This window comes from Cervus elaphus, chromosome 19, assembly GCF_910594005.1.
Source record: "Cervus elaphus chromosome 19, mCerEla1.1, whole genome shotgun sequence".
NCBI classification, from domain to species: domain Eukaryota; kingdom Metazoa; phylum Chordata; class Mammalia; order Artiodactyla; family Cervidae; genus Cervus; species Cervus elaphus.
Genome location: NC_057833.1, coordinates 95,054,518 through 95,198,696, shown reverse-complemented (window position 1 = coordinate 95,198,696; position 144,179 = coordinate 95,054,518). Strand labels below are relative to the sequence as shown.

General features: G+C 39.0%; 1 protein-coding gene and 5 pseudogenes across 1 annotated transcript; 5 read left to right on the top strand and 1 right to left on the bottom strand.

The window, feature by feature from the left end:
* Positions 1-43,330: 43,330 nt before the first annotated feature.
* LOC122675968 (rho-related GTP-binding protein RhoC) lies at positions 43,331-44,433 on the bottom strand. Its single transcript, XM_043875200.1, has one exon. It carries the CDS (start codon positions 44,387-44,389, stop codon positions 43,808-43,810), a length of 582 nt encoding a protein of 193 aa, XP_043731135.1. The 5' UTR covers positions 44,390-44,433; the 3' UTR covers positions 43,331-43,807.
* A 2,797-nt stretch (positions 44,434-47,230) lies between these two features.
* LOC122675260 lies at positions 47,231-62,301 on the top strand (annotated as a pseudogene).
* A 25,647-nt stretch (positions 62,302-87,948) lies between these two features.
* LOC122675419 lies at positions 87,949-88,843 on the top strand (annotated as a pseudogene).
* A 16,257-nt stretch (positions 88,844-105,100) lies between these two features.
* On the top strand, positions 105,101-108,726 carry LOC122675259 (annotated as a pseudogene).
* A 19,127-nt stretch (positions 108,727-127,853) lies between these two features.
* On the top strand, positions 127,854-128,757 carry LOC122675258 (annotated as a pseudogene).
* Positions 128,758-137,116: 8,359 nt separating this feature from the next.
* LOC122675523 lies at positions 137,117-138,044 on the top strand (annotated as a pseudogene).
* The last annotated feature ends 6,135 nt before the right edge of the window (positions 138,045-144,179 follow it).

Below are 144,179 nucleotides of genomic sequence, written 5' to 3'. Positions count from 1 at the left end.
TGATCCCCATCCCCAGACCTGGTTTGGGTGAGAAATATCCATAGTCTCCAGAGTCACACCTTGGGTCACATATCCTTAGTCTCCAGAGTCACACCTTGGGTCACATAGCCATAGTCAACAGGGTGAACTCACCTCCCAGAGCCTGTACATGGTGTCAAATGTGCACGTTCTCCAGGGTTACCACCCTTCCAACATGCTGTACCTGGGTCAAAAGCCCACAATCTCAAGGGTGACCCCCTCTCAGACCCTGTTCCTGGGGTCACATGTCCAGAATCTCCAGAATGATCTACCTCCAAGATGAAGCACCTGATGTCACATGTCAACAGTCTCCAAGGTGACCCCGTCCTCAGAATCTGCACCTGTGGTTACATTTCTCCAGTCTCCAGGATGACCCCCAATCTCAGTATTTGTATTATGTGTCACATGTACATAGTCACCAGGGTAACCACTGCAGGCCCTTTTTCTGACATAACATTTCCACAGACTCCTGAAGAACTCCCTTCCCAGACTCTGAATCTGGGATCCTACCTCCAGGGTCTCGAGGGTGATGCCCTTCCCTGTCCCTTCACCTGGTGTCAAACATCCACAGTCTCCATGATAACATCCACACCAAAGTCTGATATTGGGGACACAGATCCATAGTCTTATGGGTCGCAACCCCTCCCAGATCATGCACCTGGTCTCACACGTCCTCAGTCTCCAGGTTGACACCCCTCCCAGACACTGCAGCTGGGGTTACACGTCCACAGTCTCCAAGGCGAACCCACCTCACTGACTATTGTACCTCTGGTCACATGGCCTCAGTCTCCAGGGTGACCCCATATCTCAGACACTGTACTTGGGGTTACATATCAACTGTGGCCAGGATGACACCTCTCCCCAGACCCTGTACCTGGGGTCGCATTGGCACAGTCTCCAGGGCGACGCTAAATTCCCAACCCTGTACCTGGGGTCACAGGTCATAGTCACCAGGTTTTCCCCACCCTCAAGAGCCTTTACCTGGGGTCACACGTTCACAGTCTCCAGGGTGACTCCCTCCCAGACCCTTCACCTGGCATCCTATGTCCACAGTCTCCTGTGTGATATCACTTCCCAGACTCTATACCTGTGGTCACAGATCCACAGTCTCCATGGTGATCCCCTTCCCAGATCCTGTAATTTGGATCCCATGTCCTCAGTCTCCAGTGTGACACCACCTCTCATACCCTGTACTTTGGTGACTTGTCCATAGTTTCCAGGATGACCCAAACGGTGCATGTGGAGTCACATGTCCACATTCTGCAAAGTGACCCCATTCCCTAACCCTGCACCTTAGTCACACAGACACAGTCTCCAGAATGACCTCACTCCAGACCCTGCACATAGGGTCACACCTCCACCTTCTCCATATTGACCCCCTCCTTGAATTTCTATCAGGTTTCACACATGCACCATCTCCACAGTGACCAGCATCAGATCCTGTACCTGTGGTCAGGGTCCACAGTCTGCAGGGTGAGACCATTTTGTACCCTAAACCTTGGTTCACCTAGCCAGTCTCCAGGGTCATCCCTGCCAAACCTGCACCTGGGGTCACATGTCCATACTCTCCATGGTGACATCCCCCAGGCCCTGTGCTGCTGCTGCTGCTGCTGCTAAGTCATGCCAGTTGTGTCCAACTCTGTGACCCCATAGATGGCGGCCCACCAGGCTCCCCCATCCCTTGGATTCTCCAGGCAAGAACACTGGAGTGGGTTGCCATTTCCTTCTCCAAAGCATGAGAGTGAAAAGTGAAAGTGAAGTCACTCAGTCGTGTCCGACTCTTAGCGACCCCATAGACTGCAGCCTACCAGGCTCCTCCATCCATGGGATTTTCCAGGCAAGAGTACTGGAGTGGGTTGCCCACTCCAGTACCTAGTGTCATATATCCGCCCAGACCCTGTACATAGTGTCATATATCCACAGTTTCCCGGGTTACCCCACTTCCCATATCATGCACCTGGGATCACACGCTCACAGTCTGCATGGTGACCCTGATCCCATTCCTGTATCTTGTGTCACAAGTCCACAGCCACCAGGATGGCCCCACCCTCAAGATCCCATCCCTGGGGTCACTTTCCTGTCTCCAGTGTGATCCCATCTCCCAGAAACTTTACCTGGGGATAAACGTCCACAGTTTTCAGGATGGTCCCAACTCCCTAAAACTGTACCTGGAGTCACTCTTCCATAGACATTGAGCCTGTTCCGTGCCCCTGGTCCACAGGGTTACACCCTCCAAGACCCTGTAATGTGGTTTACATGTCCACAGTCTCCTGTGTGTCATCACTTCCCAGAACCTTCACCTGCAGGCACACAAACAGAGGTTCCAGGTTGACTCCCTCATAGACCCTGCACTTGGAGCCACATATCCACAGTCTCACAGGTGACTCATCCAAATCACTGTACCAGGGCTCACATAATCACAGTCTTCCAGATGCTGGACTATTGACCCCAGCACCCAGCGTCACATGTCCACAGATTCTAGCATGACCCCACATTCCAGACACTGTACCTGGGGACACATACCCACAGTCTCTAGGGTGAACACCCTCCTAGACGCTGTACATGGTGTCACATGGGCACATTCACCAACTCCCAAACCCTGTACCTAGGGTCACACGTAGATAGTCTCAGGGTGACCCCACTCGCCAGAACTTGCACCTGGGGTCATATGTCCACAGCGCCCAGGGTAACACCACCTGTCAAACAATTGTACTGGGTTCAAACACCCACTGGTTCTAGGGTGACACCAATTCCAAGCCTGTGAACCTAGGGTCACACATCCATGGTCTCCTGGGTGACAACGCCTCCCAGATCATGCACCAGGTCTCACACCTCCGCAGTCTCCAGGGTGACTACACCTCACAGAATATTGTAATTCTGGTCACATTGCCCCAGTCTCCAGGGTGACCCCGTATCTCTAACCCTGTACCTGGGGTTACACGTACATGGTAGCCAGGAAGACATGCCTCCCCAGACTCTGTACACGGGATCACATTGGCACAGTCGCCAGGGTGACCCCAACTTCCCCACCCTGTACCTGGGGTCACATGTCCAGAGTCTCCTGGATTTACCCACATTCAAGGGCTAGTAACTGGGATCACATGTCCACAGTCTCGAGGCTTTCCCCACCCACAAGTGCCTGGGGTCACACGTCAACTGACTCCAGGGTGACTCCCTCCCAGACCATTCACCTGGCATCCCATGTCCCCAGACTTTTGTGTGATGTCATTTCCCAGACTCTGCACATGTGCTAACAGATTCACAGGCTCCGTGGTGACCCCCTTCCTGGTCTCTGTAACTTGGGTCACATGTTCTCAGTATCTGGTGTGACCCCACCTCTCATACCCTATACCGTTGGTAACTTGGCCACAGATTCCAGGGTAACCCTCCCCTGCCAGACCCTGTGCTTATTTACACACATCCACAATCTCCAGGATGTTCGCCCTCCCATACCCTGCACCTGGAGTCACATGTCAACATTTTCCAGCGTGAACCCCGCTTCACCCACTGCACCTGGGCTCACATATCCACATCATGCAGGGTGACACCCCTTCCAGACCATTTCCCTGCCATTAAATGCCTGCAGTCCCCAGAGTGACCCTGTACCTCCCAGACACTGTACCTGAGGTCACATATACAGAGTTTCCTGGGTCACCCCCATCCCAGACCCTGTACCTGGGTTCAGATATCTGAGTGTCTTGGGGGACCCAGTTCAGACCTTGCATCTAGGGTCAAATGTCCAGTATCCAGGACGACTTGCCTCCCCAATCAGTGCATCTGGGGTCATATGTCCACAATCTTCAAAGTGACCCCATCCCATAACCCTGCACCTTACTCACACATCCACAGTCTCCAGAGTGACCACATACCAGTACCTACACCTAAGGTCACATGTCCACTGTCTCACAGGTGACCTCTTCCCTGAACTTGTTCCACATGTCACACGATCACCATTGCCACAGTGACCACCAACAGATCCTGAACCTGTGGTCACAGTTCAACAGTCTGCCTGATGAGACCCATTTTGTACCCTGAACCTTGTGAACCTGCACCTGGGATCACAAGTCCATATTCTCCATGGTGTCATCCCCCAGACCCTGTACCTAGTGTCATATATACAGTCTCCTGGGCTTCCCCACTTCCCATACCATACACCTGGGACCACACATCCACAGTATCCAGGATGACCCCCCTCCTAAACCTGTACCTGGTGTCACAAGTCGACAGACTCCAGGATGACCCTACCATTAAGATCCTATACCTAGGGTCACAAGTCCACTGTTTCCAGGGTGAGCCCCCCTCCCAGACTCTGCACTTGGGGTCACTTGTCGAGAGTCTCCAGGGTGACCCCCACCTCCCAGAAACTGTACCTAGGGTGAAACATCCACAGTCACTCAGGTTGGCCCCAACTCCCAGAACCTGCACCTGGGGTCCCACTTCCATAGTCTCAGGGTTACCACACGCCCAGACATTTAACATGGTGTCCCATGATCTTGGATGCCAGGGTTACCCTCTCCAAGACCCTGGAATGGGGTCACATGTTCACAGTCTCCAGAGTGTCGTCACTTCCCAGACCCTCCACCTGGAGTCACACAAACACAGGTTCCAAGGTGACTCCCTCGCAGGCCCTGCACCTGGAGTCACATATTCACAATCTCACCTTGGGGAATCCCATTCAGACCCTGGATCTAGGGTCACGTATCCAGTCTCCAAGATGATTTGCCTCCCAAATGGTGCATCTGAGGTCACATGACCACAGTCTCCAAAGTGAACTCATCCCCTAACCCTGCACCTAAGTCACACAGCAAATAGTTTCCAGAGTGACCTCAACCCAGACCCTGAAATGAGGGTCACATGTACACAGTCTTGGAGGGTGACCCCCTCCGTGAACTTGTACTAGGTTTCATACGTCCACCATCGCCACAGTGACTACCACCAGATCCTGTACCTGTGGTCATAGATCCACAGTCTGCAGGGTGAAACCCTTTTCCTACCCTGAACTTTGGGTCACACGACCACAGACTCCAGGGTGACCCCACCCAAACCTGCACCTGGGGTCACATGTCCACAGTTTCCATGGTGACATACCTGAGACCCTGTACCTACTGTCATATATCCACAATCTCCTGGGTTACTGCACTTCCCATACCATACACCTGTGATCACATGTCCACAGTCTCGAGGGTGGCCCCCTGTATAACCTGTACCTGGTGTCACAGGTCCACAGCCTCCAGGTGACCCCACCCTCAAGATCCTGTACCTGGGGTCACAAGTCCACTTTGTCCATGGTGAGTCTACCTCCCAGACCCTGCATTTGGGGTCACATGTCCAGAGTCTTCAGGGTGACCCCATCTCCCAGAAACCATACCTCGGGTGAAATGTCCACCATTTTCAGGATGGCACCAACTCCCAGAACCTGTACCTGGGGCCACACTTCCATACTCTCAGGGTATCCTCACATCCCAGACATATAACCTTGCATCCCATGACCCTGGCCACAAGGGTTACCCCCTCCAAGACCCTGTAATAGGGGTCACATGTCCACAGCCTCCTGTTTGTCAAAACTTTGTAGACCTCACCTGGAGTCACACAAACACAGGTTCCATGGTGACTCCCTCACAGACCCTGCACCTGGAATCACATATTCACAGGCTCCAGGGTGACCCCCTCGGAAATCCTGTACCTGAGATCACATATCTACAGTCTCCAGGGTGAATCCCATCCCCACACACTGTCTGAGTGGAATCATCCAGTCTCCCATGAGACCCCAATGTCAAGAACTTATCCCTTGTGCTAGAAGTCTACATTCTCCAGGGTGACATTATCTCCCAGACCCTGCACCTTGGGTAACATATTCACAGTCTCCAAGGTGACCTTACCTCCCAGACCCTTTACCTGGGGTCACATGTGCAAATTATCCAGGATTCCCGCCACTCCAACACCCTGCACCTGGGACAAAAGCCCACAGTCTCAAGGGTGACCCCCTATCTGACCATGTTCCTGGGGTACATGGCCAGAATCTCCAGGATGATCTTGAAAGGTATTGCTGAACCACGCAAAGACACTGGAATTCTTGGCCTCCAGAGGAGAAGAATTCAATTCGGGGCCAGAGACGAGGCTTGATTGCTTAGAGCTTTTGTGTAACAAAGTTTTATTAAAGTATAAAGGAGATAGAGAAAGCTTCTGACATAGGCCTCAGAAGGGGGCAGAAAGAGTAGCCCCTTGCAAGTGTTAGCAATGGAATTATATGGCTCAGGTGATAAAGCATCTGTCTGCAATGCTGGAGACCCAGGTTAGATCCCTGGGTCAGGAAGATCTCCTGGAGAAGGAAATGGCCACCCACTCCAGTACATTTGCCTGGAAAATCCCATGGACAGAGGAGCCTGGTAGGCTACAGTCCATGGGGCCACAAAGAGTTGGACACGACTGAGCAACTTTAATTTAGTTTTAATTAGTTATTCAGATCAGTTCAGTTCCGTTCAGTCGCTCAGTCATGTCTGACTCTTTGGGACCCCATGAATCACAGCACGCCAAGCCTCCCTGTCAGTCACCAACTCCCGGAGTTTACTCGAACTCATGCCCATCGAGTCGGTGATGCCATCCAGCCATCTCATCCTCTGTCATCCCCTTTTCCTCCTGTCCCCAATCCCTCACAGCATTAGGGTCTTTTCCAATGAGTCAGCTCTTCGCACCAGGTGGCCAAATTATTGGAGTTTCAGCTTCAGAATCAGTCGTTCCAATGAACACCCAGGACTGATCTCCTTTAGGATGGACTGGTTGGATGTCCTTGCAGTCCAAGGGACTCTCAAGAGTCTTCTCCAACACCACAGTTCAAAAGCATAAACGCTTCAGTGCTCAACTTTCTTCACAGTCCAACTCTCACATCCATACATGACAACTGGAAAAACCATAGCCTTGACCAGATGGACCTTTGTTGGCAAAGTAGTGTCTCTGCTTTTTAATATGCTATCTAGGTTGGTCATAACTTTCCTTCCAAGGAGTAATTTTCTTTTAATTTCATGGCCACAATAACCATCTGCAGTGATTTTGGAGCCCAAAAAGATAAAGTCTGACACTGCTTCCAATGTTTCCCCATCTATTTGCCATGAAGTGATGGGACCAGATGCCATGATCTTAGTTTTCTGAATGTTGAACTTTAAGCCAACCTTTTCACTCTCGTCTTTCACTTTCATCAAGAGGCTTTTTAGTTCCTCTTCACTTTCTGCCATAAGGGTGGTGTCATCTGCATATCTGAGGTTATTGATGTTTCTCCTGGCAATCTTGATTCCAGCTTGTGCTTCTTCCAGCCCAGCATTTCTCATGATGTACTCGGCATATAAGTTAAATAAGCAGGGTGACAATGTACAGTCTTGACGTACTCCTTTTCCTATTTGCAACCAGTCTGTTGTTCCATGTCCAGTTCTAACTGTTGCTTCCTGAACTGCATACAGGTTTCTCAAGAGACAGGTCAGGTGGTCTGGTAGTCCCATCTCCTTCAGAATTTTCCACAGTAAATTGTGATCCACACAGTCGAAGGCTTTGGCGTAGTCAATAAAGCAGAAATAGATGTTTTTTTCTGGAACTCTCTTGCTTTTTTGATGATCCAGCAGATATTGGCAATTTGATCTCTGGTTCCTCTGCCTTTTCTAAAGCCAGCTTGAACATCTGGAAGTTCACAGTTCACGTATTGCTGAAGCCTGTCTTGGAGAACTTTGAGCATTACTTTACTAGCGTGTGAGATGAGCATAATTGTGTGGTATTTTGAGCATTTTTTGGGATTACCTTTCTTTCTAATTGGAATGAAAACTGACCTTTTCCAGTCCTGCAGCCACTGCTGAGTTTTCCAAATTTGCTGGCATTGAGTGCAGCACTTTCACAGCATCATCTTTCAGTATTTGAAATACTTCAACTGGAATTCCATCACCTCCACTAGCTTTGTTCTTAGTGATGCTTTCTAATTCCCACTTGACTTCACACTCCAGGATGTCTGGCTCTAGGTGAGTGATCACACCATTGTGATTATCTGGGTCATGAAGATCTTTTTGTACAGTTCTTCTGTGTATTCTTGCCACCTCTTCTTAATAACTTCTGCTTCTGCTAGGTCCATAGCATTTCTATCCTTTATCGAACCCATTTTTGCATGAAATCTTCCCTTGGTATCTCTAATTTTCTTGAAGAGATCTCCAGTCTTTCCCATTCTGTTCTTTTCCTCTATTTCTTTGCATTGATCTCTGAGGATGGCTTTCTTATCTCTCCTTGCTATTCTTTGGAACTCTGCATTCAAATGGAAATATGTTTCCTTTTCTCCTTTGCTTTTTGCTTCTCTTATTTTCACAGCTATTTGTAAGGCCTCCTCAGGCAACCATTTTGACTTTTTGCATTTCTATTCCATGGGGATAGTCTTGATCCCTGTCTCCTGTACAATGTCACAAACCTCCATCCATAGTTCATCAGGCACTCTGTCTATCAGATCAAGTCCCTTAAATCTATTTCTCACTTCCACTGTATATTCATAAGGGATTTGATTTAGGTCATACTTGAATGGTCTAGTGGTTTTCCCCACTTTCTTCAATTTAAGTCAGAATTTGGCAATAAGGAGTTCATGATCTGAGCCACAGTCCATTCCCAGTCTTGTTTTTGCTGACTGTATAGAGCTTTTCCATCTTTGGTTGTAAAGAATATAATCAATTTGATTTTAGTGTTGACCATCTGGTGGTATCCATGTGTAGACTCATCTCTTGTGTTGTTGGAAGAGGGCATTTGCTATGACCAGTGTGTTCTCTTGGCAAAACTCTATTAGCCTTTGTCCAGCTTCATTCTGTACTCCAAGGCCAAATTTGCCTTTGAGTTACTCCAGGTGTTTCTTTACTTCCTACTTTTGCATCCCAGTCCCCTATAATGAAAAGGACGTCTTTTTTGGATGTTAGTTCTAAAAGGTCTTGTAGGTCTGCATAGAACTGTTCAACTTCAGCTTCTGCAGCATTACTGGTTGGGGTATAGGCTTGGATTACCGTGATATTGAATGGTTTGCCTTGGAAACGAACAGAGATCATTCTGTCATTTTTGAGATTGCATCCAAATACTGCATTTCAGACTCTTTTGTTGACCATGATGGCTATCCATTTCTTCTAAGCGATTCCGGCCCACAGTAGTAGATATAATGGTCATCTGAGTTAAATTCACTCATTCTAGTCCATTTTAGTTGACTGATTCCTAGAATGTCAACATTCACTCTTGCCACCTCCTGTTTGACCACTTCCAATTTGCCTTGATTCATGGACCTAACATTCCAGATTCCTATGCAATATTGCTCTTTACAGCATCGGACCTTGCTTCTATCACCAGTCACACACACAACTGAGTATTGTTTTTGCTTTGGCTCTATCCCTTCATTCCTTCTGGAGTTATTTCTCCACTGAACTCCAGTAGCATATTGGGCACCTACTGACCTGGGGAGTTCCTCATTCAATATCCTATCATTTTGCCTTTTCATACTGTTCATGGGGTTCTCGAGGCAAGAATATTGAAATGTTTTGCCATTCCCTTCTCCAGTGGACCACATTCTGTCAGACCTCTCCACCATGACCCTTCTGTCTTGGGTGGCCCCACACAGCATGGCTTAGTTTCATTGAGTTAGACAAGACTGTGGTCCGTGTGATCAGATTGGCTAGTTTCCTGTGATTATGGTTTCAGTGTGTCTGCCCTTTGATGCTCTCTTGCAACACGTCCAAGGTAATTAGTTATTACAGTGAATCAAAAGAATGTCTGGAGGTTGTAAAGACCTTGCTAGAACTACTCCCATAATTTACACCTGAAGATAACAGGATTAGCCCAAAGTTTTTTTCCAGAAACTGTCCTCAAGCAGGATACATTATTGCTATATAATCCTAAGGAATGTAGAGGGACAAAAAAAGTTTGTCCTTTCTTCCTCCTTGAGAATTCCAGATCCCTCTCTCCTTGGGGACCCCTGGATTTCTTATCAATCTGCCGAGGAATTGACTTTCTCATTTCCCCCTTTTGTTTAAGGAGGATTATGTTGCCAAGGGAAAGGGGCATTGTTTTCATTTCATAAATACTTCCTGCTGTCTAGGGGCGTGGTCCCTAAATTGTTAAGGCAACATCTTCTCCTAACCCTAATAATGAGGGTCTCTGATCCAGGGGCCCCAAGTAATAGTTGGAGAAGGCTGTGGCACTCATAGGAGCTTGGACAACCATTTGTAACTTAAAAGCTTTTAGACGGTTAGAAAACCCCATTATACAGTTACAGATGTAAGGCAAAATAGTCATTAAACCAAGTTAAAATCAAAATGAAAAGTCACATTATGCCCATAGTTACATCAGTCCATCTTAGTGTTCTTTAGATGTCATCAGTTTAAGAAGAAGCATCACATGTGATTGTTGTTGAAGGTATTTGCAGACTTGGAGAAAGTCCTTTCCTTGAAGTGGAGATGTCCACCATGGGAAGACTTCCACTGATGAAGAGGGGAGCTCTCCACAGACCCAGAAGTTAGACTGATTGTGAAATGCTGCGTAGGAGTGAGCCCAAGCATTGTCTTGAGGTTCAAACGGCAGACTCAGGATTTATGGAGTCAGCATAAGTAGACTTACATAGATTATCACACCCATCTGAAAAGTACAAAGCCAGAGCATAGAAAGTAAAGACACAAAATGAAGTCACTTAGTTCTGGTCAGGGTGCCACTTCTTAACTCGAGTGTGATGTACCCAGAAATCAATTCCTGGCACTTTGACAGCTGTGGGAGAAGAAAGAATAACCTGGTAAGGGCCTTCCCAGAGGGGCTCAAGGGATAGGCCCCCAGACCCCAATGTTTTTATGAGGACCTCAGTTCCTGGCTCAAATAGAGGTTTGCTTGACTCAAGCTGGGTCAGGAGTCAACTCCCAGAGTTCTGTTAATGCCTGTTGAAAAGCTGAGAGCTGAGTTACATAATTAGTAAAGTCCAAGGCTTCAGGGTCTATAACAATGTCTATGCATAAGAAAGGCTTTCCACAAATACATTCAAAAGGAAACAGTCCCTCCTCATTAAAGCTATGAGTAGGACTTTAAACCAATTGTCCTGTGTCTCGAGTTAATTTATGCAGATGTCTTTTGATAATGTCATTAGCTTTTTCAAACTTCCCTGAGGATTGGGGTTTACAGGAACAGTGTAAGTGATATTTTATTCCTAGAGCTTTAGACACCCCCTGAGTTACAACACCTTCAAAAGCAGAAACATTGTCACTCTGAAAGCTCCGTGGCAATCCAACCTGGGGATAATTTCATGGATTAAAATCTTTATAACCTCCTTATCTTTATAACCTCTCGACGCAAGATGAGGCCCGAATGTCCTGCATTGCGTGCAGAGCAATTCCGTGTTCCACATCAAACACGAAAGGAGCCTTGACTTACTTGATGAAAGTCCAGAGAGTCCCCAAGAACACTGTCACAAGTCTAGAGGGACCCTGAGGTCACCGCAGCAGCAAGAAAGAGCTCTGAGTACCTCAAATCAATTTGAGATGAGAGCTGCTTCCCTGGCTTTGACACAAGAGGAATGCCAACTTTACACAAGCCCCTCAAGAGGAGGCTTCTCTCAGCTATAGGTATGTGAGAGAGACCCTGAATTTGCTGCCTCAAGTGGAATGGACACCGAGATGCTCTGACTCGAAATAAGACTGGATTTCCCTGCAGTGACTTGAATGCAGGCTCGTCTTTCATCTCACAAGATGAAGGGATGTCTGAATCCCCTGTGGAGACCCTATAGAAAGCCCTAGTTCCATGCCTCATCTCGTCAGGAGGCCTCACACCCCTTTGACATCTAGAGAGAAACACGGAGTTCAATGCTTCAAAAGGAGACAAAGCCTGACTCCTCTTGAAAATTGATAGGAATCCCAATATCCCTGTGGCAACTGGAAAGGGACCCTGGGTCTCCCGCCTCCCCTTGAGAGGCGTCCCTCTTGCCCTGCCACGCCTCAAGAAGAATCCTGAGTTGTCCCTCGCAACTAGACAGGAGTCTTGACGTCGCTGAACAAACACAAGCTTTGAAGGGCCATCCCCGTCATAACTCGTGAATATACCTCAGGTTTCCACTGAAAACTGAGAAAAAACATGAGACATCCCACTCGCCACGAGATGAGGCCAGATTCCCCTACATTGCATGCAGAGCAATTCCGTGTTCCCCATCAAACACGAAAGGAGTGTTGGCTTCCTTGATGGAACTCCATAGAGTCCCCAAGAACACTGTCACAAGTCTAGAGGGACCCTGAGGTCATCGCAGCTACAATGAATAAGCTCCGTGGACCCCAAATCAACTCGAGATGAGAGCTGATCCCCTGGCTTCGACTCAAGAGGAATGCCAACTTTCCATAAGCACCTCAAGAGGAGGCTTCTCTCAGCTATAAGTATGTGAGAGGGACCCTGAGTTTGCTGCCTCAAGTGGAATGGACACCTAGATGCCCTGACTCAAAATAAGGCCGGATTTCCCTGCAGTGACTTGAATGCAGGCTTGCCTTTCATCTCACATGATGAAGTGTTGTCTGAATCCCCTGTGGAGACCCTAAGGAGAGCCCTAGATCCCCACATCACCTCGACAGGATGCCTCACATCCCTTTGACAACTCGAGAGAAACACGGAGTTCAGTGCTTCTAAAGGAGATGATGCCTGTCTCATCTTGAAAATTGATATTAATCCCAATATCCCTGTGGCAACTGAAACAGGACACTCGGTCTCCTGCTTCACATCTAGAGGCATCCCTTTTGCCCTGCCAAGCCTCGAAGAGAATCCCGAGGTGTCCCTCACAACTAGACAGGAGTCCTGACATCGCTGAACAAACACGAGTTTTGAAGGGCCATCCCCGTTGTAACTCGAGAATATACCCTAGGTTCCCACCGCAACTCTAGTAACACCATGAGACTTCCCACTCTCCGCCAGATGATGCCCGATTCCACTGCATTTTGTGCAGAGCAATTCCGGGTTCCACATAAAACATGAAAGGAGCCTTGACTTACTTGATGGAACACCATACAGTCCCCAGGAACACTGTCACAAGTCTTGAGAGACCCTGAGGTCACCGCAGCAACAGGAAAGAGCTCCGTGTACCCCAAATCAGCTCAAGATGAGACCCGATTCCCTTGCACTGGCTCCTGAGCAATCCCGCATTCCCCATCAAGCACAACAAGTGGCTTCACTTCCTATAGGCAAATCCAGAGATTCCCTGAGAACACTGTCCCAAGTCTAGAGGAACACCAAGTTCAGCACAGCAACTCAAGAAAAGCTCCATGTAGCCGAAATCATCTCGAGATCAGAGTGGATTCCCTGGCATCAACTCAAGGGGAATGCCAAAGTTCCACAAGCATCTCAAGAGGAGTCTTCTCTCAGCTATAGGTATGTGAGAGGGACCCTGAGTTTGCTGTCTCAAATGGAATGGACACCGAGATGTCCTGACTTGAAATAAGGCCGGATTTCCCTGCAGTGACTTGAATGCAGGCTCGTCTTTCATCTCCCAAGATGAAGGGATGCCTGAATCCCCTGTGGAGACCATTGAGAAAGCCCTAGTTCCCTGCCTCATCTCGCCAGGAGGCCTCACATCCCTTTGACAACTCGAGAGGAGCGCAGTGTTCAAGGCGTCAAAAGGAGACGATGCCTGACTCAACTTGAAAATTGATAGGAATCCCAATATCCCTGTGGCAACTGGGAAGGGAGCCTGGGTCTCCCGTTTCACCTCGAGAGCCGTTCCTATTGCCCTGCCAAGCCTCGAGGAGAATCCCGAGGTATCCCTGGCAACTAGACAGGAGTCCTGAAGTCACTGAACCAACACGAGTTTTGAGGGCCATCCCCGCCGTAACATGAGAACATACCCCAGATTCCCGCTGCAACTCAAGAAAAACCTTGAGACTTCCCCATCGCCGCGAGATGAAGCCCGATTGCAATGTTGCATGCAGAGCAAGTCCGTGTTCCTCATCAAACACGAAAGGAGCCTTGACTTCCTTGATGGACCTCCAGAAAGTTCCCAAGAACACTGTCACAAGTCTAGCGGGACCCTGAGGTCCCCACAGCACCATGAAAGAGCTCCGTGTACCCTAAATCAACTCAAGATGAGGCCCGATTCCACTGCATTGCATGCAGACCACATCCGTGTTCCCCATCAAACACGAAAGGAGCCTTGACTTCCTAGATGAAATTCCACATAGTCCTTAAGAAGACTGTCACAAGTCTAGAGATGCAATATGAGATGCAACATGAAAATGCTCAAATCAACTCGAGATGAGGCCCGATTCCCCTGCAATGTCTCCAGAGCCATCCTGCATTACCCATAATACATGACAAGGGGCTTACTTCCTTTAGGCAACTCCAGAGTTTCCCTGAGAATACCATCTCAAGTCTAAAAGAACACCAAGTTCAACATGCCATGTTTTTTCATGGTAGATATTTTGCTTTTCTTGGCTAAGATGTTGCCAAGTGAAAGGCATTTTTATAGAAATAACAGCAAGCCACAAAGAGAAAATCTTGAACATAGAAATGAAGACAGAAAGGAAACTTCTAGGAGAGAGTAGACCAGGCAGTAGCTTCAATAGCAGTTCTCTTCTCCCTGACAGCCTTTTATCTCTTCCCTCTTAGGAAAAGGGCTGTATTCACCAGGGATTTGGTCACATTCTCCTTTCCACATGAGGAGTACGAAGGAGGTCTGGCACTCTATTCTTATCATGACTCATTTTTTTTGCAGGAAGAAGATTCCTCACACCCAGTGGAACCACCCTTCTGTCAGATAGAGAAGGCTGTCTGCCTCCAGGGTTCTGCCAAACCGTCCACAAGAGCAGTCAGTCGGTCATTTCCTCCCAAGCATGGCTTTCAATAAACTAACAAAACAAAACAAAAACAGAAAAACACAAAAAGCAACAAACTGATGCTGTTGTCTCCTAGATTATATCAGTATTACCATGGGAGCGCTGCAGGTATGGAAGTCAGAAGCTGGAAGAAACTATTTGAGGAGCTTTAATATCTATGGTTTTTCCAGTGGTCATGTATGGATGTGAGAGTTGGACTGTGAAGAAAGCTGAGCACTGAAGAACTGATGCTTTTGAACTGTGGTATTGGAGAAGACTCTTGAGAGTCCCTTGGACTGCAAGGAGATTCAACCAGTCCATCATAAAGGAGATCAGGCCTGGGTGTTCATTGGAAGGACTGATGCTGAAGCTGAAACTCCAATACTTTGGCCACCTCATGCGAAGAGTTGACTCATTGGAAAAGACGCTGATGCTGGGAGGGATTGGGGGCAGGAGGAGAAGGGGATGACAGAGGATGAGATGGCTGGATGGCATCACCAACTCAATGGACATGAGTTTGAGTAAACTCTAGAAATTGGTGATGGACAGGGAGGCCTGGCATGCTGTGATTCATGGGGTTGCAAAGAGTTGGACACGACTGAGCGACTGAACTGAACTGAACTGAACATCTAGGACACACTTGTTCTGTGCTCTGGTCTCCACCCAGTGAACCTTGGATATTGGGGTTGGTTGATTGTAGTAATGTCTGAATTTTTTCCCACCACCTGTATCCAGGCCTTTCATAATGCCCCCCTGCACTGACTTTTGGCACAGTCACGTTTCTTGATTTGGCCAAGGGAGCAGCCTGAAAAGTGCCTGTATATTGGGGCTGGTCCTCTTGCTGGTCTTGCAACCACTGCTGCTGCCACCAAATGGTCAAGCACAAGCTTGCTTCCTGGAGGAGATACCACATGATCAGAGATAAGCCATCCCACTCGAGCCATCATAGACTAGCCAGTTGCCAGTCAACTCTACAGCTGATCACAGATGTATGAGTGCCCAGCTGATGTTAGCAGAGTCTGGTCCCAAGCTGCAAGAACCACTCAGGCACAGGAGGCCCACACTGCAACTTCTCAAATTGTAAGCCAAAGTAATGTCTTTTTTTTTCCTTTTTTCTTTTTGTTGTTGTTGTAGGCCACCTGGTTTTGAACTGTTTTGTTATGTAGAAAAAGTTAACTGACACAGATATTTCCCTAAGTGTTCTCCTAGAGCCCAGTGCCACTGGTGGGATCACATGGCTGGGATTTTAGGGACATTTTCTACTGTGCCAAGTGTAATGTGGGTGAACTGAGCTAGCAGGTGGGCTGTTACCAGTCATGCTCTGTGCTGTTTGGGAGCACAGGCTTTGGAGTCAAATTGGCATTGATTCGAATCATGGCATTATGTCAGTGTGGAAGTAACAGCTATAAAATCTCAATGGTATAAAAACATCAAAATCTCAGTGGCTTCACACCAGAAAGGTGTATTTCTCTCCTATGTCACTGCTTATCTATATATTTATATATTTGGTGCCCTATACATATGTGATGGTATTTCCCTGGTGGCTCAGATGGCAAGAAATCTGCCTGCAATGCAGATCAGGTTTGATCCCTGGGTCAGGAAGATCCCCTGGAGAAGGAAGTGGCAACCCACTCCAGTATTCATGCCTAGAGAACTCCATGGACAGAGGAGCCTGGTGGGCTACAGTCCATGGGATTGCAAAGAGTTGGACATGGTTGAACAACTAACACTCTTCACTCACATCTGTGATGATATGCAGAGCTGGCTGGCTGCCAGGTCTAAGAGGGCTCAGTTGGGATGGTATCTTGTCCTCCAGCTGGCTAACTTGTGCATGATCACACTCATGTATATTCATGTAGAGATTCAGGGACCAAGGCTCCTTCCACCTAGTGTGTTCTCTGGGTCCTCCACTGGATCTTCTGCAACCATCCAGGAGACGAGAAAAGGAAAAGAACATGGAGAATCTGGTGGGTTTAAGGGCCAGGGCTGTAAATGCCAGAAGTTAACTCATTCCATTGCTAGAACTAGTCACATGGTTCCACCTAGATGTAAAGGGACTGGGAACATGATCCAGTAGAGTGCCAAGGAAAGAGAGAAGGTACATATTGGTGAGATACAGAAATCTGTCTCATTTAGCAATTCATTAACTAGGTAATTAGGCAAGTTACTTGATTTCTTTGATAGTTAAATAGTCCTGTGTGGATTGTACAATCATGTAGAAGTGACCTCATGCCAATCTGTCTTTTAATTCTGGTCTGTGTCCATTCATACTAGGAATTGAGGCTGTTTAATGCCATATTGTTATGCTGGTTTTGAGAATCAGGCCCTATCTGGCATACCAAGGAAGAAGGATATGAATGGTTTTCCCTGGGTGCAGGAAATGAGTGGGTATATTTTTTGCAAGGAAATTTTTTAAATTATAAAACCATCTGTGAGTTGGTCTTTTTTTTATTATTGTCATATGCCAGTAAATAATAAAAAAATATTCCTTCCTAAAAGAAAAACTGTTATCTAACTGTGGAAAATTCTGAAAGAGATGGGAATACCGGACCACCTGAACTGCCTCATGAGAAATCTGTATGCAGATCAGGAAGCAACAGTTAGAACTGGACATGGAACAACAGACTGGTTCCAAATAGGAAAAGGAGTACATCAAGGCTATATATTGTCACCCTGCTTATTTAACTTATATACAGAGTACATCATGAGAAACGCTGGGCTGGAGGAAGCACAAGCTGGAATCAAGATTGCCGGGAGAAATATCAATAACCTCAGATATGCAGATGATACCACCCTTATGGCAGAAAGTGAAGAGGAACTAAAGAGCCTCCTGATGAAAGTGAAAGAGGAGAGTGAAAAAGTTGGCTTAAAGCTCAACATTCAGAAAGCTAAGATCATGGCATCTGGTCCCATTACTTCATGGCAAATAGATGGGGAAATAGTGGAAACAGTGGCAGACTTAATTTTTTGGGGTTCCAAAATCACTGCAGATGGTTACTGTAGCCATGAAATTAAAAGACTCTTACTCCTTCAGAGGAAAGTTATGACCGACCAAGCCAGCATATTAAAAAATAGAGACAACACTTTGCCAACAAAGGTCCGTCTAGTCAAAGCTATGGTTTTCCCAGTAGTCATGAATGGATGTGAGAGTTGGACTATAAAGAAAGCTGAGCACGGAAGAATTGATGCTTTTGAACTGTGGTGTTGGAGAAGACTCTTGAGAGTCCCTTGGACTGCAAGGAAATCCAACCAGTCCATCCTAAAGGAGATCAGTCCTGAATATTCATTGGAAGGACTGATGCTGAAGCTGAAACTCCAATACTTTGGCCACCTAATGTGAAGAACTGATTCATTTGAAAAGACCTTGATGCTGGGAAAGATTGAAGGCAGGAGGAGAGGGGGATGACAGAGGATAAACTGGTTGGATGGCATCACCAACTCAATGGAGATGAGTTTGAGGAAACTCTGGGAGTTGGTGATGGACAGCCTGGTGTGCTGCAGTCCATGGGGTTGCAAAGAGTTGGACACGACTGAGCGACTGAACTGAACTGAAGACCTAAACAGTTACTGCAATACTATTGAGATTTAATTGGATTATGTAGCTAGAATGGGCCCTTAACACACAAGGGCCCAACTGCACACTTGAGGAGTACATTACAGAGGTATTTGGATTTCAGTTTCATTTGAGCATGTTTTCAAATAATCACCCTGGTCACTCTGTTTCAGTGTTTTATTTATTTATTTATTTAAATTGAGTAACTCACTTTAATTGGGGAATAACTACTTTACAATATTGCGCTAGTTTTTGCCATGCATCAACATGAATCAGCCACAGGTATTCATGTTTCCCCCTCCCCCATCCTGAACGCCCTTCCCACCTTCCTCCCCACCCTCTCTCTCTGGTTGTCCCAGAGCAGGCTTTGGATTCCCTGCTTCATGCATTGAATTTGAGCTGGTCATCTATTTTACATATGGTAATGTACATGGTTTACTGCTATTCTTTCAAATCATCAGTGGGAGAAGGCAGGGTGGGATGTTTCATGTTCTAAACTTTTGAACACAAATAGGAAGCATGTGGTCACATAGAATGTTAGAACTAAAGGAACTCAGCTTCCGTTCCATCATCTTCACAAGCATTGTTTATTTTTGCTTTACAGCTTAAATGCAAGAATATCTAGTACCACAGGTGTTGGAGACACAAAGTGATCCCAAAGGGAGCTTTTGTTGTTTTTCAGTTGCTAAGTCATGTCCAACTCTTTGTGGCCCCATGGACAGCAGCATGTCAGGCTTCCTGTCTTTCACTATCTCCAGGAGTTTGCTCAAACTCATGCCCATTGAGTCGATGATGCCATCCAACCATCTCATCCTCCAACCTCTTCTCCTCCTGCCCTCAGTCTTTCCCAGCATCAGGGTCTTTTCCAGTGAGTTGGCTCTGCACATCAGGTGCCTGAAGTTTTGGAGCTTCAGCTTCAACGTCAGTCCTTCCAATGAGTATTCAGGGTTGATTTCTTTTCAGATTGACTGGGTTGGTCTCCTAGCAGTTCAAGGGACTGTGAATTCTTTTCCATTTATGCTAAACCATTATGAACTTATTGGAAGCTCACCAAATTCACTTCCATATAGAATATAGTATCTACTTAAAGGATAAAGTGTTTTAGTCAGCATGGGCTGCTATAAAACATATCACATGCTGGCTGGCTTAAACAACAGACATTTGTTTCTCACAGTTCTGGAGGCTGGTAAGTCCAGGGTGAAGATGCTGGCCAGTTTGGTTCTTGGTAAGGGCTCTCTTCTTGGATTGCAAATGGCTGTCTTGTTGCTGTATCCTCACATGGTAGAGAAAGGAAACTCTGATGTCTACTCCTTTTCTTATAAGGGCACTAGTCCCACCATGGGGGCTCCACCTTTATGAAATCATCTAAATTTAATCACATCCCCAAAGCCCTACCTCCTGATGCTATACCTTAGGGTTAGGGCTTCAAGAAATAAATTTGAGGTGGGACACAAACATTCAGTCCAAGACAATCGGTAATGAAATTGTACCACTTTGAAGATAATTTGAGGGAGAAGTCAGAAAATGATATGCTCTGTGTTCAAATTTTGCTAGCTTAGCCACTGGCTGCTCCACAGAGATTTGGTCTTTGATATCTGCTCCTTGCTAGCACTCAGCCCTCCACTGTTTCCTGGATCCTCCCACATGCATTAAGATCTTCATTAGAAGCAGGATGACTGGATAGGTCTGCAGAATTCCAGGTCTCAGATCTAGACATTGTGGCCTAGACCACATGGTTCACTGGCTGGTGTGGCAAAGCCATGTTGAATCCAAGGGTGTAAGCATAGAAGCAGATCATCATCTCCTGAATCCTTATCCTTTCTCTCACTGTAGTTTGCTGCCCTAGTCTTTTTGCTTGTTTGTTTTGTTTTTAAGTTAACAAAACACCAGCTGCCTATCAGATAGCTCTGTTCAATTTTCCTCTTATCCAAATGATTAAATCCAAATCTGTACGGATCTGTTCTTCCCATTCATGACTCTTTTTCCAAGTGTCCCACATTCTTCCCTTAGTTGTTGTTGTCACCATTATTCTCCCAGCTTCTGTAATCTTGGACATGTTCTCTTTTACTCTTTCAACAAAATTTCAAGATCTGTAATCAAGTTCTTTCCTCTTCCATTTACCCTGGTTTCAATCCAGATCAACTTGCATCTAAGATTTAGATGCAAAAAGCAAAACTGCCTCACTAACCTCACTAACCCTGCCACTAACCCTGTTTTCTACTGCCAAATGAACCTTTCCAAATACCATTTCCATCATGTCACTGTTCCCCCAAGAGTTTGCAATAGTTTCCTGTTGCTAATGTATCAAAATTATCTCCCCTGAGGCCTGAGGATGCTGGAGCAAATGATAGATGAAAGTTTTTTTCAACTAAACATTCCAGTTTTCAATTAAAGATGTTTTTCCATAAGCCTAAATCTTTCTTTTATACATAAGAAGGATGTGTTAACTGATGTAGGGGCTTAGTAAATATTTCTTGAATAGAGAAAAGAACTTTATGGTTAGTATGTGAAACTGTAACTCCCCTAAATAGGGTACTTTGTCCATATTCATTTATGTATACTGTTTTATTTATCTATAGCTGCATTAATAAGCTATTGAAAACCTTGGTGGCTTAAAACAATGATTTTATTACCTTTCATATTTCTGTGGGATGCCTAGGGTCATCGGGGCAGTTCTTCTGCTGATCACTCTTGAGTTCTGTCACGCAGTTGTAGTTAGATGGAGGCTTGGCTGAGATGCCAGGATAGCTGCTCCTCTTTCCCACTTTAAGTGGCCTCCTCTGTCTCTCCGTGTGGCCTCTCTACGTTTTCTGTCAATGTGATCTTTCCAGAAGGAAAGCCAGACTTCTTATGTGAAGACTCAAGGTTTTCAAAACTAAAAAGTGGAAGCTGCCAAGTCAATAAAGCTTAGGCTCTAGCTGGTATAGTGTCAGTTCTGCCATATTCTGTTATTTAAATCAAGTCCCAGGAAAGCCCAGCTTCAATGACGGAGGGGTCTACACATGATGTAAATTCAAAGAGATGTGGTTCATTGGGAGCCATCTTTGGAGACCGGGGTACCATCCTCTGGCTCTTACTGATTCATGGACTTTCTACATGAAAAATGTGCTTACCTCTGCAAATCTCATCCTAAATATGGTATCAGTTTAAATTCCAGGATATTGTCAACAAAATTAGGTGCTGGTATGGATGTGACTGCTCGAAGGCATCTTCTCATATGCACTTTCTCAGGTGCAGAGACCAGTGAAGAAGAGCAGATTATCCACCCACCCCCAACCCATCTCTTTCATGTAATGGTGAAAGAGACAGAAAAACTTCAGCAGACTCCCATGTTCAAAAAGAGGAGAAAAGGGAGACATGAGCATTTCCTGATTTATAGCAATTCTAAAATCCAACCTGGTGCATATCCCAATTTCTCTAACTCAAGGCAGAGGATAGCCCTTGATTAAGGTACAGTTTTGCTTTTTAGGAATGGTTTCCCTCTGCTCTTGGTTTTATCCTCTGGGTTCTGGCTCTGAGTCATTCTTCCATTTTCATTAAAATGGCCTATGTTTGTAGCTGTATAACTCTAAACCTGTTTCCTATCTCTTTGGAAGTTAAGGGCCCAAAGTGAAGGCAAACTGGGGTGGCTAGTCTATGAACATGCCCCAATGAATCACTCCTCCTGTTCATATTCTTCTGTGGTTCCCCTACTCGTTGAATCTGGGCTGGCCCAGTGATCTGTTTTAACCAATGGACAATGGCAGTTTTCTGATTTTGTACCTTGGGGATGCCTGAGCCACCACCATGTAAGAGATCTGGTTTCCCTACTGCAAAGACCACATGTAGAGTCTACATAGAGAGGAAGAAACTTGAGACTATGGAGAGGGAGGGAGACCATGTCAACCCAGTATCCTGGTTGAGCCTCCAGATGAACCCATGCTAAGCTGTTACCTGACTGCAAGCACACGAGAGAATCCAAGTGAAACCACCAGAAGAACTTCCCATTGAGCCTAGTCAACCTTTGGAACTGTGAAAGGTAAAGTCATTGTAAGCCATTAAATTGGGGTGGTTTGTTATGCAGCAGTAGAAAACCACACATAATCCATTCACTGAAAGTTACTGAACTGTCCATCTGTGCCTGATGCTGCATTAGGTGACGTGAATGTAAGACTAAATAAAGCATTGATTCTGAGCTCTACCTCATTTTTGTTAATGAAAGATTTTTGTAAAAGGAAATGTTTCTTTTTTTTTTTTTTTTTAATTTTAAGGGTGAAAGATTTCTGTTTAAAATATACCGGCAGTGAATTCTTTTATAAAAAGAAATAATCACTCTGAGATTTTTCAAATTTTTAATTTTTCACATTAAAGTTTTTAAATAGTGAAGCATACCAGAGTTTTTAATAACAGAATTTGATTCAGCAAATATTATCTGATCCTTTGCTACATGTTTCTTCAGTATATTTTAAAAATCTGTGTGAAATTCAAGTGCTGTTTTCCACCTGATATCTACTAGCTTGCATGGGACTTGTTAAGTTACTTGGGGGATCCTAGTTTTGTCTGTTAGCATGTATTCTTGTTATTATCGTGCATCCCATGGTTGTTTCCTTATTGCTTCAGCAAGAATTACATTCGGTTGTTCAGTTTCTAAATGACCTAATTAGCAGCAGTTTTTCCATTTTTTTCTTTAGAATTCTCTTAGTCTACAGTTGGACTCCCTCTCTATTACTCTCTTTTCCTCACTGAGTTTTACTCAACATTCTGCTAATGAGTTCACATTCCACTCTTGTCCCTCCATGGATTGTTGCCCATGCGTTTGGAGACTTCCTTGCCTTAATTATTGGGGGGAAAAAATCTCTTCTTGGTCTTTCCTTGCTAGACAGACATTGCTGGCTCTGAGTTTCTAGCTCTTACCTCTGATGTGTCTTTGTTTTTCACATAAAGAGAGATCATAAAGCAAAGAGAAGCCCTGAAGACCATATAATTTTATGGATGATCAAACTTTGGCCAGAGAGCCAAGTGACTTATTCAAAGAACTACAGTTAGTGGCAGAATCAGGGCCAGAATCCATATCTCCAAACTAAGAAGTTCTGGTTTCACTATAGTAATGAATTCACTCTCAGACCACATCAAACTAATGCAGGTAGGCTAACTGATGCTTGATCAACCCGTTCTATTTACAATTAATTAATAAATTTTCATTATATCTCAATTAGATTCTCAGTCTTGGACTACAACTGGGGGAAAATAAGAGAAAAAAGAGAAGTAGAGTGAGTTCATAAGCTGTGAGGTGTACAGCAGCAGTTCATAATACTTATTATTGCTTAGGGTTTTGATGAATGCTCTTGAGCCTCTCATTACTTTATTCAAGAAATATTTACTGAGTATCTACTCTGTGCATATCTGTGTGTATGTGTGAACACATACACACATAAACACAATTTCCTTAGATCTTCTTTTAGGGAGCCACTGTGTGAATGGTGTCAATATCCTCATAAATATCTTATAATACATACAAGTTTCATACCCATAGCAATATACCAAAAATTAGTTGCTTTTTTGGGGAAATGCACACTGTGATTCCTTATAGATAGTTTACCTTCATAATTATTCTCATGTCTCCAATTCGTAGAATCGTCTAATTCTTGTATTTCATAGTGGAGGACCTCAGACTCAAACACCTTCAAAGGCCATGTAGTTATGGTAAATGAGTGAAGTAGGTGGAGACCTGGAGACAGAGGCGGTGTTGAGACTACAAGTCCTGTTTGAAGGGGCAGCTGCCACTCCATGTCAGGTGATTTTTTTGTCATGTGGGAAATCAAGGGCTAGTACTTCTAGAACTTCTGTATTTCTAAGAGAGGCTGGAAATCTTTCTTTATATGAAATCTCCTGATTTTTATAATGTTGGTGACTAATCAAAAACATTTAAAACCTCTGCATTGGCCAAATGAAACATGTGTACCTAATTAAAATCCTGGACATATAGTTTGCCCTAGCACCCTTTGCGTGCCTTCTCCATTTGCAGAGACAAATTGCAAGATCCAAGCTTCCAAGCCACAGGACTCTCTCATTTCTAAGAATTCTGGAAGTGAGGGCTCAAGGGAAATAGTCCTAACTCACTGACCTCTGGAGTGGTCAAACAACCCACCCACTGATTTGCTTGGTCAGTTCCCACTTAATGCCACTGAGAAAATAAAAATCCCTTTCTAGAGAAAATGCAGGGAAAAGTGTTGTTCCTTTTGCAGAGATCAAAATAAGGGCTATCTTGCTTTTATTCAAACTATAGTAATTATTCTAGAAATTAAAATGTAGTATTGGTATGCATGCTACCCAATGGGTGTGTTTGATGTTTGGCCCTACATGGGTCATGCGAACACAAATCTATACATGGCATCTTGAATCCTATTTCTCCAAACTCAATAATTAGTGTCTGATATTAGCTCCAACTTCTCAGTTCAAGGTCCTCACTAGTCTCCTAAACTTCAAATCTAATTTCCTGTCTTATTTCATTTTCTCATTTGTCAAATATTTATAGACTGCCTCCTAGGTGTCAGATATGTTTTAAACACTAAAGATATATGACAGTTAATCACATAGACATGGTCTATTCACCCACAAAGCTTACTCTCTGTGAAGCGTAGGGAGACAATAGTCATGTAAACAGATGAATAAATAACACAGTTTCAAGCAGTGATAATTGTTATGAAGAAAGTAAAATGGGGAAATGGGATAGGAGTGATTGAGAAAAAGCTGTACTGCACAGTCATTTGGATTGAGACCTGAATGGTGAGAAGGTGACAGCAATGCAAAGATATGGGAGAAGAGGGTTGCAATCAAGGGAAACATCTGGTGCAAAAGCCTGTCACAGGACTGGGCTTGAAGCATTTAAGGATCAGAAAGTCAACCTGTGGCTGGAAAATCAGAAAGTCTAAGCTGACTTCTTTCCAGTATTTGCCCATTTATAATCCTGGTTTTGACAGAACTTGCCTAGTTCTATTTATCAGCTACCTTTGCTGGTTCTCTCCAAGGTCCTGATGAAAGATTGTGTCCTTCTTTGGAGAGTTTATCCACTACTAAAACCTTATTTATTACCTCAGTGTTGTCTTCACCTGAGTATATGTACTAACTTATGAATTCAGGTAAATTTTCTCTGCATGGAAATGGCAAGAAGACTTGCCATATTTACAGATTTCTTCTCTCTGGAACCCAGAAACCATATGAAGTAGTCGAGAAAGATAATGTCCTGAACTAAAGCAGTGGCTGGGATAGAATCATCAGTACCTGATAGCCCACTAGACATGTCTGTGTGGATGTGGATCTATGTAATGCAAGTGAGGGGGCACACTAAGGGAGAATGACTCCAAAGTGTCAGACTTTAGTCAATGGTAGACGACAAGTGCTACTCACTGAGATTCAGAAAACAGGAGGAGAAGTAGGCTTTATTTGGATGAAGGTGGGTAGGTGAATACAGGTAATGGAAGGTAAGAAAGAGTGGAGAGTTAAGAAGGAATTCCTGAATCTGAACAGCAGGTAGTCTCTTTCTGCCATCTTAGACTGGAACTTCAAATAAATATTGCCAAGTAAGAATGATTACAATGGGAAAACAGGTCTGTAATATAATTGAATGCCATTAGTTTTCTATATTCTGATAAAATAATTTTACAAGGAGTACATCAAAGCTGTATATTGTCACCTGCTTATTTAGCTTATATGCAGAGTACATCATGCGAAATGCTGGGCTGGATGAAGCACAAGCTGGAATCAGGATTGCCGGAAGAAATATCAATAACCTCAGATGTGCAGATGGCACCACCCTTATGGCAGAAAGCGAAGAGAAACTAAAGAGCCTCCTGATGAAAGTGAAAGAGAAGAGTAAAAAAACCGGCTTAAAACTCAACATTAAAAAAACTAAGATCATGGCATCCAGTCCCATTACTTCATAGTAAGTAGATGGGGAAACAATGGAAACAGTGAGAGACTTAATTTTGGGGGGCTCCAAATCACTGCAGATGGTGACTGCAGCCATGAAATTAAAAGACATTTGCCCCTTGGAAGAAAAGCTATGACCAACCTAGACAGCATATTAAAAAGCAGAGACTTACTTTGCCAACAAAGGTCCATTTAGTCAAAGCTATGGTTTCTCCAGTAGTCATGAATGGATGTGAGAGTTGGATCATAATGAAAGCTGAGTGCCAAAGAATTGATGCTCTTGAACTGTGGTGTTGGAGAAGACCCTTGAGAATTCCTTGGACTGCAAGGAGATCCAACCAGTCCATCCTGAAGGAAATCTGTCCTGAATATTCATTGGAAGGAGTGATGTTGAAGCTGAAACTCCAATTCTTTGGTCACCTGATGCAAAGAACTGACTTATTTGAAAAGACCCTGCTGCTGGGAAAAATTGAAGGCAAGAGGAGAAGGGGATGACAGAGAATGAGATGGTTGGATGGCATCACCGACTCTATGGGCATGAGTTTGAGCAAGCTCTGGGAGTTGGTGATGGACTGGGAGGCCTGGCGTGCTGCAGTCCATGGTGCTGCAAAGAGCTGGACATGACTGAATGACTGAACTAACTTACTGAATTTTACAAGCTGATCTAGAAACTCACCCATTAATAATGGAATTGCTTCCATTAAATCAGAATGCTACAAACCATGTAAGTTAAAAGTTGAGGCAATTCCCTAGGAAATTCAGGCTAGAGCTGTTTGATGTCAATCCAGTGTTACCTTCATCCAACTAAGTATATTTGATTAACATAATCCTAAATATATTCCTTGGTTTTAGAGAACTGGAGCAAAGTGGCAGACATGGCATCATTATATCCTGGCTAATATTCACTAATCACTAAACAAAACTTATTGGGTACTAACAATGTGCCAGACATTATGCTGGGTGCTGGGAATGCAACGATGAGTAAGACATTGCTCTTGCACAAAAATTACAAACAAACCATACCTAGGCTGACCTTCGCACAGAGACTCTTTTTTGTAACTGATGGATACTGTCTTTTAAGTGGTATGTTATGAATCAAGGCTATATGGGACCAATTTGTACTTACTCTCTTATTCTTAAAGCTAATTGCAAATTCTCATCTCAGCACAGAGCCCTGTGATGCCAAGAGACTCATTGTAGTTCACTGGGGAGAGGAAAGAATTCTAGTAGTGGTCAAGATCTGCTGCGTTTATTATTTTAAGAGTTTGTTCCACCTGGAAATAGTTTTCCTAGTTATTATTTATGAGTCCTCTCACCTGGTCTTCCGATAAACCTGCTTGCGGGCACACATTCTGGCATTTTGATGGAATGGGTTTATTTCCTTTACCCTGGACACCAGGTGCTGCTGGCCAAAAACAGCAGAGGACTGAGTCTCTTCTCTTAAGGGTCCTGGCAGCTCTGTGGCAAATTCGGCCACCGAGCTATCTAGGCTCTATTATTTCCATTCTAATGGGCTTTCCTCCTTAATGGTGTGTGTATGTGTGTGTATGAGAGAGAATATGTCTCATTGTCAACTGAGTTGATGTTCTCAGTTGTCTCACAGCATTTTCTGGAAATAAAACAGAACAAAAATGTGACTGTACCTAGAAAAAATGAATTGTGATATTTAAAAATATCACTAATTGTGCAGTAGTTTGAGCATTCTTTGGCATTGCCTTTCTTTGGGATTGGAATGAAAATTGACCTTTTCCAGTCCTGTGGCCACTGTTGAATTTTCCAAATTTGCTGGCATATTGAGTGCAGCACTTTCACAGCATCATCTTTCAGGATTTGGAATAGCATATGAGAGATGGGATAATCTACTGTTTAAAACCCCCACTTTTTTTATTTGGCTTTTGCTGGTGTGATTTCAGGTGAATTACTAAATCTCTTTGAGCCACAATTTCTTTGTCTGTGAAAAGATAATAACTTAATCTGCTTCATATGTTGCTGTGAGGGTTGAATAACTTATTTAGGTAAAGCACTTAGCCTGGTGTCTGGCAAATGGAAAATGTTAACTTAATCAAGTATTTATTCTCCTTATCCCTTCCCTGCCCAAGAGGACCTTATAGCTCTTTATAAATGCAGTTATACAGAAATGACCACCTTCATCCTCCCATGACCCACTGAAATCAAAAACAGTTGCAAAATGGAGAGACCTCATGTGCCCAAGAAAACAAGCTGTTGAAGGACCAGGATTTTAATTCTGATGCTTTGGTCAGTTGGCTGGATGACCTTGGACAGACTCTTTGTTTACAGCTATATTAACATTTCTGCAATATTTGGGTGGAGAAGCTAGGGACCTGACTCCCCACCCCACCCCACCGCCCCAGGTAATAGAAATGCTCATGTCTCCCCTATGCCCTTTAAAATCAACCAATCAATCAATATCCATCCAAACATTTCAATAAAAGACTTTCTCTTTTTGGTCCTAGTCAACCTCCTTAAAAGGTTATCTGCATTAATTTTTCTCCACCTTTCCACCTGCAATTGTTTCTTAGCAAGGCATGGCAATCTGCCCTTGGCCTCCTAACCATCATTACACCAGCTCTGGTTAAAACTACCTCTTCATTAACAAAAGCAAATGGTTATCTTTCGATCCTCATCTTGCTTAACTTTTGACCACAAAAAGAAGAAGGCAAATGTCCTTAAGGTGTGGGAAATACATTTTGAAGTTTGAGTCCAGACAAACTGAGTTTCAATGCTGAAATCGCAATTGCCATTTAAAGGGCCTTTGTTCTGCTGAAAACATCCCATATTCAGAATCAAAATGTGAATTATTCAAGTAATCAAGGAAACTGGGTCTACTAAATTACCTTACCGTGACATCAGACACCAAAAGTGAAATCTGATGACAGGGAAATGATTAGAGCACAAAGCAATCTGTTGCTTTGTTCTGATGTGAAATGATGATGGTAAAGTAGGCACCTGCTGCTATGTGTACCTGATGGGTCCTAATACATTTCAGACCACTGTCTAGTCATTCTGCCATGTTCAATCACAATGTATTTGTCTGGTGTCATATACCATTAAGACCTTCTTCTTTGTTAAGGAGCCTCTCCAAAGATCCAAGCAAAATGTTAAAGATGATAATTTGCCTTACAGCAGACATTTTCAGTGGTTAATTTCAGGCACACAGGTATGTGGGTGCGGGCAATATTTTTGGTTAGGAAAAACTTTTCCAAGCCCTCTGGACCACCACCCCCTCCCTTTTTTTTCACCTCCCCTTGGAGTTGACTGCATTTTAATGGGGCATTTGGTGAAGCTGCTACCCTGAGCTGAGTCAGATTGTTTTAGAGAAAGTTTATCATTCTCAGGATTGCTGTCAGGATGATTAAATAGGGCTGTTGTGCAATAGGTCCTAACCCACAGCAGCAATGAAGGGGAGTAAACACTGGACTGGGAATCGGGAACTGGTCTAGTCTGGTTCGGTGACTCTGGGCAAGTCTCTTCCACTCTGTTAGCCTGGGTAGTGTCACCTATAAAAGGTGGGCTGACCTAGATAACTGACTCTAAAGTCAGTTTTAAAAATTTATCTCTCAACTCTATAGTTCTCCGAATTTCTTTAAACCAGTTTTACCTTGGTTGATTTTACCACTACTTTGCAAAGTGATTACTTCTTGTCTCTTACCTCTTCACTTACTTTTTGGCTAGTTCACTCAGAGATAACCACAGGAAATATGCATCTCACAAGCAAATAATTTTCTCCTTTGGAGACATCTATGCTGTGTTCACTGTGGAGCAATTACATGGTAAATCTGGGATGTGTCCAGAACATTCACTCTTATAAAACGAGGCTCTTCAGCCTGAATGTTGGTTGCTCACTGATACTTGTACGAAATGCCAGTTGGGTGGCAAGGTTTGAAACCAGACAACTCTACTAGATAACCAGACTCTGTATGAAATAGGTTATAGTCATCTCATGCTTCCACTCTGATAATTACTCTAAAGATTTTCAAATCCTAAGACTGATGAAACTTTTTACATTTTTTTTCTTGTTCCTGTTCCCCAGACTCAAGCTGATATACAGCCAGAGCCTGGAAGCAATAATGACTCATTATTTAAACATTATTATGTCAATAATAATCATACCCTCTTTCTTGGGGCTCAAGCACTAATATAAAGACTTTTTTTCTTTTAAAGACTCACAACCAGAAATACTGTGAAATTTCAGAATGTTAAGGATAAAAAGAATATCCCTAAAAATGTCCCAATAGTGTTAACATAAAATAGAGGACAGCTAGTTAATGTTGAAGTTCAAATAGACAATAAGTAATTTTTTAGAATAAGTATGTTTCTAGAATTTCCTTGTTTATCTGAAATGCAAACTTAGTTGTATATTCTATATTTTACTTGCTAGATGTGGCAATGCTGTTTTTCAGGGTAAAACCAGATCACCCAAACATCCCATCAATTAGCAGTGGATGGTAATAGGCAATTGGACTGATGTTTTCAAAATTCGGAGACATTAAAATTTTCAACCAATAGTCCCAACCTACCAAGATATCAATGAAGGGATAAATGAAAACTTTCTAAGACATTCAAGGGCCTAGAAAAAATGACCTCTCAGAAAATTATCCAGTATGCATCTCAATAAAGCTGGAAAGTAAAGCAAAGAAGTCAGGGTACATAAAATATGAAAACATATGAAATATATGAAATATATGAAGAATATGAAAATATATGAAAAATATGAAATGTATGAAAATATACAAAGAAAATGAAAATATATAAAAAATATGAAATGTATGAAAAATATGAAGAATATGAAAATATCTTAAAAATATGAGGAAATGAAAATAGGTGAAAAATATGAAATGTATGAAAAATATGAGGTATATGAAAATATCTGAAAAATATAAATAATATAAAAATATGAAGAATATGAAAATATGTGAAAAATATGAAGAACACGAAAATGTATGAAAAATATGAGGATGATTAAAAAAAGTGAGAAATATAAAGAATATGAAAACTTGTGAAAAATATGAAGAATATGGAAATCTATGAAAAATATGAAGAATATGAAAATATTCTAAAAATATGAAGAGTATGGAAATATTCTGAAAATATGAAGAATATGAAAATATTCAGAAAATATGAAGAATATGAAAATATTCAGAAAATATGAAGAATATGGAAATATTCTGAAAATATGAAGAATATGGAAATATGTGTAAAATATGAACAATATGGAAATATTCTGAAAATATGAACAATATGAAAATATTCTGAAAAAATGAAGAATATGAAAATATGTGCAAAATATGAAGAATATGAAAATATTCTGAAAATATGAAGAATATGAAAATATGTGCAAAATATAAAGAATATGGAAATATTCTGAAAATATGAAGAATATGAAAATATGAAGAATATGGAAATATTCTGAAAATATGAAGAATATGGAAATATTCTGAAAATATGAAGAATATGGAAATATTCTGAAAATATGAAGAATATGGAAATATGTGTAAAATATGAATATGAAAATATTCTGAAAATATGAAGAATATGAAAATATGTGCAAAATATAAAGAATATGGAAATATTCTGAAAATATGAAGAATATGGAAATATGTGTAAAATATGAAGAATATGAAAATATTCTGAAAATATGAAGAATATGGAAATATTCTGAAAATATGAAGAATATGGAAATATGAAGAATATGGAAATATGTGTAAAATATGAAGAATATGGAAATATTCTGAAAATATGAAGAATATGGAAATATTCTGAAAATATGAAGAATATGGAAATATTCTGAAAATATGAAGAATATGGAAATATGTGTAAAATATGAAGAATATGAAAATATTCTGAAAATATGAACAATATGGAAGTATGTGTAAAATATGAAGAATATGAAAATATTCTGAAAATATGAAGAATATGGAAATATTCTGAAAATATGAAGAATATGGAAATATGAATATGGAAATATGTGTAAAATATGAAGAATATGGAAATATTCTGAAAATATGAAGAATATGAAAATATGAAGAATATGGAAATATTCTGAAAATATGAAGAATATGAAAATATGCGCAAAATATAAAGAATATGAAAATATGTGCAAATTATAAAGAATATGAAAATATTCTGAAAATATGAAGAATATGGAAATATTCTGAAAATATGAAGAATATGGAAATATTCTGAAAATATGAAGAATATGAAAATATGAAGAATATGGAAATATTCTGAAAATATGAAGAATATGAAAATATGTGCAAAATATAAAGAATATGAAAATATGTGCAAATTATAAAGAATATGAAAATATTCTGAAAATATGAAGAATATGGAAATATTCTGAAAATATGAAGAATATGGAAATATTCTGAACATATGAAGAATATGAAAATATGTGCAAAATATAAAGAATATGAAAATATGTGCAAAATATAAAGAATATGAAAATATGTGCAAAATATAAAGAATATGAAAATATTCTGAAAATATGAAGAATATGGAAATATTCTGAACATATGAAGAATATGGAAGTATGTGTAATAAATGAAGAATATGAAAATATTCTGAAAATATGAACAGTATGAAAATATTCTGAAAATATGAAGAATATGAAAATATGTGCAAAATATAAAGAATATGGAAATATTCTGCAAATATGAAGAATATGAAAATATGTGCAAAATATGAACAATATGAAAATATTCTGAAAATATGAAGAATATGAAAATATGTGCAAAATATAAAGAATATGAAAATATTCTTAAAATATGAAGAATATGAAAATATTCTGAAAATAAGAATATGGAAATATTCTGAAAATATGAAGAATATGGAAATATTCTGAAAATATGAAGAATATGAAAATATGTGCAAAATATGAAGAATATGAAAATATTCTTAAAATATGAAGAATATGAAAGTATTTGGAAAATATAAAGAATATGGAAATATTCTGAAAATATGAAGAATATGGAAATATTCTGAAAATATGAAGAATATGAAAATATGTGCAAAATATGAACAATATGAAAATATTCTGAAAATATGAAGAATATGAAAATATGTGCAAAATATAAAGAATATGGAAATATTCTTAAAATATGAAGAATATGAAAATATTAAGAATATGAAAATATTCTGAAAATATGAAGAATATGGAAATATTCTGAAAATATGAAGAATATGGAAATATTCTGAAAATATGAAGAATATGGAAATATGTGCAAAATATGAAGAATATGAAAATATTCTTTAAAAATGAAGAATATGAAAGTATTCGGAAAATATAAAGAATATGGAAATATTCTGAAAATATGAAGAATATGGAAATATTCTGAAAATATGAACAATATTAAAATATTCTGAAAATATGAAGAATATGAAAATATGTGAAAAATATGAAAATATATGAAGTATATGAAGAATATGAAAATATATGAAAAATAAGAAAAATATGAAATATATGAAAGTATATGAAAATATATGAAATATATGAAAATGTATGAAACATATGAAATGTATGACATATATGAAAATATTTGAAATATATGAAAATATATGAAATATATGAAAATATGAAAATGTGAAATATATAAAAATATATGACATATATGGCAATATATGAAATATTTGAAAAATATGAAATTATATGAAATATATGGGAAAAGAAACAGAAAATAAAGACAAACTTTCCTGCCTTCATGGAGCTTACATTCAGGTGAAGATATGAAAAGCAACTATGCTATAAAGTGATATGTGTTGGTCTAATAAATAAAGTAGAGGAGGAAATAGGAAGTGTTGTAGACTACTGGAACTTTAGGAATGGTGTTTGGAACATCCTCACTGAGGATGTCTCCTCAGTCTAATGAGGGGACATGACTGTCTCCTCAGTCATTGTCTGCGATGGAATGGATTCGGGGAATCAGTCAAACTGTCCACTGTACCTGTAGAACGTACAGTCCAGGTAAAACAGGTGGACAGGTGGCTCTGGGGGAGAGGTCTCCTGGGACAAAAGAAGATGTTGTAGAATATCTGTTGTCATGGAAAATTTAAAAATACTGTGAGAATTAGAAGAAACAAAAGCAAGTATAAGGAGAAAATTAACTTCACAGAATACCACTTGACTCCTCTGTGAATAATTCTTACAAAGTCGCAATGATGTAAAACGTTGTTATTAGTTTACAAATTTTAAAATATACTGATAGAGAAAGCATGGAAGATGTAATTTTAATTATAGAACCAAATGTAAATGTTATCACCTGGAATGCTCTACGATTGGAATGCCAGAAAAGGAAGACAGCAGAGCTAAAGATAAGTCTAAGAGCACCAGTGTTCTCTTTAAACCCAAGGGGATGTTAAGAGACCGAATATATTTGGTGTATGTTTACTGCCTAAAATTTCAAAGATAGCCAAACAATAGAGAAACAAATATGTGTTATAATTACACAGGGAAATTGGGGAAGATAGATGTGAGGTGATATAAGTGAGCTGAATCTTATAGCAGCAACTTGAATATCTAAAATGCACAAATTCAGACATTGTATATAAACTCACATTTACTGTAGAATCATAGAAGAAATACAGAATTTTGATGTAGCTACAGAATAAACAAGTTATAGAGTTAGTGGGCTGATTTTGGGGAGTTAAGACAGGGTGAGAGTGAAGAACAGAGTATTATTTTCATTATTAGTCCTTTCAGACAAATTTGACTTTTGAACTATGTGTGTGCATTACACTGAATTTTAAAATATCTGGTTTCCACTCTACAAAAATTTCTTTTTGTACTCCTGAAAGTGATATGCTTTCACTATGGAAAATTTAGAAACTATATAAAACTTCTCCAGGATTTAGAGGTAACTATTAAAATATTGGCCCATTTTCTTCTAGCCTTTTGAGATCAATTACATTTACACACATTTGTGATTATGTGGAGTAGGATACAACTTGATGTATTCAAATTTGTGAATCTAAACTGATTAACTTAGATTCCATAGATAATTTGTAACATTTAAAATCTCCCTTATGATTTCAAATGAAACCAAAATAAACATGATATTAAAATCTTTCTGCAAAGAGAACTTTGGCATTAAACAATAGCAGTAAAAATAGCCTATTTACCAATGTGACTAGACCCCAACAATCTAAGGGTAAGTTCATTCTGATGTTAATCAGGTAGTGAGAGCTATGACTTGCCAGACAAAATTAAATGACAGATTTGTTTCATAACTGGACAGTTACATCAGTTCAGTTCAGTTCACTCAGTCGTGTCTGACTCTTTGCGACCCCATGGACCACAGCATGCCAGGCCTCCCTGTCCATCAACAACTCTTGGAGTCTACCCAAACCCATGTCCATTGAGTCGGTGATGCCATCCAACCATCTCATCCTCTGTCATCCCCCTCACCTCCTGCCCTCAATCTTTCCCAGCATCAGGGTCTTTTCAAATGAGTGACCTACATGATCCAGACTTTGCAAGGAGAAAGCTGAGTTACAGAGGCAGAAGGAGCAGGAGGTGATGTAAAATTTTAACAACAGGGAGAAAAGGTAGGCTTCAGAGAGGGAACATTTGCACTACTGTGGGCAGGAATCCCTTAGAAGAAATGGAGTAGTCATCATGGACAACAAAAGAGTCCGAAATACAGTACTTTAATACAGTCTCAAAAATGACAGAATGATCTCTGTTCGTTTCCAAGGCAAACCATTCAGTATCACTGTAATCCAAGCCTATGCGCCAACCAGTCATGCTGAAGAAGCTGAAGTTGAATGATTCTATGAAGACCTACAAGACCTTTTAGAACTAACACCCAAAAGAGATGTCCTTTTCATTAAAGGGGGCTGGAATGCAAAAGTAGGAAGTCAAGAAACACCTGGAGTAACAGGCAAATTTGGTCTTGGAATATGGAATGAAGCAGTTCAAAGGCTAATAGAGTTTTGCCAAGAGAACGCACTGGTCATAGCAAACACCCTCTTCCAACAACACAAGAGAAGACTCTACACATGGACATCACCAGATGGTCAACACCGAAATGAGATTGATTATATTCTTTGCAGCCAAAGATGGAGAAGCTCTATACAGTCAGCAAAACAAGACTGGGAGGTGGCTGTGGCTCAGATCATGAACTCTTTATTGCCAAATTCAGACTTAAACTGAAGAAAGTAGGGAAATCCACTAGACCATTCAGGTATGACCTAAAACATATCCCTTATGACTATACAGTGGAAGTGAGAAATAGATTTAAGGGACTAGAACTGATAGACAGAGAGCCTGATGAACTATGGATGGAAGTTCGTGACATTGTACAGGAGACAGGGATCAAGACCATCCCCATGGAAAAGAAATGCAAAAAGGCAAAATGGTTGTCTGAGGAGGCTTTACAAATAGCTATGAAAAGAAGAGATGTGAAAAGCAAAGGAGGGAAGGAAAGATATTCCCATTTGAATGCAGAGTTCCAAACAATAGCTAGGAGAGATAAGAAAGCCTTCCTCAGAGATCAATGAAAGAAATAGAGGAAAACAACAGAATGGGAAAGACTAGAGATCTCTTCAAGAAAATTAGAGATACCATTGGAACTTTTCATGCAAAGATGGGATCGATAACGGACAGAAATGGTATGGACCTAACAGAAGCAGAAGATATTAAGAAGAGGTGGCAAGAATACACAGAAGAACTGTACAAAAAAAAGATCTTTCACTACCCAGATAATCACGATGGTGTGATCACTCACCTAGAGCCACACATCCTGGAATGTCTGGTGGGCCTTAGAAAGCATCACTACGAACAAACCTAGTGGATGTGATGGAATTCCAGTTGAACTATTTCAAATCCTGAAAGATGATACTGTGAAAGTGTTGCACTCAATATGCCAGCAAATTTGGAAAACTAGGAAGTTGCCACAGGACTGTAAAAGGTCTGTTTTCATTCCAATCCCTAAGAAGTGAAGTGAAGTCAAGTGAACTCGCTCAGTCATGTCCGACTCTTCGCGACCCCATGGACTGTTCAGTTCAGTTCAGTTCACTTCAGTTGTTCAGTCGTGTCCGACTCCATGCGACCCCATGAATTTCAGCACGCCAGGCCTCCCTGTCCATCACCAACTCCCAGAGTTTACTCAAACTCATGCCCATCGAGTCAGTGATGCCATCCAGACATCTCATCCTCTGTTGTCCCCTTCTCCTCCTGCCCCCAATCCCTCCCAGCATCAGGGTCTTTTCCAACGAGTCAACTCTTCACATGAGGTGGCCAAAGTACTGGATTTTCAGCTTCAGCATCAGTCCTTCCAATGAACACCCAGGACTGATGTCCTTTAGGATGGACTGGTTGGATCTCCTTGCAGTCCAAGGGGCTCTCAAGAGTCTTCTCCAACACCATAGTTCAAAAGCATCAATTTTTCTGCACTCAGCTTTCTTCACCATCCGACTCTCACATCCATACATGACCACTGGAAAAACCATAGCCTTGACCATATGACCCTTGGTTGGCAAAGTAATGTCTCTGCTTTTTAATATGCTATCTAGGATGGTCATAACTTTCCTTCCAAGGAGTAGGCATCTTTTAATTTCTTGGCTGCAGTCACCATCTGCAGTGAATTCGGAGCCCAAAAAAATAAAGTCTGACACTGTTTCCACTGTCTCCCCATCTATTTCCCATGAGGTGATGGGACCAGATGCCATGATCTTAGTTTTCTGAATGTTAAGCTTTAAGCCAACTTTTTCACTCTCCCCTTTCACTTTCATCAAGAGGCTCTTTAGTTGCTCTTCCCTTTCTGCCATAAGGTTGGTGTCATCTGCATATATGAGGTTATTGATATTTCTCCTGGCAATCTTGATTCCAGCTTGTGCTTCTTCCAGCCCAGCATTTCTCATGATGTACTCTGCATATAAGTTAAATAAGCAGGGTGACAATATACAGCCTTGACGTACTCCTTTTCCTATTTGGAGCCAGTCTGTTGTTCCATGTCCAGTTCTAACTGTTGCTTCCTGACCTGCATACAGGTTTCTCAAGAGGCAGGTCAGGTGTTCTGGTATTCCCATCTCTTTCAGAATTTTCAACAGTTTTTTTGTGATCCACACAGTTGAAGGCTTTGGCGTAGTCAATAAAGCAGAAATAGATGTTTTTCTGGAACTCTCTTGCTTTTTCGATGATCTGGTGGATATTGGCAATTTGATCTCTGTTTCCTCTGCCTTTTCTAAAACCAGCTTGAACATCTGGAAGTTCACGGTTCAAGTATTGCTGAAGCCTGACTTGGAGAATTTTGAGCATTACTTTACTAGCGTGTGAGATGAGTGCAATTGTGGAATAGTTTGAGCATTCTTTGGGATTGCCTTTCTTAGGGATTGGAGAAGGAAATGGCAACCCACTCCAGTACTCTTGCCTGGAAAACCCCATAGACTAAGGATTCTGGTAGGCTACAGAAGCGCACCGGCTGCCACGGACTGCCCAGAAGCCTGGCCATGAGGGGCTACCCCTTGCCCAAAGTCAGAGGTAGAGACCGAGAGCACCAGGCTGCAACACTGCAGGAGCAGCGGCCGTGAGAAGCTTCCACACGTCCGAGGTAATTGGTGGTGGCCAAGACGACCTTCCCCACGCCCGAGGTCAGGGGCAGCGGACGAGAGGAACTACCCCACCCTGGAGTTCAGGGTCCAGCCTGAGAGGAGATACCCCATCTCCAAGGAGCAGCTACTGGGCAGGCGCAGGAGGGCCGAGAGGAGCCACTACACGTTCAAGGTCAGGAGGGGAGGCCATGAGAACAAACCCCTCGTCCAAGGTAAGGAGCAGCAGCTGCGTTTTGCTGGAGCAGCCGTGAAGAGATACTCCGTGTCCAAGGTAAGAGAAACCCAAGTAAGACAGTAGGTGTTACGAGAGGGCATCAGAGGGCAGACACACTAAAACCATAATCACAGAAAACTAGCCATCACATTACAGGACCACAGTCTTGTCTAACTCAATGAAACTAAGCCATGCCATGTGGGGCCACCCAAGATGGTGGGGTCATGGTGGAGAGGTCTGACAGTATGTGATCTACTGGAGAAGGGAATGGCAAAACACTTCAGTATTCTTACCTTGAGAACCCCATGAACAATAGGAAAAGGCAAAATGATAGGATACTGAAACAGGAACTCCCCAGGTCGGTAGGTGCCCAATATGCTACTGGAGATCAGTAGAGAAATAACTCCAGAAAGAATGAAGGGATGGAACCAAAGCAAAAACAATATCCAGTTGTGGATGGGACAGGAGATAAAAGCAAGGTCTAATGAAAAGAGAAATATTGTACAGGAACCTGGAATGTTAGGTGATGAACACTGGGGTGCATGTGTCTCTTTCAGATCTGGTTTCCTCGGTATGTGTGCCCAGCACTAGGATTGCTGGGTCATATGGCCGTTCTATTTCCAGTTTTTTAAGAAATCGCCACACTGTTCTCCATAATGGCTGGACTAGTTTGCATTCCCACCAACAGTGTAAGAGGGTTCCCTTTTCTCCACACCCTCTCCAGCATTTATTGCTTGTAGACTTTTGGATAGCAGCCATCCTGACTGGCGTGTAATGGTACCTCATTGTGGTTTTGATTTGCATTTCTCTGATAATGACTGATGTGGAGCATCTTTTCATGTGTTTGTTAGCCATCTGTATGTCTTCTTTGGAGAAATGTCTGTTTAGTTCTTTGGCCCATTTTTTGACTGGGTCATTTATTTTTCTGGAATTGAGCTGCAGGAGTTGCTTGTATATTTTTGAGATTAATCCGTTGTCTGTTTCTTCATTTGCTATTATTTTCTCCCAATCTGAGGGCTGTCTTTTCACCTTGCTTATAGTTTCCTTTGTAGTGCAAAAGCTTTTAAGTTTCATTAGGTCCCATTTGTTTAGTTTTGCTTTTATTTCCAATATTCTGGGAGGTGGGTCATAGAAGATCCTGCTGTGATTCATGTCAGAGAGTGTTTTGCCTATGTTCTCCTCTAGGAGTTTTATAGTTTCTGGTCTTACATTTAGATCTTTAATCCATTTTGAATTTATTTTTGTGTATGGTGTTACAAAGTGTTCTAGTTTCATTCTTTTACAAGTGGTTGACCAGGTTACCCAGCACCACTTGTTAAAGAGGTTGTCTATTTTCCATTGTATATCCTTGCCTCCTTTGTTGAAGATAAGGTGTCCATAGGTTCGTGGATTTATCTCTGGGCTTTCTATTCTGTTCCATTGATCTATATTTCTGTCTTTGTGCCAGTACCATACTGTCTTGATGACTGTGGCTTTGTAGTAGAGTCTGAAGTCAGGCAGGTTGATTCCTCCAGTTCCATTCTTCTTTCTCAAGATTACTTTGGCTATTTGAGGTTTTTTGTATTTCCATACAGATTGTGAAATTATTTGTTCTAGTTCTGTGAAAAATACCGTTGGTAGCCTGATACAGATTGCATTGAATCTATAGATTGCTTTGGGTAGTATAGCCATTTTGACAATATTGATTCTTCCAATCCCTGAACACGGTATGTTTCTCCATCTGTTTGTGTCCTCTTTGATTTCTTTCATCAGTGTTTTATAGTTTTCTATGTATAGGTCTTTTGTTTCTTAGGTAGATATACTCCTAAGTATTTTATTCTTTTTGTTGCAATGGTGAATGGTATTGTTTCCTTAATTTCTCTTTCTGTTTTCTCATTGTTAGTATATAGAAATGCAAGGGATTTCTGTGTGTTAATTTTATATCCTGCAACTTTACTATATTTGTTGATTAGCTCTAGTAATTTTCTGGTAGAGTCTTTAGGGTTATCTATGTAGAGCATCATGTCATCTGCAAACAGTGAGAGTTTCACTTCTTCTTTTCCTATCCGGATTCCTTTTACTTCTTTTTCTGCTCTGATTGCTGTGGCCAAAACTTCAGAATTCAGCACCACCAAACGAGCTCTTCAACAAATGCTAAAGGATCTTCTCTAGACAGGAAACACAGAAAGGTGTTTAATATGTGTACAAATATGAACCCAAAACAACAAAGTAAATGGCAACGGGACCACACCTATCAATAATTACCTTAAATGTAAATGGGTTGAATGCCCCAACCAAAAGACAAAGACTCTCTGAATGGATACAAAAGCAAGACCCCTATATGTGCTGTCTACAAGAGACCCATCTCAAAACAAGAGACACATACAGACTAAAAGTGAAGGGCTGGAAAAAAATATTTCACACAAATGGAGACCAAAAGAAAGCAGGAGTTGCAATACTCATATCAGATAAAATAGACTTTAAAATAAAGGATGTGAAAAGAGACAAAGAAGGACACTACATAATGATCAAAGGATCAATCCAAGAAGATATAACAATTATAAATATATATGCACCCAACATAGGAGCACTGCAATATGTAAGGCAAATGCTAATGAGTATGAAAGAGGAAATTAATAGTAACACAATAATAGTGGGAGACTTTAATACCCCACTCACAGCTATGGATAGATCAACTAAACAGAAAATTAACAAGGAAACACAAACTTTAAATGACACAATGGACCAGCTAGACCTAATTGATATCTATAGGACATTTCACCCCAAAACAATCAACTTCACCTTTTTCTCAAGTGCACATGGAACCTTCTCCAGAATAGATCACATCCTGGGCCATCAATCTGGTCTTGGAAAATTCAAAAAAATTGAAATCATTCCAGTCATCTTTTCTGACCACAGTGCAGTAAGATTAGATCTCAATTACAGGAAAAAAATTGTTAAAAATTCAAACATATGGAGGCTAAATAACACACTTCTGAATAACCAACAAATCATAGAAGAAATCAAAAAAGAAATCAAAATATACATAGAAATGAATGAAAATGAAAACACAGCAACCCAAAACCTATGGGATACTGTAAAAGCAATGCTAATGGGAAGGTTCATAGCATTACAGGCTCACCTCAAGAAACAAGAAAAAAGCCAAATAAATAACCTAACTCTACACCTAAAGCAATTAGAGAAGGAAGAAATGAAGAACCCCAGGATTAGTAGAAGGAAAGAAATCTTTAAAATTAGGGCAGAAATAAATGCAAAAGAAACTAAAGAGACCATAGCAAAAATCAACAAAGCTAAAAGCTGTTTTTTTGAAAAAACAAACAAAATTGACAAACCATTAGCAAGACTCATTAAGAAGCAAAGAGAGAAGAACCAAATCAACAAAATTAGAAATGAAAATGGAGAGATCACAACAGACAACACTGAAATACAAAGGATCATGAGAGACTAGTAACAGCAGCTCTATGCCAATAAAAGGGACAACTTGGAAGAAATGGACACATTCCTAGAAAAGTATAACTTTCCAAAACTGAACCAGGAAGAAATAGAAGATCTTAACAGACCCATCACAGGCAAGGAAATCGAAACTGTAATCAAAAATCTTCCAGCAAACAAAAGCCCAGGACCAGATGGCTTCACAGCTGAATTCTACCAAAAATTTAGAGAAGAGCTAACACCTATCTTACTCAAACTCTTCCAGAAAATTGCAGAAGAAGGTAAACTTTCAAACTCATTCTATGAGGCCACCATCACCCTAATTCCAAAACCAGACAAAGATGCCACAAAAAAAGAAAACTACAGGCCAATATCACTGATGAACATAGACGCAAAAATCCTTAATAAAATTCTAGCAAACAGAATCCAACAACATATTAAAAAAAAATCATACACCATGACCAAGTGGGCTTTATCCCAGGAATGCAAGGATTCTTTAATATCCGCAAATCTATCAATGTAATACACCACATTAACAAACTGAAAGATAAAAACCATATGAGTATCTCAATAGATGCAGAGAAAGCCTTTGACAAAATTCAACACCCATTTATGATTAAACCTCTCCAGAAAGCAGGAATAGAAGGAAGATACCTCAACATAAAAAAAGCTATATATGACAAACCCACAGCAAGCATTACCCTCAATGGTGAAAAATTGAAAGCATTTCCCCTAAAATCAGGAACAAGGCAAGGGTGCCCACTCTCACCACTACTATTCAACATAGATTTGGAAGTTTTGGCCACAGCAATCTGTAATATCTTTTTTTTTTTTTTTTTTTTTTTTGGAGCCTGTGACCTTTATTCACGTCCCACACCAAGAATAGCCAGAGACAAGGCTCCTGCCCAAAGCAGAAACACCAGGGGCCTGGGATTCGTTCGGTTACACCCGCCAAGTCCCCTACCCCAGATCTGTTGTGAGCAGGAAGTGTATAAAGTGCTGGTGTGATGATCCTCTGGGGAAGGCCAAAGGGATCAAGGGCCCCACCCGAGGACCAAGGCAACAGGAGGAGGGGCTGTGCTCTGAGAGGCAGGATGCACCCCTCTATTCCCAGGGTGCTGGTGGGAGGGGGCGTGCCTTCGGCCACCAGTGTCAGGGCTGGGGAAACTCAATGCAGTCCTGGGCAGGGGGGAATTGGGAAAGGGAGCCTTCAGCAAGGATCCCTGATAGGGTGGGGTCACAGAGGGCAGAGGGACTTTCTGCAACCCCCTGAAGGAAGGAGGGGAGGTCTTGGGGATCTCAGAGAATGGGGCAGCCCCTCCGGCGCTTATTCTTGCGGACCTGGAGGCCGGCCCTAGTGGCCATCTCAAATACCTCCCGCACCCCCTCCTTGGTCTTGGCTGAGCACTCAAGGTAGCCAAAGGCACTGATCCGGTTCGCCATGTCCCGGCCTTCCTCAGATCGAACAGGTTCCTGCTTCATCTTTGCCAGCTCTCTCCGGGTATGCTCATCTTGCCTCAGGTCCTTCTTATTGCCCACCAGGATGATGGGCACATTGGGGCAGAAGTGCTTCACTTCCGGGGTCCACTTCTCAGGAATGTTTTCCAGACTGTCGGGGCTGTCGATGGAGAAGCACATGAGAATGACGTCAGTGTCCGGGTAGGAGAGAGGCCGCAGGCGGTCGTAGTCTTCCTGCCCTGCTGTGTCCCACAGAGCCAGCTCCACCTGCTTGCCATCCACCTCTATGTCTGCGATGTAGTTCTCAAAGACAGTAGGGACGTAGACCTCTGGGAACTGATCCTTGCTGAAGACGATGAGGAGGCAGGTCTTCCCACAGGCCCCATCCCCCACAATCACCAGCTTCTTTCGGATGGCAGCCATTGCCAGGGCTTCCGCTCCGCCGCTTCCAGCTGCGCTGCGGGTGCGGGAGCTGTAATATCTTTTTAACCCTAATTCTGTGATGTGGTTTAGTAGTATCTTTACATATGTTGCTTTAAAATGTAGTGTAAAATCCAAGTGAATTTAATTAAGCAAGAATCAATCTTGGACACATGCCAATTCTAAGACAATGATAAATGAAATCAGAAGAGAGAAAATGTCCAGTGATTTTTTTGACCCTACTGGGAAATATGATGATATCTTTGTAAGAATTATATACATTTTCAATATGTTCTTTATTAAGCTTAAAGCAATGCAGTAAGATAAAGAAAGAAAAGTAGCACAAGAAAATAGCATGTCAACATTTCAATTCAACTTTCAACCATGGGGCCTCACAGTGCTGGACACGACTGAGTTGATCTGAACTGAGTTTTATCAAACCAACTTGATTGAATGAAAAGGACTAAATAATTGAATGGAATTTTTCTATACTAAAATAAGTAGGAAAAGAACTTACTTGAGATCAGCTTCCCTGGGAAATGGCTAGTTCCTGTCTTCCTATGGAAATATAAGATTTGCAATTCTTTTCGTTAAATTACCCTAACATGGTAAACTTTTTTTCTTTCTTTCGTTTTTTTTTTGTTTTTTTTTTGGTGAGCTCTGTGCAAGTTCTTTAAATAGTATACAATGAATATGGAAATCTTCTGAATAATCAGACAAGTTTATGGAGGAAATAAACGGAGAGTTGAATGAAGGAAAATTATCTTCAAGCAGTCTTTTGACCTCTGTTGTCATACTGGATGAAAAGATTTCCAAGTCTTCATGAGTGAGTTAATACATCTTTTTTCAGACTGTGAACATTTCTCTACAAGGTGAGACTAAATTAATAGTGGAATTCAGGCTTCACAGTTGTGTGACTATATTGTGTAAGAAAGTAAGCCATTCTGAAGTAAGTCAAACTTCAATACCAGTTCTAGTTTTATCATATAAAAATGTGTGGCCTTGGGGCAATTATTTCAAATAAAATGTGAGAAATACCATTATTGTGACTGTAATGTTAAGTGTGATATTCTAAATTGTGAGTGCATGATTGGAATCCATCATGGTTGTTTTGAGCACTAGAATGATATGCATTCATGCGTGCTAAGTCTCTTCAGTTGTGTCCAGCTCTATGTGACAGTATGGACTGTAGCCTGCCAGGCTCCTCTGTCCATGGGATTCTCCAGGCAAGAACACTGGAGTGAGTTGCCATGCGTTCCTTCAGTGGATCTTCCCGACCCAGGGATTGAACCTTCTTCTCATGTCTCCTGCATTGGCAGGTGGGTTTTTTACCACTAGAACCAGAACACAATTTAAAGAAAACCACTTGGACTGCTTCAGGAGAACAAATTGTTGAAGGTGAGAATAAAAGAGGACATACTTGGCCAGAGGCAGTTGAACTGGGCCAGGAAGGTAATGAGGGTATGGAAGGATTAAATTTGTGATACATTATGAAAGTAGAGACTAGAGGACTTGGTAAAGCTATGAAAAAGTCCTATGAGATCAATAAGGGAGTGAAAAACACTCTGAGATGATGATGATGATGATGATGATGATGATGATTATTTGGTCTGAGCAATTACTTTGAAGGTTATACCATTCAATGAGAAGAGGAACACCTTTTATTTTGGAAAAAAAATTATTTCTTGTAAACATACCAAACTGATATCCAAATAGAGATGTCCAAAACTGGAGGGGTTACATGCACAAGATTCAAAATAAGTGCACACATACAGGCTGGATACACAAAATTAGACTGTTTCAGTATTTATTGGTCAGGAAAAAAGAGGACTATCCAACTAAAGACCCCAAGAAAGAAGTTTCAGTGAGTTTTGAGACAATCCAGGGTATTGACTTTATACTTACAGTTTGATCTGCTCTCACCAAATATGTAAATTTCATTCAGTAGGACTCAGTAGTTAACATTTGGCATTTCATAAATGGGGTATCTTTCCATGGAATTCCCTTTTCGTCTTTTCTTGTTCTTTTACTTTTCCTTGAAAGCCCAATCAAAGCATCACTTTCTCCAGGAAGTCATCTGTTATTCCAGATTTTTTGGTATAACGCTAATATTGTGACTCTCAGCATTGTATGAATACTCTGTAATGGCCTTTAATGCATTGGCTTGGAATTGTTTGACCCCTTGCTATGTGCCCTATCACTGAAGATAGGGAACTATGCCTTATTAAAGTTGGTAATTATAATGTTTGTGATGCATTGGACACAGAAATTCCATATACATTGTTTTAATTGAATTGATTAATAAAAAGATTAATTTAAAATGCATGTTGAGGTTTGACAGAAAAGAAAATTCTGTAGATCAATTATCCTTCAATTAAAAACTATTTAAAAAAAGAGTAAAGGGAATAAGGACAAGTGAAAAAAATAACAAATAAATAAATAAAATGCATTTAAAAGATTTCTCCCTTGTTTTGCAGGTAAATTGCCTCCATCCAGATTAGATGGAGCCAAGGAGCAATGTAACTTATTTCATCCTCTTGGATCTCACACAGATTCCAAAGGAACAGAAAGTTCTTTTTGTTGTTCTTGCTTCTCTACATTTTGACTATGGTGGGCAACCTGCTCATTTTTGTGACTATAACTGTCAGTAAGACTCTGAATTCACCTACGTACGTTTTTCTTGCTAGCTTAACATTTAGAGATTTAATTTACTTTTCTTCTGTTTCCCCCAGATTGATTTCAGACTTGTTCTTTGGGGTAAATACAATATCCTTCCAATTTTGTATGACCCAGTTCTTTACTGAACACCTTTTTGGAGGATCAGAGGTCTTCCTTCTGCTGGTGATGGTCTATGACCGCTATGTGGCCATCTGTAAGACCTTGCATTACTTGGTGATCCTGAGGCACAGGGTGTGTGTTGTGCTCCTAGTCCTATCTTGTGTTGGAGGTTTTCTACACTCAGTAATTCAACTTGGCACTGTTTATGGGCTCCCATTCTGTGGCTCCAATGTCATTGACCACTTTATGTGTGACATGTACCCCTTACTGAAACTAGTCCGTACTGACACCTATGCCACTGGCATCTTAGTGGTGGCCAATGGAGGACTGAGCTCTGCTATGGTTTTCCTGCTCTTACTCCTCTCCTATGGAGTCATCCTGTACTCTCTGAAGAACCTGAGTCAGCAAGGGAGGCAGAAAGCCCTCCAGACCTGTGGTTCTCACATCACTATTGTTTTCTGCTTCTTTCTTCTCTGTATTTTCATGTATTCAAGACCTGCTAAGACCTTCCCCTTTGACAAATCATTGAATGTATTTTATACAGTCATAACCCCCATGCTGAACCCATTAATCTACAGTCTAAGAAATTCTGAGATGACTAATGCTATGAAGAAATTCTGGAGAAACACAATGAGATCAAGTATTAAATAAGTGTGTTATTCATCAGAAAGAAACTACCTTAGCCTTAAGTTCGTTTCAGTTCAGTCACTCAGTTGTGTCTGACTCTTTCCAACCCCATGAACTGCAGTGCACCAGGCCTCCCTGTCCATCACCAACTCCGCAGTTTACCCAAACTCATGTCCATTGAGTCGGTGATGCCATCCAATAATCTCATCCTCTCTCGTCCCCTTCTCCTCCTGCCCTCAATCCCTCCCAGCATCAGGGTCTTTACAGATGAGTCAGCTCTTCACATCAGGTGACCAAAGTATTGGTGTTTCAGCTTCAATATCAGTCCTTCCAATGAACACCCAGGACTGATGTCCTTTAGGATGGACTGGTTGGATCTCCTTGCAGTCCAAGAGACTCTCAAGAGTCTTCTCCAACACCACAGTTCAAAAGCATCAATTCTTCAGCACTCAGCTTTCTTTGTAGTCCAACTTTCACATCCATACATGACCACTGGAAACACCATAGCCTTGACCAGATGGACCTTTGTTGGCAAAGTAATGTCTCTGCTTTTTAATATGCTATCTAAGTTGCTCATAATTTCCTTCCAAGGAAAATTTTAATTTTTAATTTCATGGCTGCAATCACCATCTGCAGTTATTTTGGAGCTGAGAAAAATAAAGTCAGTCACTGTTTCCACTGTTTCCCCATCTATTTGCCATGAAGTGATGGGACCAGATGCCATGATCTTAGTTTTCTGAATGTTGAGTTTTAAACCAACTTTGTCACTCTCTTCTTTCACTTTCATCAAGAGGCTCTTTAGTTCTTCTTCACTTTCTGCCATAAGGGTGGTGTCATCTGCATATCTGAGGGTATTGATACTTCTACCGGCAATCTTGATTCCAGCTTGTGCTTCCTCCAGCCCAGCGTTTCTCATAATGTATTCTGCATATAAGTTAAGTAAGCAGGGTGACAATATACAGCCTTGACATACTCCTTTTCCTATTTGGAACCAGGCTGTTGTTCTATGCCCAGTTCTAACTGTTGCTTCCTGATCTGTATACAGGTTTCTCAAGAGTAACGTCAGGTGGTCTGGTATTCCCATCTCTTTCAGAATTTTCCACAGTTTATTGTGATCCACACAGTCAAAGGCTTTGGCATAGTCAATAAAGCAGAAATAGATGTTTTTCTGGAACTCTCTTGCTTAGGACCAATTTATTTGGAATGTTTAAGTCTTTACAAATGTGATGCAAGCTATCCTTTTTTCTAAAGGATTTATAATAATTGAATTAAAGAATGAACTATTTTTTAATAAAAAATGATAGTTTCCCTGCTAGAATGTACACTCTTTCATGTCTGTTTTTATCATTGCATTTAAAGAGGTGGAATACATTCAGTGGAACATCAATAAATAGTATTTAATGAATTAGTCAATGAAATTTTTATAGAACACACTAATTTTTAATTAACTTCTGAATTTACTTTCATTACTTTCTCATTCTTGGTTTCAAGTTGAATTCTCATCCTTTACCTCATTTTCGTTATTATACTAGTTAAAATTTTAATTCTATATGAACCATTCTTCTTTTCTATTTCATTTGCTTTACACATGAATTTTTTAGTGTAGTATTTAATTTTTAAATCAAAATTGAAAATAAGATGAATAATTTTAAATACTAAATATAGAATCCAGGCAAATAAAAGTAGAATAAACCTTATACATACCCCCTAGTTCTTCCAAAATCAGTCCCTCAGTTTCTGAGATTCAACCAATATTTTGAAACTACAAGTGTATGCATATATATGTGTATGTGTGTGTGTATTTATGTCTCTGTGTATAAATTTTCCTTTGCACTAGTCAGCCTTCTGAATATCTTTACATACCAGTCATATAGATCTAACTAATTCTCAGTTTCCTCATACAGCTTTATTTTTATGTATAAATACTGGTTTATTAATTTGCAACAATTGTGCCATAGCAATATAAGATGTTATGTAGAATATATAGAAATTTTCTGAATGTGTTCTCAGTTTTTCTGTAAATCTAAAAGCATTCTCTTTTTTAAATTTTTATTGCTGTATACAGTCCATAGGGTCGCAAAAAGTTGGACATGGCTGAAGCAACTTAGCACACACACTGATATGGTTGCTTTGCACTGTTGTGCTACTTTCTGCTGTACAGCAAAGTGAACCAGCTACACATACGCATATATCTCTGCTTTTTTTGGATTTCCTTCTCATTTAGGTCACCACAGAGAATTGAGTAGAGTCCCCTATGCAGTAGGTTCTCATTAGTTACCTATATTATGACTCATTATTCTACCCATAGCATCAATAGTGTATATATATCAGTCCCAATCTCACAATTCATTCTACACATGCCTTTCCTTTTAGTATCCATACGTTTGTTCTCTACTTCTGAGTGTCTATTTATGCTTTATAAATAAGGTCATTTATATCAATTTTTTTCAGATTCTACCTATATACATTACTATACAATATTTGTATTTCTGTTTCTGACATACTTCACTGTGTATGACAATCTCTAGGTCCATCCACGTCTCTATAAATGACCCAATTTTGTTCCTTTTTATGGCTGAGTCACTCTGGGTTATTGCTTTACTTCTTTATATAGATACACTAAAATCAATGTAACTGTAATGGGAAAGAACAAACATGACTCCACACTGGATCTGTTTCTTTTACTTTAACTTTTGTATTCTATTACTATTGCTACAAGTGAATCACTAAAGAGACGTCGTCTGAGGCTTATAGAGTACAAAAGAAATGGTCCATCTCTGGGAATACTGCCTCTCATGCCTAAACATTAAGAAAAATTACATTTATTTAGCTCAAGGAAAGATTCTGACCAGTCCCCCCGGGAATGACTGCAGGAAAGAAGAAAATAATGCATATCCTCTGTAGTCTGGCCAGAACTAGGAAATATTCGCATCAGCTTATCATTTTTTGGCTTCCCTGGTGGCTCAGATGGTAAAAAAATCTACATGCAATGCCGGAGACCTAGGTTTGAGCCTTGGGTTGGAAAGATCTCCTGAAGGAGAGCAAGGCAACCCACTCCAGTATTCTTTCTAGAGAATCTCCATGGACAGAGGAGCTGGCAGACTGCAATTCCTGGAGTCACAATGAGTCGGACATGACTGAGTGACTAAGCACACACATCACCTTTTTTACTTTACTCCTTCACCTCTCTATTTTCATTCTATAAGGAAACTAGCACCCAAACCCAAGCAAGATGGTCCTTTTGAACAGTAATCTACCATATCCTCACTCTACTAGCTTTCTGAAGAAATTTGCCACCTCTTACCCTAAATTTTGTGTCTCAATTCATTGACCTGACATGCGACAATAAACATAAACTTGGACTTGGTATCAAAAACTCATTTTATTATAATGTTAACCAGTCATTCACTTTAAGAACCTCATTTTTATAGTTTTCCATTTTTAGTGGGATTTTTATATATGATTTATTTCATGGACATTTTTTAGGAATAAGTGAAAAGTTTTAGTATACGCTCATGGTCAAAAGCATAGTCTTTCTGAGGAAGATTCTTCTGAGATCAAATCCTAGCTTTGCCACTTATAATGTAAATTTGGGCAAAATATGTCTTTCTCAAGTTTTGCTAAATGGGGAATAATTGGAGATATTTTCAAGATCAAATAAAATATAAACTCTTATATGTATAAACTGTCATACAACTAAGTGTTAGTTATTAAGAACATTTTATTGTTGGAGTCTTTTAAATATTTTATTATTATTATTAAAAAAAATTGTCTATGATTGTTTTTGTCCACTCCTGGCATTATGTGGGATTTTAGTTCTCTGAACAGGGGTTCAAATTTCTGTTCTTACACTGAAAACACAGAGTCTTAATCTTTGGGCCACCAGGGAAATCCCAAATTGATAATGGGACTACTCACTTGTCCTAAAGTGGTAAGCTAATTCCATGCTTCTACTGCAGGGGGCACATATCCAATCTCTAGCCATGGAATTACCATCACACGTGCCATGAAGTGGGGCCAAAAGTTAAAAAATAAAATAAAATAGCAAAATACATTTCTCCTTGCTCTTCTAGACTGCCACTGCCAAAAAGTCAAAAAAAAAAAAAAAAGTACTACTATTAAAATTCCTTTTAAATTTTTAGAATTTTTTTACCAGGTCATCTCTGAAGTGAGATAATTTAACTCAATTATTTTTTGCTTAATTTGACTGTAACTACGATTTCAATGGTGACCATTCTTATCATTTACATCTCAGTCAAAGCTTCACCTTTTAGGAAAGGTCTTCTCTGATTAAAGGATCCATTGTAGAATTCTCCTTCTTATTTCTGACATAGAACCCTATTTGTTTTCCTATAATCACTACATAAGACTACAACTTCTTTATTACATTGTCTCTTATTTATCATCTGACTCTATTATGAGAATATAAGGTCCATGTGGGAATGAACTTTTACACAGTTTTCCTCCTGCTTTCTTAATTACTGTGTCCTCACCCATAACATAGTTCCTGGCATAAAATAGATGACTTAAATTTAAAAAAAAATAGATAAAAGTATAAATGCTATATTCAAATTGGTGATAACATTTTTATATATAATAAATGTCAAGTCAGGATAAATTGAGTGCAAAATAAAAAGAATTATAAACTTGCTATATAGCAAGTTTATCAATTTGTCAAGGAATGTTTGATAAATTAGTTCCTTGAGACAAAATGATTGTTTTGTTCTTGTATAAAAATAGTCTAAATGTGGTCATTTTTTACTTTATTGGGGAAAATGATGATATCTTTTTAATAACTGATATAAATTTTTCAGGAGATTCTTTGTTAGTCTTAACACAATTCATTAAACAAAAGGAAAAAAGGAGGAAAGACAGCACAAGAAAGTAGCATCTCAAAATCTCAGTTCAACTTTCAACTAGTCTGACCACATCAACATGAGAAGGACTAAACAATTGAACATCCTTTTTTTTTTTTTTAATATTGGAATATGTAGGAAAAGCACTTGCTTGAGATCAATTTCCCTGGGAAATGACTCACTGCTATCTTCCTATGGAGACACGGGTTTTGCAGACCTTTTAAAATTATCCTCACATAGTAAGTTTTTCTTGTGTGTGTGAGTGTGTGAGTGAGCTCTGTGAAATTACTTTAAATAATCTACAAGACAAATAATCAGTTGAGTCCATGGAGGAGACGAACAGAGAGCTGAATGAAAGAAAATATGTCGTTAAGCAGTCTTTGACCTCTGTTGTCAAACTGGATGAAAAGAATTCCATGTCATTATGAGGGAGTTAAGAATTCTTCCCTCAGATTGTGAACAAGCCTGTACAAGGTGAGACTAAGCACTTATATCCAGGCCTCACAGTTGTGTGACACGTTGTGTAAGAACTTAGATCATTTTGAAATAAGTCAAACTTAAATTCCAGTGCTAGTTTTTTTTTTTTTTTTTCATTTGGAAAATGTGTGACCTTGGGGAGATTAATCAAGATGCCCCAGCCTCAGTAATTTCAAATAAAAAATGAGAATTACTGTTATTGCTACTGTAATATTAAATGTGAGTGTATGATTGGAACCACCTGGGAAGTTTTCAGCAGTTGGGTGATAAGATCAGGACACAAATTAAAAGCGAATTACTGGGGCTTCCTTAGGAGAACAAATTGTTGGAGGTCAGAATAAAAGAGGGCATGCCTGCCAGAGCTATTTCAAGAAGCCATGAAGGAAATAGAGATGGGAATGATCAATTTGTGATATATTTTGACACTGGAGTAACAGGGTTTGTTAAAGACATAAATATGTGATATGAGATCAATAAAGGAGGGGAAAACGCTGTGAGGTTTTTTTCCTGAGTACACACTGAAGGTGGTACCATTTAATGAGCCAAGAAGCTTCTTTTTATTGAGAAGAATTTTTAAATTTCAAATATACTGCATTGATATCCAGCTAGAGATGTCCAAAATTAGAGATATTACAAGCACAAGTTTCAAAATATAGCTAGAATAGGGGCTGAAGACACAAAATTAGATTGTTTCAGTATTTACTGGTTAGAAAAAAGAGGAACATCCAACTGAAGACCATAAGAAAGTTGTCTCAGTGAGTTTTGAGACAATCCCAGTCATTGACCTTTTATTTAAAGTTTGACCTACTCTCAACGAATGTATAAATTAGATTAAGTGTGACTCTAGCACAACTTTACAAATGGTGAACTTTTCCATGGAATACACTCCCCACCTTTTCTTATTCTTTTGCTTTTCCTTGAAAATTCAGCCATAGGATTACTGCCTCCAGGAAGTCTTCTCTTATTCCAGATTGATTGATATAATTCTACACTATGACTCATTCTATTGTATGAATATTCTTGCAATGGCCCTTAATGCAGTGCCTTGAGATGGTATGACCCCTTGTTATGCGCCATGCCACTAAGGATAGGGATGTGTTAGTCACACATGCATGTCTGACTCTTTACAATCCCATGGACTGCATCCTGCCAGGATACACTGTCCATTGAATTCTCCAGGCAAGAATACTGGAGTGGGTTGCCATGCTCTTTTCCAGGGGATCTTCCCAACCCAGGGATCGAAACTGGGTCTCCTGCATTGCAGGCAGATTCTTTACTGTCTGAACTACAAGGGGAGCCCATGATACATTGGACACAGATACTCCATATGCCTTGTTTTAATTGAACGAATAAATGAAAAAATTCATATTTAATGCATTTAAAAGATTCCTCCACTTGCTTTGCAGATCAACTGCTTATAATACGTAAAGTCAACTCCTGTCCAGACTAGAGGGAGCCAAGGAACAGCACAACTTATTTCATCCTCTTGGGCCTCACACAGATTTGAAAAGAGCAGAAAGTCCTTTCTGTTATGTTCTTACTCTTCTACAGCTTTGTGTAGAATGTGTACATGGTAGTGGACAACTTGCTTATTATGATGACTATAACCATCAGTAAGACCCTGAAATTGCCAATTAACTTTTTTCTTGCTTGCTTATCAAGTATTGATGTTGCTTATTCATCTTCTCTAACCCCCAGATTGATTTATTCTTGATTCTTTGGGGAAAATACCATCATTTGAAGCTTGCATGAGTCAACTGCTTCTAGAACACATCATTTTTGGTGGAATAGGATTCTTCTTTCTGTTGGTGATGGCCTGTGACCACTATGTGACCATCTGTAAGCCCTTGCATTATTTGGCTATCATAAGACAGAGGATGTGTGTTGTTCTGCTGTTGGTGTCCTGCATTAGAGGTTTTTGCACTCAGTAATTCAGCATAGTGTTATCTATGAACTCCCATTCTGTGGCCCTAATGTCATTGATCACTTTATATGTGACATGTACCTCTTGTTGAAACTGGTCTGTACTGACACCTGTGTCATTGTCATCTTAGTTGTTGTTGATGGAGGACTGATCTGCACTACTGTGTTTCTGCTCTTACTCATCTCCTATGTAATCATCTTGCAGTCTCTAAGAAACCTTAGTCAAGAAGGCAAGCAGAAAGCTCTCCAGACCTGCATTTCCCACATCGCTGTGGTTGTCTGCTTCTTTGTCCCCTGTATTTTCATATATGCAAGATCTCCTAAGCCCCTCCCCTTTGATAAACCATTGTGTGTGTTTTATACAGTCACAACTGCCATGCTTAACACATTAATCTACAGTCTACAAAATTCTGAGATGATTAATGCTATGAAGATGTTCTGGAGAAAAAAAAGTCTGATCAAATAGTAATTCAGTACATTTATTGTCATGAAGACAGTAAATTATCATTAGGGCCAATTTCTTTTAAATAAAAAAGCTATCGCAAACCTGATGTAAACTCTTCTTTTCTTTGTAGAATTAATGTTAATTATAAGTAAAAATAAACTGTGTTTGTGCTTTTAATCAATTTCCTTTCTAGAATATAAACTGGATAATGTCTGGGTTGTCACTTCACTTATAAAGAAGGAACTCATTTATTGTAGAGAGTCAATAAACAATATGTAGTTTTTTAGTCAATGAAACTTTTAAAGAGTTACAGAAATGTTTAGTTAATTCCTTCATTTTCTTTTATTACCTTTTCATTTTTAGTTTTAATTTTCAGTTAGGTTCTCTTCCTTTATCTTCAATTTATTTATTATACTAGTTAAAATGTTTAATGTGGTATAAACTATCCTATTTATTCTGTTTCATTTGCCTTACATATGAAATTTTAGCATAATACATATTTTTAAATAAAAACAAGTATGGAGTGGGTGTGGAGAAAAGGGAACCCTCTTACACTGTTGGTGGGAATGCAAACTAGCACAGCCACTATGGAGAACAGTGTGGAGATTCCTTAAAAAACTGGAAATAGAACTGCCATATGATCCAGCAATCCCACTGCTGGGCATACACACCGAGGAAACCAGATCTGAAAGAGACACGTGCACCCCAATGTTCATCGCAGCACTGTTTATAATAGCCAGGACATGGAAGCAACCTAGATGCCCATCAGCAGACAAATCGATAAGGAAGCTGTGGTACATATACACCATGGAATATTACTCAGCCGTTAAAAAGAATTCATTTGAATCAGTTCTAGTGAGATGGATGAAACTGGAGCCCATTATACAGAGTGAAGTAGGCCAGAAAGATAAAGAACATTACAGCATACTAACACCTATATATGGAATTTAAAAAGATGGTAACGATAACCCTATATGCAAAACAGAAAAAGAGACATAGATGTTCAGAACAGACTTTTAGACTCTATGGGAGAAGGCGAGGGTGGGATGTTCCAAGAGAATAGCATCGAAACATGTATATTATCTAGGGTGAAACAGGTCATCAGCCCAGGTTGGATGCATGAGACAAGTGCTCGGGGCTGGTGCACTGGGAAGACCCAGAGGGATCGGGTGGAGAGGGAGGTGGGAAGAGGGAACGGGATGGGGAACACATGTAAATCCATGGCTGATTCATGTCAATGTATGACAAAAACCACTACAATATTGTAAAGTAATTAGCCTCCAACTAATAAAAGTAAATGGAAAAAAAAAACAAGTATGTTGTCAAATAATGCTATTAAAAATAAAGCTTATGCAAAAAGGAATATTGTAAAATAAATCTCCTTCACATTCCAAATCAATGTCTCTCAGTCACTCCAGATGCAGTCACTATATTCTGCTTCTGAAATTCTTTAAGTAATAACCTTTGCAAGAACAAACATATTTTCATACATGTGTTTGTGTTTATCTTTCAATTGAATAAATTTTGTGTCTTACCACTGTGCTGTTCTTAAATCTTTTCATTTCTTTAAAATTTCTCCCACTTTATGAAGATACACAAAAGTGGATGCATCTGTTCCTCTTAATGTGTTCCCCAGTCTTTGTAGATAGTAAATGATTCTACAATGAAATGTTTTTGACATTTTATAAGTATGAATTCCTGGAGGTGAAATTGTTGGGTTGATTTTATATGTATTTATAATGTTGACATTCAATGTTTTTGCCAAAATGCCATCCATGAACTTGTAACAAATTCACGCTCCCCTCTTACTGGAAAATACCTATTTGAACACATTCGCAAACAACCAGTGCTTGATAAACATTTGTGGTATGTGACAATTTAATTAAATAAACAGTGTTTCATTTGTATACTTTAATTATAAAAACATAAATAGAATTGAATTTTGGCATCTATTCAGGTATTTAAGGTGGCTTGTATTCCTTTCTCATTCACTGCTTATTAATGAATTTTATGTCTTTTATTTGATTGCTAATATTTTTCATACTGATTTTATGACTTAATTATATGCTAAGGTAATTATCTAATTTACTATGTATGTGGAATTATTGTGTTTTCAGTTTCTTGTTAACTTTTGATGTTTTTATGCTCAATAGAATATCTGGGATTATTTAGAAATTTTTTTTTTACATTTACATCATTAAACATATCAATATTTCCTTTGCATTTTATACTGTGTTTGTTGTTGTTGTTGAGGTGCTGAGTCATGTCCAACTCTTTAAAACTCCATAGACTGCAGCACGCCAGGCTTCTCTGTCCTCCACGATCTCATAGAGTTTGCTCAAACTAATGTCTGTCCATTGAGTTGTTGATGCTGTCTAACCATCTCATCTTCTGCCACTACCTTCTCCTTTTGTCTTCAGTCTTTCCCAGCACGAAGGTATTTTCTAATGAGCTGGCTCTTCACATTCTGAGGCCAAAGTATTGTGGCTTCACCTTCAACATCAGTACTTCCAAGGAATATTTAGGATTGATTTCCTTTAGAATTGAGTGATATGATGTCCTTGCAGTCCAAGGGACTCTCAAGAGTCTTCTCCAACACCATAGTTCAAAAGCATCAGTTTTTCAGCACTCGGCTTTCTTCACAGCCCAACTCTCACATCCATACATGACCACTGGAAAAACCATAGCCTTGACTAGACGGACCTTTGTTGGCAAAGTAATGTCTCTGCTTTTTAATGTGCTGTCTAGCTTGGTCATAACTTTCCTTCCAAGGAGTAAGCGTCTTTTAATTTCATTGCTGCAATCACCATCTGCAGTGATTTTGGAGCCCAAAAAATAAAGTCAGCCACTGCTTCCATTGTTTCCCCATCTATTGGCCATGAAGTGATGGGACCAGATGCCATGATCTTAGTTTTCTGAATGTTAAGCTTTACGCCAAGTTTTCCACTCTCCTCTTTCACTTTCATCAAGAGGTTTTTTAGTTCCTCTTCACTTTCTGCCATAAGGGTGGTGTCATCTGCATATCTGAGGTTATTGATATTTCTCCCAGCAATCTTGATTCCAGCTTGTGCTTCTTCCAGCCCAGTGTTTCTCATGATGTACTCTGCATATAAGTTAAATAAGCAGGGTGACAATATACAGCCTTGACATACTCCTTTTCCTATTGGGAACCAGTCTGTTGTTCTATGTCCAGTTCTAACTGTTGCTTCCTGACCTGCATACAGGTTTCTCAAGAGGCAAGTCAGGCGGTCTGGTATTCCCAACTCTTTCAGAATTTTCCATGGTTTATTGTGATCCACATAGTCAAAGACTTTGGCATAGTCAATAAAGCAGAAATAGATGTTTTTCTGGAACTCTCTTGCTTTTTTGATGATCAGGCAGATGTTGCCAATTTGATCTCTGGTTCCTCTGCCTTTTTTAATACCAGCTTCAACATCTGGAAGTTCACGGTTCACTTATTGCTGAAGCCTGGTTTGGAGAAGATTAAGTATTGCTTTACTAGCGTGTGAAATGAGTGCAATTGGAAAAACATACTTGTTCCAAATAGGAAAAGGAGTACATCAAGGCTATATGTTGTCACCCTGCTTATTTAACTTATGTGAAGAGTACATCATGAGAGATGCTAGGATGGAAGAATCACAAGCTGGAATCAAAATTTCTGGGAGAAATATCAATAATCTCACATATGCAGATGGCACCACTCTTATGGCAGAAAGTGAAGAGGAACTAAAAAGCCTCTTGATGAATGTGAAAGAGGAAAGTGCAAAAGTTGGCTTAAAGCTTAACATTCAGAAAACGAAGATCATGGCATCTGGTCCCATCACTTCATGGGAAATAGATGGGGAGACAGTGGAAACAGTGTCAGACTTTATTGTTTTGGGGCTCAAAAATCACTGCAGATGGTCAATGCAGCCATGAAATCAAAAGACACTTACTCCTTGGAAGGAAAGTTATGACCAAGCTAGACAGCATATTAAAAAGCAGAGACATTACTTTGCCAACAAATGTCCATCTAGTCAAGGCTATGGTTTTTCCAGTGGTCATGTATGGATGTGAGAGCTGGGCTGTGAAGAAAGCTGAGTGCTGAAAAACTGATGCTTTTGAACTGTGGTGTTGGAGAAGATTCTTGAGAGTCCCTTGGACTGCAAGGAGATCCAACCAGTCCATCCTAAAGGAGATCAGTCCTGGGTGTTCATTGGAAGGACTGATGTTGAATTGAAACTCCAAAACTTTGACCACCTCATGCGAAGAGTTGACTCATTTGAAGAGATCCTGATGTTGGGAAAGATTGAGGGCAGAAGGAGAAGGGGGCGACAGAGGATGAGATGACTGTATGGCATCACCGTCTCAATGGACGTGAGTTTGTGTAAACTCCGGGAGTTGGTGATGGACAGGGAGGCCTGGCGTGTTGCGATTCATGGTGTCACAAAGAGTTGGACACTACTGAGCAACTGAACTGAACTATTGCAATTAAATTAAAATATACTTTGATTCTTGATGAGCCTTTTAACCCTTCATTACTTCTTATTAGAACTTTGTCTATTCTTGCATTTTATGTTTTGAAATTAAATTTCAGTAAGTTAGTCTAACAAAAACTGAACTTATTTGGTATTTTCAGTAAGTTTTTATTTAGAAAGTACTTGTGAATTTTGTCGGCAAACTGGGTACATCTTTCCACTTAACAAGTCTTCTTTTATGCTCATATTGATCTAGAATATTTCTTTGTAACTCTAGTTATTCTGATGTTTTTTCTGATATTAGTGAATAGATGCTGGGAAAGACTGAAGGCAGGAGTGAGAGGGTAACAGGCAGGAAGGCCAGGGGTCTCCAAACGGAGGAAAGAGGCTGCAAGTGCCAGGCATTTTTTTCTCTCTTAAGCGGCAGGAGGAAACAAACCAGCGATATTTTTTTTCCTCTCTATAAAAATTTAAAAGGAGGTTTCTCTTAAAATGCTGTGTTGCCATGACACCTGGTTTCACCTGAAGCTAACTACTCTCAAACCTTGAGCTAACCAATACTTTTTTTATGGAAATGTTTGTCTTAAGATATGTTAATTTACTCCAGACTCTGTAAGTTCCGCCAAATGGCCCAACCTACTTACTCAGATATTGTTCCCCTAATCTATGTAAATGAAACTATTTGTTGGTAATCTGCCCTTCTACAAGATTCAAGTCAATCATTTTATGGCCAAGGATGAATTATCTGGTGCCATTCTAAATTCTAAGACATTCCTTTCTTTTCATTAACAGACTGTGAATGACTATATAACTTATAGCTAAAGACTAGGAGGGGGGTATTCTTTCTGCCCCCTTCTGATGCCTATGTCAGAAGCTTTCTCTATCTCCTTTATACTTTAACAAAACTTTATTACACAAAAGCTCTGAGCTATCCAGCCTCGTCTCTGGCCCTGCATTGAATTCGTCTCCTCTGGAGGCCAAGAATCCCAGTGTCTTATTGTTCAGTAACAACATTTCAGGAGAGGAAGTTGATGACAGAGGGTGAGATGGTTGGATGGCATCACCGACTCAATGGACATGAGTTTGAGCAAGGTCTGAGAGTTGGTGATGGACAGGGAAGCCTGTTATGCTGCAGTCCATGGAGTCACAAAGAGTTGGACATGCCTGAGCAACTGATTGAATTGAGTTTATCCTCCTGGTGGTAACACAAAACACTGACATGCAAAGAGTTCTATCTGTCCCAGACCTTCTCAGGTGGCTCAGTGTTAAAGAATTTGCTGGCCAGTCGAGGAGACACAAGAGATACATCTTTCATCCCTTTGTCAGTAAAGTCCCCTGGAGAAGGAAATGGCAACCCACTCCTGTATTCTTGCATGGAAAATCCAGGACAGAGGATCCTGGGAGAATATAGTTCCTCATGGGGCACTGAGAGTTGTACAAGACTAGGCAATTAAGCATGCGTGCATGCACACACACACACACACACACACACACACACACTATCTGCTCCATTCTTGTTCATCTAAATAGTGACAATAGTGGGAAATCTGCTTGTCATAGTGGGCATCATAGACAGCAGGTCACTAGGTTCCTCCATGTACTTTTCTCTGACTTCTTTATCATTTATAGATACTATTTATTCTATTGACATTATTCCCAAAACAATCACTGACTTACTTATGAGAAAAAGACTATTTCCTTCCAGTCTTATATGACTCAAGTCTTTGTAGATCATTTATTTGCTGGTGTAGAAGTCATTCTTCTGGTGGTGGTGGTCTATGACCGATACATAGCCATCTATAAACCTCTTCATTATTTGATCATCATGAATTGGAGGGTGTGTGTTCTCATGCTGCTGGTGTCCTGGACTGTTGGTTTTCTGAACTCATTGGTTCAATTTCTCTTTATTTATCATCTCCCTTTCTGTGGCCCCAATGTCACTGACAACTTCCTGTGTGGCATGTTCCCTTTAATGAAGTTGCTTGCACTGATTGGATTATGATAGGTAATGGTGGAGCAATTTGCACTGTTGTCTTCTTCATTCTCTTAGTATCCCATGGAGTCATGTTATCTTCCCTGAAGACTCATGGTTTGAAAGGGAATCACAAAGACTTCTACACCTGTGCATCCCATATGATGGTGGTCATTTTCTTTTTTGTTCCCTGTATCTTAATGTATGCAAGGCCTAATGTCAACTTTCCCATTGGTAAATCCATAGTAATGGTTTTAACTTTCATATCCCCATGCTGAGTCTTAAACTACACCCTGAAAAATGCAAAAATGAGAAATGCTATAAGGAGACTCTGGGGTAAAAATATGACCTTAGTTGGAAGAGGGCTGTTTCTATCGTAGAAGTCATGATATTCATTCATTCTTTCACAGAATCAAGGAATAGTTAAGCTATCAAGGATTCCACTTAAAAATTTATCTCCTGTGGGTTCTGTTCAGTTCAGTTCAGTTGCTCAGTAGTGTCTGACTCTGCAACCCCATGGACTGCAACATGCCAGGCTTCCCTGTCCATCACCAACTCCTGGAGTTTACTGAAACTCATGTCCATCGTTTTGGTGATGTCACCCAACCATCTCATCCTCTGTTGTCCCCTTCTCCTCCTGCCCTCAATCTTTGCCAGCATCGAGGTCTTTTGCAATGAATCGGTTCTTTGGATCAGGTGGCCAAAGTATTGGAGCTTCAGCTTCAGCATCAGTCCGTTCAATGAACATTCATTGAATATCCATCCTCCTTTAGGATGGACTGGTTGGATCTCCTTGCAGTCCAAGGGACTCTCAAGGGTCTTCTCCAACACCATAGTTCAAAAGCATCAATTCTTCAGTGCTCACCTTTCTTTATAGTCCAACTCTCACATCCATACATGACTACTGGAGAAACCATAGCTTTGACCAGATGAAACATTTGTTGGTTTGTTGGTAAAGAAATGTCTCTGCTTTTTAATATGCTGTATAGGTTGGTCATAGCTTTTCTTCCAAGGAGCAAACCTCTTTTAATTTCACAGCTGCAGTCACCATCTGCAGTGATTTTGGAGCCGCCCAAAATAAAGTCTCTCACTGTTTCCATTGTTTCTCCACCTATTTGCCTTGAAGTGGTGGGACCAGATGCCATGATCTTTGTATTCGGAATGTTGAGTTTGAAGCCAACTTTTTCACCCTCCGCTTTCACTTTCATCAAAAGGCTCTTCAGTTCTTCATTGTTTTCTGCCATAAGTGTGCTGTCAACTGCATATCTGAGGTTATTGATATTTCTCCCAGCGATCCTGATTGCAGCTTGTACTTCATCAAGTCCAGCATGAAATATTCTGCATATAAGTTAAATAAGCAGAGTGAGAGTATACAGCTTTGAAGTATTTCTTTCCTAATTTGGAACCACTCCATTGTTCCATGTCCTGTTCTAACGGTTGCTTCTTGACCTGCATATAGATTTCTCAGGAAGCAGGTAAGGTGGTCTGGTATTCCCTCCTCTTTAAGACTTTTCTACAGTTTGTGATGATCCACACAGTCAAAGGCTTTGGTGTAGTCAATAAAGCAGAAGTAGATGTTTTTCTGGACCATAGGGCTATGATCTTTAGGGTTGCAAAGAGTCACACATGACTGTAGGCACTTAGCATGCAACAACCCTCAGTCAGCTTTCTGATCAGGGGAGTACAGTGGTGTTCTTGCACCCAGGAGTGAGCTTTAGTTTAGAACATACTTCAAGAAATTTTCAGAAAGATTTGAGTTTTTCTATTTGCCCAGAGCACAACTAACCAGCTAAGTGGTCTCAGGTTCCTCAGAGAAAGTTTAGGTTGAAGATCTATGCCACTTTTTTGTGGTTTTATAACAGAGTTCTTATTCAAAAATACCTGATGTCTGCTTTATTCAAAAATCTCTGTCTTTGAAAGTTATCCACATCTGATGATCTGGTGAGGTGCCATGATTTTTTTATTTCCTGAATTGATTCGATCATTCAATTCAGTCCACTGTACTCTAAAACTGGATTTTGAATTATCATCATATTAGCTAGCCTGGGATGCCATAACACAATACCATAGCCTGTGTAGTTTAAACAACTGACATTACTTTTTTTTTACTGTTCTGGATGCTGGAAATCTCAGATCAATGTGACTGCAACATTCATTTCTGGTGAGGCTTCTTTTCCCAGCTTGCAGATGGCCACCTTCTCACTCTGTCCTCACCGATCCTTTCCTCTAAGCAAACTGATGTTTGCTTAGTTACCAAGCTCTGGTGTTTGTCCATTTCTCATTAGAATGCCAGTTCTACTGGCATAAGGCCTTACTCTTAAGATATCAAGGAGTACCAACTATTCCAATCTCCATTATCCAGGGCTTTCCAGTCTATATGCCAGGAATATGAATGAAAGCACTTTTAAGATGTGTCAGCTTCAGTTAATTTCTATCTGAAACCTCATGAGAGATGCTGAATCTGAAGTACACAACTGATCTGATCAAATTCCAGGCCCACTATGATCATCTTTAATGATAAAGTGAATATTGGTGTTTTAAACCACTAAATTATGGGATGAAATATTTTTTTTTAACATAGCAATGGTATCTGAAACACAGCAATAATTTAAATACTATAGTATTAGCTCATGGACAGATACACTAACTGAAAAAAAAAATAGAAAGCTAAGGAATAGAATAATAGATAAATGCATTTTATATATGAAAACAGTGCTATTCCATAGTAGTTGGAAACAGAATTATTACACAATAAAGGAGTTGAGAAAATATATCTCTCCTTTTAGTAAGAGGGGGAAGTGTTCTTCCATCTCTCACCATACCTGAAAAAGTATATATTTGTGGTTTAAAGATATAAATTGTAAAGTAAAATTTTCAAAAATTTAAAAAGATATTATCATTATACTCACAGCAGGGAAGGATTGTGGCATGTCCCATTGAGTCATATTTTTTCCTGAGTCCAAGATAATAGCATATATGGTGAATCCTTCATCCTTATCATGCTCACTCTAGTATCCAGGTATGTATGTGTGTGTGCAAAGTCACTCCAATTGTATCCAACTCTCTTCAACCTTATGGATGGTAGCCTGCCAGGCTCCTCTGTCCATGGGATTCTCCAGGCAAGAATACTGGAGTGAGTTGCATGCCTTTCTCTAAGGGATCTTCCCAACCCAGGAACTGAACCTGCATCTCTTGTGTCTTCTGTATTGCCAGGCAGGTTCTTTACCAATGACCCACCTGAGAAGGTCAGTATACAGGTATCAACTACAAATCTAATAATTTTTAAAGGATAAAATTCACTATATTACTTTCATTTCTGATTAAAACATTTAGAGTATGTTTTATTTCCTTCATTGAAGAAGAACTTAAACGTTATGACTGACATTACTTCAATATGTGTCAAATACATTGGGGTAGTATTATTGCTAAGTACACTAACTGAATTCAAGTATCAGTTGAGACAAGGAAGAAGGCATACTTTAAGCCTTAGCTTCTATGTGGTGAGTTTGAATTCTCACAAGAAACATATACTACCAAAGCCTTAAAAAATGATATTGTAATAAAGTATTTGATCCCCAAAACTTCCATAGAATAATTGTAAAAAGAGAAAACACTGATTTGTCACTTAAGTCAAGAACATATAGGTTACAGAGAATCAACAAGACATTCATTATGTAAAAGAAATTAATCTGTATACAAAATGTTAAACAGTTACTGCATTAAGTAAGTTCTCTATCCATGCAGTTTAATTCTGAGAGTCTCTTGGACTGCAAGGAGATCCAGCCAGTCAATCCTAAAGGAAATCAATCCTGAATATTCATCAGATGAACTCATGCTGAAACTGAAGCTCCAATACTTTGGCCACCTGATGTGAAGAACTGACTCACTGGAAAAGACCCTGATGTTGGGAAAGATTGAAGGCAGGAGGAAAAGGGGACAACAGAGGATGAGATGGTTGGATGGCATCACCTACTCAATGGACATGAGTTTGAGCAAGCTCTGGGAGTTGGTGATGGGCAGGAGAGCCTGGCATGCTGCAGTCCATGGGGTCACAAAGAGTTTGACATGACCAAGAGATTGAACTAACTGTACTGGACCATAGCCCTCCAGGCTCCTCTTCTATAGGATTTTCCAAGTAAGAATACTAGACTGAGTTGCCATGCCCTCCTCCAGGGGATCTTCCTGACCCAGTGGTCAAACATGAGTCTCTTACACCTCCTGCCTTGGCAGGTGAGTTCTTTACCACTGGCTCAGTGATGAAGAATCCACCTGCAATGCGGGAGCTGCAGGAGATATGGGTTCGATCCAAGGTTTGGGAAGATCCCCTGGCAGAGGGCATGGCAACCCACACCAGTATTCTTGCCTGGGAAATGCTATAGACATAGGAGCCTGGAGATCTACAGAGGAGCCCAAGTTTTCTGTGCATATTTCTGTGGATAGTTGTTGGCCTGAAACAAATTGAATGTCAGATTTTCTCCAGGAAAAGAAAAAAAAAAAAAAAAAGAATGTATGTGTGATCAGCAAGAATTGCAATTTGGAACCTGTAGCCATGATGAATCATGTGCAACTTCCCTCAAGACAAAGGAAGGAAAATATTTTTAAAAAGGGGAGAAGGGAGTTGGGCAGAAGGCTTCTAATAATAAAGGGCCCATGGCCTTTCCTGAACCCTTGCCAGAAAAGAAGAGGGATCTTTCTTCTCCCAGTCAGGCTCTGTTATGTTTCAGGGGGTATATGTTACTTCTTATGGCCTCCTAACTCTATTAAATTGACTTTCTATTTATTAATATGTGCATTTTACTGAAGGCATTGTTATAGCCACGCTTCTAGGAAACAGACTCACTCAGAAGGACAATGCAGATAGTGGAGTGCAGTTTATTACACCGGCGGGCCCAAGGCAGAGTCTCCTCTTAGCCAAGGACCCCAACCAGCATTTGTGAAAATCTTTTATACCCCATGTGTCCAAACCCACCAGCCCAAATCCCTTGAGGCTTACAAAGGAAGGGTAAATACAATCACAATAACCCCATCATTCATGTGTTATGTGTTCAAACAGTTAGTAATCAATAAGACCATGGTTACATTCCAACCAGTTAATAACTGATAAGCCTGTGGTTACATTCCGATAGATACTGTCCGGAGGCAGGGGTGATTAGTGTCTGTTTTCTCTTAGGCAATGAGTAACCTGGAAGTGATCTTCAAGACTCCCCTGCCCAGAGGGGGTCTTATCCTTCCATTGTCATTCCCACAGGTGCTAAGCACAGAGTTCAGAGTCCACTGGAGAGGTGGCCACGCCCGACCAGCATGGACAGGCCTGAGATGGAGTCCAGGCCCTATGAATTCCTTCTTCAGCATTATTGCTGAGAGCCAGCACATGAGATCCCACCCATGACAAAGTCATGAGGAGAAGACCTGACAAGCAAGGCAGATCAGGACTTCAGGAATTTCGAAAAGCTGCCCCGGCGCTCACCTTAAAGATGATCTCTGTCTTTCTGATGCTTGCTATATTAGACTACTCCCTAATTTCTGTGACACAGGTAGAAGGTCTTCCCCGATCTCTCTCCAAACAGAATCAACTTAGAACTTTAATCAATATGTCCCCCGGACGGCGGTATCCTATAAGATTATCCAGGATGAAAGGAGTGTTTCAATTTAGACCCTTTTTCTGGCATCCTAGCCTGCTTGGCAAATGCGTACTAATGCACATGACTGCTCACAACACCTTAATCATAAACAGCGTAAAGAACCTGATCACATAAAGGCCCTAATAGGCACAGAGCCCTTCGGGGGTGAGGAAGCCCTATTAGAGAACACAAAAATATTATTCTAAAAGTGGTTATAGTTAAAGATTTAGAAAAATAAGAGTTTAGAATTGTTCATTTTAACCAGGAATGCTAAACAGGGGCTGCCTCACCAGAGCTGCAGAGTCTTTGTGTGGTAAACCTTTTAGATAAATTTAACTGATAACTTCTGCAAAAGGACTGACCTTTGTGTTCAACAAAGAATAGATTATGGAAAACAGCTTTGCATTCACCTAGGTCATAAAATGTCAATAGGCCCCGAGGCCAGAAGATAATGCATAAGACTCACAAAGAAGTATGCAGAAAACACCCTGGTTTCGTGAAGGACAAGCTGATGTAATATTAAACTATCTTCCCATTAAAAATGTCCTAACTTAGAATATAAAAGCTACAGTAAAAATAAGGTTTGATCCTAATCTCCTTTCCCAAAATAGCTATCAAAATGTATGCCATATTTATGTGATACCAAAGAGACTTGACAGATGAAAGAAGTTGGTTTTGTCACATCCCCACTTAATTTACTTGTTTAATTTAGGAATAAAATTGAGAGACAGGCTAAGTCACTGTGCTACCCTGTCCAAGTTCATTCTGCTTGCCACAGGACAGGCCAAAAATTAACAGATGAGGTGTTGCAGCAAGGAATTTGACATTATTCAGAAAGCCAGCTGATTGAGAAAATGGCAGGCTAATGCTCAAAATAACCATCTTATCAGGATCTGGATGCTAGGTTCTTTGATAGAGCAGAGACGATGGGGGAGAGTGAGGCATATGGTGGTAAGTAAATAAAGAAAAAAGGTCATTAATCTTGAAAATGTATCCTAGAATGGTAAGCCTCAGGCAGGGGAACGTGCAAATTTCTTCCTGCCATCTATAGATTGACAGGGTTCCAAACGTATGCTCTTAAACAGTCAGACATAGGGGCAGAATTCTCTGAGTTGGGCCATTAAGTGTGATTATACCAACAAAAGCACCCAAAAGCAAGTCAAAGAATCAGTTTCAACATGGAATCAGAACTGACTTTTCCCTGCAACAACTGAGGGAGCTGAAAAACATTCTATATCATTAATCTTTTCTCTGTTTTTTTTTTTTTTTTTTAATTATTATTATATGAGAAAATTCTAGATGACAGATTTTTTATCGTGATCATCCAACATCTTCACTTTCCTAGGCAGGTCCCTTAGAGAAAAATGAGGCTCAATGAAATGATTTGTTGTTTTTCAGTTGTTAAGTCTTGTCCTAATATTTGCAAACCCATGAACTACAGCACACTCGTCTTCCCTGTCCTTCAGTATTTTCTGGAGTTTACTTAAGTGCATGTCCATTGAGTCAGTGATGCCATACGGCCATCTCATCCTCTGTCACCCCGTTCTCCTTCTGCCCTCAATCTTTCCCAGCACTGGGGTCTTTTCCAGTTAGTTGGCTCTTCCCATCAGGTGGCCAAAGTATCGGAGTTTCAGTTTCAGCATCAGTCCTTACAATGAATATTCAGGACTGATTTCCTTTAGGATTGACTAGTTTGATGGCCTTGCTGTCCAAGGGACTCTCAAGAGTCTTCTGCAGCACTGCAATTTGAAAGAATCAATTCTTCAGTTCTCAGCCTTTTTTATGGTCCAAATCTCACATCTGTAAATGACTACTGGGAAAGCCATAGCTTTGACTATAAGGGCATTTGTTAGCAAAGTGATGTCTCTGCTTCTTAATATGCTGTATAGGTTTGTTATAGCTTTTGAAGTATCTATGTAATTGAAGTAACTGCATAGATCAATTAGACAAACAATGTCTATTATTTGAAAAAACTATGTAAGAAGTTATAATATCAGCTATTACATATAGGGAAAAATAAGCAGGTTGTGATTTAAGAAAACTCAATTCTTTAATCTGCCAGCATCAGGATGTGCAATTTTAGAAATGTTTCTTTCCTTACCTGTGTAAGGTACAGTTCCGGCGAGGCAGAAAAGGAAAGACGACCTCAACAGAAGTAGGTTACCTTTATTCAGGCAAGGAGGGGCGACAGTAGGCCTAATGACCAGGCTGAGCGCCGAAAAGGATCAGGGAGGCTTCATACTTATAGGGAGGTTTGTGGAAGTGATAAGGGAAACGTCAGTCAGGCAGGATATTTTGAGTATTCTTTTGTTGAGATGACACTTGTAGTTGGACAGGGGGTGATAAGTCTTCTGAGTGGGTGTAGGGGGTGGTAGGTTTCCGGACAGAGGGTGATAAGTCCCAGATAGATGCAACTGGCCTGGAGCATCAGGATGGAACTAAAGTTATGCTTTGTTTTCTCCAAAGTTAGATGATTCAGCAAGGGGCCTTTGAGACTGTTGTTCTCTTTTCTAGGCTCAAAAGACTCCTTCAACCTGGGTTTCAGTTTCTTGGTGTGCAAAATAAAAAGAATGAAATAGTCTCTCATGAACCGTTCAACTCTCAGTGCCTAAGATTTTATTAATTAATTTATTTTTTCTTATTTACTTGTAGATCAAATTCTAGTTTCCATGTACTTGAATTTATAGAAAATTCATTTAGAACATAATATGAAATTCAGGATACTTATTCTGCTTATAGTGAAAGATGTCCAACACTTTCTGGAGATTTCTGGTTTTGAAGAACTCTTAAATCAGTCAGCTAAGAACTTGGAAGTGAAACAACAGAAACATACTTCTAGTTCTGCCACTTACTTTTTTTGTATAATTATTTTTTGTATAATTTGTATAAGATATTTTTTGTATAATTCTTCTGTGTATTATTTCCACTTCTTCTTAATATCTTCTGCTTCTGTTAGATCCATATCATGTTTGTTCTTTATTGTGCCCATCTTTGCATGAAATGTTTCCTTGGTGTCTCTAATTTTCTTGACAAGATCTCTGGTCTTTCCCATTCTATTGTTTTCCTCTATTTCTTTACATTGAACACTTTGGAAGGCGTTCTTATAGCTCCTTGCTATCCTTTGGAATTCTGCATTCAGATGGGTATATCTTTACTTTTTTTTTCCTTTCGCTTCTCTGCTTTTCTCAGCTATTTCTAAGTCCTCCTCAGACAACCGTTTCCCTTTTTGCATTTCTTTTTCATGAGGATGGTTTTGAGCACAGCCTCCTGTACAATGTTATGAACCTCCATCCATAGTTCTTCAGGTACTCTCTCTATCAGATCTAATCCCTTGAATCTATTTGTCACTTCTACTGTATAATCATAAGGTTTTGGTTTAGGTCACACCTAAATGGACTAGTGGTTTTCCCTACTTTATTTATTTAAGTCTGAATTTTTCAGTAAAGAGTTCATGATATGAACCACAGTGAGCTCTCAGTCTTTTTTTGCTGACTGTATAGAGCTTCTCCATCTTCGGCTGAAAATAACATAATTGATCTGATTTCAGTATTGACCATCTGGTAGTGTTCATATGTAGTGTGGACTCTTGTGTTGTTGGAAGAGGGTATTTACTATGACCAGTGCATTCTCTTGACAAATCTCTGTTAGCCTTTGCTCTGCTTCACTTTGTCCTCCAAGCCTAAATCTACCTGTTACTCCATGTATCTCTTGACTTCCTGCTTTTGCATTCCAATCCCCTGTAAAGAAAAGGACATCTTTTTTGGGTGTTAGTTCTAGAAGGTCTTGTAGGTCTTCATAGAACCATTCAACTTCAGCTTCTTTGGTGTTAGTGCTTGGGTCGTAGACTTGGATTACTGTGGTGTTTAATGATATGCCTTGGAAGTGAACAGAGATCATCCTGTCATTTTTGAGATTGTACCCAAGTGCTACATTTCAGACTCTTTTGTTGACTCTGAGGGCTGCTCCATTTCTTCTAAGGGATTCTTGCCCACAGTATTAGATATAATAGTCACCTGAATTAAATTCAACTACTCTGGTCCATTTTAGTTCACTGATTCTTAAACTATTGATGTTTACTTTTGCCATCTCCTGTTTGACCACTTCCAATTTACCTTGATTCATGGACCTAACATTCCAGGTTCCTATGCAATATTGTTCCTGACAGCATCAGAATTTGCTTTCACCACCAGACACATTCACAACTGGGCATTGTTTCCACTTTGGCTCAGCCTCTTTATTCTTTCTTAAGCTACTTCTCTGGAGCTATTTTGTCTTTCTGGAGTTATCTATCTTCTCTAGTAGCATATTGGGCACCTCCTGACCTAGGGAGTTCATATTTCAGTGTCATGTCTTTTTGCCTTTTCATACTGTTCATGGGACTCTCAATACAAGAATGCTAAAGTTGTTTGCCATTCCCTTCTCCAGTGGACTATGTCTTGTCAGAACTCTCCATAGGCAGACCTACCTTTGAGAGATTCAATGTCTCTTGCGGAGGCACAGGTGAGCAGTGATCTGCCTCAGGGAGAGGAACACTTGCCACAGCAGTCCTGGAAGACACAGCATGTGGCATGACAAAGGTAGACTGTGTATTAAAAAGCAGTGACATCATTTTGGTGACAAAGGTCCATCTTCAGTCAGTTCAGTACTCAGTCATGTCTGGCTGTTTGTGACCCCATGGACTGCAGCATGTCAGGCTTTCCTGTCCATCAACAATTCCCAGAGCATGTTCAAACTCATGTCCTTTGAGTAGGTGATGCCATCCAACCATCTCAACCTCTGTCATCCCCTTCTCCTAGTGCCTTCAATATTTCCCAGCATCAGGGTCTTTTCCAATAAGTCTGTTCTTCCCATCAGGAAGCCAAAGTCCTTGGAGATTCAGTTTCAGCACCAGTCCTTCCAATGAATATTCAGGGCAGATTTCCTTTTTTATTTACTGGTTTGATCTCCTTGCAGTCCAAGGGACTCTCAAGAGTTTTCTCCCACACCACAGTTCAAAAGCACCAATTCTTTGGTGCTCAGCAATCTTTATAGTCCAACTCTCACATCCATATATGACTACTGAAAGACCATAGCCTTGACTAGATGGGCCTTTGTTGGCAAAATATTGTCTCTGCTTTTTAATATGCTATCTAGATTGGTTATAGCTTTGCTTCCAACAAGCAAGCATCTTTTAAATTCATGGCTGCACTCATCATCTACAATGAATTGTGGGCCCAATAAAGTCTGCCCTTATTTCCATGGTTTCCCCATCTGTTTCCCATGAAGTGATGGGACCAGATGACATGATCTTAGTTTTTTGAATGTTGAATTTTAAGCCATCCATTTCACTCTCCTCTTTCACTTTCATCTAGAGGCTCTTTAGTTCTCCTTCACTTTCTGCCATAAGTGTGGTGTCATCTGTATATGTGAGGTTATTGATATTTTTCTCACCAATCTTGATTCCAGCATTTCTCATGATGTACTCTGAATATAATTTAAATAAACATGGTGACAATAGTTCCATCTAGTCAAAGCTATAGTTTTTCCAGTAGTCATACACTGATGTGAGAGTTCAACCATAAAGAAGGCTGAGCAATAAAGAAGTGATGCTTTTCAACTGTGGTGTTGGGAAAGACTCTACAGAGTCCCTTGGATGGCAAGAAGAGCAAATTACTCGATCTTAAAGGAAATCAACCCTGAATATTCCTTGGAAGGGCTGATGATGAGGCCGAAGCTCCAACACTTTGGCCACCTTATGCGAAGAGCTGACTCACTGGAAAAGACCCTGATGCTGGGGAAGATGAGGACATGAGGAGAAGGGGATGACAGAGGATTAGATGGTTGGAAGAAATTACCAACTGAAAAGACATGAGTTTGAGCGAGCTCTGGGAGATGGTGAAAGGACAAGGAAACAAGGCACATTGAAGTACATGGGGCCACAAAGAGTCAGACACAACTGAGCTACTGAGCTACAGTAACATCACATATGGCTGCCATACAAAAAGACTTAATATTTTAACTTCACTCCAGAGTCATCTTGGATTTGAGAATTTCAGATATACACTGATTCAGTTCAGTTCAGTTCAGTCACTCAGTCGTGTCCAACTCTCTCCGACCTCATGAACTGCAGCACGCCAGGCCTCCCTGTCCATCACCAACTCCCAGAGTTTACACAAACTCATGCCCATCGAGTCGGTGATGCCATCCAACCACCTCATCCTCTGTCATCCCCTTCTCCTCCTGCCCCAAATGCCTCCCAGCATCAGGGTCTTTTCCAATGAGTCAACTTTTTCATGAGATGGCCAAAGTACTGGAGTTTCAGCTTCAGCATCAGTCCTTCCAATGAACACCTGAGACTGATTTCCTTTAGGAAGGACTGGTTGGATCTCCTTGCAGTCCAAGGGACTCTAAAGAGTCTTCTCCTACACCACAGTTAAAAAGCACCAATTCTTCGGTGCTCAGCTTTCTTTGTAGTCCAACTCTCATATCCATACATGACCAATGGAAAAACCATAGCCTTGACCAGATGGACCTTTGTTGGCAAAGTAATGTCTCTGCTTTTTAATATGCTGTCTAATTTGGTCATAACTTTCCTTCCAAAGAGGAAGTGTCTTTTAATTTCAAGGCTGCAATCACCATCTGCAGTGATTTTGGAGCCCAAAAAAATAAAGTCAGCCACTGTTTCCACTGTTTCCCCATCTATTTGCCATGAAGTGATGGGACCGGATGCCATGATCTTCATTTTTCTGAATATTGAGCTTTAAGCCAACTTTTTCACTCTCCTCTTTTACTTTCATCAAGAGGCTTTTTAGTTCTTCTTCACTTTCTGCCATAAGGACGGTGTCATCTGCATGTCCAAGGTTACTGATATTTCTTCCAGCAATCTTGATTCCAGCTTGTGCTTCTTGCAGCCCAGCGTTTCTCATGATGCACTCTGCATATAAGTTAAATAAGCAAGGTGACAATATACAGCCTTGGCATACTCCTTTTCCTATTTGAAACCAGGCTGTTGTTCCATGTCCAGTTCTAACTGTTGCTTCCTGACTTGCATACAGGTTTCTCAAGAGGCAGGTCAGGTGTTCTGGTATTCCAATCTCTATCAGAATTTTCCATAGTTTATTGTGATCCACATAGTCAAAGACTTTGGCATAGTCAATAAAGCAGAAATAGATGTTTTTCTGGAACTCTCTTGTTTTTTTGATGATCCAACTGATGTTGGCAATTTGACCTCTGGTTCCTATGCCTTTTCTAAAACCAGCTTGAATATCTGGAAGTTCTCAGTTCATGTATTGCTGAAGCCTGGCTTGGAGAATTTTGAGCATTACTTTACTGGTGTGTGAGATGAGTGCAACTGTACAGTAGTTTGAGCATTCTTTGGGATTGCCTTTCTTTGGGATTGGAATGAAAATTGACCTTTTCCAGTCCTGTGGCCACTGCTGAGTTTTCCAAATTTGCTGGCATATTGCATGCAGCACTTTCACAGCATCTTCTAGGACTTGAAATAGGTCGACTGGAATTCCATCACCTCCACTAGCTTTGTTCATAGCGATCCTTCCCAAGGCCCACTTGACTTCATGTTCCAGGATGTCTGGCTCTAGGTGAGTGATCACACCATCTAGGTGAGTGATTATCTGGGTTGTGAAGATCTTTTTTGTACAGTTCTTCTGTGTATTCTTGCCACCTCTTCTTAATAGCTTTTGCTTCTGTTAGGTCCATACCATTTCTGTCCTTTGTCAAACCCATCTTTGCATGAAATCTTCCCTTGGTATCTCTAATTTTCTTGAAGAGATCTCTAGTCTTTCCCATTCTGTTGTTTTCTTCTATTTCTTTGCACTGATCACTGAGAAAAGCTTTCTTATCTCTCCTGGCTATTCTTTGGAACTCTGCATTCAAATGGGAATATCATTCCTTTTCTCCTTTGCTTTTCACTTCTCTTCTCACAGCTATTTGTAAGGCTTCCTCAGACAACCATTTTGCCTTTTTGCATTACTTTTCCATGGGGATGGTCTTGATCCTTGTCTCCTGTACAATGTCATGAACCTCCGTCCATCATTCATCAGGCACTGGGTCTATCAGATCTAGTCACGTTAAATCTATTTCTCACTTCCACTGTATAGTCATAAGGGATTTGATTTAGGTCATACCTGAATGGTCTAGTGGTTTTCCCCACTTTCTTCAATTTAAGTCTGAATTTGGCAATAAGAAGTTCATGATCTGAGCCACAGTCCGCTCCCAGTCTTGTTTTTGCTGACTGTATAGAGCTTCTCCATCTTTGGCTGCAAAGAATACAATCAGTCTGATTTCGGTGTTGACCATCTAGTGATGTCCATGTGTTGAGTCTTCTCTTGTGTTGTTGGAAGAGGGTGTTTGCTGTGACCAGTGCGTTCTCTTGGCAAAACTCTATTAGCCTTTGCCCTGCTTCATTCTGTACTCCAAGGCCAAATATGCCTGTTACTCCAGGTGTTTCTTGACTTCCTACTTTTGCATTCCAGTCCCCTATAATGAAAAGGACATCTTTTTTGGATGTTAGTTCTAAAATGTCTTGTAGGTCTTCATAGAACCATTCAAATTCAGCTTCTACAGCATTACTGGTTGGGGCATAGGCTTGGATTACCATGATATTGAACGGTTTGCCTTGGAAACGAATAGAGATCATTCTGTCGTTTTTGAGATTGCATCCAAGTACTGCATTTAGGACTCTTGTTGACTATGATGGCTTCTCCATTTTTTCCAAGGGATTCCTGCCCACAGTAGTAGATATAATGGTCATCTGAGTTAAATTCACCCATTCCTGTCCATTTTAGTTCGCTGATTCCTAGAATGTTGACATTCACTCTTGCCATCTCCTATTTGACCACTTCCAATTTGCCTTGATTCATGGACCTAACATTCCAGGAACCTATGCAATATCACTCTTTGCAGCATCAGACTTGCTTCTATCACCAGTCACATCCACAACTGCGTATTGTTTTTGCTTTGGCTCATTCTTCCTGGAGTTATTTCTGTACTGATCTCCAGTAGCATATTGGGCACCTGCTGACCTGGGGAGTTCCTGTTTCAGTATCCTATCATTTTGCCTTCTCATACTGTTCATGGGGTTCTCAAGGCAAGAATGCTGAAGTGTTTTGCCATTCCCTTCTCCAGTGGACCACATTCTGTCAGACCTCTCCACCATGACCCATCCGTCTTGGGTTGGCCCCACACAGCATGGCTTAGTCTCATTGAGTTAGACAAGACTGTGGTCCGTGTGATCAGATTGGCTAGTTTTCTGTGATTATGGTTTCATTGTGTCTGCCCTCTGATGGCCTGTTGCAACACTCACCGTCTTACTTGGGTTTCTCTTACCTTGGACGTGGGGTATCTCTTTACGGCTGCTTCAGCAAAGCGCAGCCGCTGCTTCTTACCTTGGACTAGGGGTATCTCCTCACGGCCGCCCCTCCTGACCTTGAGTGTGGAGTAGCTTCTCTCAGCCCTCCTGTGCCCTTTCAGCCGCTGCTCCTTGGACATGGGGTAGCTCCTCTCAGCCGCTCCTGTGCCATCGCAGCCTGGTGCTCTCGGTCCCCGCCCCTGACCTTATCGAGGTGTAGCTCCTCACGGCCATGCTTCTGCGGGGTTCAGCGCTGTTTATAAATCAGAGCTTCTCTGACTACAATACTCCAACTCATGTTACTTCTCACAAATGTCACGTTCTCTAAGTCAGTGGTCTAGTGGAGGTATTTCCTCCATAATTTTGCATGGCTGTCTCTAAAGAGGCAGGGAAATACAATGGAGAAAAGTCTCTTCAACAACATTCTCTAACACCATACACAAAATAAACCCCAAATGGATTAAAGACCTAAATGTAAGACTGGACACTGCAAAATCCCTGGAGGAAATCACAGGCAGGACACACTGTGACATGAATCACAGTAAGAGCTTTTGGGTCTGTCTCCTGGATCTGATTTTGTTCTCTGGGAATAAAAGAGTTAAAACACACACACACACAGACACACACACACACAGACAGACACACACACACAGACACACACACACACAGACACACACACACACACAGACACACACACACACAGACACACACATACACACAGACACACACACACAGACACACAGACACACACACATACACACACAGACACACACACACACACAGACACACAGACACACACATACACACAGACACACACACACAGACACACACAGACACACACACAGACACATACACACACAGACACACACAGACACACACACAGACACATACACACACAGACACACACACACACAGACACACACACACAGACACACACAGACACACACACAGACACACACACATACACAGACACACACACACAGACACACACACACACAGACACACACACATACACAGACACACACACACAGACACCACAGACACACACAGACACATACACACACACACACACACAGACACACACACCTTTGTGATCTCAAATAAAAACTGGATGTTTTCAAAGTCCTATTCTTATGGACAGACCTTGAATTTCATTTGCTGTCCCAAGGGAAAGGCATTTGTATGTACTTCAAATCACCCTTTTCAAGCTTTCTTGTGTGGTTTTTAGAATTAGCCCATATTTTTAGTGAAAAGAGGACCTTAAATGCAGGGTTTAACTCTGGCTTCTTTTCAAAGTAATGGCCCCACAAAATATGGACCCCTTGCTAGTTCTCTAATGCTTTCAAACACATGTATTTTATATTTTTCTAAGTTTTCTGGTGGTTTGTATTGAAATGCTTATTACAAAACAACATTCTTGCTTCTGCAGGTGACAAATACAATTACTTTCTCTTTATTTAATTTTCTAGTTTGAGCATAAATGTAGCTTATAGGGAATTATCACGGACTATTACAGATTTTTAGTCACTATGGCAGTTACGTTTCCAGTGTCTTACTTTTATTAGAACATGTAAATTCTGCTTCTTTGATATAATTTAGCAAATTCTTTTACCTCATTCACATAAGCAGAAGGCATGAGTAGCTCTTTGCATTCTGCAGGAAAGATCATAGAGAATTATAGCTTTGCATATACTATGTCTCCAGCTCTGAGTCATAATTAGTTCACTGTAATCTGGATCATATAAAATAACTTTTCTAAATAAAGGATAAGTTCTTTATATTTTGTTACTGGTAAGAAAATAACGAGATTCTTAGATGTATTTTATATACCTATGCTTAGATGTTCCTTAAACTTAGATGTATTATAGGTAATGTTTAGAGTTGCTGGATTTCATCCATTTATTAGGTAAGTTTTCACCACCAATTTTGGGTGAGACTCAGCACATAATAAGATCCCTAGCTGGTTCAGATAAGCATTTAATGATTCTTTATCTAAGGCCCTGATGAGCCACAAAGAGTGATATCTAGCTATATATGTGTGGAGATGTAAATGCTCAAGGCAGCACATAGTGAACAATGCAAAGGAGTTAACAGTGGGAGCCCTCCAATCTCTGACATAGAGTCAAGCTTGTTGGAAAAGTGATTCATCTTTAGTTTTTGTCATTATTTATTTCCTTAAGGTCTGCCCTGGTTTGGACAGATCCCTGGAGAAGGGGATGGCAACCCACTCCAGTATTCTTGCCTGGTGAATTCTAATGGACTGAGGTACCTGGCGGGCTACAGTCTGTGGGGTTGCAAAGAGTCGGCTATGACTGAATGACTAAGTACACTTCCTTTTATTACTTTAAAACTAAGTTTCCAAAGAGCACCTTCCATGTCTATTTATCCTTATCACCCCTAGAAGTGATGCCCTTTGAAAATATATTCTTATATGCTACATGTTTTCAAGTTCTTTTTCTGTACACTGATTTTCCAGATCACAGATCTTTTTCTTTAGTGATTTAAAATTAGTGTGAATGACTCTTTCACATTTAATTATGTCTGTGCTCTATTTTCCCTGTGATTATTACCTTCTTCTTCTCTATATCCATTTCAGGATTCCTCCACTGTCAGTTTAAACCATAAGCTCCAGAGGTCATCATCTTGAAAGCTGATGTTTATATCTTTTATTTAGAGTTAATTTGACATTTGTATATGCCCAGTATCTCAGTTATGCTGCATATTTTAATTATATTTAAGCTTATAAGAACCTGCCACAGCTATATTAATCACATCTGGATTGAGTTTCTATGTTTTCTTTTTTATATTACTTTATAATAGTCACTTTCAAATTAAAAGTCCTAAGTATCTGTTTCTCTATTTCTTTTTTTAATTTTTTTTTCATTTATTTTTATTGGTTGGAGGCTAATTACTTTACAATATTGTAGTGGTTTTTACCATACATTGACATGAATCAGCCATGGATTTACATGTGTTCCCCATCCCGTTCCCCCCTCCCACTTCCCTCTCCACCCGATCCCTCTGGGTCTTCCCAGTGCACCAGCCCCGAGCACTTGTCTCATGCATCCAACCTGGGCTGGTGATCTGTTTCATACTTGAAGGTATACTTGTTTCAATGCTATTCTCTCAGAACATCCCACCCTCGCCTTCTACCACAGAGTCTAAAAGTCTGTTCTGTACATCTGTGTCTCTTTTTCTGTTTTGCATATAAGGTTATTGTTACCATCTTTTTAAATTCCATATATATGCATTAGTATACTGCATTGGTCTTTATCTTTCTGGTTTACTTCACTCTGTATAATGGGCTCCAGATTCATCCATCTCATTAGAACTGACTAAAATGAATTCTTTTTAATGGTTGAGTAATATTCCATTGTGTATATGTACCACAGCTTTCTTATCCATTAATCTGCTGATGGGCATCTAGGTTGCTTCCATATCCTGGCAATTGTAAACAGTGCTGTGATGAACATTGGGGTACACGTGTCTCTTTCAGATCTGGTTTCTTCAGTGTGTATGCCCAGGAGTGGGATTGCTGGGTCATATGGCAGTTCTATTTCCAGTTTTTTAAGGAATCTCCACACTGTTTTCCACAGCGGCTGTACTACTTTGCATTCCCACCAACAGTGTAAGAGGGTTCCCTTCTCTCCACACCCTCTCCAGCATTTATTGCTTGTAGACTTTTGGATAGCAGCCATTCTGACTGGCGTGTAATGGCACCTTGTTGTGGTTTTGATTTGCATTTCTCTGATAATGAGTGATGTGGAGCATCTTTTCATGTGTTTGTTAGCCATCTGTATGTCTTCTTTGGAGAAATGTCTGTTTAGTTCTTTGGCCCATTTTTTGACTGGGTCATTTATTTTTCTGGAATTGAGCTGCAGTCTATTTCTTTTTAAGAAAGATTCCTTTAGACAAAATTTCTGAGTTGGAATTTTTTGTACAGATGTTATCTAAGTTAAATGGAAACTAATTTATGGATTTTGTATGCAGATGTTATCTATATTAAATAAGATTAGCAATAATCTCATTGCATATGTCTACTATACACAAAAACTTAATCTTTTTAACTTTACTCCAGTGCCACCTTGCATTTGAGAACTGCAAATATATACTGACTAGTTAAAAATAAATATTTGTTTACATAAATGTATATATTTGCTATTAATAAGTCACCATTCTTTGTTACAAAATGTCATTTTTTCACATGACTCTCCTAAGGTGATTGGCCAGGGGAAGCCTCTGAAAATATATCATGCACTGGAAGGATCTCTCAATTCTCCGGGGCATGATTCCTAGGTGAATTTTATCTTGAACCAGTAGCTTGGGGACTAATAGTTTTTAACAGCTCAGTACTTTCCTGGTCATTGTTGATTAAATGCCCATTCATATCTTTCTTTACCTGAGTGAAGACTTCTCCTTGTGTATTAATGTTACTGCCAAGATGTAAAATATGAGCCATTATATTAGTAGGTATAAACCATATTGAAATAGTCATGTAAATGATTTATAAAAATCCAAAATCAAGTCCATTTCTTTAGTTATCCAGCTCTTCACATTCCTGACTAAAAGTATTATCAAAAGTTTGTTCATTGAAGCTGGTTACTTGAACACAATAGTGGTTTTGAATTTGATACTGAAATATATTTTCAATAAAATCTTTCAAATTTGATGACTTATCATCCACATCAACTATGTATTCTTGAAGCCAACTCTGGATAACTTTCCAATCTAAACTGTGAAGTGTTTATAAGCATTGAAGATGCTCATGCTTTGTACAGACAGAGAGATATATCTCTGACCACGCACTTTCAGCTGCAGGACTAAGTGTGCCCTGATCTTTGCTCTGTGGTCACAGCAGGGTTGATGTGGTGGCAATTCTGACTTATCTTAATTGAACTAAATTTCATCTTGAAGGACCAAAGACAGAATTGGAGAAGTCTGGAATTGGAACAAATGCCAGAAGAGGAAGTAGAAAATACAGGTAACACATTCATAAAAACTCTTCTCTGCTATGAGAATAGGGCAAAATAGAGTTATTTGGAATGAATTAAGTATCTTTCTTAAGAAGCAGATTTTAAAGTATGATCTCAAGCTTTTTATGTCAGAAGCTCCTGGAATAATAGGCTACTTACATTTTTCTCCATTTTGTAAAATATTATTGAATTAAGAATAGTGACAATATATTTATCCAATATTTTGTTTTACAAGTATTTGATTTCTCTATTTCAGCATAGAGAAATAGAGAAAACACATAGCAAAACATGACAATATAATGTGACCTGGAAATGGTCTTCATTATAATTTTTTTTAAAGTGCTTTATGTAATTTAGAGAATTTAAAATAATTTTGAGTTTTAATGTGTCAACATTTAAGGTAATACATTAATATAACTCTTTGTAAATCATTATCTTGTCCATGATTTCTTTAAATGTCCTGGTTCTATTTCATTCGCTGATAAATTTTTATTGTGGTAAAGTAAACCTTACATATTATTGTGCATCCATCACTATTCTCCAAATACAGAAACTTATGATCATCTAAAACTAAAACTCTACACCCATTACACAATAACTCCCTAACTCCTCAATTCCATAAGCCTTGGTCACCAATGATGTGCTTGCTGCATCTGTCAGTATGACTATTATGGGTATCTCATAAAAGGGGGATCATAAAATATTTACCTTTTTTTGGTATGGCTTACTGTACTTAGTATATATCTTCAAGATTCACCCATGTTATAACATGGATTAGAATATCTTTCCTTTTGAAAGCTGGTTAATATTCTATTGTCTGTACATAGCACGATTTGTCTTCATTACTTTAAGAGCATTTGGTTTCTGCCTTTGGGCTATTGTGAATAGTGCTCCTATGAACATGTACAAATATGCCATCTCATTATCCAGATAATGTTGAATACTTGATCCAGGTTACACAGGTAGCAAGTATGGATTTTGAGGCTCAAATTTCAAACTATAATTTAGAATCCAAGTTCTCATAAAAGTACAGTGCTGTCATTCAGGGCCACCCCTGAAAAATTGTAAAACAAGACCAAACAAAAGTGACAAGAACTGTATGAGCTAGGCAGTGTACCATCTCTGATAATTGTTTTCCTGTATTTGTTGTCAAAGTCTGCTCAATCATATTTAGGGTTTAGAGGTAGAATTTGTTTTCATTTATAATAAAAGTTATTTGTAAAATATAATATTGCTTTAAAATGTATCTCTTAAAAAAGTTGATGAGCTCTTTAATTATTTATTCAAACCAACGTTTTGCTGCATCATTTTTATGATAAATTTTCAATAGTTAAGAAAAAACTCTTGCTTGTATTGGAAATAGGTTTTATGATATAAACAGTTAAATAGAAACATTTAGACATGAGTTGTGATCATATATTGAAAAAGGATCTGGACTGAAACTCAAATTTTCAAGGTCTATAAATTCCAATATCCAGTCAATTAAAAGTGTTTACCAAAATTTTACACATTGCATACCATATATAAATGATTTGTTTTTTCACCTTATAATGTTGAATTTGGCATAGAGTAGATCTACTTAATTTTATTTTACTTATCATTCTGAGATAGTTGTCATTTATTTGCATTTTTGAGCATTTTTTAAAATGTATATGTTTTTATTGACTATGTTAAGAAAATATGATCAGAAACGCTGGGCTGGAAGAAGCACAAGCTGGAATCAAGATTGTTGAGAGAAATGTCAATAACTTCAGATATGCAGATGACACCAACCTTATGGCAGAAAGTGAAGAGGAACTAAAAAGCCTGCTTGATGAAAGTAAAAGAGGAGAGTGAAAAAGTTGGCTTAAAGCTCAACATTCAGAAAACTAAGATCATGGCATCTGGTCCCATCACTTCATGGGAAACAGTGGAAACAGTGTCAGACTTTATTGTTTTGGGCTCCAAAATCACTGCAGATGGTGATTGCAGCCATTAAATTAAAAGACGCTTACTCCTTGGAAGGAAAGTTATGACCAAGCTAGACATCATATTAAAAAGCAGAGACATTACTTTGCCAACAAAGGTCCATCTAGTCAAGGCTATGGTTTTCCCAGTGGTCATGTATGGATGTGAGACTTGGATTGTGAAGAAAGCTGAGCACCGAAGAATTGATGCTTTTGAACTGTGGTGTTGGAGAAGACTCTTGAGAGTCCCTTGGACTGCAAGGAGATCCAACCAGTCCATCCTAAAGGAGATCGGTCCTGGGTGTTCATTGGAAGGACTGATGCTGAAGCTGAAGCTCCAGTACTTTGGCCACCTCATGCAAAGAGTTGACTCATTGGAAAAGACCCTGATGCTGGGAGGGTTTGGGGTCAGGAGGAGAAGGGGACGACAGAGATTAAGATGGCTGGATGGCATCACCGACTCGATGGACATGAGTTTGAGTAAACTCTGGGAGTTGGTGATGGACAGGGAGGCCTGGCATGCTGCGATTCATGGGGTTGCAAACAGTCGGACATGACTGAGCGACTGAACTGAACTGAAGAAAATGTGAAGAATTTCACAATTGTTTGAAGCAAATATATATATATATATATATATTTGATAAAGTTAAATATTTATAAATTATATAATTTTATATCATCCTGTGTCAAAATAAAACTTTTGAAGAGTTTAGAATACTAGCTATGCTCATAAGAACATTATCAGATTCTTGGCCTCCAGAGGAGACGAATTCAATCCGGGCCCAGAGACGAGGCTGGATCGCTCAGAGCTTTTGTGTAATAAAGTTTTATTAAAGTATAAAGGAGATAGAGAAAGCTTCTGACATAGGCATCAGAAGGGGGCAGAAAGAACACCCCCTCCTAGTCTTTAGCTGTAAGTTATATGGCACCAGATAATTCATCCTTGGCCATAAAACGATTGACTTGAATCTTGTAGAAGGGCAGATTACCAACAAATAGTTTCGTTTACATAGATTAGGGGAACAATATCTGAGTAAGTAGATTGGGCCATTTGGCGGAACTTACAGAGTCTGGGGTAAATTAACATATCTTAAGACAAACATTTCCATAAGAAAAAGAAATGTATTAGTTAACTCAAGGTTTGAGAATAGTTAGCCTCAGGTGAAACCCGGTGTCCTGGCAACACAGCATTTTAAGAGAAAACTCCTTTTAAATTTGTATAGAGAAGAAAAAATATTGCTGGTTTGTTTCCTCCTGCCACTTAAGAGAGATAAAAATGTCTGGCACTTGCAGCCTATTTCCTCTGTTTGGAGACCCCTGGCCTTCCTTCCTGTTACCCTCTCAGTTAGACTCTCCTACTGGAAGATGTCTTTTGAATGCTCAGAACTTCTATGCACTGTGAATATTTATTTTTCATTACAAATATATACATAATTTCTGTGTTGTGAGTGAAGATAGTTAATGAAATATCTATACAATGAAATGCTGGAGTTCTGAACACAGAGCTCCTTTAGGGAGCTGGTAAAGGACCACCCACTCCAGTATTCTTGTCTGGAGAATCCCATGGACAGGGGAACCTGACAGGCTACAGTCCATGGGGTAGCAAAGAGTCGGACACAACTTAGGAACTGCACATTCTTTTATTCATGTGTGTTAAAATTCAGGATTTGATTCTCTCATTTTTCTGTGATCTGGAGGTATAAGGCTTCTGAAATGGAAGTTTTGACGCTGATCTTGAGTTATCTGTTATTCCATCTGCAGACTGACTACTCAGGAAATCTGAAATTCTTCTATCCCCTTCTCATTCAGTATCTGCAAATGAAACTATTCAATTTCAAAGCATATGTTCTGCCGCTCATGGTCTTTGCCATTTGCTATCTGCCTTTTCTCAATCATCTCTTATTTTCTCTTCTCTATACTTTTATTCTCCCTCTGATGTTTGAGTACAAATTAGATTGCCAGAGGCACAGAGAATAGAAAAATCTCCTGACCTTCACAAATGACAGTCTACAAAGTAAACACTGAAATGGAGCACATTTGAAGCAATTACATGAAAAATTGGTCCTAGATCATATCTGAAAGCCCAACAATATTTTCCTTTAGTGAGAATGAATGTCTTGTATTTCACACAGACTCATAACCATAAGAACTTATAATTTTAACAAAATAACCAGTCTAAACTATTGATTACTTTAATAAACAAATATCCTCTAACACATATGAATTCACCTGGTTAATATAAAAACGTTGTACCAGCAAAAACATTAGGATGCCATTTAGGATAAAGCTTTCAACGACAAGAATTTGGGAACTCACACATCTGGAAATAATACTGCCTTCCCTAATAGCTCATCAGGTAAAGAATCCACCTGCAATGCAGAGGACCCCGGTTCAATTTCTGGAAAAAGGAAGATCTGTTGGAGAAGGGATAAGGAAGATCTGTTGGAGAAGGGATTGGTTACCCATTCCAGTATTCTTGGGCTTCAATGGTGTCTCAGATGGTAAAAATCTGCTTGCAAAGCAGGAGACCTATGTTTGATCCCTGGATTGGGAAGATCCCCTGGAGAAGGAAATGGCCACCCACTCCAGTATTCTGGCCTGGAGAATTCCATAGAGAGAGGAGCCTGGTGGGCTGCAGTCCATGAGGTCACAAAGAATAGGACACAACCGAGCAAGTTTCACTTCACTTTCAGTAGGAATAGGAGTTGGGATGTGACTGCAAAAATGCCTTGTGCTCATGCTCCGACATTCAATCACATCCAGCAATTTGTGACCCTATGGTCAAGAGCCCACCAGGCTTCTCTGTCCATGTTATCCACCAGGCAAAAATTCTGGAGTGGGTTGTTATTTTTTTTCTCCAGGAAATCTTTTCACTCAAAGGATCGAACCCACGTTTCTTACACCTCCTGCCTTTGTAGGCAGATTTTTCACCACTAGCCCCACCTGGGAAGTCCAAGCCTAAGGAAAATCAAATAATATTTCTAGATTTTAGTAGAGAACTCTTTCCATTATACAATGATTCAGTTTAAAATCTTTATTTTGACATCCTAATTGAGCTATGGCTAACAATTTTGGAAAGTAGAAAAAAATGTTTCTGTAGTATCCAATCACTTACATTTTGTTTGTCCATTTTTTTCCCTCCAACACCTAGCTTGTAATAAATGTCTATTTATTTATTTATTTATTGGCATGTATGTGTTTGGGTGTGTATATATTCAAAGAAAATGATTTCAGTGTACTTTCTTTAATAGAAAGATTTCATACATTTTATCTCTGCTCAGTTACTCTCTGGTGAGTTTTGAATTTCAGTTTAATTAGAGTTTAATAAGCATTGAGGGCTTCCCTGGTGGCTCAGATGGTAAAGAATTAGCCTGCAATTGAGTAGAATCAGGTTCAATCCCTGGGACAGGAAATCCCTGAGAGAAGGGTATAGCTACCCACTCCAGTATTCGTACCTGGAGAAACCTATGGTCAGAGGAGCCTGCTAGACTAAAGTTCATGCAGTTGCAAAAGAGGACACAGCTGAGTGACTAAGCATGAGCAAAAATAGGCATTGAAAAATAGGCAAAGAACCACTGCCTGGTTCTTTCACTGTTGCGGGTGACTTATTTCTCAATTTTTGGAACTCAAAATTTTCAGAAAGGTATTTATCTAAAAGTCAGCTTATAATTTTATGCCCCATGACTAGGTGTCACTTCACATAAACATATAAAGAAAGTTATTAGACTTTGTTTATTTATATGGTAGATCTCAGAAGGTCAAAATGCACTTAACAAAAAAAGAAATGATATGTAAAGTAAAAAAAACACAGTTCTTTGTGAAAGATATTCTGGAGAAATCATCTTTTTTTCTCACTTGGTACATAAACTTACAGATACACCCACTCATATAACCACCCAGTTAGAATACTGAAGTCTCATCAGTGGAGTTGAAGCATGGATTTGATAAAATGAAAGCAGTGTGTGGAAGGATATTGCAAAGTGTCATGTTCCAAAGGCTTACTCTGTGTGAGATCCAATTGAGCAAACACTCTCGAGTAAGGCATCCCATATTTTGCACAAAGCATGTGATCTTCTCACATTCATTACTGACCCCTTGGTTTGCAGCCTCTGACACCTGATCAACAGTTTAAGAAGAACACATGGAAAATTGGAACAATGTGACTGAGTTTGTCCTCTTGGGGCTCACACAAAACCCTGAGATGCAAAAAGTTCTATTTATCCTATTCTTATTCATGTATATTGTGACAGTAATGAGCAATGTGCTTATCATAGTGACCATTGCAGCCAGCTGATCACTGGATTCCCCCATGTACTTTTTTCTGGCTTCTTTATCGTTTAGATACTGTCTATTCTACCATCATTGCTCCCAAAATGATCATTGACTTACTTCATGAGAAAAAGACTATTTCCTTCCTGTCTTGTATGATTCACGTCTTTATAGATCACTTAATTGCTAGTGTCGAAGTCATCCTTCTGGTGGTGATGACCTATGACTGATACGTAGCCATCTGCCAACCTCTTCATTATTTGATCATCATGAATTGGAGGGTATGTGTCCTCATGCTGCTGGTGGCCTGGACGGGAGGCTTTCTGCACTCACTGATTCAAGTTATTTTTATTTATCAGCTCCCTTTCTGTGGCCCCAATGTCATTGACAACTTACGTGTGATATGTATCCTTTACTGAAACTTGCTTGCACTGATACCCACCTCATTGGACTCTCTATGATAGCTAATGGAGGGGCAATTTGCACTGTTGTCTTCTTCATCCTCTTAGTGTCCTATGAGGTCATATTACACTCCCTGAAGACTCGTTGTTTGGAAGGGAATCAATGCCTTCTACACCTGTGCATCCCATATGATGTTGGTCCTTTCATTCTTTGTTCCTTGTATCTTCCTGTATACCAGGCCTAATGCCAACTTTCCCATTGATAAATCTATGATGGTGATCGTAACTTCCATAACTCCTATGTTGAATGCTTTAATCTACACCTTGAGAAATGAAGAAATGAAAAATACTGTGAGGAAACTCTAGAGTAAATATGTGTCTTTAGTTGGAAGAGAGGGTTTTCCATCATGTAGGATGTGAAAGTCATTTTCTTTTTTCAGAATCAAAGAATTGTCACTCTCAGTGACTATACTTAGAAAATCATTTCCTTTGGTATATCCATCCTGTTTATTCTGAAACAGCTATATGAATTAAACTTTAAGTGGAATATTTTATAGTACTGAGAGGCCAAGAGATTCACATATGTTTAACCTCTTAGATATATAACATACTGTATTAAGATTCTTTAGTGACAGTAACTTTTTTTTCCTGTTTGAAGTTTTTATTTGTGGGTGTTGATACTTCTCTGGTACTGAGAAATATGACCTAGTAGAAAGTTTTCTTTTAGTCCAAGAAAGAGAAATTGGAAATTTAAAATTCTCATTGCTAAAAAAATTATTAATCTATCAATAAAAATTAATTAATTAATTAATTTAAAATTTCACAGACTTTGTCCATAGAAGAAGATAAAAACAATGAGAAATGAACTTTGTTAACTTTATTCTGTAATGGTGGTGTATGGTGGATTTTGTCTATTCAAATCAAGTTTTGCACTGAAAATTTCAAATTTCAACTCCATTCTGCACAGCTTTTTCAACTGACATACTCTGATACTTGAAATACATTTAACTCATTCATATTACTCCAGAGTCTGTCTACTTTACACTGTCTGGGTACAGGTTTTCTAATGCAATAAATGCCTAACATTTTGGATATATATCTTTTGTTTTATGTAATGAATGACTTTCTAACTCTCTGTAAATTATATGTTGTTGCCTTAAGTAATGAAATCAAATTGTTCTCTTTTTGAAGTAACCTTTGGCAGTTAGGTGAATCAAATACTGTACTACAAAGATCATTCTTTTTTTTTTCCCCTGGCTGCACTGGGTCTTCACTGCAGTGCACAGGCTTTACTAGTTGCAGCCCACAGGTTCTCTAATTGTGGCACTCGTCTCCAGAATGCACAGGCCCAATAGTTGTGTTGCGTGGGCTCAGCCTGTGGGCTTAGTTGCTCCATAGTTTGTGATATCTTAGTTCCCCAACCAGGGATCAAACCCATGTCCCCTGAGTTAGAAGGAGGATACATAACCACTGGTCCACCAGGGAAGTCACACAAAGGTTGTTCTTTAAGGCTCTGGTATTACAAGTTAAATCTTAGAATTCATCCCACAACTTAGATACTAAAATATTCCATATGCCTTTATCTTTTTTTTTTTTCTACTTGTGATTGAACTCAGTGTACTTAGCAATGTTAGTACCTCCAATTATTGACACATACAAAATTATACCAGACATACAATTTCATTTATTCCTCAGTGAAGGAAATAAAAATACACTAAATCTTTTGATTAGAAAGGGATCTAATAGAGTGAATTAATTATTTCAAAATATATTATATTGGAGTAACTGACACCTGGATTTGACCATGCTCACTAGAGTGAGGAAGGTATAGATGAGGAAACTGAACTCAATACAAAATATCTTTGTATGTACTTCCCAAATCATTCCCTGCTCTCAATAAAAAGAAATTACTCTTTAAATACTTTGAAGTATATTTTCATATTTACATCTTTAAAAATCACATAGGATATATGTTCAGATATGGTGTGAGATGGATATATACTCTTCTTTCTTAGCATAAGAATAAGTAAATTTTCCCAGTACATTTATTGAGTAATAATTATTTTCCTGATGACATTGCAATACCACTAATTTCATATTTCATATATGTGTGTGTGTGTGTGTGTGTGTGTGTGTGTGTGTGTGTGTGCTTCCCAGGTGGCACTATAGCTTCCCTGGTGGCTCAGATGGTAAAATGTCTGCCTGCAACACGGAAGTCCTGGGTTCAATCCCTGGGTCAGGAAGATCCCCTGTGCTCTTGTCTGGAAAATTCCATGGACTGAGGAGCCTGGTAAGCTACAGTCCATGGGGTCGCAAAGAGTCGGACACAACTGAGTGACTTCGCTTTCACTTTCAGGTGACACTAGTGGCAAAGAACTTGCCTGCCAAAGCAGAAGACATAAGAGACATGGGTTCGATACTTGGGTTGGGTTGGGAAGATCCTCTGGAGGACGGTATGGCAACCTACTTCAGTATTCTTACCTGGAGAATCCCATAAACAGAGGAGCCTAGACAAGTACAGTTCACAGGGTATTAAAGAGTCAGACATGACTGAAGTGACTTAGCACATATTATATATATATTCCATATCTTAGTTTTCCATTCTGTTCAACTAATGAGCCCACTCTCTCATGTTTGCTTGGAGGAAAGACCCTGTGAACACTGAAAAATTGATGCTTTTGAATTGTGGTGTTGCAAAAGACTCTTGAGAGTCCCTTGGACTGCAAAGAGATCAAATCAGTCAATCTTAAAGGAAACAAATCCTGAATATTTATCTGAAGCACTGATGCTGAAGCTCCAATACTTTGACCACCTGAGGTGAAGAGATGACTCATTGGAAAACACTCTGATGCTGGGAAAGACTGAGGGCAGGAGGAGAAAGGGATAACAGAGGATGAATTGTTGGATGGTCTATCACCAACTAAATGAACATGAGACTGAGTAAACTCTGGGAGAAGGTGAAGGACAGGGAAGCCTGGCATGCTTCAGCCCATGGAGTCACAAAGAGTTGGACATGACTTAGAGACTGAACAATAACAATCTGTGATGATGGATTTAGAGGGTGGCCATCTGCAAGCTTGGAAAAAAGTGTTCACTAGCATCCAACCCTGCAATCACCTTGATCTGGGACTTCCAACTTTCAGAACTGTGAAAAAACATATGTCAGTTTTTTTAAGCTACACAGTCTATAGTATTTTGTTAAGGCAAACCAAACTGACTAAAATTATGGTGACAACAAGGCTGCTGCTGATGTATAATACAGGTTTGGTGAACACAGAATTGAATCTGATTCAATTCAGGGGAAAAAACAACAAAAAGCAAAAACAAACAAACTCCCAATCCAATCACCAGAGATGTGGATAATTTCCAAATCTAGATCTTTGAATAAAAGAGACATAAGATATTTTTGAATAAGAACCCTGTAATATCACCATCATATGTCAGGTAGATCTTCAATCTAATCTTTCTCTGAGGGATCTGAGGTCACTGACCAGAGTGTAATTGTGCTCAGGAAATATCAGTTCCATTCAGTCACTCAGTCATGTCTGACTCCTTGTGACACCATGGACTTCAGCACACCAGGCTTCTCTGTCCATCACCAACTCCCAGAGCTTGCCCAAACTCATGTCCATCGAGCCAGTGATGTTATCCAACCATCTCATCCTCTGTTGGCCCCTTCTCCTCCTGCCTTCAATCTTGCCCAGCATGAGGGTCTTTTCCAATGAGTCAGTTCTTCGCATCAGGTGGCCAAAGTATTGGAGTTTCAGCTTCAACATCAGTCCTTCCACTGAACATTCTCGACTGATTTCCTTTAGGATTGACTGATTGGATTGCCTTGCAGTTCAAGGGACTCCCAAGAGTCTTCTCCAATACCACAGTTCAAAAATATCAATTCTTTGCTGCTCAGCTTTCCTTATAGTCCAACTCTCACATCCATACATGACTAGTGGAAAAACCATAGCTTTGACTAGATGGACCTTTGTTGGCAAAGTAATGTCTCTGTTTTTTTTAATATATTGTCTAGGTTTGTCATAGCTTTTCTTTCAAGGAGCAAGCGTCTTTTAATTTCATGGCGGCAGTCACCATCTGCAGTGATTTTGGAGACCAAAAAGGTAAAGTCTGTCACTGTTTCCATTGTTTACCCATCTATTTGCCATGAAGTGATGGGACCAGATGCCATGATCTTAGTTTTCTGAATGTTGGGTTTTAAGCCAACTTTTTCACCCTCCACTTTCACTTTCAACAAGAGGCTCTTTAGCTCTTCTTACTGGAAATGACTTGAAGTAGATTCTAAGCTAAAATTCACTGCTGGTTCCCAGAATGCCACTGTTCTCCACTAATCAGAAAGCAAATTGATGGTTTTTGAAGCAAATAGACTGTCATATTTTATTCCAGAAAAGATGGGTATATTTCAGATCAGCAAGAATTGCAGTTGGGGACCTGGATAGTCAAGGACAGGGAAACTTGGAGTGCTGCAGTTTGTGGGGTTTGCAAAGAGTCAGACATGACTTTGTGACAGAACAACAACAACCACAGCAAAACATGTGCAATTTTTTCCAAAGCAAGAGAAGAGGAATGCTTTTAGAGAGGGGAAAGGAGAGTTAAGGGGTGGGGAATCTAGTAAATAAAGAGCCTGTGGCTTTTCATTGGTTAAGCCCTTGCCAGCAAAGAGGAGCATTTCTTCTTCCTCTTTTGTTCTGCTATGTTATAGGGCATAAGAGTACCCCATTCTGGTTTCCCAGCTCCATTTAATTAAGTATTTGCTTATTTATGTATTTTAATGTGAGAGAATGTTGGCCCAAAGCTCTCCTAGTGGGTCAGTTCTGAATATCTAGTAGACTACATGTATTCTAAAGAAGGCATACATTTCCATATTGAGTCTTTGGTGCTTGAGTAGTTTTCATAGTGACTGAGTAGAAGTATTTGAAACTAATTTATTGTTTCACATTGGGAAGCAAAAAGCAGCACCACATTGTAGTGTAACCAAAGAGATTTGATGAATGCAGGGACTAAGTCTTCTCATGTTCCCATCTAAGTTACCTGTTTGGTTTAGGAATTAAATGAAGAGACTGGCTAAGTCAGTGTGGAAACTGGAAGCTTTAAAAAAATTCTGTATTACTAATCTTGACTTCGTATTACTTTTCTTTATATGAGGAAGTCCTATAAGAATGTCAAGAGATGTATTTTTGTATCTCTTGTATTTTGTATCTCTCCATATCTTTAATTCACTCCTCAGATCTTACCTGGGAAATCATGAAGCCCATAGAAGTAATGGCATAGATCATTCTGGTATGCCTTTTGTTTTAATTACACTGTAACATGTGGGAATATCAGCTATTCCATGCAGGGAAAAGATAAAACAGGTTAGAGTGGTACATATACACCATGGAATATTACTCAGCCATTAAAAAGAATTCATTTGAATCAGTTCTAATGAGATGGATGAAACTGGAGCCCATTTTACAGAGTGAAGTAAGCCAGAAAGGTAAAGACCAATACATACTAACACATATATATGGAATTTAGAAAGATGGTAATGATAACCCTATATGCAAAACAGAAAAAGAGACACAGATGTATAGAATTTAATGAAAACTTAATTCTTGCTTTTAAACACAATATGTAATTTTAGAAATGTTTCTTTCTTTCATAGGTCTCAGTTTTTCCATACGCAAAACAAAAAGAATGAATAATTTTTGAATGAAGTAATTACTCTCTCATGTTCCTGCTCAGTCACTCAGTAGTGGCCCACTCTTTGTGATCCCATGGACTACAGCCTGCCACTTTCCTCTTTCCATGGAATTTTTCAGGCAAGAAAACTGGAGGGGGTTGCCATTTCCTTCTCCAGAGGATCTTCCCACTCAGGGATTGAACTTGAGTTTCATGCATTGGCAAGCAGACTCTTTACCACTGAGACCCCAGGGAGCTCAAAACCTTACCTGCTCACTGTGGTGACTATCATATGCAGCCAGACTTTGCACACTCTGTGAAGTATTCCTTCCTGGTCTTCTTGTCATTTGTAGACACCTGTTATTCTTCTTCACAATCCTTAAAATGCTAGCTGATTTGCTCTCTGATTCAAAAGCTGTGTAATTCAGAGACTTCCCTGGTGATCTAGTGATTAAGACCCCACACTTTCACTGCAGACTCGTGGGGTTCGATCCTTGGTCTGAGAACTAAGATCTCACATACTGCAATGCAGAGCCAAAAAAAGAAAAGAAAACCTGTCTAATTCAGTGGCTGAAGGTAACAGGATTGTGGAAGAGGAATAGCAGGTCGTCTGTGACAGTGCCAATGTAGGTGATAAGTAACATCAAAAACATAATTCTTTGCATCTGAGGATTCTGTGCAGGTCCCATTAGAATGAACTCAGTCACGTTCATTGTGTCTTCTTTCGTTTCAGTGATACAATGAATTCAGAAGTGGGGACTTAATGAAAGATGTTTTCGACACCAAGGTTAATGCTTTGGGTTTTCAGATATGTCCAAAACATTTCAGTAATGAGAAAATATTTTTTCTCATGGTATGCAAGAGGAAAAGAAACATGTTACTTTTTCCATTTTATCAAAAGAAATTGTTTCACTAACATTATTTTATTTTTTTTTTAATTTTTAACGAGAAAATAATTGCTTTACTATGTTGTGTTGGTTTCTGCCATATAGCAACGTGTACATATAGCTCCTCTCTTTTGAGCCTCTCTCTTAATTCCCCACCATCCCACCCCTCTAGGTCATCATACAGCACCAGGCTGAGCTCCCTGTGTTATACAACAATTTCCCACTAGTTATATATTTTTAAGGAGGGTAATGTATATATTTCAATGCTACTCTCTCAATCTGTCCACCATCTCCTTCCCCCATTGTGTCTACAAGTCCATTCTTTATGTCTGTGTCTCTATTCCTGCCCTGCAATCAAGTTCATCAGTACCATTTTCCAATTCCATATCCAGGACATGGAACCAACATAGATGTCCATCGATAGATGAATGAATAAAGAGGTTGTGGTACATATATACAATTGAATATTTCTCAGCAATAAAAAGGAATGAATCTGAGTCAATTTCACTGAGATGGATGAACCTAGAACCTGTTATACAGAGTGAAGTAAGTCAGAAAGAGAAAAACAAATATATCAGAGCAAACTTTTAAGGCTGTTTTATTCAGCTTATCATGAGGCTTAGTATGCTCAAGTCCTTCTACACCTTCTGACAAGTGGTCGCTGGGTCTTTGCTGGAGGACATCCAGGCACAGAGAGTTCACCATGTATTAACCTGATTGCTTCTCAGCCAGTAAGAAATGTGAAAAACACTTCTTTATATATTAAAGAAGGTACTTGTGCAGCTGTTTGTTCTGGTTTGGCACACTGTTGATGCAAAGATGAAGTCTCACTCTCTCTCCTCTTCCACTTAAAAGCCACTTAATAAGCCTAAGAAATAAGGTCTGTGTCTTGTTAGCCACTTTATCACCAGCACTTGGCTCAGGGTCTGGCTCGTACTGACGTTCAATAAAACTAAGTGAATAAATGAGTTTGTAGACTCTCATTTCCCCTGTGTTTTCTTTTTTTTCTAGCTAATTCCAAGAAAAGCATTTAGTTTCTTACTTCAGGGAAAAATAAAAGCTGAATAAATGGTTGTAATATTTAAAAATACATAGTTCTTTCACCCATTGAGATCTCTCATTCTCTCCACCCTAAACATCGGTCTTCCTTGGTCCGTTTCAATCAACTTGCTTACCTTCTGGCCAAGAGGTAGCCCTAGCTGAATATTAGAGGGAAGGTGAGAAAAAAAAAAAAAAAAAAGAATGTCATGTCATGGTGTCTACTGTCCTGGTTCCTTGTTGTGGCTTGTCAAAGGCTGTATGCCTTTAACTGAGGCTGTTCCATTTTGAATGAACCTTCTAACCTTCTAAGTTTTGAATAACCTTCTAAGTTCCTAAGATCTTCCTTTTCCCTTGGCAAAAATGGTTAGTGATTATGAAAATTCATTGTACATTATTTAAGCTGATGTGAAAAGGTCGAGTTGTTCTCAAACGGAAACAAAAACATTCTATAATTAAAGTTTAGTATTCTTATTTACCAATAAGTTGGAGGATCAGAAAGATTAAATAATTAAATCATATAACATGTAAGTCAGCGTTGGGCCCAAATACTCTTATTCCATGTCCTGTGATCTTTACATTATACAGAATTCCTTTGTGTTGATGTTAGATGAGGTTTGGTCTATAAAAACAAAAATATTTTTTGATTATATGCCATAGGAAGTGACACTTCATTAGGTTAACAATTACTAGGAGCACTTACATGCTTTTTTTTTTTCCCCAAAAGTGCCCAGTAAAATGTTTGAAAAAACAATGTCACTATTACAAAGTTGGTTTTGTACTTAATTCCTTGAAACTTGATTCCTCTTTGAAAACTGCTTTGGAGATTATTTATAAGCAATGTATATATATTTTTAAAAGAAGAGTGGGCATCATTACTTTACATTTAACCAAGGAAAATACATCTTGGCTAAATAAATTACGTGGGCTTCCCTGGTGGCTCAGTGGTAAAGAATCTGCCTGCAAGGTAGGAGATCTTGGTTTGATCCCTGGGTTGGAAGATCCCCTGGAGAAGGAAATGGCAGCCCACTCTGGTATTCTTGTCTGGAGAATTCCAGGGACAGAGGAGGCTGGCAGCCTACCATCCATGCAAAGAGTCAGACAAAACTGAGCAACTAACTTATAAGACTTTGCTGAAAATTAATTTTGGATCTTTTCAAAAATGAAGTCAATCAGCTATCAAAATACATATATATATATGTGTGTGTGTGTGTGTGTGATAGTCTCCTTTTTTGTTGGAAATGCCCAATCTCCTACTACATAGGTACCATATTATACTTTATTGAAGAAATCAATGGACATCATGAGGTAACAATATTTAGCAAACATATTTTAGTTATGAAAACATGATGAAGACTAGCTTTAGTATCAGGAGCCATGAGTTTTATTTCACACTATGCCATTATGTTCTTCTTTAGCCTTAAATGGTTTTCCCTAGTTTTACAAGTAGTTTACCTAGGTAAATTGCAGTGTATTTTCAATTTCTGTGATTCTGGCCAAGCCAGTGTGTTTATTGCCATGAAGAGTGTTATATTTGCTTCTACTTATATTATAAGTAAAATAGGAAGGCTTACGAGACCACAGTCCACCTTCCAAAACCTTTACATTACGGGTAACCAACTTAGAAGATGTCTTTCTGAGATGAAAATGCCTTTGAATTGGACTAAAATAATACGAACTCTGCACTTTTTTTTTTTTTTTTTTTAAGTATTGCTTACTGTTAGGCTAGTCTTTGGATTTAATATGATGAGAAATGGCAAGGTGACCCAACATGCCATTTCTTGGTCATCTGTTTTCTTTTTTGTTTGTGTGCTTTTAATATTTATTTATTTTTATATTGGTTGCATGGGATCATTTTTGCTGGGTAGGGGAGCTTTAGTTGTGCATGTGAACACCTAGTTATTGCATGCTTGTTAGATCTAGTTCCCTGACCAGAGATTGAACCTGGGTTCCCTGCAGTCATTATTCAGAGTCTTAGCCACTAGATTAACAAGGAAGCCCCTAGCTCTACTCTTGAGTGCTTTGAGAATATGTTTCTCTACCTATTGAAATGCATGAAGCTTCCATAAATACATTTTTCCAGTACATTTTACCAGGTTGTTGTGAAATTAATCCCTGAACCTGTCAAAAGTCAAACCATACTAGTTTCTGACCAATGATAAGACTCATGTATAATTTCTTCTGTTTTCATTTTACTTTACTATTCAAGATTGAGAATCTGTATTACTCCCTGTCCAGGGTTTAAATCACTCTGTCATTAGAGTTGTAATCTGGAAACAGATTTTCCCAGTAAAGCTCTGGGAACTCCTCTTTTACAAGTTATTTCTTGGACAACTTTCACTGTTTTAGGCCTAAATTTTGCTCTTTTTTTTTTTTCATTTTGTGCTTCTCTAGAGCTTGGGGAGCTAGACTAGACACATGTCGGAGTTCTAAAGCAATCTCTCTACCTAGCACTGTAGCTATTTAAGTAGAGACTGCATAACCACTCAATGAGCAATTGTGAGTAAACTTCAAGCTTTTATGAGATTTGGAATGAAGACTTCATCAGTACATGATAATTCTTTGATCTGAATCTAGCTTTCATTCCAGAGTTGAAAGAAAGGTTCAAGACATTTTCGTGATGACACTTCAGCCAAATTCATATCCCTTATAATTCTTTAGATTGTTTTGTATACTTATACAGATTGTCTTTGGCATCTAACATCACAAATAGCACTATAGTACATGCAGCCATGTAGCACTTCTCTAATATTGGAGTACCCACAATGGTGTGGTTACTCACTTAGAGCCAGACATTCTGGAATATGAGGTCAAATGGGCCTTAGGAAGCATAACTCCAAACAAAGCTAGTGAAGGTGATGGAATGCCAGCTGAGCTATCTCAAATCTTAAAAGATGATGCTGTTAAAGTGCTGCACTCATTATATCAGCAAATTTGGAAAAGTCATCAGTGGCCACAGATTGGAAAAAGTCAGTTTTCATTCCAATTCCAAAGAAGAACCATGTGAAAGAATGTTCAAATTACCAAACAACTCTACATATTTCACATGCTATCAAGATAATGTTCAAAATCCTTCAAGCTAAGCTTCAATAATACATGAACCAAGAACTTCCAGATGCCCACCTTGGATTTAGAAAAGGCAGAGGAACCAGAAATCAAATTGCCAACATCCATTGGATCATAGAGAAAGCAAGGGAATTCCAGACGAATATCTACTTCTTCTTCATGGACTCTGCTAAAGCCTTGGACTGTGAGGATTACAACAAACTGTGGAAAATTCTTCAAGAGGTTGGAATACCAGACAACCTTATCTGACTCCTGACAAGCCTGTATGCAGGTCAAGAAGCAACAGTTATAACCAGACATGGAAAAATGAACTGGTTCAAAATTGGGAAAGGAAAATGACAAAGTTGTACACTGTCACTCTGCTAATTTAACTTCTATGCAAAGTACATCATGCAAAATGCCAGGCTGGATGAATCACAAACTGGAATCAAGATTGCCAGGAGAAATATCAACCTCAGATGTGCAGATAATACCACCCTAATAGCAGAAAGTGAAGAGAAACTAAAGAGCCTCTTGATGAAGGTGAAAGAGGAGAGTGAAAAGGCTGGTTTAAAACTCAACATTTAAAAACTGAGATCATGGCATCCAGTCCCATCATTTCATGGCAAATAGATGGATAGCACATGGAAACAGTGGCAGATTTTATTTTCTTGGGCTACAAAATCACTGTGGATTGTGATTGCAGTCATGAAATTAAGATGCTTCCTCCTTGGAAGAAAAGCCATGACAAATCTAGACAGTGTATTAAAAAGCAGAGACATTACTTTGATGACAAAGGTCCATACAGTCAAAGTTATGATTTTTCCAGTAGTCATGTATGGATGTGAAAGTTGAACCATAAAGAAGGAAGATGAGAGTTGAAAAATTGATGCTTTTGAATTGTGGTATTGGATAAGACTCTTGAGCGTCCCTTGGACAGCAAGGGGATCAAACTAGTCAATCCTAAAGGAAATCAACCCTGAATATTCATTGGAGGGACTGGTGCTGAAGCTTTAATACTTTGGCCACCTGATGCAAAGAGCCAATTCATTGGAAAAGACTGATGCTGGGAAAGATTGAGGGCAAAAGGAGAATAGAGCAACAGAGCATGAGACGGTTGGATGGCATCACTGACTCAATGGACATGAGTTTGAACAAACTCCAGGAGAGAGTGAAGGACAGGGAAGCCTGGAATGCTGCAGTCCATGGGGAAACAAAGAGTTGGACACAACTTAGCAACTGAACAACAATAACTACAGTGAAGCTAGAATTGTCCATGTGATTTCAGTTTCCTTAACCTCTTTCCTTTCATAATGCGTGTTGCTCAAAATGATCATATTCTCTGGAGTCAATGTAGAGTTATGTACAATTAATTTATTTTTCTTATTACTTAAAGCATATTTGAACATGGTGTGTGACTGCAATTCTATCTAGAAATATTTCTTTTTTATATATACAGTATTTTTTGAGTTGAATTGAAGTATTTTTTTACAAAATATTTGCAAATATCTGTATTTTTTTCTCTTTCAGTAGATAATTGTAATGAGATTTATAATTGGTGGGAATACATTTCATGCCACATTTGCTGTAAAACAATACCTTAAATGCAAGAGTGCTGGCTCACAATTTAAAGGCCTGGCCTCTTCTTTCCCCTTGGTAAATGGCATTCTCATTCCCTGGCTCCTATATCCTTGCTATAAATTTTGAATGTCATCACTTATTTTATCCTATTCCATATGAATGTTATAAAATTATATTTAATTGATTGAAATAAGTGTATTTTCCCATCTCTAAGTATAATTGAATAATTAAATTATTTCTATCATCATCATGTTACTGTAACTCCAGAATTGGCACAAAAGAACTACTGTAAATTTCACCTGGTATGAGGTGTCAACGTTATAACAGGGTTCATAACTATCACTTGCTTCAGTGGTGGCTCAGAGATAAAGAACCCGCTTGCCAAACAGGAGATATGCGTTCAGTCTCTGGTTTGGGAAGATCCCCTGAGAAGAACTGGCAACTCACTCCAGTATTGCCTGAGAAATCCCATGGACAAAGGAATTTGGTGGGCTACAGTTCTTGGGGTCACAAAATGGTCAGATACAATTCAGTGACATTACCACTTAAAATATATTTGAAAACAATATTTTAAAATTCTGATTTTCATAAGTAGATTAAAAACAAATTATTATAATAAAATTTAAATATCTGATAAATACCCACTTATATCTCAATTTACATAATACTAAATATTCATACTCCATAATAAACCCATATGTTTTCCAATTCATGTGACCAGCTGCTTTTTTTTGTTTCCTTCTTTAATAGTGTTTTGCCTTCATGCAGACTCAAGGAGGAGTTTGAAATTAAAGATGAGTGCTCTAAAACTTCTCCTCTGATGTTTACCTACTTTACTTGATATCATTGGGTTGTTGGCAAGATCTGCTAATGATAGCAAAATACCCCTGAGATCTTATTAGACACAGCTAAGAAACTTTAAAGAATTTGCCTACAAGATACATGATCCTACTTCTAAGGTTCATACAAAGGTACCATTTATAAACCAACAAAGACATTTATAGCTGAGCCAGTTGGCATTTTAAAATCTTACAACTTTACTTCTTTCTTGCTGAACTAACTGCTGTCTGAAACCCTAGCATGGACCTATGTCAGATATGTTCATAGGTGAGTTGTTTTTTTTTTTTTTTTTCCCCAGAATATCATAGACTGTATATCATAGACTCTTAGGTGTAAATGGATGAAATAAATGATATTATCATTCCTTACCTTTAACTATCTGACATTAAAATGTATCTTTTTTAGCATATAAAACATCAATAAAGATAGATTCAAATACAATACTACAAATTTATAAGTAGAAATATTTTGGTGTCTTTTTTCCTTACTGACATATATTTAAACTAGTAAGAAGAATAACAAAATTGGGTAGAATTAGAATAATTAAGCAATTCAAATATACATCCCAAATTGTCTCCACTTTATATTACAAATGAAGAATGTTCTTGTGATACTGAAAAATTTTTAAAAGCATCCCTGTTAGGAAGTACATATTACTGGACTTCCCTGGTGGCTCAGTTGTTAAAGAATCTGCCTGCAATGCAGGAGACCTGGTTCGATCCCTGAGCTGGGAAGATCCCTTGGAGAAGTGAATGGCTACCCAATCCAGTATGCTGGCCTGGAAAATTCCATGGACGCAACTTTCAATTTTCAATTTCAATTTCTGTTATCCATTTTTCCAATGTTGAATATTACATACCACTTCCAAATTTTCCACAACCCTTAATAATTGTGTTGAAAATATTTGTTAGTAATGATTTTTCTCCTTTAAAAATATTTCCAAATATTTTTCAAATATTTCCAAATATTTCCAAAAAATATTCTCCAATTATTTTTATTAGTTGGAGGCTAATTACTTTACAATATTGTAGCAATTTTTGCCATACATTGACATGAATCAGCCATGGATTTAAATGTATTCCCCATCCTGAACCCCCCTCCCATTTCCCCATTAAAATTTATTTCTAGACAGAGTATTGTGCACCAAAGAAAAACAAAAGTATAAATTTCTTCATAGATATTTCAAAAAGTTTTATTATATAAATGATCTTTCATTTTTACATTGTGTGTATACCCTTTTCTGATCTGTTAGAGGATTGTACCTCAGAATAACAAAATGCAGTGAATCAGTTCCACTTTGTTTCCTCATAACTATAATTTTCAGTTTTTAATTAATATTTACAGGAGTATAGGACTTCCCTGGTGACTCAGATGGTAAAGAATCTGCCTGTAATGCAGGAGACCCAGGTTTGATCCCTGGGTTGGGAAGATTCCCCGGGGAAGGGAGTGGCAACACACTCCAGTATTGTTGCCTGAAGAATTCCCTGGACAAAAGAGCCTGGCAGCCTACAGTCTATGGGGTCGCACAGAGCTGGGCATGATTGAGTGACTAGCACACACACAGAAGAGTATGTGTTCATTTTCTCTTGTGAACCATTTTTAAAACCTTTACTGAATCTGTTACAATATTGCTTTTTTAAAGTATATTTTGTTTTTTTGGCTGCATGGCATGTGGAATCTTAGCTCCTCAACCAGGGGTCGAATCCCCAACCCCTCTGCAGCCACTGGACTGTTAGGGAAGTCCCTGTTGTGTTCCTTTTGGATAATTAAGAAATAAAGCTCTTTGTCCATTGATCTTTGAAGGTAAGGCATACTTTTGCATAATACATTATACTGTACTTATATTCTCTCTTGTCTTTGCTTTGGGACATTTGTGTCCCAAGATTTCTCATTCTATTAGTAATTCAGTGGTCTATAACCAGGAATGAAGGAAGATGGATCTTATGAAAACGTGGGAGAAGAAGACATGAGAATGCATGTAGTAGAAATAGGAAGAAGTGGAAAGACCGTTTCTATTGTGGATGGACACCTTGCTGTTGTTTGGGAATGAAATTTAAGTTTTAAGGGCACTGAGCAGGAACACTGTTCATGGCTTTATTATGAACACTGTTCATGAATGTGTTAACAGATGCACATTCATAGACAATAAGCATCCAACAAATATTTCTTGAGTGTGGGAACCTGTAATAGATACTTGAGTAGAATATTGTATCTGTGCTTGTGTTAGTCTGAGTATATATTGATATGCGTGAATATATAGTACATTGTCTATCTCTGTATCTTTCAGACTTTTCTGCTCTTCACATTAAATTTTTACTTTAAGAACTTTGAAAATAAACTTTCCACTACTTGAAAAATCCTTATATACTGAAAAACTTTGCAAGAGTTTTTATTTCTTTTTTTACCCAAGATTATTGAAGCTTTACATTTACTGAGCACGACTACATTAAATTCAATATGAAACAGAATTTTAAAGAATAAAAAAAAAATTGATTAACAAACACTATAACTATCTTGAAAGTAAAAAGACCCCATAGCATACTTATTCCTAGAGGCAATTAAATATTTTAATATTTACCCCATAAGATATGCCAAAACTATTAAGCTGGAAGGCAGCTTCTTTTCAAATGTTTATTTTTGTTTCTCTTAAAGTAGAGAGTGATGATAAGCAGAATAGGAGAAAAAAGAACACTTGAATTCCTCCTAGGTTTATGATCTGGGGAATCAGGCATATACTTACCCATGGTGTATAACAATTCATCAAGCATCTACTTATCACCTAATAGTTTCACACACTACAGACATCATGCCAAGCACTATAGTGAGTGAGGAAACACAGCTGAATAGCTTGTATTCTGGTTGGTGCTAGTTACATTGTGTGAACAGTGATTTATATGTATTTCCCTAAACCCACTGTTTATGATGAATATCTTTTGACCATGTCTTTATTTCCAAAGTTAGAGCAGAGGGTTCAAATATAAATTATCATGGAAAAGGGAATAACTCTTACTTGTGTGTGGCACATCCCAGCTTACAAGGTGCATCTGAGAATTAAAATTTGTAACCTCACGCACAGAGAGGAAGGCTTGGAAACATGAGACACTGAGATGACTTAGCAGAGTCATATGGAGTTGGAAAGCAGGGGAAAATCCTAGTGTTTTTTCAGTTAATGACACATCAAATGTTGCCCAAGAGATATTTTATAGGTGACAAGCTCTAGATGTTAGAAGAGGGGAAACACATCACAGAGGAAGTAAGCAAGAACTGAAGTACGTGCCGGGCAGAGTGGCAAGGACATGCTCCACAGTTCCAGGGACTGCTGTGTTTAGGTTCTAAAGAATTCAGACTCTACCACTTTCATGATTAATAGGTATCATTCTTTGTTCCTTTGTAGGTAGCTCAGGACCCAGGAAGGTATATGCTGCTAAATGGATCTCTTGACATCTCTAAACAATGTGACTAAATTTGCTCTCTTGGGATTCACACAGAATCCACACTTAAAGAAAATACTTTTTGTTGTCTTTTTGTTCATTTTCCTATTTACTGTGTGGCCAGTCCACTCATGGTCATCATCATCTCCCTCAGTCCCACACTTTCTACTCCCATGTACTTCTTTCTCACTCACTTGGCCTTCATAGATGCCTCCTACACATCTGTCACCACCCCTAAATTGATCACTGACCCACTGTACCAGAGGAGAACCATCTCCTGGGGTGGCTGCCTGACTCAGCTGTTTTTGGAACAATTCCTGGGAGGATCAGAGGTTATCATCCTCATTGTCATGGCCTGTGACTGCTATGTGGCCATCTGCAAACCTCTGCACTACACGACCATCATGTGATGGGGACTCTGCCAGCTCCTGGTGGTGGTGGTCTGAATCGGGGGGATCTTACATGCCACTGTGCAGATTCTTTTCACAGCAGACTTGACCTTCTGTGGTCTCAACACCATTGACCATTTCATGTGTGGTTTCTTCTCACTGTTGCATCTTGCTTGCCGCAGTACCTACAGGCTTGGAATGGTGGTAGCACCTAACATCGGGGTCATGTGCTTGCTCATAATGATCATGCTCCTCATCTCCTACATAGTCATCCTGAGCTCCCTGAAATCCTTGGAGCTTCCTTCATGACTCTGAAGGAAGGCACAAAGCCCTCTCTACATGTAGCTCCCACTTTACAGTAGTGGTGCTCTATTTTGTCCCTTGTATATTCACCTACATGCGTCCTGTGACCACTTACCCAGAGGACAAGTGGCTGACTATGTTCTTTGCAGTCTTCACTTCATGTTAAATCCTATCATTTACACAGTGAGAAACACAGAGATGAAAAATGCCATGAGGAGTTTGCTGAAAATGATAATGACTTAAGCTGTTCACTATGACAAGAAGAGAATGATTTATATACATAGGTAAGATTATACCTGTTATAAATTGTGATAGAAAGTAAAAATAAAATTGTAGATCATTGACAGAAAGAAAGAGCCAGAAACTAATATTTCTTGATTATTTAATATTGTCCGGATATATTTTAGGCATTTTTATAAGTTTTAATATACTTTCTGAGTGCTCAGTTGCTTCACTCATGTTTGACTCTTTGGGACCCTCTGGACTATAGTCCACTAGACTTCTCTGTCCATGGGATTCTCCAGGCAAGAATACTGGAGTGGGTTGCCATGCCTTCCTCCAGAGGAGCTTCTTGATCCAGTGATAGAACCCAGGTCTCTTAAGTGTCCTGCCTTACAGGCAGATTGTTTACAACTGAGTCACTGGGGAACCCCAATATACTTTCTAGGATGTTTCAATGTTCTTGTCCAAAGATTCACATTAGGAAATGAAATGAGCAACAATAAATCCCTGGTTTGAGAACTGTAGAATGTTTTTCTCAAGAGCCTGACACCTACTGTACTAAATTCATATTTATTACTTGGACAAAATTGGCCTTTCCACAGGACATTGATCTCAGAACTTCTATTTTTGCCTAGTCTGTAGTAAGGCAAATAAGGGATAGAAATTCCTAGGTAGATACACGGAGAAGTGACAATTAGAGAATGACTCACAATTGAAAATTTCTTTTTTACTATGATTTTACCAAAAGCAAAAAAGAGAGCCCATCACAAAAGGACGAAAGAATAATTCACCATCTGTTTTATTGGCAGAAACAGAAAAATAAGCCAGAAGTTTTGAGATTAGTCTTCATTTGCTCTCTATTCTTGAATATCCTTAGGTGTCTGTGCTATGTTTAGGTGTATAGATAAGAAAATTATCTGCAGTCTTAATGAGTCACTGTCCTTCAAGTAGATGGTATCAATAGGTTGCAGCCTTGTCTAATATGTATTAATAGCAGTATATTTCAGCATTGCAACTTTTTCCATTTTGAAAGTTCAAATTATGCCACTTTACTTTTACAAAAGAACAGCATTAGCATGGTAACAGAATTTTTTAAAGCAAAATCCCTTTAAGTTTTCCTTGCTGTTATTGAAAAAGAGAATTAGTGTTGATCTTCACAAAAGCAAAGTGGCTAAGGTGAACTTTCAGGAAAGTTGGGGATGCCTACAATGCTCCTCTCTGCATCTAGAAGACATCAGGCCATCTTACATTTTTACATCATTCTTTATAAATCAGAGCTTCTCTAACTACAACACACCAACTCATGTTTCTTCTCACAAATGTTGCTGTGTCAAACTCAGTGTTCAACTGGAGCTGTTTCTTCCATAATTTGAGTGCACAGCAATGATAGAGCTTTGTACTGGGGTGACTGTGTTTACTAAGATGTACAAGACTGTCTCCAAGATGGATGAATATACAGTGGAAAAAAAGAGTGCCTCTTCAACACATTCCCTTACCCTATATACAAAATAAACTTAAAATAGATTAAAGACCTACATGTAGGATTGGTCACTATAATACTCCTAGAGGAAAACTTAGAAAAAAAAAACACAACCTTAAAATGCTAGCTGACTTGCTCTATGATTAAAAAGCCATCTAATTCAGGGAATTCCCTTGAGGTCCAGGTCTTAAGATTATTCACTTCCACTGCAAGGGTTCTGGGATCTAAGATCCCATGGGCCATGTGCCATGGCCAAAAACAGAAAAAAAAAAAAAAAAAGGCTGTATAATTCAGTGGCTTCTTCTTTGGTTGTTGTTTGTTCTATTTGTGTATAATTGCCTTACCATGTGTTAGTTTCTGCAGCACAACAAAGTGAATCAGCTATACGTATAGATATATCCCCTCACCCTTGAGCCTCCCTCTCACCCCCTGCCTCATCCCGCTGCTCTAGGTCATCACAGAGCACCAACGAACTCCTGTGCTATACAGCTGCAGGAAACAGGTCTTACCTCAAACAGTTCTTTGGAGCATCAGAGATCATTTTGCTACTCACAGTGCTGGCCAACCTGCTCATGGTCATCACCATCTCCCTCAGCCCCACATTTTCTGCCCCTATGTGCTTCTTACTCACTCACTTGTCCTTCCTAGATGACTCCTTGACCTCTGTCACCACCCCCAAATCGATAGTTGATTTGCTGTACCAGAGGACAACCATCTCCTGTGGTGCCTGCCTGACTCAGCTCTTTATGCAGCATTTCCTGGTGGGATCAGAGGTCACCATCCCCACTGGTCATGGCCTATGACCACTGTGTGGCCATCTGCGAGCCTCTGCACTACATGACCATCATGGGACAGGGGCTCTGCCAGCTCCTGGTGGTGGTCTGGACTGGGGGGATCCTGCATGCCACCGTGCAGATTCTTTTTGCCATGGACTTGATCTTCTCTGGTCCCAATGCCATTGATTACTTCATGTGTGATTTCTCCTCACTGTTGGAACTTGCCTGCAGTGATACCTATAGGCTTGCTATGGTGGTGGCAGCTAACACAAGGGGGGATGTGCTTGCTTATTTTTTCCATGCTGCTCATCTACTACATAGTCGTCCTGAGCTCCCTGAAATCCCGTGGCTCTGAAGGACGACACAAAGCCCTCTCTAAGTGTGGTGCCCACTTCACAGTAGTGGTAATGTCTTTTGTCCCCTGTACATGCACTTACACACATCCTGTGGCTGTTTACCCTGCAGACAAGTGGGCGGCTGTGTTCTTTGCAATCCTCACGCCTATGTTCAATCCTATCATTTATACAGTGAGAAACATAGAGGTGAAAAGTGTCATAAGGAGTTTGTTGAAGAGGGGAGTAATTTAGGCTTGTCACGATGCCAAGAAAGTGACGATTTATATACATATGTAGAATTGTACCTGTTGTAAATGGTGAGAGTAAAAGTTTTGAGCATCATTGACAGAAAAAAAAAAAGCCCAGAAACTACTTGTTGATTATTTAACATTGGCACATTTTAGGCATTTTGATAAGTTTTAATATACTTTCTAGAGTCTTCAATGTTCATGTTCATAGCTTCAGATTAGGCAAAGGAAAGAACTATAATCTCCTTGTTTCCTGATTTTAGAGTATGTTTTACTCCAGTGTCTTCCATTTACTTTACTAAACTCTGCATACATGTTACTTGGGAGAAATCAGTTTTTTCATAGGACATTGACTCAGATCTTCTATTTTTCCATAGCCTGTGGTAAAGCAAATAAGGGATAGAAATTTTTTCAATAGATCCATTGGGATGGGGCAGTTGAGTGAAGGAATTGCAGCTGATTTTTTTTTTTCCCCTATGAATTTATCAGAAGTCAAAAGCAAGGCACCAACAAAATGAGGAAGGAAAAATTCAAAATCTAATTGTTTCCTTGCCACTAAAAATAAGCCAGAAATTTTAGAGTTATTCATTTGCTCTATCTTTTTAGAATTTTATTTTTAATTAAAGAATAATTAATCTATAATATTGTGATGGTTTTTGCCATACAACGACATGAAATCCTCCCTCCTGAACCCCCCTCCCACCTCAGTCCCCATCCCACCCCTCTAGGTTGGCACAGAGCACTGGCTTTGGGTTCCCTGGGTCATATAGCAAACTCCCACTGTCTATCCATTTTACATATGGTAATGTGCACGTTTCCATGCTACTCTCTCAAATCGTCCCACCCTCCCCTTCCCCCACTGTATCCACAAGTCTGTTGTTTATGTCTGTGTCTCCTTTGCTGCCTTGCAAATAGGATCATCAGTGCCATCTTTCTAGATTCCATACATATCTGTTAATATACTATATTTGAGTTTCTTTTTCTGACTAACTTAACTTTGTGTAATAGGCTCTATGTTTATCCACCTCGTTGAAACTGACTCAAATGCATTTCTTTTTAAAGCTAAGTAATGTTCCACTGTGTATGTACAACAATTTCCTTATCCATTCATCTATCAATGGACATCTAGGTTGCCTCTATGTGCTAGCTATTATACATAGTGCTTCAGTGAACACTGGAGTACATGTGTCTTTTTCAGTTATGGTTTTCTTAGGGTATGTGCCTGATAGTGGGATTGTTGTGTCATATGATAGTTTTGTTCCTAGTTTTTAAAGGAATCTCCATACTCTTCTCCATAGTGGCTGTATCAATTTGCATTCCCAACAAAAGTGTGTAAGAGGGTTCCCTTTTCTCTACACATTCTCCAGCATTTATTGCTTGCAGACTTTTTGATGATGGCCATTTATGTTCTTAAATAGCCTTAGTTGTCTGTGGCATGTGTAGGTCTATAGATAAGAAAATTATCTGCAGTCTTAATGATTCAATTTGTCCCTTGAGAAGATGGTGTCAAATGTGTTGTAGTCTTGTCTCACTTGTAGCACTGTATTTCAGCATTACAAGCTTTTCTTTTTTAAATTTTCAGTTATGTCACTTCACTTTTACAAAAGCACAATAGTATGGCAACAGAGTTTTTTTGTTTTTGTTTTTTGTATTTTAAGCAAAAATCTCCTTCTTTTTTCTTATTCATAAAAGTGAAGTGGTTAATGTGAACTTTCTGGATAGTTGGGGATATTTGCAATGCTCCTCGCTGCACCTAGAGGACATCAGGTCATCTTACATTATTACATCACCCTTTATTAATCAGGGCTTCTCTGACTGTCTAAGCAGACCGAAGTGCCACGTGCTCAGTCGTGTCTGATTCTGCGACCCTATGGATGGTAGCGTGCCAGACTCCTCTGTCCATGTACTTTTCCAGGCAAGAATGCTGGAGTGGGTTGCCATTTCCTTCTTCAGGGAATCTTCTTGACCCAGGGATCGAACTTGACTGTATCATGTCTCCTGAATTGCAGGAGGATTCTTTACATGCTGAGTCGACTTCTCTGACTACAACATGCCATATTTCTTTTCACAAATGTTGCTTGTTGTTTGGTCAAACTCAGTGGTCAACTGGAATTATTTCTTTCATGATTTGACCACACAGCAATGCCAGAGCATGGTACCGGGTGACTGTATTTACTAAGCTGTTCAAGGCTGTCTCCAGGAGACAGGAATATACAGTGGAAAAAAGATTCCTTCTTCAACTGCATTCCCTTACATCATATATAAAACACACCTAAGACCAGCCACTATAATACTCCTAGAGAAAAACCTAGGAAAAACACTCTTTGATATAAATTGCAGCAATATTGTTTTGGAATTGTCTCCTAGATATGTCTCTGTTTTGTATTATGGAAATAAAAGAGTAAAAAGCTCTTTGTCATCTCACATGAAAGCTTCTCTATTTTCAAAGTCCTTATCTTCTTGGGCTTAATTTCTTTAGTATTTTATCATCTCAGAACTTATAATAGTTTTGACAATGTGAAAATGGGCACAGATGAGAAAGAGCTATTGGATCATTTTATTTCACTTCTAAACAGGTTGTAAAGGGGATTCCTACAAACAGGTTATATACAGATAAATCCCAGGCAAAATAAAACAGAAAAATTTTAGTTAAATAATACACAGGGGGACTTCCCTGGACATTTAATGGTTGAGAGTTTGACTAACAAAGTAGGGGACACAGGTTCAATCCCAGGTCGGGGAGGATTCCACATGTCCTGAAGCAACTAAGCCTGCAGACCACAACCACTGAGCCCAGTTTCTCAACCACTGAAGCCACAAGCTTAAGTCCGTGCTCCACAACAAGAGAAGCCAAAACAAGGAGACCCCGTCACACCGCAAAGAAGAGTAGCCCCTGCTTGCCATGGCTACAGAAAGCCTGAGTGCAGCAAGCAAGACCCAGGGCAGTTGAAAATACATAAATAAATAAGCCACACAGGGTAAGAATATCTATACTTTTATGAGTCTTAGTTTTTCTCTCTAAAAACAGCAGGCTTGTATTATCCAGGAAAAAAAAATAAATTTAAATCAGGAGCTTCACGAAATATAAATTAAATACAAGAAAAAGATTTTGTTTAATTTACTGATTAATGGGAGAACTAGTAAGATATTAGTCAAAAGGAAACTCTGATGTACCATTTTTAACATTGCCTAATTAGGAATGGGTAATGAATTTATTTGTTGTTATTGTCCAGTTGCTCAGTCATGTCTGATTTTTTGTGACCCCATGAACTGCAGCCTGGCAGGCACCCCTGTCCATCACCAGCTCCTGGAGCCTATTCAAACTCATGTCCATCAAATCAGTGATGCCATCCAACCATCTCATCCTCTGTTGTCCCCTTCTCCTCCTGCCTTCAATCTTTCCCAGCATCAGAGTCTTTTCCAGTGAGTCAGTTCTTCACATTCTTCACATCATATCTTTACTTTTCCATATTTTATTACTATAAAGCCCTTCCTATATTTCTTACTGACACAAACAGCAATTCTCCAAGGTAGGTATAATTATGATCATTCCATTTCATTGATGAGGCAGAATAAAGTTCAAAAGAGCTAAATAATCTACATATTATCAGAGACAGAGCTTGTATTCAGATCATCATTCTTCTAAATTCAAATTTTATTCTTCCTCAATCATTTCAAATAATCTCAGAGAAAAGAGAGTATGTCATTGGAATCTCTCTTGTTTTCTAGTAATTGGAAAACATTCCATAGTATTTAGAAGGGCTTCCCTGGTGGCTCAGAGGATAAAGTGTCTGCCTGCAATGTGGGAGACCTGGATTCGATCCCTGGATTGGGAAGACCCCCTGGAGAAGGAAATGGCAACCCACTCCAGTATTCTTGCCTGGAGAAACCCATGGACAGACAAGCCTGGCGGGCTACAGTCCACGGGGTCGCAAAGAGTTGAACACGACTGAGTGACTTCACTTTCACATAGTGTGCCTACATATAGAAGCAGTTGGTTCTCAGAAAGCTATATGCCTTACTGCTGCTGCTGCTGCTGCTAAGTCTCTTCAGTCGAGTCTGACTCTGTGTGACCCCATAGACGGCAGCCCACCAGGCTCCCCCATCCCTGGGATTCTCCAGACAAGAACACTGGAGTGGGTTGCCATTTCTTTCTCCAGTGCATGAAAGTGAAAAGAGAAGGTGAATTCGCTCAGTCATGTCCAACTCTTAACGACCTCATGGACTGCAGCCTACCAGGCTCCTCCGTCCATGGGATTTTCCAGGCAAGAGTACTGGAGTGGGGTGCCATTGCCTTCTCCGATATGCCTTACTAGTGGAATATAAATTAGGAAGAAGAAACTAATATTTAAAATTATATTGAATTTCTTGTTCTCTTGGGAAAAAATTATCAGTGATTATGAAAATTAATTGTACAGTATTTAAGCTGTTATGAACAATTTGAAGTGATATCAAATGGTCACAATGACATAAAATTAAATCTTAGCTTTCTTAACATACTGAAAAGATGGTGGAACAGAAAGATCATATAATATGTAAATCAGCTCTGATTTACCCTTCAAGTTTGAGAATCTGTGTTACTATCTCTCCAATGTTTTAAACCACTCTGTCCTTGGAGTTGTATTCTGGAAACACATTTTACCAGTATAGTTCCAGGAACTCCTTGATTGAAAAACTATTTTTATGGACAGCCTTCATTGAGTTAGGTCTAACTCCATTCTCTTTCCATTGTATGCTTCTCTAGTGCTTGGGGAGTTGGACTAGATAGGTGTACAGGAAAGGTGTTTAGGATAGGGAATGGTGTAGGGGAAAGGTGTAGGGGATAGGTATAGGGGAAAGGTGCTGGGAAAGATTGAAGGCAGGAGGAGAAGGGGACGACAGAGGATGAGATGGTTGGATGGCATCACCGACTCAATGGACATGAGTTTGAGTAATCTCCGGGAGTTACTGATGGACAGGGAGGCCTGGTGTGCTGTAGTCCATGGGGTCACAAAGAGTCAAACACGACTGAACTACTGAACTGAACTGAAGGGCTCTAAAGCAACCTCTCCACTGAGCACAGTAGTTAATTAGATAGATATTGGATGACCACTCAATGAATGAGTCATTGTAAATGGATTTCCATCTTTTAAGAAGTTGAGAATTATGACTTTGTCAGTCCACGCTAATTCTCTGATCTGACTCTAGATTTCATTCCAGAGTTGAAAGAAAAGTTCAAGACATTTCTACAATGATACTTCAACGAAATTTGTATCTCTTATAATTCTTTGTGTGTGTGTTCAATTGCTCAGTCGTGTCTGCAGTTTTGAGACTCCATAGACTATAGCCTGTCAGGCTTCTCTGTCCATGGGATTATCCCAGCAGGAATACTGGCATGGGTAGGCATTTCCTCCTCCAGGGCATCTTCCTGACCCAGGGATAGAAAAGCTCTGCGTCCTGCATTGCAGGCAGATTCTTTATGACTAAGCCACCTGGGAAGCCTTAGATAGTTTCAATTTTTCATTCAGACTATCTGAACATGATGTGTGAGTGTGCTTCTGTATAGGAATATTTCTGAGTTGAATTGAGTTACAGTTATTTATCAAGTAACTTCAATATTGATATTTATTTATTTTAGTAGATAAATGTAATGGGCTTTACAGTTGGTGACAATATATGTGTCATTCTTCTTTAGTTGCAAAACAATAACTTAAAGATCAGTTCCTGGCCTTGGATTTAGTGGCCTGGCTTCTTCTCCTTAGCAAATGACATTCTTATTCCATTTTTTAAATTTTCTTGTTATAAATTGTGAATAATATTGTCTTTTTTTTTAATGCCATATGAATATTATTCAATGAAAGTGGCTGAAATAAGTGCATTTTACCATCTCTATGTACTGGTAAATAATGTAATTGCTTTCATAATTATCATATTTATCTAATTCTAGAACTGGCATAATAAACAACTACTTTAAGAAGTACTGTGAATTTCATCTTGTTTGAAGTGCCATTATTATAATAAGACTCATAGTTACCACTTAATGTATATGAAAGCAATATGTTAAAATCATGATTTGCATATGTAAGTTAAACCACAAATAACTATAATAAAGTTTAAATATCAATTAGTTATCCACCTAAATATTTAGTTTACACAATACCAAATACTCAGACATCATAATAAATTCATATGTTTTCAAAAACCTGAATTCATAAGAAATCAATGTTTCTTTTTTTTCCCCCCTTTTTTCATAGTGTTTTGTCTTCAAGAAGGAGGTCAAAATTAAAGATGCATGATAAAGAAAGTTCTCCTCTGCTGTTCAGGTAATTTCAGGAAACAACTGATTTGCTGGCAAAGTCTGCTAATGTAATGAAATACCCCTGAGGTTCTATTAGCAACAACTGAGAAGCTTTAGAGAATGTGCCCATAAAAAGGACATGTGATTATTTTAAGGTTCCTCCAAAAGTACCACTTAAAAGTCAATGAAGACATTCACTGTAACTTAGCTAGGAATTTCTATTTCTTCAGTTATTTACAAAATAATGTTGGATTAAAGACCTAAATAAAAGAATGGATACTGTAAAACTCCTGGAGGAAAGCTCAGGTAGAATACTCTGACACAAACAGCAGCAACACATTTTTGGAACCATCTCTTAAATCTGACTTTGTTTTATGGCTATAAAGAGTAGAAAGCTTTTTGTAATCTCAAATGCAAGCCTGGTTGTTTCCAGGTTCTCTTCTTTTTGGTAGGATTTTAATCCCATTTATTTTTCCAAGAGAAAAGCATTTGTAGGAACTTCCACTAAGTCTTTTCAGTCTTTCCTGTATGGTTTTCAGAATTGACCCATATCTTTAGTGAAAAGAGCACCTAAAATTCAGGGTTTAGTGCCTGGCTTTTCAAAATATTGGTTCCAGAAAACACTGAGCATTTGATATTTCTCTAATGCTTTAAAACACATACATTTTATATCTTCTTTGCTCTTCTGGTGGATCACATTGAAATACTTATTGCAAAACCACCATTCTTTCTTCTCTAGGTCACAAATACTATCACTTCATTTCAAGTTTGAGAATAGTTGTGGCTTATATGGAATTACTATGAATTATTACATATTTTTAGGCCCTATGTCAGCTATGTTTTCAATGTCTTATTCTTATTGGAACATATAAATTTTGTTCCTGGGCTTTTGAAGATATTACAAATCTAGCAACTTATTTTACTTCAGTCAAATAAGCAGAAAAAATGAGTTGTTCCTTGCATTTAGCTGGAAGTGTTATAGAGACTTTTACCTATAAGCATGTTAGTTGTCTATCAGTGAGTTGTAATTTAGTGCACAGAACAGAGATTAGCTCAAGATTGTGGAACAGTGAATGTGAGTTCACCCCTTCTTATATAAACACTAAAATCACAACCAGCAGCTGAACAACCATATACCAAAAAAAAAAAAAAAAAGTTGGAACCTACCAAAATAGATACCCTACATCCAAAGGCAAAGAAGAAGCCATAATAATATTGTAGGAGAGGCACAGTCATGGTTAAATCAAATCCTATACCCACCTGGTAGGCAACCCACATATTGGAAAGCAATTTTACTACACAATTTCTGCCACAGGAGTGAAAGTCTTGAGCCCTGTCAGGCTCACCAGGCTGGATATCCAGCACAGGGGTAGGAGCCCCTGGAGGATCTGGCTTTGAAGGCAAGCAGAGTTTAATCACAGAAATTTCACAATGATGAAGGTAACAGAAACTACACTCTTGGAGGGTATACACACGGTTGTGTACATATTAGGATTTGGGAGAAAGAATCAATGACATTCCAAGAGACAGGGCCAGAACTACTTTCTAGTATTGGAGACTGCAGAAGTGGGGCATGTCTTCGGCTCATGGTAGGGACAGAGACAACGGCAGTGGCAAGTCTGGAGACCACTCATTGGTATGAGCCTTTCTGGAAGCCACCATTAGACCCGCTCTCCACCCATAGGCTCCTTTGCTGGATACCTCAAGAAAGCAACCAACAGGATGGGAATACAGATCCACCCAACATCAGACAAGCTTCTCATAGAAGTCCAGAGCACAACCCTGCCCACCAGAGTGATCAGACCCAACTCACCCATCAGTATACAAGAACCAGTCCTTCCCATCAGGAAGCCTACATAAGCCACTTGAGACAGACTCAAGGCTGTCTCAGCAGACAGCAGACAGCAGAAGATAAGGCAGACAGCAGAAATAAGAACTACAATCTGCAGCCTGTGGGACTGAAACCAAATTCACAGAAAGTTAGAGAGCAGGAGGGCATATGGCCCAGATGAAGAGACAAGATAAAACTCCAGAATAACAACTAGTTCAGTTCAGTTCAGTTCAGTCACTCATTTGTGTCTGACCCCATGAACCACAGCATGCGAGGCCTCCCTGTCCATCATCAACTCCCGGTGTCCACCCAAACCCATGTCCATTGAGTCGGTGATGCCATCCAACCATCTCATCAGCTGTTGTCCCCTTCTCCTCCTGCCCTCAATCTTTCCCAGCATCAGAGTCTTTTCAAATGAGTCAGCTCTTCGCATCAGGTGGCCAAAGTATTGGAGCTTCAGCTTCAACATCAGTCCTTCCAATGAACACCCAGGACTGATCTCCTTTAGGATGGCCTGGTTGGATTTCCTTGCAGTCCAAGGGACTCTCAAAGTTCTTCTGCAACACTGAAGAAGGAATTCATAGGGCCTGAACTCCATCTCAGGCCTGTCCGTGCTGGCTGTGCTCGACTGCCTCTCCAGTGGACTCTGAACTCTCTGCTTAGTGCCTGTGAGGACAACAATGGAAGGATAAGACCCCCTCCAGACAGAGGAATCCTGAAGATCACATCCAGGCTACTCATTGCCTAAGAGGAAGCATACCGTAATCACACCTGTCTCCGGACAGGTCATAAACTTTTTTTCGTATCTGTCAAGATGTAATCACAGGCTTATGGATTATTAACTGGTTGGAATGTAACTGTGGGCTTATTGACTATTGACTGTTTAAGACACGTACACATGGGACAAGTGGTGGGTTTAGACACGTACACATGGGATAGAAGGTGGGTTTAGACACGTAGGCATGGGGTATAAAAGATTTTCACAAATGCTGGACGGGGTCCTTGGCTAAGAGGAGACTCTGCCTTGGGCCTGCCGGTGTAATAAACTGCACTCCACTATCTGCATTGTCCTTCTGAGTGAGTCTGTTCCCCGGAAAGCGTGGCTATAACAACACCACAGTTCAAAAGCATCAATTCTTTGGCACTCAGCTTTCTTTATAGTCCAACTCTCACATCCATACATGACCACTGGGAAAAATGTAGCCTTGACTAGACGAACCTTTGTTGACAAAGCAATGTCTGTGCTTTTTAATATGCTGTCTAGGTAGGTCATACCTAGACAGTAAGTGTCTTTTAATTTCATGGCTGCAGTCAACATCTGCAGTGATTTTGGAGCCCCCCAAAATAAAGGTAGCCACTGTTTCCACTGTTTCTCCATCTATTTGCCATGAAGTGATGGGACTGGATGCCATGATCTTACTTTTCTGAATGTTGAGCTTTAAGCCAACTTTTTCACTCTCTTCTTTCACTTTCATCAAGAGGCTTTTTAGTTTGTCTTCACTTTCTGCCATAAAGATGGTGTCATCTGCATATCTGAGGTTATTGATATTTCTCCTGGCAATTTTGATTCCAGCGTGTGCTTCATCCAGCCCAGAGTTTCTCATGATGTACTCTGCATATAAGTTAAATAGGCAGGATGACAATACACAGCCTTGACATACTCCTTTTCCTATTTGGAACCAGTCTGTTGTTCCATGTTCAGTTTTAACTATTGCTTCCTGAGCTGCATACAGGTTTCTCAAGAGGCAGGACAGATGGTCTGGTATTCCCATCTCTTTCAGAATTTCCCACAGTTTCTTGTGATCTACACAGTCAAAGGCTTTGGCATAGTCAATAAAGCAGAAATAGATGTATTTCTGGAACTCTCTTGCTTTTTCCATGATCCAGCAGATGTTGGAGATTTGATCTCTGTTTCCTCTGCCTTTTCTAAAACCAGCTTGAATATGTGGAAGTTCATGGTTCATGTATCGTTGAAGCCTGCCTTGGAGAATTTTGAGCATTACTTTACTAGCGTATGAGATGAGTGCAATTGTGTGGTAGTTTGAGCATTCTTTGGCATTGCCTCTCTTTGGGTTTGGAATAAAAACGGACCAGTCTGGTGGGCACTGCTAAGTTTTCCAAATTTGCTGATATATTGAGTGAAACACTTTCACAGCATCATCTTTCAGGATTTGAAATAGCTCAACTGGAATTCCATCACCTCCGCTAGCTTTGTTCATAGTGATCCTTCCTAAGGCCCACTTGACTTCACATTCCAGGGTATCTGGCTCTAAGTAAGTGTGAGTGATCACACCATTGTGATTATCTGGGTCGTGAAGATCTTCTTTGTACAGTTCTTCTGTGTATTCTTGCCACCTCTTCTTAATATTGTCTGCTTCTGTTAGGTCCATACCATTTCTGTCCTTCATTGAGCCCATCTTTGCATGAAATGTTCCCTTGGTATCTCTAATTTTCTTGAAGAGATCTCTAGTCTTTCCCATTCTATTGTTTTCTTCTACTTCTTTGCACTGATCACTGAGAAAGGCTTTCTTATATCTCCTTGCTATTTTTTGGAACTCTGCATTCAAATGGGTATATCTTTCCTTTTCTCCTTTGCTTTTCACCTCTCTTCTTTTCACGGCTATTTGTAAGGCCTCCTCAGACAGTCATTTTGCCACAATTCAGTGGAAATAGGCAACTTACTGAAAAAATAAATCATAGTAATGGTAATGAAAGTGATCCAAGATCTAAGAAAAAGAATGGAGGCAAAAATTGAGAAGCTGCAAGAAATATTTAATAAAGACATACAAGAACTAAAGAACAAACAGAGACAAATGATACAATAACCAAAATGACAAATATCTTAGAAGGAATCAATAGCAGAATAATTGAGGCAGAAGAATAGATAAATGACCTGGAAGACAGAATAGTGGAAATCAGTGCCATGAAATAAAGAAAAAAGACTGAAAAGGAGTTGAAGACAGTCAAAGAAACATCTGGGACAACATTAAATGCACCAACATTTGCATTATAAGAGTCTCAGAAGAAGAGAAAGAGAGAAAGGACCTGAGAAAATGTTTGGAGAGATAATAACAACAATCTTTCCAAACATGTGAAAGAAATTTGGGATGTTTTCACCTGTTGGCTATTGTGAGTAATGCTGCTATTAACACTGGTACATAAATAACTGTTAGATATCTCTGCTTCTATTCTTTTGTGTATAAAATACCAAGAGCATACTTATATTTAACTAATACTTATATTTAACTAGTCTCCTTTTTACAAAGGGAATTTCAAAAGTTATAATAATTATTATTAAATAGGTCTACTGTTCTGACAGACCCAAAAGATAGCAATGAAAATAGTGTAAAATCAGCTATAAATACCTAAGTGTTGTAAGTGGTCAACAGATCCAAAGGTTAAACTCTTTCTATTGGAAGTTATCTCTTGAATGTTCAGACAACTATGAATTGTGATTATTTATTTTTCATTACAAATGCACATGTGTCTTCCTTATTGTGAGTGCAGATATTTAATTATACATATATGCAATTTTAAGCATCTCTTTACAGGAAACTCTTCTCAGCAGGAAGCCTTTTCCTTGTCACTTTATCAAAGTTACAGCATAGTATCCTTTAACCAGACACCCCATGCTCTACTCATTTTCAGCCCATGACCACCTTTCAAATATTTCAGCTTATAACAGCAGCTTGCCTAACTGGTTGGTTCTTTCTCTAGATCAAAAAAGTTAGAAATGAAAAATAAGTAACAGATTATCAGATTTCTTTCCTAGGTTCCCTTTCAATAATTTCACAGTCAAACTGTACGACCAAACTGTGTAAACAAGGTAACATCTAAAAGAAGTCAACAAGCCTGCATGCAGCGGGGCGTGTCGAGGAATCTGGCTCTCTACCTCAATGATTAACTGAGATTTCTTCCCTTCTTCCATTCAAACTGTTCATGGCTCAGCAGAATGTTTTTAGGTGGTTTTTGCCAACACTAAATCCATCATTTCTGTAGATTGCTGGCATTGTCGTTTAAGGCAGCTCTCCTATTTACCAAGTTTTATGTGTATTGATTTTTTTTTCAAGTGACAAACAGCTTGATCTGACTTGGGAACGATATTCTGTTACTGACTACCCTTCTATATCACTATTATAATGTTAATATATAAAATCTATTTCTCTACTATTTTATTTCTTAGGTCTTTATTGTGTTCAATTAACATATTTATCCATGAACCAACAGTATAGTATTAAAATTACTGCAGTGTTTCAGATACCATTGCCATATTAAAAAAAAAAAAAAAAATCACTCCCAAATTTAGTAGTTTAAAAAACTAACTCTCACTTTACTGTTTCAAGTAATTATAATCAACAATTTGATTAGTTCAGTTGGGTACTTTAAGCTCAACATCTCTCATAAGCTTGCAGTCAGAAACCGGCTGAGGCTGAAGTCATGTAATCAGTTTCCTCACTCATATGCCCATGTAGGCTGGGAAGCCTTGAGCAGTGGCAATTGAAACAAGCAGTGCTCCATGAGGTCATAGGGTGAAGCCTCATCCAATAGAACTGGTGTCCTAGTGAGGAATGGAACGTAAACTAGAGTCCACATGTTTGCTCAGAGGAAAGGCCCTGAGAGAATGGAGTGAGAAGGAGGCCATCTGTAAGCAGGAAGAGAGGCCTCACCAGAAACCCATCCTGCTGTCACTTTAATCTTGGACATCCAGCCTCCAGAACTGTGAAAAAAATGAATGACTTGTATTTAAGCTATGCAGTCTGCAGTATTTTGTCATGGAAACCCAAGCAATTAATATATGGTGTTATTGATAATGGATGGTGATGATGATAAAATACAGATTGACTATGCTCAATAGAGGTCTGAATTGAAAGACCAAGTTTCAAGTCATAAAAGAAAAAACATATTTCTTCATCCAATTGCCAGAATTAGATAATTTCCAAATCCAGAGATTATTTGACTAAAGAAGATATCAGATATTTTTGAGTTACAGCTGTCAGCACATATAGGTCGTGCAAATCTTCAACCTAACCTTTCTCTGAGAGATCTGTGGCCATTTACTAAGGTAACTATACTCTAGCAAATAGAAATGCTCAAATCTTTCTGGAGATTACCTGAGATGGATTCTAACCCTCAGTCCCAGGTGGCATATTGCCACATCCTTCACTGGTCAGAAAGCTGATTGATAGTTGTTGACCTGAAACATATAGGATGCCAAATATTTCTCCAGCAAGCATGAGTTAATTCGGGATCAGCAAGAATTGCAATTTAGAGCCTGTAACCATGATGAACCATGTGCAATTACCCCCACAGGCAAAGAAAGGTAAATGCTTTTGTAGAAGGGAAAAGAAAGTTGAGGGGACACTAGTAAATAAAAAACACATGACTTTTCATTGGCTGAGATGTTTCCAGGAAGAAAAAGAGTCTTTCTTCTTCCTGTTGGGCTCTGCTATGCTGCTATGTCTTCTGGTCTCCCAACTCTATTTCACTGGGTTTCTGTTTATTAATTTCTGCAAAGTGAGAGAATAGTTACTCAGTGCTCTCCTAGTGGCCAGTTCTACATATCTAGTGAACTATGTATATTCTACAGAGGGCAAGCATTTCCATATCTGTTCCCTGATGGTTTAGAGAACTGAATAGACATATTTGAAATGAATCTATCTTTCCAAAGTAATGAGCAAAAAGCACCACATTTTTGTGCTACCAAGGCGATTTGACAGATGCAGGAAGTACTCTAGTCTTACTATTACAACTTAATTTACTTTTGTGGGTTAAGAATAAAGTGGAGACACAGTCTAAACCGGTATGGAAAATGGAAGCTTAAAAAAAAACCTGTATAATAAGTCTTTACTTTGTGTATTTTCTATTTACATGAGAAAATCCTATAGAACTGAGTCAAAGGTTGTATTTGGTTATGAGCTCTCAACATTCTTATTTCCTTAGGCAGTTCTCACTTGGGAAACAATGAAGCTCATTGAAATAACTACATGAACAATTACACAAAGAAAACAATGTCTTTTGTTGAAATTACCTTATTTCAAGTGAGAATAGTGGCTAATCCCATAGGGAAAAGATAAAACAAGTTTGCATTTAGAAAATCTGAATTCTTATCTTTAATCTGACAGTATCCAAATATGCACTTTTAGAAATGCCCCTTTCCTACCCTGGGTTTCAGATTCTTTGTAAGCACAATGAAAAGAGTGAATTATATACTTTCTAATAAACCCCTAATTCTCAATGACTAATATTTTATTAATTGTTTATTTATTTGTGGACCTAATGCTGGCCTCTATACACTTGACTTCTCAAAAACCTCATTTATAATATAATATGAAATCCAAGATAATTATTCAGTTTATGGTGAAGCATGTCCAACATTTCCCAGAAGCTTCTGATTTTGGAGAGCTCTTAAATTCAGCTTGGAACTGAAACAGCAGAAGCAGGCTTTTAATTCTATTACATACTGATTACCTCATCCTGGAGAAGTGAAATAAATGCTCTAATTCTCAGCTTTTCTATCTATGAGTTAGGAATTATGTATTTATCTTTGAGTTATTTACAAATTAAGTATGAATTATGATTACAAAAAATAAATGCTAAATGTAGGATAGTTTTCTAAATAAGAAATTTAGGGCAGATGATATATGGGCAGGGTTGATTATATGTTATTTAACTGACTAAATAAATAAATAAAATGCCTGTATAATTAGAAAGTTTCCTGTGAGAGGAGAAGGACAATTCTCAGTGGAAGAAGTTGACATCTTTGAAATTCCTAAGGGTTTTTTGAATTCATTTTTTAATGTTTCCACAAATTAGACTAAGAAATAGTCTTCTGAAAGCCTTTGTTGAAAGATGGATGTTAAAGAAGTCTCCTGCTAAATATTTGGTGAGTTCTTACATGGGAGATAATGTGGGCTCAGGGTCAAGATCAAGACTTGAGATCAGAGAGTTTTGAAATGTATTTTCAGGGTTGCTCCTCAGTAATTACATGTGCTAGAGTACAATGCTGAACTTCTCCATGTTTCAGTTTCTCTATCTTCCAACCACATATAATGTTTTCAAAACAATTCTTAAATGAGATAATTTATAAAATTCTTCACACAATGCCTAGCATATATGAAGCAATATTAGGTTTTGATCATTACTTATATTAATAATTGCTAACCTTCAGGAAGAACTTTGTAATTTGCCCAGTAATAACATCTCTCAAGAGGAAAATAGGCTTCATTTCCTTAGTCCTTTATCATCTCAGAACTTGTAATATTTTGGATACCACAGAAATATACAGAGATGAGAAAGAGTTGTTGGACCATTTTACTTCACAGCAAACTTTGAAGGAGATTTCTACAAATTGACTATGTAGAAATGAATCAAAAAGAAAATAAACCAGAAAATATATGATGAAATAACCCACAAGGCAAAAATACATAGACTTTTTGAGTATTTTAGCTTATTTCTCTAAAATGTCATTATTATTGCCGAAAAAAATTTGCAAATAAGTGTTGCTAGTAAGGATTTACTTGGGCCTAAATGAGGACTGTAGCCCAGGAGACATTGTTTCAGAGAGCCCTGAGAAACTGCTCTGAGGAAGCAAGGGAGGAGCTAGGCTCTATAGGAGCTTTGCAACAAAGGGCAGGTAGTTGGGATCATCAAAAGATTACTGTTACTTAAAGAAACCAGATACATTAAGGAATTTACCGCTGTCCTATGTATGGGAAGATGCAAGAGGCTGGATTCACTGAAATCTCTCATTTGATATGCACCTCAGCTATCTGGGTCCAGTTACCTGTGTTTTCACATCACAAACTTCCTTTACCTTAGGAAATGGCTGTTCTCTGAGGATCCTAAAACGGTAGGTACTCTTTTCTTCCAGAATTTCCTCAGGGCTCACAAGCTCACATTCTCGTTGTTCAGCCTCTCAGTCCTGTCTGATTCTTTGTGACCCCATGGACTGCAGCATGCCTAGCCTCCCTGTCCTTCACTGTCTTCTGGTGTTTGCTCAGACTCATGTCCACTGAGTTGGTGATGCCATCCAACCATCTGATTCTCTGTCATCCCCTTCTCCTTCTGCCCTCAATCTTTCCAGCATCAGGTTCTTTTCCAGTGAGTCAGCTCTTCACACCAGGTGGTCAAAGTATTAGAGCTTCAGCTTAAGCATTAGTCTTTACGTTGAATATTCAGGGTTGACTTCCTTTAGGGTTGATAGGTTGATCTCCTTGCAGCCCAAGAGATTCCCAAGAGTCTTCTCCAATACCACTGTGCAAAAACATTAATTCTTCACTGCTTAGCCTCCTTAATGGTCCAACTCTCACATCTGTACATGACTACTGGAAAAACCATGGCTTTGACTATATGGATCATTGTCAGCAAAGTGATATATCTGCTTTTTAATACACTGTCTAGGTTGGTCTCAGCTTTTCTTTAAGGAGCAACCATCTTCTAATTTTGTGACTATAGTCAATGACTGCAGTGATTTTGGAGCCAAAGAAAATAAAGACTGCCACTGTTTACAGTTCTCCCCATCTATTCACCATGAAGTGATGGGACTGGATGACGTGATCTTAGTTTTTGGAAGGCTGAGTTTTAAGCCAACTTTATCACTCTCCTCTTTCACCTTCATCAAGAGGCTCTTTAGTTCCTCTTTGCTTTGCTTTCTCCCATTAGAGTGTTATCATCTGCATATCTGAGGTTGTTGATATTTCTCCTGGCAATCTTGATTTCAGCTTGTGATTCATCCAACCTGGCATTTCATATGATTTACTTTGCATAGAATTTAAATAAGCAGGGTAACAATATACAGGCTTTTCATATTCCTTTCCCAATTTTGAACCAGTCTATCTTTCCATATCTGGTTGTAACTGTTGCTTCTTGACCTGCATGCAAGTTTCTAAAGAGGCAGGTCACATGGTCTGGTATTCCCATCTCTTTAAGAATTTTCCACAGTTTGTTGTGATCCAGTCAAAGGCTTTCATGTAATCCATGAAACAGAAGTAGATGCTTTTCTGACATTCCCATGCTTTCTCTATGATCCAACTGATGTTGGCAATTTGATCTCTGGTTCCTCTGTCTTTTCTAAATCCAGCTTGTATATCTGGAAGTTCTCAGTTCATGTACTTCTGAAGCCAGCTTGAAGGATTTTGAGCGTTACCTTGCTAGCATGTGAAATGAGGACAACTGTATGGTACCTTGAACACTATTTGCCATTGCCTTTCTTTGGGATTGGATTGAAAACTGACCTTTTCCATCTCACATTGGGGGGCTGCAATTGCTGAGGGCTGTGACACCTTTGTTTCCTGTTATGGCAGAAAAGTTTCCATTTCTCATTACAATATCCAAAGGAAAAAGACTTTTTTGAAAAGTGAAATCGGATTTTCATAAAACATGAAAAGAACATATAACACATAACAGAAATTTTATTTAGCTGATTGATTAATGAGAGAATTAGTAGGATATAATCACAGTCAAAAGGCAAATTCAGTGTACCATTTTTAACATTGTTCAATCAGAGGTATGTAATGATTTTATAAATAAATGTAAGATTTGTTTTATCTCTAATGATCAGGGAAATCAATCAAACTTGCATCTGACAATATTAGCATATCTATGGAAAATAATTACATCCATTCTTGTCAGTTGTCTGTTACCTCAATAACTGTAAAATAGCTTACTGTCAGTAAAAGATATAAATCCCATATAACTATGATTCCAAAGGAAATGCTACTGATAACACATACATCTTTATTTTTGTTGCATTTTAGTCTTTCACAATATATTTTTCTGAAAAAGTTAAATTTATTTATCAGCTTTATATAAAACAGGGACTGATGCCTTATGAATAAAACAGATTTATACAGAGAAAAGCGTTTTCACACTTATATTTTTGCACTTAAAAAAACATAAAATTTCTACATCCTTTGAAGTTTAACAAGAAACAGCATATACAAAGTGGGAGATTAAAGCAAGTTGAAAATATTGACTTTTCAAGGTGTGGAGGGAGTTGAGGAAAATTAACGAGATGATATAGTACCACCTGGACTAATAGGAGCAGGAAGCATCACCATAATAGGACCTGGAGAGCATGGAAGACAGAGCACTCAGAAACCCAGAAGGTCCATCCAAATGGATGCAGCCTCAGTTCAAGTCACCCAACCATTGACAGGCCATAATAACGAACCCGGTCAGTGAGCACCATGACATTTCTTCTTTTATTCTCCCCTGCGCTCCTTGGCCAGAAGGTAAGGGAGACGGTTGGTGCAGACAAGGGAAGAAAACCGCTCAGGGTGGAAAGAGTGAGAGATGTCACTGGGTGAAAGGAGTTTATCCTTCCAACTGTTTTTCAGTTTTTTGTTGTTGTTGTTGTTAAGACAGTAAGTACTATTTTTGCAGTTGGCTTGAACAAAAGAAAACACAAAACAAAAGCCAGATGAGAGTCTTCCAATGCATTTATTCACTTGATTTTATCGAACACCAGTATGTCAGACACTGAACCAAGTAATGGTGATAAAGAGGTGAAGAAGACAAATACAGACATTTTATCTTAGATTAATTGAAGTGGTTTTTAAATGAAAGAGGGGGGTAGATTAGATTTAATCTATGTATCATCAATGTGCAGAACCAGAACCAATAATTGTATGAGTATATTTTTAATATTTAATAATATTTTTAACTTTTCTTACTGGCTGAGAAGCAATAAGATTTAATGCCTGGTGAGCTCCCTGTGGCGGGATGTCCTCCAACAAAGACTCAAGGACCACTTGTCAGAAGATGTGCAAGAAGGTTTTGAGCATCCTTGTAATAAACTGAATTAAACAGCTTCAAAATTTCACTTTCTTTATAAAATAGCAAATATAGCACGTTTCTTGTCTTGCACTATGGAAAAAAAATAGCTTCTATTATTAAAACACTTTGGACTTACCTGAAAGCCCAAATGTTAACTTCTCATCACATTGCTGTGGATAATGTTGTTTTTGCAGGTTAATTCTCCACTTCTAAATTTATCTTCGGAATTACAATAAAAGAAAACAAGATGAATGTGACTGAATTCATTCTAATGGGACTTACACAGAATCCTCAGATGCAGAGAATTCTATTTTTGGTGTTACTTATCACTTACGTTGTCACTGTCACCTGCTCATTGTGGTTACTATAATCTGCAGCCAGACTTTGGACTCCCTGATGTATTTCTTCCTGGCTTTCTTGTCCTTCATAGATGCCTGCTATTCTCTTCCATAATCCCTAAAATGCTAGCCAATTTGCTCTCTGATTCAAAGTCTGTCTCCTTCAGTGCCTGCATGATACAGCTCTTCATTGAACATTTCTTGGGAGCTTCAGAGATTGTCCTCCTTGTGGTCATGGCCTTTGACTGCTATGTGGCCATCTTCAGGCCTCTGCACTATGTGACTGTCATGGATCACCGCACATGCTGCCTCCTGGTGGGGGTGTGTTGGGCAGTGGGTTTTCTCCACTCATTTGGACAGATCCTAGTCATTTTCAGGCTCCCATTCTGTGGTCCAAACATAATGGATCACTTCATGTGTGATATATTCACCTTGATACAACTTGCCTGCACTGACACTTTCCTTGCTGGTCTCTTGGTTGCGGTCAGTGGTGGGGTAATCCCTGTGATCACTTTTGTAATATTGTTGGTATCCTGTGTGTTCATTCTTTGCTCCATGAGGACTCACAGCTCTGCAGGGAGGAAAAGAGCCCTGTCTACCTGTAGCTCCCACATCACAGTTTTCTTCTTTGTGCCTTGTATATTTATGTATCTGCGATCAGTAGCTACTTTTCCCATGGATAAAGCCATAGCAGTATTCTATACTCTTATTACCCCCATGTTAAACCCTTTTATCTACACGGCAAGGAATACAGAGGTCAGAAATGCCATTAGAATGCTATTAAGCAGGAATACAATTTCAGAAAGTAAATGACTCAACATGAATATTTTATTTCTATCTTGACTTTTACATTTTCATATATTATTACTATAAAGCTCTTCCCATACCTTTAACTTGACACTTATACACCTGTGCAAGGTATTATTACAATTATTCCCATTTCATAGATGAAGAACAATGAACTTCAAGAAAGTTAAATAAACCATCCAATATCAGAGACGGAACTAGTATTCAGACCTGAATACTTCTAAATTCAAATTTGATAGTATTTCAACTATTTCAAAAGGTATCAGAAAAAAGATAGAATTTCATCAGAACCAAGGCTCTTGATTTGTAATGATTGAAAATTTTCCTTTCTAATTACACTCTTATATAATCTTCCTGCATGTATAAGTGATTGGTACTCAGAAAACTGTTTGGCCTACTGGTATCTAGAATATAAAATAGAAAGAAAATACTTTCCAATGCTCCTTTGGCATACACTTAATATATCTAATATTTAAAATTATATTTGATTTCTTGTTCTTTCTAATAAAAGTTTTCAGTGATTATAAAAATTTAATTTAGTATTTATTTAAACTAATGTGATGTGAAAATTTTAAACTGTTCTCAAATAGTCTCAACAGAAATATAAAATTGAAATTTAGTGCTGTCATTTGAAGGAAAAAAAATTGAGGATCTGAAAGCTTAAATCATTAGATCATAGAACACATAAATCAACTTTTAATCCAAATACTTTTACTTCACATCCTGTGATCTTTACATTACAAAGAATTCTGTAGGGCTAATATTTGCCAACAAAGGTCAGTCTGGTCAAGGCTATGGTTTTTCCCGTGGTCATGTATGGATGTGAGATTTGGGCTGTGAGGAAAGCTGAGCACCAAAAAATTGATGTTTTTGAACTATGGTGTTGGAGAAGACTCTTGAGAGTGCCTTGGACTGCAAGGAGATCCAACCAGTCCATCCAAAAGATCAGTCCTGAGTGTTCCTTGGAAGGACTGATGCTGAATCTGAAACTCCAATGCTTTGGCCACCTCATGTGAAGAGTTGACTCATTGGAAAAGACCCTGATGCTGGGAGGGATCGGGGGCAGGAGGAGAAGGGGACGACAGAGGATGAGGTGGCTGGATGGCATCACTGACTCGATGGGAATGAGTTTGAGTAAACTCCGGGAGTTGGTGATGGACAGGGAGGCCTGGCGTGCTGCGATTCATGGGGTTGCAAAGTGACTGAACTGAACTGAACTGAATATTTGATTACTGTATGCTATGTAAAAACTGTTGTGATTATATGCCATAGGAAATGAAACATTATTATGTTGACAATTATTAGTAACAATTAAATGCAGATTTTTTTTCCAAAAGCACACTGTAAAACATATTTGTAGAACAATTTCCCTACCATAAAGTTGGCTTAGGTTCCTTGAATCTGGAATTCTCTTTGAAAACTGGTTTAGTAGATCATTCATAAGGGGTATATAGAAACAAAGCCAAAGTCATTAGTTCATAGTTGATCAAAGTATTTCTCACCTAAGAAACTTACCTCACTTGTAAGATTGCTATCAATTAAATTTGGATATTTTCAAAAATGAAGTCTTCTATCAAAATACAAATGTGTCTATATGTCATAGATGGGTTTGTATTTCCCTCTTTTGAAGGAGCCAACTTCCCTCTTCAGGGGTACCATATGTTGGCCTGTTGAATAAAACAATGGACTCTGTGATGTAAAAATATTTAGAAAGCATATTATGGTAAGGAAAACATGATGGAAAGCTTCAGGATCAGGGGATATGATTTTTTAATTTTTTTTTTTTTTGGCTTTTAAGCTTGATTCTTCAGATATTATTTGTTTGTTTATGTTATTGTAATATAGTTGATTTACAATGTCACATCAGTTTCAGATGTACAGCAAAGTACACACACACATACATATATATATATCCTTTTCTAGATTTTTTCCCTTATAAGTTATTATAATATATTGAGTATAGATCTCTGTGTTATATAGAGAAGGTCCTTCAGGTTTTGTTATTTTTTTTTAACTTGGAAGATAATTGTTTTACAATGTTACATTGGTTTCTCTTGTACAATAATGTGAATCAATCATAAACAAACATATATTCCTTCCCTCTTGAGCCTCCCTCCTGCTTTACCCCCATCTTACCCCCTAAGTCATCATAGAGTACCAGGCTGAACTCCCTGTGTTATATACAGCAACTTCCTACTAGCTATCTATTCTTCACATGGTAATGTATATATTTCAGTACTATTCTTTCAATTCATTCCACCTTCTCCTTCCCCCAGAGTGTCCACAAGTCTCTTCTCTATGTCTGTGAGGAGATGTGATTTTTATTCCACACCGTGCCATCATCTTTTTTTATAACCTTAAGCAGTTTCCCCTAGTTCCACAAGTAGTTTACTTAGGTGAATTAGAAGATGTTTACAAGTTCTGAGATTCTGGCTCAAGATAAAATGTTTATTGCCATAAATATTATTAGATTTGCTTCTACTTCTATTAAAAGTAAAACTGGAAGAGCTATGAAAACACAACCCACTTATCAGAATTTTTCCATATCTGGTAAACAACTTAGAAGATGTGCTCCTGGGACGAAAGTTTCCTTGGATTGGACTAAGACAATATGGGTGCGTGAGTGCTTTGTTATCTTGAGACTATGTCCCTCTACTTATTGAAGCTCACGAAGCTGCCATCAGAACACTTTGGCAGTACCAGGTTTTGTGAAATCGGTCCTGACACTATCGTAGGTCAGACCACACCTCAACTATTGATTAGTTCCTGATCGACTAAGAAGAGATCCATATATAATTTCTCCTGTTTTCATTCAGATTTACTGTTCAAGTTTGAGATTCTATGTTGCTGTCCTTCCAGGTTTTAAACCACTCTGTCTTTGGATCGGTATCCTGGATACAGGCTTTCCTGGAACTGCAGTTTCCTATAACTTCAGAACTCCTCTTTTGAAAAGCTATTTTCATGGTAACCTTCACTTATTTAGATCTAAGTTTATTTTCTTCCCATTCGGTGCTACTCTAGGGATTTGGGTGATGTACTAGACTGGTGTATGGATTCTAAAGTAATTTCTATCCAGCATGGTAGAATCTTAACTAGAAGCTTTATGAGCCATTTTGAATGGATTTCAATCTTTTATGAGGTTTGGAATGATGACTTTGTTAATACACGATGATTCTCTGATCTGACACTCTTTCTTTTTTCTTTTTTTTTTTTTTGTCTTGAATTTTTTTTCATTTATTTTTATTAGTTGGAGGCTAATTACTTTACAATATTGTAGTGGTTTTTGTCATACATTGATATGAATCAGCCATGGATTTATATGTATTCCCCATCCCGATCCTCCCTCCCACCTCCCCCTCTACCCGATCCCTCTGGGTCTTCCCAGTGCACCAGCCCCGAGCACTTGTCTCATGCATCCAACCTGGGCTGGTGATCTGTTTCACCATAGGTAATATACATGTTTTGATGCTGTTCTCTCGAAACATCCCACCCTCACCTTCTCCCACAGAGTCCAAAAGTCTGTTCTGTACATCTGTGTCTCTTTTTCTGTTTTGCATATAGGGTTATCATTACCATCTTTCTAAATTCCATATATGTGTGTTAGTATGCTATAATGTTCTTTATCTTTCTGGCTTACTTCACTCTGTATAATGGGCTCCAATTTCATCCATCTCACTAGAACTGATTCAAATGAATTCTTTTTAATGGCTGAGTAATATTCCATGGTGTATATGTACCACAGCTTCCTTATCGATTTGTCTGCTGATGGGCATCTAGGTTGCTTCCATGTCCTGGCTATTATAAACAGTGCTGCGATGAACACTGGGGTGCACGTGTCTCTTTCAGATCTGGTTTCTTCAGTGTGTATGCCCAGAAGTGGGATTGCTGGGTCATATGGCAGTTCTAATTCCAGTTTTTTAAGAAATCTCCACACTGTTCTTCATAGCGGCTATACTAGTTTGCATTCCCACCAACAGTGTAAGAGGGTTCCCTTTTCTCCACACCCTCTCCAGCATTTATTGCTTGTAGACTTTTGGATAGCAGCCATCCTGACTGGCATGTAATGGTACCTCATTGTGGTTTTGATTTGCATTTCTCTGATAATGACTGATGTGGAGCATCTTTTCATGTGTTTGTTAGCCATCTGTATGTCTTCTTTGGAGAAATGTCTGTTTAGTTCTTTGGCCCATTTTTTGATTGGATCATTTATTTTTCTGGAATTGAGCTGCAGGAGTTGCTTGTATATTTTTGAGATTAATCCTTTGTCTGTTGCTTCATTTGGTATTATTTTCTCCCAATCTGAAGGCTGTCTTTTCACCTTGCTTATAGTTTCCTTTGTTGTGCAAAAGCTTTTAAGTTTCATTAGGTCCCATTTGTTTATTTTTGCTTTTATTTCCAATATTCTGGGAGGTGGGTCATAGAGGATCCTGCTGTGATTCATGTCGGAGAGTGTTTTGCCTATGTTCTCCTCTAGGAGTTTTATGGTCTTACATTTAGATCTTTAATCCATTTTGAATTTATTTTTGTGTATGGTGTTACAAAGTGTTCTAGTTTCATTCTTTTACAAGTGGTTGACCAGTTTTCCCAGCACCACTTGTTAAAGAGGTTGTCTTTTTTCCATTGTATATCCTTGCCTCCTTTATCAAAGATAAGGTGTCCATAGGTTCGTGGTTTTATCTCTGGGCTTTCTATTCTGTTCCATTGATCTGTATTTCTGTCTTTGTTCCAGTACCATACTGTCTTGATGACTGCTGACACTCTCTTTCATTCCAGAGTTGAAAAAATGTTTAAAGACATTTTCATGATGACACTTCAACAGCATCCTTTATAGTTCCTCATTCAGACTGTCTTTGGCATCTGTCATCACAATTACTGCACTATGCGCCCAGTCAAACTAGGTTCAGTCATGTGGTTTCAGTTTTCTTAAATCTTTTCTTTCATGACACATAATGCTCACAGTGACACATTCTCTGGAGCTAATCCAGAGTTATGTGCAAATTTTTTCTTATTAATATTTGTACATGTTGAGTGAGTGTGGTTCTACATTCCTGAGTTGAATTGAATGCAATTGATTTACAGTATAATTTCAAATAATGTTATTTATTTCTTTTAGTAGTTAACTGCAATAGGTTTTACAGCTGGTGGCAGCATAAGAGTATCATTACATATTAGTTATAAATAATAATTTGGAGATCAGAGTCTTGGTCCAGGATTTAGTGACTGAGCTTCATATTTTCCCTTGGCAAATGACATTTTTATTTCCTGTCACAGTCTCTTGCTGTTAACTGTGAATATTATTGCCTACTTTTTTATTAAATAGAGATTAATTTAAAATGATAAATAAATTCATTTTTCCATCTTTGAATATAACTGGAGTGGAATTATTTTCATGTTTTTTTATGTTAAATCCAGAATTGACACAAGTTATAACTACTTTGAAAAACTACTGTAAACTTTATCAAGTATAAAGTGCCAATATTAGTAATATACGGGGTTCATAATATCACTTAAAGTACATCTGAAAATAATTTTAAGAAATATGATTAGAACAAATGATAGATAAATTTAAAATGAAATACAATAAAAAATAATCAGATAGTTACCCACCTAAACATTTAAGATAAATAATAATCAATATGTAGACTCCACATTTCACTGATTTTTAAATTAAATCCCTGCATTCTGAAGTGCTCTACTTGACTTTTTGTCATAGCACTTTGTCTTTATGTAAACCTAAGGAGGAGATTAAAATTAAAGATGAGTGCTATAAAAGTTATCTTCTAAAGTTCATTTAAATGAAATATTTGGGTTGCTGGCAAAATTTGTTAATGATGGTGAAATACCCTTGGGGTCCAATTAGCCACAGTTAAGAAACTTTACAGATTTTGCCTACAAACAGGATACCTATGGCACCTTTAAGACTCAAAAGGAAGATCTTATGCAAAGATACCATTTATAAATCAACAGAGACACTTTCTGTAGCTGAGCTAGTTGACATTTTAACTTTACAACTTACCTCATTTTTGGTAAACTAACAGTTTCCTGAAGCACTGGTCATGGACCTATGTCCGACAAGTTCATAGGTGAGATTTTTTTTTTTTTTCCATGAAATCGTATAATCATAGACCCTCAGGTTTAAAAATGATCTTACACATTATATAATCATCCCTCATCCTCACTGATATGAGATTTAAATCTTTCCTTCAGTAAACATCCAGAACATTAGGCTCAACTGCAATGTTACCAACTTAGAAGTAAAAATGTGTATTTATTCTCAGTGATGCATATATATATTACTTAAAAGAATAATTAGTTAGAATAATTTTATATTTCAACTTTGCATCCAAAATTTCCCCACTTAATGATACATCAGAATTTTCCAAATATATTGCACAACTTTTTAAAACACCATTTCTCCAATGATAATCATTCCATTAACACAGCTAAATTTTTCACAGCTCTTAATAAATGTGAATAATGAATTTTCCCTTTCAAAAATATTTTCCATTAGAATTTATTTTTAGGAAGAATATTGTGGTGCCAAAGAAAAATGGAAAAGTAATTTCTATTTCTTCAGAGTTATTTCTAAAACAATTAGACATAACTATGTCTAATTCTGCTTTATGTATTGATATACTCTTATCTTTTTTGATCATTTCTGGGATCCCAATTCAAAATAAGGGAATATAATGAAGCTTCAGCACTTTGTTTCCACTTAAGCATAAATTTTTCATTTTGGATAATTTAAAAATAAAATTCTTTATCCTTGAAAGGAAAACAATTTTTTTTTTCAAAATACACTGTATTATATTTATGGTTTCTCTTCTCTTTTCTTTGGGAAATGTATATCCCCAATTTTTCATTGTTAGTAATGCAGTATCCTTGAACCAGGAATGATAGCTAGTATGGAAAGACTGGAGAAGAAGGCATAAGAATGCATTTGGCAAAAACATAAAGGAGTGGGAAGGTTATTCCTATCAAGGTAGGATGAGCTGCTATTGTTTGGTAATAAAATATCAGGCATTATAGGCAATTAACAAGGGTTCTTTTTACGACTCTGTGTAAACATACATACATTAAAATGCAGATTAAGTACCCCATAAATATCTGTTGGGGGCTTTTCTAGTGGCTGAGATGATATTTGTTGACTTAATTAACTTGCAATAAGTATTTATTAGTATGCAACAAATTTGATATACTTGTGTTAGTCTGTGTATATACATATAGTGCACGATCTGTCTCTTTATCTTACCTGGCAAGCTATTTCAGTTAGTTCTCCACATTGAAATTTTCATTTTAAAACTTTGAAAATAAGGATTTCTTTTCCCTAACAGATCCTTATGTATTGAACACCTATGCAAGAGTGTTTTTATCTATGTCTACTGAATCTGTAACATGCTTTATATTTTTACAACAATATAACAATGTTAAATTGTATGTAGATCAAAGTTTTAAAGAATAAAAAATCAATTAATAAATGCCATAATCATTTTCACATTCACCCCAGAAAGAGTATCAGAAATTATTAAATTGGAATGCAGCTTCCTTTCAAAAGCTTGTTTCTCATCAAGTAATAATAAACAGAGCTGGAGAATGAGAACACTTAAATTTCTCCTGAGTTTATGGTTAGGACAAACAGTTGTATACTTATCCATGGAAAATGGCAATTCACCAAGCATTTAGTCATCATCTAATAGGTTTCAAGCACTACAGATATTATGCCAGGTACTATGATAAGTGAGGAAACACAGTTGAATGCTATATGTGTTCTGATAGGTAGCAGAAAGGATGTGTTGTCAAAGACTTTTATATATGTATGTATATATATAATCCATAACATGCCTGCTTATGATAGATATTTATTGATGACGTCTTTCCACAGTAAGCTGAGGGTTCAAATGCAAATTCTAATGGAAGAGGGAATAACTCTTACATCTGAGGGGTAACTCTAGGCTTACAGGATTAATCTGAGAATTGAAAATTGTAAATTGACTAGAAGGAAGGCTCAGAAGTATGGAGCACTAAGATGCCTTATCAGACTCACATGGAATTGGAGCCAGGAGAAGAATCCAGATCCCATGTAGATAGCCCAATGTTTTCTTGGTAAGTTAAAAGTTGACCAATAGATGTTTACAGGTGAGAGAGACTAGATGTCTGAAGAGGTAGAAAGCATCATGGAGGAAGAATTAAAAAAGAATAACATTAAAGCAACTACGGGGCAAAACTAACAAGGACATGCTCCACAGTCACTATAACTGCTCTGTTTTTGTTCTAAGGCATTTAGACAATAACTCTTTTCTGATTAACAAGTATCATGCTTTATCTTTGTAGGCAATTCAGGCCCCAGGAAGGTGGGAGCTCATAAATGAATCTCATGGCTCCCAACAATGTGACTGAATTTTGTTCTTTTGGGACTCACACAGAATCCACACTTGAAGAAAATACTCTTCATTGTCTTTTTGTTCATTTTCCTGTTCACTGTGCTGGCCAATCTATTTATTATCATTACCATCTCCCTCAGCCCCACACTTTCAGCTCCCATGTACTTCTTTCTCACTCACTTACTTGTCCTTCATAGATGGCATCTTCACCTCTGTCACCACCCCCAAACTGATCACTGACCTGCTGTACCAGAGGAGAACCGTCTCCTGGGGTGGCTGCCTGATTCAGATCTTTCTGGAACACATAATGGGAGGCTCAGAGATCACCCTTCTCACTTCCATGTCCTATGACCACTGTGTGGCCATCTGCAAGCCTCTGCACTACAAGACCATCGTGAGACAGGGGCTCTGCCAGCTCCTGGTGGTGGTGGCCTGGATTGGGGGCACCCTGCATGCCACCGTGCAGATTCTTTTCATTGTCAATTTGACCTTTTGTGGTCCCAATGTCATTGATCACTTCACGTGTGATTTCTTCTCACTGTTGGAACTTGCCTGCAATGATACCTATAGGCTTGGTACAGTGGTGGCAGCTAACACAGGGGGGATGTGCTTAGTTTTTTTTATCATGCTCCTCATCTCCTACACAGTCATCCTGCACTCTCTGAAATCCCATGGCTCTGAAGCATGACACAAAGCCCTCTCTACATGTGACTCCCATTTCCCGGTAGTGGGGCTCTTTTTTGGTCCCTGTATATTCGCCTATATGCGTCCTGTGGTCACCTACCCTGTGGACAAATTTGTGGCTATGTTCTTTGCAGTTCTCACTGCCATGTTAAATCCTATCATTTACACAGTGAGAAACACAGAGGTGAAAATGCCATGAGGAGTTTGTTGAAGAGGAGAGTGACTTAGGCTGTTCATGGTGCCAAGAAAATGATTGTTTATATACATTCAGAGGGCTATACCTGTTGTAAAGTGTGAAACAAAAGTAAGAAATTTTGTAGGTCATTAAAAAAGAGAGAGAGGGAGATCCAGGAACTAACACTTGTTTTTTTTTTTTAATCTTGGCTAGGCATTATTTTAAGTATACTGATATTTTAATGTACACTGCCAAGGTTTCAGTGTTCATAGGTCCAGAATAGGCAATGAAAAGAACATTAAATCCACAGTTTGATGATTGTAGAGTAAGAAGTTTCTCTCCAGCGTCTTACTGCTGCTTTTTCAGATTTCTCATGTTTTTACTTTGATGAAATTGGTTTTTCCATAAGACCTTAATCTCATTTATTTTTCCCATTTTTACTTACCCTGAGGTAAAGCACATTGGATAGAAATATTGGGTAAAAGCATGGTTAAGAGGGAGTTGAATGAGGGAATAATAGCTAATTTTTCCCTTTCACTATGGATTTATCAAAAGCAAAGTGAGAGTCAGTGACAAAAGGAGGAAAGAATATTTTACAATCTAGCTCTAATTCTCTTTTTAACAGAGAAGATAAAGCAGAAATTTTGAAATTACTGTTAATTTGCTCTCTTTTTCTTAAATATCCCTATAGCTCACATTTTTTATTAAATATAAAGAAAACATTTTCATTTTTTATACCAAGACTTGAGGAACCATTTGAAACAAGAATAAACATCTCTTTCAAATCTCAACAGAAAAGCATATGGTCAATTTCCAAAGTTGTTGCTCTGTAGATCTGATTCATATGAGTACATTATGTGAACCCTTTGTTATCCACCAGGCACATTCACTTCAGTTGGTTTATCCACAACCAACACTGGTAGTTTCATTATCATTGCTCCCAATTTACAGAGAAACAAATTGAAACCAAGACAGGTTTACTGATTTACTTGCCTCACATCACACATGCTTCTCCCATAAAGTATGTCCAGGACCTATAACTCTAGAATGAAGTTCCCTTACAAACTTTCAACCTAGGGCTTCTAACTCAGTTTTTTTCAAGTGAGTTGTCTGTGGTATGTTTTTCATGTAGATAAAAAAATTATCTGTGATCTTAATGATTTACCTCTTTTGTGAAGATGGTGTTAATGTGTTGTAACTTTGTCTCACATGTTATGATATACTTCAGCAGTACAATTTTATTCATTTTTTGAAAGTTCATTATACCACTTCACTTTTACAAAGAAACATTAGTACGGTAATGGTAATCTTAAATGGAAAGGAATCTCAAATAGAATATATATATATATATATATACATATATAAATCACCTTGCTGTGCACTTGAAACTAACCCAACATTGCAAATTAACTGTGCTTCAATAAAAAAAGAAATATTTAAAACCTCACCAACATTTGTATGATTATGGAGTCTTGTGTGTTGGCTTTTGTAAAAACAAAAATCCCATTTTATTTTTAATTAGTAAAATCAAGTATTAATGTTGTTCTTCATAAAAACCAAGTGCTTAAAGTTAACTCCAGAAAACTGGGAGTATTTATAATGCTCCTCTATATACATGGTGAATACCAGGTCATCCTACATTATTAATAACTATAAATCTAAGCTTCTCTGACTACAACACAGAAACCCATGTTACTTATCGCTGATGTCACTTTCTTAGACTCAATGATGAACTAGAGCTATTTATTCCATAATTTGACATACAGTAATGCTTGAACATGGTACTGTTCAAGTTTCAAGTGCACAGCAAGGTGATTTATATATATATATATACATATATATGTGTATATATATGTATATTCTATTTGAGATTCCTTTCCATTTAAGATTACCATTACCGTACTAAGGTTTCTTTGTAAAAGTGAAGTGGTATAACGAACTTTCAAAAAATGAATAAAATTGTACTGCTGAAGTATATCATAACATGTGAGACAAAGTTACAACACATTAACACCATCTTCACAAAAGAGGTAAATCATTAAGATCACAGATAATTTTTTTATCTACATGAAAAACATACCACAGACAACTTACTTGAATGGTATTTAGTAAATTGTGCATAATTATCTCAGATTCATAGGAAACAGCACTTTTTCTCACAATGTCTAGGCCTGGAAGATGATAGAATCAGCATTTAATCTATTAAAATGGTCATTTGAAATTTCTGGTGAGAATTAAACCTTTCAACAAATCAAGACTAAATGATATGTGGTTTATTATGATGAGGAGATGAGATGAGAGTAATCCAAAGGCAGTGAATAGAGAAGACTTAAGTAAATGTTGTTTCTACTCTAAGACCAAAGGGAAGATTTGAAGATGGAAAACAAGACCAACGATTGTGTTTTAAGGGGCTGTAGCACAGCTCAATGGAGGAATGAGAAAATTAATGCTGCATGCATTATAAATTTTCAACAGAAAACTTGGAAGGTGTCAGAACTGAAGAACGATGTGTAGACTGTATGGAATCTCAGTGGGTGAAATTTTGCTGGTTGTAAGTTTAAATCTCCTTTAGAAATTCCTTTTCACTCATTCCCGATAATCTCTCCTGAGGAGCAACTACCATGTGACTACTTTTGATTCATTAAAAAAAAAATCGGGCATAGTCATGTTTCTCCTAAAAAGTTAATGAGATAGAATGTCTGGATCTGGTGTATAAGGACACTTTGTTTTAATATGGAATTTTTATTTGGTGAAAATTTTAGGAGGCATTAAGTGAGTAAAGTGAGTTCACTATTGTTGAAGGCCAACTGTGAGGCATACATTTTGACAAGTTCTTTACAAATTTTAACTCGTATCGTAGGGACAGGTATTAATTGATCAAGTGTCACTCCATTGTATGCAAGAGGGTAATGAGACTCAATAAAGTTAAGCAAGAATATGAAGTCTCTTAGAGTTGGATCCCTGTATTCATCCCACTTCATAGAACTCCTCCTGTCATGACGTGAAAACATCAAAGCACAGATCTGACCACTGGTCACATTGTGAAGACTGTCACTGAGGCATTACTCTTTTTTGGCGGTGGGGCGGGGGGCAGATTTCAGTTTCTCTTTCTTAATTTCTCTGCTGACCTCCATTTGCCAGGCTACTTACACTCTCTTGATCCCTCTCTCTTGCTTGTGTTCATGCTCAGTCACTAAGGCGTGACCCCTCCAGTGTCAAGGAAAAGTCATCTGATGATCTCTTTTCTGCAGATATATTACCTTCATGGGCATCATGAAAAATGGACTCAAGAAATGGAATTCAAATGTCTGAGTTTCAAAGGAAGTGCCACTTGGGTGAAAGAGATGCTTAGTTGAAAACAAGCAATTCAGTCATCGAGAAGATTGACATTCTATTTGAGCATGAGATTTAGCACCTTGAATAGTTAAGTAAGTACTATGTCCATAGGGCTTTTCACATTGCTATGCCATAGTGTTAACATGTATTACTGGAAGAAAAAAAAAATGGCTTCATGAGAAATTCACATAATGATCAACTCCCTGGGAGGCTCTGCAATATCAGCAAGCTATCTGACTCAGGTTCCTCTTAGAATCCTATTTCTTCTTGGACTGTGTGTGATTTTGTGTGTGACCCATAAGAAATCTCTGTTTTCTACAGGCCTTTGGTTCTCTGAAAAAGAATCCTCATTGTCTTTCAAAGTCCTACAATTTAGGGGGCGTTTAGTCTTCTCCTGTGGCACAGATGGTAAAGAATATGCCTGTAGGCAGGAGACCCAGGTTTGATCCCTGGGTCAGGAAGCTCCCCTGGAGAAGGGAATGGCCACCCACTCCAGTGTTCTTGCCTGGAGAATCCCACAGACAGAACAGCCTGGTGGATTATGGTCCACGGAGTTGCAAAGAGTTGGACACAACTGAGCAACTAACACTTTCATTTTTTTCACTTTGCAAGTGTAGGAACCCTGGGCTGAGTAGCACTATGTGGGGCTCAGACCCATATGCTCCCTTGGGAGAAGCTCTACAACTGGATTGTCCCCCTTAGATGTGTTGCCTGCCTGAGGTATGAGACTTGACTACCCTGTATACCCGAGTCCTATTGGTCTTTGTGTAGCTCCTGTTTTATGTGTTTAGTAATAGAAGGTCCGCTAGTCTTCAGATTATTCTCATCAACAGTAGCTTCATAAATAGTTGCAATTTTAGTGTTTCTATGGGAGGACATGAATTCAGTGACTTTCTATTCTACCGTCATGGCCACTTCAACTTGTGTGTCTGTCTCTATGCCAGTGTCACATGCTTTATAGTATACTTTAAAAATACTTTATAGTATAGTATAAAAAATACTTTATAGTATTTTTACCATAACTTTATAGTATGTTTTATAATGAAGACCTGTGATCATTTTGGCTATCTGGAGTCCCTTGCTATTTCATATGAATTTTAAGATGGATTTTTCTATTTTCGCCAAAAAAAAATTTGGGGGGTTTTCATAGAGATTGCATTGACTCTGTAGATCTTGAGGTCATCTTGATATCTTAATAATATGAAACATTCTAGCTCATGAACTTTTTTCCATTTATGTGTGCCTTTAACATCTTTCTGACATGTTTTGGAGTTCTCATTGTTCTAGGCTTTTGCATCTCTGCTTATGTTACTCAATTATTTTGTTCTTATCAATGTTATTATAAATGGAATATTTTCTTACTTTCTTCTTTGTATTATTCAATGATAATATAGAAAATCAACATCCTTTCATGGTAAAATAATTTTTAATCAAATTTGGATGATAAAGAAAGTACCTCAATATATTAATATAATAATTAAGTCTGTACATGACAGACCCACAGCTCATTTCATACTCAACATTGAAAGTTTGACAAATTTTCCATTAAAACCAGTAAGAAGACAAGGACTCACACTCTACTACTTTGCAACATAGCATTGTAATAAAAATTCTTGTGAAGTTTTCAGTGTTTTTACATATGAACCAATTCATCTCTGAAATAAGAGAATTTCATTTAATTACCTAATATTTAATTTTACTGCCTATAAGAGTGCTTCTAAGGGCAGCCACTTTCTGTCTTTTGGATCTCATCTTAGGCACAAATTTTAGGTTTGGCCATGATTAGTTACATTATTCATGGTAGAATGGATGCCTCTTATTTCTATCACAGTACTCCATTTCTTGTCTCAGAAACACTGAAAAAGGCATGCTGACTTAAAAAAAATGCATAATGTGAGGGTTGCAAGTGCTATTTGGAGAATAATGAGGATTTCATCCTGAGAGACAGCACCTTAGATAGCTTTGAGAAGCTGCTTGCTCCAAAGAGATGGGGAGGGGAGGTCATTATATATGTGATTTAGGTGAAGGGGGAGTTCGTGCAATTCAGCATGTATTTTTGCAGAAGGTTTCTGCTAGTCACAAGGACCAGATCTCACCATGAAGAAATTTAGTGCTTTTCTAGATATGAGGAAAATTTGACTCATAAAATCAGCTCCTGAAAGTATCTAACCATCTGAAGACCTATTCTCAGTTTTCCCCTGAGAACAGAGTGCCTCACCCTCCACCCTGAACTCCCTTCAGAAAGTGTTGAAGGCAGCAGCACATGATCTAATCCTTATGGAGGTAAATAACAAGTGCCCACCACAAGTCCCTATTTGTAATTGATAAGACTGCAACTGCTTTATTAAGCCGTCCCCTTCTCTTTTGTTGTCTATTGCAACAATATAAAATCCATGCAAGGAGAAACTTTTATATGATTTCACCTATTTTATTAACTGCCACGGCCTCACACATAGCATGGTGTGTGTAAGATATAGTTACTAAGTCGTGTCTGAAAACTGTAGCCTGCCAGGCTTCTCTGTCCATAGGATTTCCCAGGCAAGAATACTGTTGCCTGTATTGCCTGGGTTGAGTGGGTTGCCATCTCCTTTTTCAGGGGATCTTCTCAACCCAGGGATGAAACCTGGGTCTCCTGCATTGCCAGCAAGTTCTTTACCCACTGATCTACCAGGGAAGCACCACCCATAGCATAATTTATGTATTAAAATATACACACTAAATTCAATTTAGTAATTGGTTACACATTTAGATATTGATCTGAACTGATGGCAAATATTTATATACTCAACCAAACACCAATGCAGAATTAATTGAGTACTAGAGAAAAAGAATAAAGGGCTTCCCTGGTGGCT

Coding starts and splice junctions, on each gene's coding strand:
- LOC122675968 (XM_043875200.1), bottom strand. CDS start 44,389: ATGGCTGCCATCCGAAAGAAGCTGGTGATTGTGGGGGATGGGGCCTGT.